Genomic DNA, 144,179 nt, shown 5'->3' with positions numbered 1-144,179 from the left:
TTTCAGAACCTGAAGAGGATGTGGACGAGCCACTTAAGAAGAAAGTAAAGAAGAAGGTTGCTCCCAAGCAAACCAAAAGTCAGAAAGCGGCAAGAATGGAAAGATTAGTGGAGCAGTTTAGAGCGGAAAGAGCTCTAAAGGGTGACTTTGAAGAAAAGTGGGTGCCAGACCCCACTAAAGTCGGAACTAGCTCGGCCAGGCCACATATTGATCAATACGATCAATATATTAAAGCTTATGAGGAGTCAGAGGCTATTTTGGAGCAGCAACCTGTCGAGCCATACACTGAAGAGGAGGTACAGCAATTAAAAGCTGAGCTGAAAAAAGACGACAAGGGGAAAAGGAAAGTAGATGGTCTACTAAGCCTCAAGAGAAAGATGGGCAAGCCGACAAAGGGAAAGCCAAGAAGCTGAGGACAAACATCCCTCTATGACTGATGTACCAAGCCCGAAGAAGACGGAAAAAATTGTGGAAGAGACCACAGTAGAGGTGGACACAGATGTTTTGGAAAAGCCAGAAGCCGAGACCAAAGAAAAGAAGATAGATCCAGTTCAGCAAAAGAGAAATGATTATGAGGATCTGGTAGAGATAGGATACACCGAAGAAGAGGCCCTTGAGGCAGTTTATGGGATCACCCTACAAAAACAAGATGAACGGAGAGGGACGGAGAAAAAGACAAAGAGTAAAAAAGAAAGTGAAGAGAAACTGGACGAACCGAAAATACTAGAAGAGCCAAAGCCAGTGGAGGTGGTGGCGGAAAGAGCTTTAGAGTTGACAGATGATGATGAAAAAGACATGCACATGGTGCATGAACTGCTCAGCAAGATAAAAGAAAGGTCCAAGGCAAAGGAAGTAGAGATTGAGACAGCCAAACAAAGGGAAGCGGAGTTGCAGAGAAATTTAGAGAATGCTATGACTGAATCTAAAGTCATAAAGCATCACTCTATGACGCGGAAAACGAGAGAGACGGCTTGATACTCCAACTAGCCGAGGCTTCAAGAGAAGTAACAAGTGCACAGGAAGCAAGGGAGCGGATAGAGGATGAGTTGGAGGCGGCTAAGGATGAGCTCATTGAGCTAAGGGAAAGAGTCGAGCTCCAAGAAAGAACAATCACTAGACTCAGTCTACCCCTAGAGCTAGCAGAGCAGGAACCGAACAAGAGGGAGCTATCGTACCAGTTTTGGAAGACCAGGTCCGAAGCTTACAAAGAGAGCTAAGATTAGAGCAAGTGCAAAGGTTGCACATTGCGGAGGGATCATTGGCCGCAGAGGAGAGGCTCACATTAGAAAATCAAACACTACGGACAGAGAATGAGGCCCTCCGCAAACAGCTCCAAGATCTACAAGAGCAACAAAGGAGAGAGACAGAGACACCACAAGAAGAATCAGGTGGAGCAGCCATAGAGCTACCAGAAACTGGAGAGGCAACCACAATTGAAGATCCAGCCCAGCTCAAGAGGTGGCCTCGACTTCAAGAATCTCTGAAGAAGAAGAACAAAGGCTCCATGACCAAATAGAAAAGTCAGCAGAGGAGAGTGCCAAGGCGGAAATGGAATGGGAGAGGAGACTCCTAATCTCCATTAGACTTCAGGGACTAGACACAAAAGTGCTCCATGAACAGTGGATGCAACCCAGCCTGCCTTTCCCTTTGATGAAATTTGAAGTGCTAAAGACGAAAAAGAGACTAGAAGGAGGAGCAGTATGTCGCTCTTTACGAAGGCGACATCACAAAGGAGGAACAATCAAAGAAGATAGTAGATTCACAACCTAGATGGAGGAAAGGTTGGCTGAACAAATACCCAGCCTACCTCATCTACTTGGTGGAGGCACCAAAGGAGATTCCGGAGGATGCAACCTTCTGCCCGGTGCCAAGAGTCAGAAACTGGAAAGAGCATGGCAGGATTGCAGAAAAGAAGCCAAATTGGCTTAATTATCCCAGGATGCCAGGACCAAAGGCAGGAGAGAGAATAGGTAAAGCCTACATGGTGAAAACCCTAACGGGCACCATCAAGCTCTTTACTGGCTCTCCTGACCTTTCATGTCAGATGCTCAAGAAAATCTGCAGGACTCTCTTAGCTTGCATTGAAGTGTTCGCGCCAGATAAAGCCACGACCTCGAGTCTACTATCGACGGCCGACACGGTGTCTGATATGATGTACGATCTTTCATTGCAGCCTTCTCCAAAAGTGTTACACCTCCTATACCAAAGGATTATGTTTTTGCCTAGCTTCCACATGCAAACATTCGAAGAAGCTTTCTACACCGGCTTTTTCACCACGAAAGCAAATATTCGGCCCAACCTTGACCATCGGCAACCTACGATACGAATCACATTTGCAGATGCTCAAGACGACAGGACTTTATTGACCAAGCATAAAAGTCATGTCAGGGACGACATGAACGCGGAGGGGGGGAGTGTTGAGCCAGCAGAGGATCACACCCACATTTTTGCTCACACTCATCATTTTGTAACCATTGATTGTAATAAATGTCTTTCCGACATTAATTTTGATTTGAGCCATTCATTAAGTAACGGGACTCAATTGAGTTTCCAGCTTGTAATCCCGAAGTAATTTCACTTGCTGATGTAATTAGTTAGAGATGTTCTCACCTCCAAGGCTGAGGTATATAAGCCAAAGTTTTTGTAACCTAAAGGGGAGATTATTAATCAAAGTGAGTTTTTGAGCGCCGTGACTGTGTCTGAGAGAGAGAGAGAGAGAGAGAGAGAGAGAGAGAGAGAGAGAGAGAGAGAGAGAGTCTTATCTACTTGCTACGTGAGCTACGGAGCCGCCATTTGAGAAGCGACACCGCCATTGTGTTAGCAACGGCGAGAGCTACGCACAGATACCAAGAGTGCGCGCTATCGGCTTCTATGTGTGGTAAGTTCCTACGAGCTTCGGTGTGAGTTTTCTTCCAACTCGTGTGTCGGAATTGAGCGTGCAGCATATCTATAGAACCACAACGAGTAGAGCTACACATTAGTACCATCGGGGTCAAGTTTCGGTCACCTGTATATTTTCGGCCTGTCTTCATACGCGTTTACCGCACGGAGTGGTTATAGGTTGATTTTGCAGTTCAAGTCTTTAGGGTGTTGTTCTTACCTAGTGTATAGACTTCCCCTTGAGTTTGAGATCGATTCAATGATTCTAGATCCTGTTTCGTATAGCATTCGTTCGTATACGGATTTCAGTCACTTGCGTATTTTAGAACTTAGATTTGATTTCCTTAGTAGTGATTGTCATTAGAAGGTCGAGTAGGTGATTTGACACCCACCTAGTTGTTTCCATGCGCCTGCGGGTCAAGCTCCGTCCTCGTCTGACAAATTCTGTTGTTGGTTGAGTTCTCGCTATTTAGCTTCCGCTAGCGGCGTAACCGCCTTAACAATTAGGTTAGATTATATTATAAAGTATTTAGGTTAAGGTAGGGATTAGTTTATAGGTTTATAAGTTCAAAAGCGCAATTGATACTTCAAAATGCACACATTTTTTTTTTGGTTTTCTTTTTTTCGGACTTCAAATCTACTAATATTTATGTCATTGACCCTGTTGTCCTAATCTCCATGCACCTCTAGATTGAGATGTGCAGGGATCGGGCATGGTTAGAGAATGTGAGGTTGTTAGAGCTAGCGGCAAATAGTTGAAACGCAAATGGGCTTTGGAAATGTCTTGTGTACTTCAAAACGCAAATGGAATTTGATAAACGAAGTAAAATAACACAATCGGACTTCAAAAACGTACACACACTTCAAAAACCTTAATATATAGTCATTAACCAATAAAGACGAGATATTATCCTGTGGTCTTAATCTCCGTGCACCTCTAGACCGCGGTGTGTGGGGATCGGGCCTGGCTAGAGAATGTGAGGTTGTCATGTATTGTCATGTAGTTAGTAGTGTGTAGTTATAACAACTAGAGTGTTTTAACTATTTGTTGCATCATTGGTAGATAAAGTATGGACGATAGGATGGCGTGTCCTTGTGCGCATTGTAAGCATCAGATCTTTCAAAAACAAAAAATCTGTGACCAGCATATACGCAATAACGGTCTCTTTCCGATAGAGCAACTACAAGACCTGCATTATTGATCTCATGGTCCATAGACAATAAATCAAACTCCGCAAGTAGATATTGCTCCAACTTCATCCCAGAGAAGACGATCTTCAAACGAACAACCATCGACTGAGTCCTCCCAACCAATACCTGATGTGGAATTTCAAGAAGCAGAGATGGAGTAGATGTTAGACGCGTTCTTTGACATGGATCCCATCATTGAAAACATAGAAGACGACATCATCCAAGGAAATACTACCAGCCAATCTCAGCCATCCCATCCATATTGATGGCATGATAGCAACGATAAAGAGGGTGAGATGATGCAAACTCTTGCACAATGGTGCAAAAATCTCAGTTCTCCATACCGCTTCGGCAATGCTTAATTTGCAGTCTACGAGTGGTCCGACACCTCCATCATAGAGCTTTTCAGGTAAATACATTGTATCCTAAGCATGATCAAGTGCAAGATACATTTCAATAATTTGATCAAGGGGCTGACGTGTTCATGTAACGACAGGTTTCTCAACGATCAAATCTTGCTAGAAGGGAATCATATGCCCCCTACCCGTCCAGCCATCAAAAAGCTTCTTACTAATTTGGGCTTGGATTATCACAAAATACATGCATGTCCTAATGATTGTATACTTTTTTGCAATGAGTTTGCAAATTTGGAACAGTGTCCCAATTGTGGATCAAACAGGTAGAGAGGATGATGAAATAAAGAGCTACATCATCAAGGCCATTCATAGAGGGTACGATCCAGTCTCGAATGGCTGGATTTTGGGAGTGGTGAAGGCCACAATGTCACACCGTCGATCAGGGACGAGAGACAAGTACAATTTCGACAGTCCAAATCCAGCATGGTTGGATGCAGAGGAGTGGGCGAGGATTGCACGAGAGACACAAGACAATCCAGACAGATTTCAGCAGCAGAGAGATACAGCCAGAGCACATTTGGAGTCTGCTGGAGCGTCACATCTTGGGAGTGGAGGCTACGACACACTTTGACATGAGTTTGTAAGTATTATACGTATGCTTTGCATTGTTGAAAATATATATGAAGTTTGAAGATTTATCTCATGATTAAACCATAATTTTGTAGGAAGTTGCCATGAAGCGCCTTCCGACACGTCGAGAGGAGAAGTATGAGTACAAGCATTGACTTGTGGCCCTTTTGACCCAGCTGCTACAGGACGAGGGAGGACGTTGACTGGGAGGCATTACCATGACGGTCTTCTTGATACAGTCTTACTCAGTCATCTTCATATAATCTTCTTTGTACAGTCTTTTTTGTAGCTATGGTCTTCTTGATACAGTCTTACTCAGTGATTGTTTGCATGTACGGTTTTGTAGTTCTTATGTTTATGGTTTTGCATTCCGTTTGTGACTATGATTTGTTTTGCAATTATGGTATGGCACAGAAGTTATGGTTTGGTATGTCACAGACGTTTTGGTCATGGTTTGGCAATCAAGTTATGGTTATGGTTTTTAGTGATGGTATGGCAATCATGTGATAATTATGGTTTGGCAATCAGATTATGGTTATGGTTATGGTTTTTCAATGATGGTATGGTTGTTATGATTATGGTATGACAAGCAAGTTATGGTAATGGTTATGGTATGACAAGCAAGTTATGGTAATGGTTATGGTATGGAAGTGGGCTATGTTTATGGTTTTGCAATTTTTGAATCATGTTTTAATTATGGCTATAAAATCTTTATGTCGTTGTGCCTATGGTTTTGGAGTCAACGTTATGGTTATGCTTTTGAAAACTTGTCATGATTAAGCTTTTGATTTTTTGGTTTTGTTCTTTTTACAGTTTTGCTAATCCGTATACACTCGCTCTTTAGCGTCAACTTGTAGGTGGAGTGCGATTGCTTGTGCACTCTTCCTTTGGGTAGAGAGGGCTATTTTCTGTTGCTACAGTACATGCAGCATCAATTCCCAACCCTCTCTACCCAAAAAAAAAAAAAGCAAGTTTGGTCTTCGAAAGAGAGTTCGGTATACGTGCCGGTATAGGCCTCGGAACAACCATCGGTATTAGATAAACTTTTCGGCACTAATAACTGCGTGTATACATGCGTAGATAGCTTTGTGTATTTCGATGGTAATAACTACGTGTATTCCGACGGTTGTTATCGGTACATATACCAACGCTACGATACCGGTGTTTATTACGATGCTTATTCCAAAAGAAATCTTGTTTGCGCCGATTTTGCATGACGTGTTATAGTGCAAGAGGTACTACATGGTAAGTGCTCATTGAAAACCACACAAGTGAACCTCGCGATCGAATGCCCTTAAGCAATTTGCTTAAGACCCGCCTCTTGCAGCATTAATTTTTTTCATGCATTGACTCAGTATGCATATGTAGTCCAGGAGTACTCTCGACTAGGAGGGGGGAGGCATTCTGAAGCATTCCGAATGCAAATTGTGAAATCAAAAGAAATAAGGATACTATTTTTTTTATTTTTGTATTATAAATCGCGTTGAATTTCTCGTTTTTGCCACAATTATTATTTTGTGCCCTAAAAGAGGAAGAGATTCAAGAGCAAGGGACAAGCTTTAAAAACGAGCCCTTAGATGTGTGTAAATACGTAGATAATAAGGTTTTTTGCTAAAAGTAATAATAAGAAGTGGAGCAATCCGTCAAAAATTTTCAAATAAGGACTTTTCTTTAAAAGTCAACTTCCTTTATTTATCTAGTTATTTTTTAGATTTTTAGATCAAATTTGCTATTTTTCTTTATTTTTTATTTTTTGACTGATTTTCTAAGCAATAAATAGCGAGAAAGGCAAAAAATTTACCAAAAAAACCAAATAAAGGTACATGGACTCCAAGAAGAGATAGGTCAATCGGGGGTAACGATGAAACAAAAATGGACTATGAACATTGAGAATAGCAGAATTAAGAAAAATGTAGCAAGCATTTTTATTAGAATACTTTGAGAAAATAGAGGGAGAACTTGATTAGAGGTAGCAACATAATCATTATACTTAATGAACTTGGCATCAACAATACTTTGCAAGAGAGAGAATTAGAGAACTTGACAACATTTGAGGACCAGATTTATGTGGATCCGGTCCCCCCTCCAAAAGGCTTTTGTATTATAGCTTCTCCTATAAAGAGAGACTTGGTACAATACAAGCTTTGTGTTCCTTGAGACCTTGATGGTGCAACGAAGATAGAGAGCTTCATGCACCACAATTATGCCCGTAACTTAGCTAAATGAAAGCATTAACTTGTCCATGGCCTCAGTCCCAAGACCTCAAACACCTTCGAAGGTGGAGAGAGCTAGCAGGGAATGAGGGTAGGGAAGAGGAACAAGAAGTATTTTTACGAGAAAGAAGTAGTGTCCCTCATACCATTACTCATAGAGCTTAGCATAGAATAGTAACGTACCAATGGAGATGAAGAAGATGGCTAGCATAGTATTGAAGCATGGCTGTTGGTTGGATTTGCATTCCATATCCAAGAGTTGTTGGTGTAGGCTCTCAACTTCTCAAGCTTGGAGAAGGAGATGGAGTTCTTGCACTTTCACAAAATGAGAATGAGAGCATGAGAGTGTGTGTGTGAGAGAGAGTATACCCCCAAGCACACCCCCCAGCTTGTTTTGGTTGACCCCTTCTTATAGCTCATCCTTGAACTTGATTGGACCCCTGCAAGCCTAGCCAATCACATGCTTAGTGCATATCAAGCAAAAGTGTCCTCCTTACCTCTTTGAGATAGAGGGCTTGATAATGCCTAGATAATTATTTAATTAAACTAGATGCTCATTGGACCTCTCTCAAAGTTAACATATAGGCTTTAGTCACACTATGGGGGCAACCTAGCTAGGACCTTGACATGTGTCACAGATGCCTCTTTGAGCAAGGGGTGTCCCTTGAGTGAGAGAAAGGTCATTCTCTCTAATCCCCTACTTGCATGGTCTGTCAATTGCACTAGATCCCTGACACTTAGGAGAACCTAGTAGGTACATCTGAAATCCGAAAAGTCGACCTGCATGTGATAGCTAGAATAAAGTCGTGTTTCCCCAGTGTCGTATTACACGTATGACAACTCAGTTTTGTTCTATATAGTCTCAATAGGTTGCTTATGAAGTTTGGAGTCAGTTGGAGTTGATTTGCTTGAGGATTTTCATGTGGTTAGGTGAGAGGATGGAAGGATAGAATCGATGATTCCAATAGATAGAATGCACATCAAGTGTAAAAAACGAGTGTGTTGTGTTCAGACAAGAGATTGACAACCTCTTAGCATGCCTCCACGTCCTAGTGGAGTCACTTGCTTCCCATGATTGACATTTTGTCTTGGATCCGTCTCTTTCAGAGATGTGATAGGTGTTGACCCTTGTGGGCCCTAAGACAATGACCAGCACTTGTGTCCTCTTGTTCTTCTTGGTCTTCTTCCTCTTCATAATCATTCTAGTTCTTTATATATTGAACCAAGGTCTGATTTACAAGTGTACCAGTGTATTGCTCTGACTTCTCTTCTAAGTCAGATTTCATCGATTCCAGATTTTGTCTCATAAAATATAATATCTAACTTTACTAAATGGTTTTCTCATATTAAATTGATCATTTAACATGGGAAGATAAAAGGGGAACAAGAGTTAGGATATAGATATGTGCTTCTAGACCTATCTTAACAGGGGACCAAAAGGAGAAATGGTTGCATCTCAATAGGGGTCCAAATAGAGACAGTCTACTAAAGAGCAATGTGGAATAAGTGCTTCTAGATTTACCTTAGCAAGGGACCAAGAGGAGAGATGGCTACATCTCAATAGGTGTCCAAAAGGAAGTAGTCTATCAAAGAGTAATGTGCATCTAATGGAACTTAAAAGACCTTAGGGTTAGCTTCATTAAGACCTCCAAAAGTTAGTGTTAAAAAGTTCTTTGACCTTAGGCAACTTAGGCAAGCTAGGGTTGACCTTGAGGTGGGAATCCTACCCAAGCATGAGGTGCTTGTCGGCTTGCTAACTAAAGTGCTTAAGAGTGTTTGTGGGAACCTTGCCCAAAGCTTGAGGTGATTTTTATGCTCAAAATGACTAAGATTCTTGAAGTGTTCAATTCAAAGAGAAACTCTCAAGAGGCAACAACGGTTTCCATGCTTGATTGACTAAGTGCTTGAAGTATTCAATTCAAACCAAATGACTTAAGAAGCATAAAAGACACATGTTCAAATGATCCTCCACATGTGACCCTCATGATGTGCTTAAATCCTATTGGATAGGTTTTAAAGGGGTCCAATGAGAACTTAGATGCATAAAAATAAATAATTAGGTTCTTTCTCTCAAAGAGGAAAAAGAGGACACATGTCCAAACGAAATAATTAAATAATACAAGAGAGAGAGAGAGAGAGAGGTGTGGACCAAGCATGAGAGGGTGGTTTATTCTCCCGCGCGCACACACACACACACACACACACACACACACACACACACACACACATTCTCTCATTGTGTGGAGTGCAAAGTGCAAGATCTCCATCTCCTTCTCCAAGCTTGTTGAGAAGTGGAGAGCCTACACCAACACTCTTGGCTATGGAATGTAAATCCAACCGAGAGCCATGCTCCAGTGCTTAAATTTTCCATCTTCTTGATCTTCATTACTATGCTATTATGCTATGCTAAAGCAAGAAGAGTGATGATAAGTGAGGAACTATTTCTATCTCCTATGGATGATTCTTCTTCCTCTTCCCTACCCTCATTCCCCGCTAGCTCTCTCCACCTTCGAAGGCGTTTGAGGCCTTGGGACTGAGGCTTGGGATAGTTAATGCTTTTTGCAAAGTTTATGTTATGCTTGTGATGCATGAATCTTTCCATCTTCATAGCATCCCCAAGGTCACAAGGAACACAAAGATTGTATTGTACCAAGTCTCTCTTGATGGGAGAATCTATAATACAAACGCCTTTTGGAGGGGGGACTGGATCCAAGTAAATCCGGTCCTCAACTATTGTCATGTTCTCTGATACTCTCTATCTTACAAAAGTATTGTTCATGCCAAGTTAATTAAGTACTATGTTCATGTTGCTACCATCAATTAAGCTCACCCTCAATGTTCATGTTGATACCATCAATTAAGTTCATCCTCTATGTTCATGTTGCTACCATCAATTAAGTTCACCATCTATATTCTCAAAGTAATTCACAAAAATGCTCACTCTAATTCTCTTAAACCTGCTATTCTCAAAGTTCATAGGCCATTTCCATTACATTGGTATCAGAGCATTTGGTTTCTCTTTTCTTGCTTAAGAAGAGAGGTCCTTAAGTAGCCTATTAATGGTTGATTTTGTTAATTATATTAGGGTAAGCGGAACTGGGATCTATTATCAAGTTTATTGAGCCCACTATGTGGGATATGGTGCACACCTCAGAAGCTTTGGTTTAATAATGGTTTCTTTTTAGACTTTCCTATAGCTTTACCATTATTGAGCTATAAGAAGTCCGAAAGGAGCTATCCTTCGGCAATTCTGCTATGTTAGACCCACCCCACTACTCTCGATAATTAACCCATTCGAACCATGGGTGTAGATACTTAAGTGCTTATTTTCAAAGGCCAAGAGGAGTAGCAACTAAGGTTTTGAATTGCCAAAGGATACACTAAGTAAACACATAAGTATAATTAGCATGGCTGACAATAACCAAGAGAGTAGAATGAACATTCACAACTTTGATTTTGCACATGAAGGTGCTAATGATGATGCCCTCATGTTTATCAATTGTCTTGTTTACTAGGTTGCATCAAGCTATGGGCAACCCTACTTTGCAAGCCAAAGTTACTCAACAACTTCGTGCTTATGGGATTTCCCTTCCTCTCCAAGAGGAGAGAGAGTTTAGGAGGCCTCTTGATGAGACTCCCAAAAGAAGAATCTCTCCCATAAGAGAGAAGGAATTCAAAGAACGAGAAAGAAGTGAATCCCTAAGTTCCTTCAAAGATGTGGCTGCATGAAGACGACAATCTAAACTATTGCCAACTCCTCCCAAGAGGAAACGGTCAACCCATAGTCCTCTCCTCGTCACTCCAAAAGGTAAGAAAAGAAACAAAGGAAGAAAAAGGCAAGAAAGAGGTCACCTTCTCCTCGTTCTTCACCTTCCTCCTCTTTCGATGAAAGCAATGACTATTCTCCTAGAGAATACAAGAGGGGAGGACATCGCAAATAATACCCTGAATGGCAAAGATCACAAAAGCCCAAGAAGTTCAAAGAGGGAGAAAAGAGTATCTCTTTTCTCACCTATGATGGCACCTTTGGTGCCACGGACAAAGTATCGGCCTTCATCCAACAATTTGATGCGGCCTTTGGAGATGAGGGATTCACGGAGTCCTCCAAGCTACACCATATAGCTATGCACTTCCATAAATCTACTCATCAATGGTGGGCTAGCCTTCGTGGCAATGGCGAGGCCCCAAAGACATGAAAAACTCTACGAGCTTCCATCATGAAGCAATTCCTTGCAAGCGATGCAAAGGACAAAGTGCTTACGGAATGGTGGAGCTTGAAGTTGCTCTTCAACAAGTCTATCCACAAATATGTAGAAAAGTTTTGGGATTTATATCTCAAAGCTACAGTCTTTCAAAGGATAGACTTCTCCAAACAAAAGCAACAATTTTTGTGCGGTATTACCTGAAGAAATGACCGAGTATGTCAACTCACAATAGCCTAGCACTATTACCGAAGCCATCCACCATACTATGGTTGCTCGAAGGATCAAATTCCAACAAGGGGTGAGAAGAAAGTTTAAGCCCATGGAAAACAAGGATCGAAATGAAGCTAAAGGAAAGAGCAATGCTCAAAACTCTTCCCAAGGCAACACCAACACCAACAACAACAAGGCCAAGAAGAAAGGAGCTTACAAAGGTAAAAATAAGCTCTCTCCCAAAGAATTAGAGGCCTTTCATAAAGATCATAAATGCTTTAAGTGTGGGGAGCAAGGACATGGTTATCATTCTTGCCCCAAAAGAAATGTACTCAATGACACTCCTAGAGCTTCCATGGTTGAAGCTCCAAAAGAGGATACTCATTGCAAAAGCTCATACCTCTCCTATGCTTGGGAAAAAGTAAAGGAGCATGATGCCCTTATTATCTTTGACCCTGGCTCTACTCACAACTTCATATCAATGGAGTTGGCCACTAAGTTGGGCATTCAAGCTTTCAAGATGGGAGATATTGTTACTGCCGATGGAGCTCTCAAGGGATAGCAAGCCTCCGTTACTCCCTTGATTGGGAAGTTGAGGCTCCATGTCCAAAGCTATGTCGACAAAGAAGACTTTTTTTTATCTCTCCTCTCCAACATGAGGATGTTATCCTAGGGGCACCATGGTTCAACCGCATGGCTGCCAACATGAAGTTCCCTGAAAGGAGAATCTATTTCACCTATAGGGAAAAGAGCATGTACATAGATGCTAATGATTCAAGGAACATCATATCCCTGGTAAATACGGTTGCTTTTGATAAATCAAAGAAAAGCTCTATTTTTGCGTATATGATTTTTGTTAGAGAATCTGTAAATGATTCTAATGTTTTCACAAGTAGCAATAAAGGGAATCAAGAGAAATTAGAGTTGTCTAATTTCCTAAATGTATTCCAAGATGTTTTCATTGATGACATCCCTAGTGAGATACCACTAAAACGAGGGGATGATGACCATGCAATCAAGCTTCTACTAGGAAGCTCACCGCCTAATAAACCTCCTTATTGAGTTTCGCAAGCTCAACAAGAGGAGATCATGAGGCAAGTGCATGAATTGGTGGAAAAAGGGATGGTGAGGCCTAGCTCCTCTCCATTTTGTTCATCAGTACTTTTAGTGCAAAAAAAGAAAGATGGCACATATCACATGTGTGTTGACTATAGAGCACTGAATAGGATCACTATAAAAAAAAAAGTTTTTTCGTGCCGCGGGTAGAAGATCTATTTGATAAGTTACAAGTTTTGGCTTGACAAATGCTGCAGCCGCATTCAAACTCACGATGGTTCAGGCCACTCAAATTCTCTTGAGGAGTACAATTGACACCTCCAAGTAATCTTTCAAGTTGTGAGAGAGAGTAAGCTTTTCATTAATCAAAAGAGAAGTGAATTTTTTCTACAAGAGATTCAATATTCATGTCACATTATCTCTCAAGATGGTATCCGTATGGATCCATCAAAGTTGGAGGTAATAAAAACATGGTCTAATCCAAGGAATCTACATGAGCGAAGAAGCTTTATTGGTATGTGTGCATACTATAGACGCTTCATAGCAAAATCCTCTCTAAGAGCAGGACCATTGTATGACTTAACAAAGAAGAACGTTAAGCACTCATGGACTACTAAAGGATAAAATGCTTTTGACAATCTCAAAGAGAAGCTTACCTCTCAACCAGTCCTCATGCTTCCGGATCTCTCAAAGTCATTTGAGGTCCAATGTGATGCTTGTGGTCATTGCCTTGGAGTAGTTTTGCTTCAAGAAGGGAATGCCATAGCATATGAGAGCCGAAGGCTCAATGCTAACGACTAGGCTTTATCTTCTCTACCTCATAATCGAGGACGATTATGATTTCAAGAGAGAGGTAATGTCATAAAATATAATATCTAACTTTACCAAATGGTTTTCTCATATTAAATTGATCATTTAACATGGGAAGATAAAAGGGGAACAAGAGTTAGGATATAGATATGTGCTTTTAGACCTATCTTAATAGGGGACCAAAAGGAGAAATTGTTGCATCTCAATAGAGGTCCAAAAAGAGACGGTCTACCAAAGAGCAATGTGGAATAAGTGCTTCTAGATTTACCTTAGCAAAGGACTAAGAGGAGAGATGGCTACATCTCAATAGGTGTCCAAAAGGAAGTAGTCTATCAAAGAGTAACGTGCATCTAATGGAGCTTAAAAGACATTAGGGTTAGCTTCATTAAGACCTCCAAAAGTTAGTGTTAAAAAGTCCTTTGACCTTAGGCAACTTAGGCAAGCTAGGGTTGACCTTGAGGTGGGAATCCTACCCAAGCATGAGGTGCTTGTCGGCTTGCTAACTAAAGTGCTTAAGAGTGTTTGTGGGAACCTTGCCCAAAGCTTGAGGTGATTTTTATGCTCAAAATGACTAAGATTCTTGAAGTGTTCAATTCAAAGAGAAACTCTCAAGAGGCAACAACGGTTTCCATGCTTGATTGACTAAGTGCTTGAAGTATTCAATTCAAACCAAATGACTTAAGAAGCATAAAAGACACATGTTCAAATGATCCTCCACATGTGGCCCTCATAATGTGCTTAAATCCTATTGGATAGGTTTTAAAGGGGTCCAATGAGAACTTAGATGCATAAAAATAAATAATTAGGTTCTTTCTCTCAAAGAAGAAAAAGAGGATACATGTCCAAACGAAGAGAGAGAGAGAGAGAGAGAGAGAGAGAGAGAGAGAGAGAGAGGTGGACCAAGCATGAGAGGGGGGTTTATTCTCCCCCGCACACACAAACACACTACTCATTGTGTGGAGTGCAAAGTGAAAGATCTCCATCTCCTTCTCCAAGCTTGTTGAGAAGTGGAGAGCCTACACCAACACTCTTGGCTATGGAATGCAAATCCAACCAAGAGCCATGCTCCAATGCTTAAATTTTCCATCTTCTTGATCTTCATTACTATGCTATTATGCTATGCTAAGCAAGAAGAGTGATGAAAAGTGAGGAACTATTTCTATCTCCTATGGATGATTCTTCTTCCTCTTCCCTACCCTCATTCCCCGCTAGCTCTCTCCACCTTCAAAGGTGTTTGAGGCCTTGGGACTGAGGCTTGGGATAGTTACTAATGCTTTTTGCAAAGTTTGTGTTATGCTTGTGATGCATGAAGCTTTCCATCTTCATAGCATCCCTAAGGTCACAAGGAACACAAAGATTGTATTGTACCAAGTCTCTCTTGATGGGAGAATCTATAATGCAAACGCCTTTTGGAGGGGGAACCGGATCCAAGTAAATCCGGTCCTCAACTATTGTCATCTTCTCTAATACTCTCTATCTTACAAAAGTATTGTTCATGCCAAGTTAACTAAGTACTATGTTCATGTTGCTACCATCAATTAAGTTCACCCTCTATGTTCTCAAAGTAATCTCACAAAAATGCTCATTCTAATTCTCTTAATTCCGCTATTCTCAAAGTTCATAGGCCATTTCCATTACATTTTGCAGGTCTTCCATGTTTAGTGTGAGATTTGCCTTTAGGATCAGCAATGTCAACTGAGGATTGGTATATGTATTTTTCAATCATCGCTTGGCCTTGAGGGATTTCAGAGCTGACCTTTTCTCCTCTAAGCTTCCCTACACCTTAGCTGTGGTTTCTTTAGCAAACCTCTTCTCCTCCATGAGTCTTTGGTTATCTTTTGATAGCTTAACAATATCATGTTGCTAAGGAGCTAGGATTCTGGAATCATTGTTTTATTTAATGGCCATCAGCAACGTTTTCTATCTGAGCTCCATTAACTTGTTCTTAGACTTTTCCAGCTCTATCTTTGTCTCTTGCAGCTTGGTGTGGAGGGCCATTATTATCGAGCTTAGAGTTTTCTATGGAGCTTCAACAAGCTGTCCCATGACATTAACCATTGTGTTCTAGCCAAACATCATGGTTGCCACACAGCCTTCTATTATGGCATCCAAGTCTATGTGTGAGTTTCATATGATATGAAAGGGGTGGGATAGGGCATGAGTGCCTTATCTCGTTGTTGCACCACCAACCTACTACGTAGAGGCTTTTGTTGATGTTGTTGTAGGTGATTTTTGGTTGTCTTAGCTGGACAGGAGGTGGTGGAAGTGCCAACTGAGTCTAAGGTGCATTTTGCCCTTGTGACTTCTCTAGTGGGGTCATTTGGGTATCAGCAGTTTGTTGTGTGTTTTCTGGAGAAGTATGGGCTAGAACAATCGGTTGATTTGCAAAATTCCCTTAGCCACTAGCATGTTCTATTGGCTTACTTGGTGTATTCTTTTTAAGTTGGAATTGATTTAGCAAGGCGTCTATCTTCTACTTCTTGTTGTCGCTTGTATTAGCATCTAATGTCCCTAAACTAGCCTATGCTAGTGTTCTCTTGCCCATGGTGAAGACTACTAGATCTGTTGTAGTATTTGTTACTTGTTGAGTCATGGCTCCTTTCTAGCGGTCTCACTAGTTCCTTCTACCTTGGTCTAGACTCTTTCATCATTGGGGATGGGTGGGATGCATACTGTTTAGTATAGAAACTACCAGGCATACCACCCCTTCAACATATTTTGGTTCTGAGTCTACCCTGAAGAAAGCTTGCCATATTGATTTTGGCTTTATGGTATTTCAATCTCTTCAAGAGCATTGCAAATAACTTTTCAGCTACAAATGTTGGGTTGTTTCTTAGGCTAATGGCTTCAACAACAAACTTGTACATTGGCCCGTGTTTCAGAGCTGTGAATGGGACTCCTTGAGCTCCCTTCTTTTGTTTCTTGAGAGCTTCAATATATTCATTCAAAAACTTGTTGACTTCATCCAAAGTACATGCCTTGGCCTTCTCATGGTATGGCATTCTGAGAATGTGTCCTAGAGCTATTGTTGTGACTTGGATCTCCCTACCATTGATTTCAGCAGAGCTCTATTTTGGGTCAAACATTTCAATGAATTGCTTGGCTAGACTAGCATCAAAATCTATTTTGGTGGCTTCTAGGACCACCTCTAAGTCCTAGCCCTTGAGGACTGCATGTTCGTTTTGATGGAAGACACACTGTTTGATTTTAGTGTGGGGTACAGAATCTATATACTTAGTAAAAATCGTGGCTTCATCCACATTCTTTGTCATCGGTTCTAACAAGTTTTGTGTTCTCCTCATGTCTTGGTCCTCAATGTTTACTTAAGATAAAGAAGCTATTGTAGTAGTCAACAGTGAAAAACCTGAAAGCTTTGGGGTGTCAGGTTTATGGTGGAAAGGCATGGTAGCATATGGGGAGGACTATGAAGGTGTGTAGCTTGATGTGTGTGTTGTAGACGATGAGGGTAAAGCATGTTTGGAGACGAAGCAAAGCACACAACAACTTGAGATAGGAGTGTGGTGTCACGTATCTTTTGCATGGTAATCTCTCTTGGTGTTAGCACCATTGTTGGCCACGTGTTAGTCATGCATTTCTCCAGTTGCCTACTTAGTACCTCGCAGATTATGTGCTTGATTAATGATTGCTTATAACCATTAAGGTTGTCAGACTTCATTGGCGTTGATTATTTTTTATTCAGAGTTATACTAAAATTGTTGTCAAGCTTGGTTAATATCTGGCACATCTCATGAACAGGTCTGATGTAGAATAGGTCCAGAGGTTCATCTTGTGAATCTAGTTGCGTGTTTGATATTGGTTCCTCTGGGATTCCATTTGATCATGGATAATATAATTCGATCTTGGCCCCATGGTAAACTCTTGGCAATAGTAGTCCCAACAAGCCCCTTAGTGTGAATGTGCAATTGGAGAATATGCAATCCACTTCATAGGGTCTAGACCCAACTAGATTTAGGTTCTTTGGTTTCTTTGGTCCATGTTTGAATGATATAGTAGTACCACGTCACCCTTCTTGAACTCCCTAACTTTGATCTTGTTGTCGTGCCATCATTACTTTCTCCTATGTTGGACAACTTTCTGTTCCAATATTGCCCTCTGTCTGATCTCATCCAAATTCAATAACTCATCTAACCTACTCTTCAAATTCTGGTTAAAGTCTGTTCCATGTCCCACTGCCAGTCTCATACTAGGTGCACCTAGGATAATATGGTGTAGACTTTTTGTGTTTAACTAAAAAGATCTGAGTCAATATCTGAATGGTTGCATCAATAAAATTTGCTCCCTAATCTAAGACAATTTCAATTAGACATTTATATCTGCATATGATGTTTTCATATGAGAATATTGTTGTTGATCACGCCCTATTATCTAGTAAGGCCTTGGCTTCATTCCACTTGTTGACATAACATGTGGCCATGGTGATATACTTAATCTTCCTTGGAGTAATCTTCTTAAATGGCCCAATAAAACCCAGAACCAATTTCATGAATATTCCCAGTGGATGTACTCGAGTCAGTGGGTTCATATCAGGAAGCTGTAGGCCTTCCCATTGTGTGGCAATTATCACATGTTTTACAGAAATCTCTGACATCAGCCATCATTGTTTGCCATCGAAGGCATGCTTAGAGGATCTTCTTATATGTATTATTAGTCAAGAAGGTCCCCCTACATCTCCAGTGTGAGCTTGAGTAATAACTTGCATTTGTCCTTTCATTGGCACACATCTGGGAAGTACACCATCAATGCCCAATTTGTAGAGTGCTCTAGCAATGATGGTAAACTTTAGACTTCTTATGATCATTGCCTTCTTCTTAATCTGGGACCAATTGTTTGGAAAACTTTCTGGTTGAAGGATATCATAAACATCCTACCACTCTGGGCCTGGCTCCTCCTCAGCTCTATTTCGAAATAGCTCAGCATCTACTGGCTCATCTCTCAACAATGTTTTTTAGCAACCCTTTGTTCTTCTAGAAAGGAAGTCAGCCCCATAGTGTGTTTTCCCTGGCTCGTGGAATATCTTAAATTCAAATTAAGGATTGGTATATGTATTTTTCAGTCACGGCCTGCCTCAAAGTGTGGTGGTTGCCCATGAGGGATTTTAGAGCTAACCTTTTCTCCTCTAACCTTCCCTGCACCTGAGCCATGGTTTCTTCAGCAAACCTCTTCTCCTCCATGAGTCTCTAGTTATCTATCTGGAGCTTAACAATATCATGTTGCTGAGCAGCCAGGATTCTAGGATCGTTACTGTGTTAAATGGCCATCTACAACATTTTCTATCCAAACTCTGTTAACTTGTTCTTAGCCTTTTCTAGCTCTATCTCTGTCTCTTGCAACTCCGTCTCGAGGGCCATAACTACCAAGCCTGGAGATTTGTATCGAGCTTCAACAATCTTTCCATGGCATTAACCATCATGTTCCAGCCAGACATCATGGTTGCCACACAGTCATCTGTTTATACATCTAGGTGTAAGTGTGATGTTTCAAATGCTATGAAAGGGGTGGGCACGAGTGCCTTATCCAATTGTTGCACCACCATCCAATCATGTAGAGGATTTTGTTGAAGTTACTCTAGGCAGTCTGATTGTTTAAACTAGACTGGAGGTAGTGGCAGTGCCAACTGAGTCTGAGGGTATCAGTAGTTTGTTGTGTCCTATCTCGAGAAGTATGGGCAAGATAGCCCTGCCACTAGTATGTTTGATTGGCTTACTTGGTGTATGCTTTTGAAGCTATGATTGCTTTAGCAGGGCATCTATCATCTATCTTCTACTCCGTGGTGTTTCTTGTGCTAGAATGTCCCTAAACCAACTTGTTCTAGTGTTCTCTTGCCCATGGTGATGACTACTAGATCTGTTGCAATATTGTTTTTTAGTGAGTCCCTTGCTCCTTTCTAGAAGTCTCACTGGTTCCGGTTATTGGTTCCGGTTATAGATCAGCTGTCTTACTCCAAACTCTTTTAGCATTAGAGTTGGGTGGGATGCAGGTTTCCCAGCATTGTAATTGCCATGCATACCACCCCTTGAGCATATTCTGGTTATGAGTCTTACCTTTGCTATTTGTTGAATCAAACTACCCTAAAGGAAGCTTGCTAGATTGATTTTTTCTTTATGGTCTTTCAACCTCTTCAACAACATTGCAAAGAGCTTATCAACCACAAAGGTTGGGTTGTTTTCCAGGCTAATGGCTTCAACAACAAACTTGTGCACTTGCTCATATTTCAGAGCTGTGACTGGGAGTCCTTGAGCTCCCTTCTTTTATTCTTGAAAGCGTCAACATCTTCATTCAAAAACATGCTGACTTCATCCAAAGTACATGCCTTGGCCTTGTCATGGTATGGCATTCTGAGAATGTGTCCGAGAGCCATTGTTGTGACTTGGATCTCTCGACCATTGATTTCAATAGAGCTCTGTTATGGGTCAAATGTGTCAATGACCTGCTTGGCTAGATTGGTGTCAAACTCTATTCTGGTGGCTTCTAGGACCACCCTTAAGTCCCAGAGCTTGAGGAGTGCACATTCGTTCTGATGGAAGACATACTTCCCGATTTTAGTGTGGGGTATAGAGTCTACCTTCTCAATAATAAATTGTGTGGCTTCATCCACACTATTTGTCATGGATTCTCACAGCTTCTGTGTTTTCCCATGGCTTCACCCTCTGTGTTTTGTGAAGATGAAGAAGCTAGTCTAGTAGTCGACAATGAGAAATTTGATAGCTTGGGGGTTAGTTTTATGGTTGAAAGGTTTGGTAGCAGATGATGAGGGCTCTGAAGGTATAGAGCTTGTTGTTTTTATACAAGAATATTGTTGTTGATCTAGCCGTATTGCCTTGTCTTCAACCCACTTGCTAACATAACATGTGGCCTTGATGATAACTTATTCTACCTTGGAGTAATATTCTTAAATGGCCCCATAAAATTGAGACCCCATTTTATGAATATTCCCAGTGGATGTATTGGAGTCATTGGTGTCATATTGGCAGTTGTTGGCCTTCCCATTCTATGGAAATTATCACAAGTTTTACAGAAAGCTCTGACATCAACCATCATTGTTTGCCACCAAAGGCCTACTTGGAGGATCTTCGTATATGTAATGTACGTGTCCCCCTGCATCTCCGTTGTGAGCTTCAGTAATAACTTGCATTTGTCCTTTCATTGGAACACATCTGCAAAGTACACCATCAATGCCCAATTTGTTCTTTAGCAAACCTCTTCTCCTCCATGAGTCTCTGGTTATCTTTCTAGAGCTCAACAATATCATGTTGCTAAGTGGCCAGTATTTTGGAATTGTTGTTGTGTTCAATGACTAGGATTCTAGAATCGTTGTTGTGTTCAATGGCCATCTGCAACATTTTCTATCTAAGCTTCATTAACTCGTTCTTAGTCTTTTCTAGCTCTATTTTTGTCTCTTGCAACTCTAGCTGGAGGGCCATAACTACCAATCTTGGAGCTTTGTATTGAGCTGCAACAAGTTGTCCCATGTCATTAACCATCATTGTTTCTTCACAGTCGTCTGCTATGGTATCCAGGTCTATGTGTGATGTTTCATATGCTATGAAAGGGGTGGGATATGGCATGAGTGCCTTATCTTGTTGATGCACACCAACCTACCATGTAGAGGCTTTTGTTGAAGTTGTTGTAGGTGGTCTGGTTGTCTTAGTTGGTGATGGTAGTGCCAACTGACTTTAATGTGCATTTTGCCATGGGACTTCCCTAGTGGGGTTGTGTGGGTATCAACAGTTTGTTGTGTCCTGTTTGAAGAAGTATGCGTCAAATCAATAGGTTTATTTGGAGAAGCCCCTTGGCCACTAGTCTATTCTACCAGCTTACTTGGTGTATTCTTTTTAAGATGGAATTGCTTTAGCATGGCGTTTGTCTTCTGCTTCATGGTGTCGCTTGTGCCAACATCTGATGTCCCTAAACCAGCCTATGCTTGTGTTCTCTTTCCTATGGCGACGACTACTAGATTTGTTACATTATTTATTTCCAGCTAAGTCCCTTGCTCCTTTACAAGAGTCTCATTGGTTCCTACTATAGGTTGCGTTGCCTTGGTCCAGACTCTTTCAGCATTGGGGTTGTGTGGGATGCAGGTTGCCCAATACAAAAATTGCCAGGCATACCACCCCTTGACCATATTCTAATTCTAAGTCGTTACCTTTGCACTTTGTTGAACCAAACTGCCCTGAAGGAAGCTTGCCAGATTGATTTTGACTTTATGGTCTTTTAGCCTATTCAACAACATTGCAAATATCTTATCATACAAAGGTTGGGTTGTTTTTTAGGTCAATGGCTTCAACAACAAACTTGTACACTTGCCCGTATTTCAGAGCTATGACTAGGACTTCTTGACTCCCTTCTTTCCTTTCTTGAAATCTTCAACATCTTGATTGAAAAACTTGTTGACTTCAGCCGAAGTACATGCCCTTGCCTTTTCATGTTATGGCATTATGAGAATGTGACTTGGATCTCCCTGCCATTGATTTGAGCAGAGCTCTCTTTTGGGTCAAATGTGTTAATGACCTGCTTGACCATATGGCACAACTCTATTCTCGTGGCTTCTAGGACCACCTCTAAGTCCAAGAGATTGAGGAGTGCACACTCATTTTGATGGAAGACATAATTCTCGATTTTAATGTGGGGCACAGAGTCTACCTGTTCAGTAATAACATATGTGGCTTCATCCACATTCTCCGTCATTGATTCTCATAGATTCTATGTTTTACCCATGGCTTTTTCCTCTGTGTTTTGTGTAGATGAAGAAGCTACTATAGTAGTAGACAATGAGAATCCTTATAGATTTGGCTTGTCACGTTTATGGTGGAAAGGTGTGGTAGCAGAGGGTGAGGAATGTGAAGATTTGGAGCTTGGTGTGTGTGTTTTGTAGACGATGAGGGTAAACGTTTGTTTGCAAGAGAAGCAAAGCATGCAACAACTTGAGATAGTAGTATAGTAGCAGTTGACAGTGAGAAACCTTACAGCTTTGGCTTGTCGCATTTATGGTGGAAAGGTGTGCTAGCAGAGGGTGAGGAATGTGAAGGTGTGGAGCTTGGTGTGTGTGTTGTAGACGATGAGGGTAAACGATTGTTTGCAAGAGAATCAAAGCATGCAACAACTTGAGATAGGAGTGTGGTGTTGCGTACCTTTTGCATGGTAATCTTTATGCACGCCACGAATGCTACACAATGTTGCTCTCTTGGTTTTAGCACCACCGCTGGCCACGTGTCACTCATACATTTGTCCAACCACCTACTTAGTACTTGGCAGATTCTATGCTTGATTAATGATTTCTTACAACCATTAATGTTGTCAGACTTTATTGGTGCTAATTGTGTTTGATTCAAAGTTATAGTGATATTTTTGTCAGGCTTGGTTAATGTCTGGCACATCTCGTGAACTAGTCTAATGTAGAATAGGTCCAGAGGTTCATCTTTTTAATCTGGTTGTGTGTCTGGTACTAGTCCCTTTGGGATTACATCTGATCTGGCATAATAAAATTTGACCTTGGCCCCATTGTAAACCCCTAGCAATAGTAGTCCTGACAAGTCCTTAGTCTGACTTTGCCATTGGAGAATACCCATGGCACTTTATAGGGTTTGGTGTCTTTGGTCTCAGTTTCAACTTATATAATAGTACTTGATCACCCTTCTTGAACTCCTTGACCTTGATTTTATTGACGTGCTAGTACTTTGTCCTCTACTGGGACAACTTCCTATTCCAGCATTGCCCTCTATCTTATCTCATCCACCACCAATAACTCATCTAACCTACTCGTTAGAGTTTTATTAAAGTCCATTTCATGTTCCATTGCCAATTTTAGACTAGGGATGGCAAACTCCATTGGAACTGTTGCCTCTATTCCATACACCATTCTAAAAGGTGTCTTGCGAGTAGTAACCATGTACGTAGTTTGATAAGCCCATAGCACAGTTTGAAGCTTGGTGTCCCACTAGTGTGGTTCCTTCTGAACTATCTTTGTGAGATTGGCCTTGATGGTTTTATTGCTGCTGTTTGCCTGACAATTACACCTACGATAATACGGTGTAGACTTTCTGTGTTTAACTGAAAAGATCTTGGTCAATTATGAATGGTTTCATCGATAAAATGTGTTCCCTGATCTAAGATAATTTTGATTGGACATCCATATTTGCATATGATGTTTTCATACAAGAATATTGATGTTGATCTTATTGTATTGTTTGGTAAGGCCTTGGCTTCAACCCACTTGCTGACATAACATGTGGCCATGATGATATATTTATTCTTCCTTGGAATAATCTTCTTAAATGGCCCCATACTATTGAGACTCCATTTCATGAATATTCCGAGTGGATATATTGGAGTCAATGGTGTCATAGCAGTAGTTGTTGGCCTTCCGATTGTCTAGCAAGTATCACAAGTTTTACAAAAATATTTGACATCAGTCATCATTGTTTGCCACCAAAGGCTTGCTCGGAGGATCTTCTTATATGTAATGTCAGTTGAGAAGTGTCCCCCTGCATCTCCATTGTGAGCTTCAGTAATAACTTGCATTCGTCCTTTCATTGGCACACATCCTCAAAGTACACCATTAATGCCCAATCTGTAGAGTGCTCCAACAATGATGGTAAACGTCAAACTTCTTATGATCAATGTCTTCTTCTTTTTCTGGGACCAATCCTCTAAAAGACTTTCCAGCTGAAGGAAATCATAAACATCCTGACACTCTGGATCTAGCTCCTCCTGAGTTGTATATAGAAATAACTCAGTAGCTACTAGCTCATCTCTTAACAATGTTTCTAAACAACTCTATGTGCTTCTGAAAAGGAAGTTTGTCCCGCAATGTACCCCTGGCTTGTGGAATATCTTAAAGTCAAACCAAGGATTGGTATATGTAATTTTCAGTCATCGACTGCCTTAGAGTGTGGTGGCCACCTACTTAGTACCTGGCAGACTCTGTGCTTGATTAATGATTGCTTATAACCGTTAGGACTATCAGACTTTGGTGGTGTTGATTGGTTTGATTCAAAGTTATACTGAAATTTTTGTCAGGCTTGATTAATGTTTGGCACATCTAGTTAACTAGTCTGATGTAGAATAGGTTCAGAAGTTCATCTTCTAAATCTGACTACGTCTTTGGTACTGGTTCCTCTGAGATTCCATCTAGTCTGGCATAAGATAATTTGATCTTGGCCCCATTGTAAATCCTTAGCAATAGTAGTGATGATAAGTCCCTTAGTGTGAATGTGCCATTGGAGAATACCCAATCCACTTCATAGGGTCTAGACCAAGCTAGCTTCAGGTTTGATTTCTTCGGTCCTAATTTTGAATGATATAGTAGTACTAGGTCACCCTTCTAGTTGAACTCCCTAACCGCGATCTTGTTGTCGTGCTAGTACTTTCTCCTTTGTTGGACAACTTCTTGTTCCAGTATTGTGCTCTATCTGATCTCATCAATCTTCAATAACTCATCTAACATGCTCTTCAAATTCTGGTTAAAATCCATTCCATGTTCCACTATCAGTCTCGTACTAGGGATGGAAAACTCTATTGGAACTACTACCTTTGTTCCATACATACACCATTCTGAAAGGTATCATGCCAGTACTAACCTTGTAGGTAGTTTGATAAGCCTACAACACCATCTTAAGCCTTGTGTCTCACTAGTGTGGTTCCTTCTGAACTATCTTTGTAAGAATGGTGGTCTTGATTGTTTTATTGCTGCTTTTTGCCAGACCATTACACCTAGGATAATACGGTGTAGACTTTTTGTGTTTAACTGGAAAGATCTCAGTCAGTATCTAAATAATTTCATTGAAAAAATTTGTTGCATGATCTGAGAAAATTTTGATTGGACATCCATATCTACATATGATGTTTTCATACAAGAACATTGTTGTTGATCTAGCCGTATTGTCTGGTAAGGCCTTGGCTTCAACCCACTTGTTGACATAACTTGTGGCCATGATGATGTACTTATTCTTCCTTGGAGTAATCTTCTTAAATGGCCCCATAAAATCCAAACCCCATTTCATGAATATTCTGACTGGATGTACTGGAGTCAGTGGTGTCATGGCAATAGCTGTTGGCCTTTCGATTGTTTGGCAAATATCACAAGTTTTACATAAATCTTTGACATCAGACACCATCATTGTTTGCCACCAAAGGCCTGTTTGGAGGATCTTCTTATATAAAATGTTAATCGAGAAGTGTCCCCCTGCATCTCCATTGTGAGATTCAATAATAACTTGTATTCATCCTTTCAGTGTGACACATTTGCAAAATACACCATCAGTGTCCAATCTGTAGAGTGCTCCAGCAATGACGGTAAACATCACACATCTTATGATCAGTGCCTTCGTCTTATTCTCGGACCAATCGTCTAGAAAATTTCCCAGTTGAAGAAAATCAGAAACATCCTGCCACTCTGGGGTTGGCTCCTCCTCAGCTATATTCTAATGTAGCTCATCATCTACTAGTTCAGCTCTTAACGATGTTTTTTAATAACCCTCTTTGCTCTTGAGATGGAAGTCTGCCCCACAGTGTGTTTTCCCTTGCTTGTGGAATATCTCAAATTCAAACTAAGTATTGGTATATGTAATTTTCAGTCATCTCCTGCCTCAGAGTGTGGTGGTTGGCCATGAGTTAAATACAACAACGATCCCTCATGGCCAACCACCACACTCGAAGGCACGTGGTGACTAAAAAATACATGTATCAATCCTTATTTTGAATTTACGATATTTTACAAGCTAGGGAAAACACACGATGGGGCAGACTTCCTTTCCAAAAGCACAGAGGGTTGTTCAGAAACATTGTTAAGAGATGAGCCAATAGATCCTGAGTTATTTCAAAATATAGTTGAGGAGGAGCCAGATCAGAGTGGCAGAATGTTTATGATTTCCTTCAACTCGGAAATTTTTCAAACGATTGGTCTCAAAATATGAAAAAAGCACTGATCATAAGAAGTCTAACATTTACCATCATTGTGAGAGCACTCTATAGATTAGCCATTGATGGTGCACTTTGCAGATGTGTGTCAATGAAAGGACGAACGCAAGTTATTATTGAAGATCACAATGGAGATGGAGGGGGACACTTCTCGTCTGACATTACATATAAGAAGATCCTCCAAGCAAGCTTTTGGTGGCAAACAATGATGAATGATATCAGAGCTTTCTGTAAAACTTGTGATAATTGCCAGACAATGAGATGGCCAACAAAAGCTGGTATGACACCACAGACTCGAGTACATCCATTGTGGGAATATTCATGAAATGGGGTATGGATTTTATGGTGCCATTTAAGAAGATTACTCCAAGGAAGAATAAGTATATCATCATGGCCACTTGTTATGTCAGCAAGTGGGTTGAATCCAAGGCCTTACCAGAAAACACGGCCAAATCAACAACAATATTCTAGTATGAAAACATCATATGCAGATATGGATCTCCAATCAAAATTGTCTTAGATTAGGGTATACATTTTATCAATGAAACTATTCAGATACCGACTGAGATCTTTCCAATTAAACTTTACCTTTGCTGTTTGTACCAGACTGCCCTGAAGAAAGCTTGCTAGATTGATTTTGGCTTTATGGTCTTTCAGTCTCTTCAGCAACATTGCAAATAGTTTTTCAGCTACAAAGGTTGCGTTGTTTTTTAGACTAATGGCTTTAGCAACAAACTTGTACATTGGCCCATATTTCGGAGTTGTGACTGAGACTCCTTGAGCTCCCTTATTTAGCTTATTGAGAGCTTCAACATCTTAATTCAAAAACTTGCTAACTTCATCCAAAGTACATGCCTTGGCCTTCTCATGCCATGGAATTTTGAGAATGTGTCCTAGAGCCGATGGTGTGACTTGGATCTCTAGACCATTGATTTCAGCAAAGCTCTGTTCTGGGTCAAATGTGTCAATGACCTACTTGGCTAGATTGGTGTCAAACTCTATTCTGGTGGCTTCTAGGACCACCTCTAAGTCCCAGATCTTGAGGACTGCTCATTTGTTCTGATGGAAGACATACTTCCCTATTTAAGTGTGGGGTATAGAGTCTACCAACTCAGTAATAAATTGTGTGGCTTCATCCACATTTTCCGTCATTGGTTCTGACACCTTCCGTGTTCTCCCCATGGCTTTGTTCTCTGTGTTTTGTGAAGATGAAGAAGCTACTATAGTAGTCGACAGTGAGAAACCTGACAGCTTTGGGGTGTCAGGTTTATGGTGGAAAGGTGTGGTAGCAGATGGTGGGGACTATGCAGGTGTGGAGCTTACTGTGTGTGTTGAAGATGATGAGGGTAAAGGATTGTTTGTAGGAGAAGCAAAACACACAATAGCTGAGATAGGAGTGTGGTGTCGTGTACCTTTTGCATGGTAATCTTTGTGCGTGCCATGAATGGTCCAAAATATTGCTCTCTTGGTTTTAGCACCACCTTTGGCCATGTGTCACTCATGCATTTCATGCATTTTTCCAGCCACCTACTTAGTACCTAGCAAACTCTGTGCTTGATTAACTATTGCTTAAATTGTTAGGGTTGTCAAACTTTAGTGGTGTTGATTGTGTTTGATTCAGAGTTATACTAAATTTTTTGTCAAGGCTTGGTTAATGTTTGGCACATCTAGTTAACTAGTCTGATGTAGAATAGGTCTAGACGTTTATCTTTTGAATTTGGCTAATGTGTATGGTACTGGTTCCTCCGAGATTCCATCTGATCTGGCATAAGATAATTTGATCTTGGCCCCATTGTAAATCCTTGGCAATAGTAGTCTCGACAAGTCCCTTAGTGTGAATGTGCCATTGGAGAATACCCAATCCACTTCATAGGGTCTATACCAAGCTAGCTTTACGTTTGGTTTTTTTTGTCCGAGTTTTGATTGATATAGTAGTACCAGGTCACCCTTCGTGAACTCCCTAACCACGATCGTGTTGTCGTGCCAGTACTTTCTCCTTTGTTGGACAACTTCATGCTCCAACATTGCCCTCTGTTTGGTCTCATCCATCTTCAATAACTCATCTAACTTGCTCTTCAGATTTATGTTAAAGTACGTTCCACCATGTTCCACAGCCAGTCTGAGATTAGGGATGAAAAAATCTATTGGAACTACTATCTCTGTTCCATACATACACCATTCTGAAAGGTGTCATTTCAGTAGTAACCTTGTAGGCAGTTCGATAAGCCCATAACGCCATCTTAAGCCTTGTGTCTCACTAGTGTGGTTCGTTCTAAACCATCTTTGTGAGAATGGTGGTCTTGATGGTTTTATTGCTGCTTTTTGCATGAACATTACACCTCGGATAATATGGTGTAGACTTTCTGTGTTTACCTAGAAAGGTGTCGGTTAGTATCTAAATAGTTTCATTGAAAAAATGTGTTCCCTGATCTGAGACAATTTTGATTGGACATCCATATCTACATATGATGTTTTCATACAATAATATTGTTCTTGATCTGGCCGTATTGTTTGGTAAGGCATTGGCTTTAACCCACTTGTAATGGAAATGGCCTATGAACTTTGAGAGTAACGGAAGTGAAGCACTTTTGAGAGATTACTTTGTGAGCATAGCGGGTGAACTTAATTGATGGTAGCAACATAAACATGGTACCTAGTTAACTTGGCATGAACAATACTTTTGCAAGAGAGAGAGTTTAGAGAACATGACAATAGTTGAGGACCGGATTCATATGGAGCCGGTCCCCCCTCCAATAGGCCTTTGTATTATAGTTTCTCCCATTAAGAGAGACTTGGTACAATACAATCTTTATGTTCCTTGTGACCTGCCTGATGCAATAAAGATGGAAAGCTTCATGCATCACAAACATAACATAAACTTGTAGAAAGCATTAACTATCCCAAGCCTCTGTCCGAAGGCCTCAAACACCTTCAAAGGTGGAGAGAGCTAGCGAGGAATGAGGGTAGGGAAGAGGAAGAAGAAACATTCCATAGGAGAAAGAAATAGTTCCTCACTTATCATGACTCTTCTTGCTAGCATACATAATAGCATAGTATTTGAGATGGAGAAGATGGCAAGCTTAAGCATTGAAGCATGGCTCTTGGTTGGATTTGCATTCCATAGCCAAGAGTGTTGATGTAGGCTCTCACTTCTCACAAGCTTGGAGAAGGAGGTGGTGTTCCTCAACTTTCACCAAGTGAGAATGCCCCTCCAAATGAGTGTGTGTGTGGAGTATATCCCCCTAGCACCCCCCATACATAGGAAGCTTCTCAAGCAACTTCATCATTAAGTGTGTAGGGTCTGTTTTTGACTCAAGCATCTTACCCCCCATGCATAGGAAGCTTCTCAAGAAACTTCCTCATTAAGTGTGTAGGGACTCTTTTTAACTCAAGCATCTTACCCCCCATGCATAGGAAGCTTCTCAAGCAACTTCCTCATTAAGTGTGTAGGGTCTCTTGTTTATTTAATCATCTTACCCCCCATGCATAGGAAGCTTCTCAAGCAACTTCCTCATCAAGTATGACAAGTACCTCACATACCTTAGTCATCAAGCATGACAAGCACCTTAGGTGGAGTTTCCACCTCAAGCTCAGCCCTAGCTTGCCTAAGGTCAAAGGCAAGTTTAGGTCGGGTTCCCACCTCAAGCACAACCCTAGCTTGCTTAATGTCAAAGACAAGTTTAGGTCGGGTTCCCACCTTAAGCTCAGCCCTAGCTTGCTTAATGTCAAAGGACTTTTAACACTAACCATTGGAGGTCTTTAATGAAGCTAACCCTAAGGTCTTTTAAGCTCCATTAGTTAACCTTGCTCTTTGACATACCATCTTTCATTTGGGCCCCTTTACCATTGACCCCGGGTTGAGATAGATCCGTAAGCACATGTCTATATTCTAACCCTTGTTCCCGTTGATTATCCCATTTAAATGATCAGTTTAATATGAGAAAATCATTTGGGTTGGTTAGATATTAGATATTTAATGACATTACCTCTCTCTTGATATCATAGTCGTCCTCAACTAGGAGGTAAAAGAGATAAAGTCATAGTCATTAGTCAATTTGTCTTAGCGGGTGGAGGATCCCTTTTTACCCTACGGCATCATTCCAAGATGGATGACTAATCCATTTGGTGCTTGGGAGACGTTGCTGCCGCAAGCATATCTGCTCTTTAGTCCATATCATACTTCCAAAGTAAGTAGAGTGACAAGTTCTACTTGGTTTTTAGGAGACGTCGTCACCACAAACATGATTCTAAGCATGCATACTATTTAAATTTGTGCACAATAAAAAGAGAACTAGTCTTATAAGAAAAACATGTTTCATGTAAAATGCATTTTCATATGCTTACTCTTGTGCATCATTGTAAGCATTGACAAGGTTCATATTATCCTTAAGCTAGGTTCCTTGCATCCATTTAGCATTTTTAAAAGGATAATTCTTTAACTTAATAAGATATCGCCATATAATCTTACCATTTCTTAATACCTTGTCTTCATGTCATAGGATGGACTTAGATTGAAGTACTTCTTCTTAATCTTCTATTTTTGGAGGGTCTGCAACTATTGCTTCTTTTGATGGTGCTCATTTGCAAGGCTTATGTAGGTTCTCATGGAAAACATTGTGCATGAGCCAATAGTTGGGCAACTTCAATTGATAAGCCATCTCATTGACTGGCTTAAGAATTTTAAGGACCATAGTATCTTTTTGCTAGTTTAGCATCATACTCTTGGTGGTCCGTAGGACTCTTGCCCGTAGTATGCCTCAGATGAGCCTTAAGAAACTTTAGCAAGACCCAATCATTTTACTTAAAGGCTAAGACTCTTCTGTGCTTATTAACAGCAACCCTTTTTGCCTTTGCTTTGAGATGGATGTAACCTCTTTAATCTTTGGATAAGATTCTTGTGGATCTTGGCTATATTTGTCAACAGTAAAGATCTTCCCATGTACTTTAAGTAGTAAGGGACTTTTGGATCTTCCCTTTTTAACCTTGAAAGTTGTTTTCCCCATAGAAGTATGTACAGTGTCATTGTACGCATACTCCATAAGAGGTAGGTACTTTTCGCATTGAGAATGTTGATCCACTTCCATGATATAGGCTTTTAGTAGATCAAGAATCTTTAGATTAGTTATTTCACTTTGGTCATCCGTTTGTGGATGATAGGCCAAAAGAGAGATTTAATCTATTTCCTAGGTTCTCAAAGAGACCCTTCCAAAAATTAATGGTCATTCTAGGATTTTTGTCCGACACTATGGATGTTGGTAAGCCATGATATTTGAAAATTTGAGATCTGAAGAGGGTTGCCATTTGATGTGCCTTAATAGTATTTTTGACCGGCATAGAGTGTGTTTTCTTGTTAAGCCTGTCGACTGAAACAATCCAAGTTGCTTCCCTCGATCAACTGCCAACTTTTGGTATACCACGCATTTTGAAGCATACTCTTATATGTTTACTTTTCATGGTACACCAACAAAAATACATTTCTAATCCTCTTGAAAAGTAGATTATGGATCCTCTTTTTGCCCAGCATAAGGAGAAGTATGGGATTCATACATGACTTTCTTATTGTATGGGTGAGTAACACATAGCCTATTGCCGTTTGGAAGATAACCATCCTTGAAGGTGAATGGTTGTCTTTTCTTCCCTAATGTAAATGTTGTTATTACATACGTAAAGTCGCGGTCAGTAGCATACTCATCTATCATAAAAGATAGATCATTGTGAGTTGCTATAGACACCACATTTACCCTTGGTCGTTGTGAAAGTGCATCGGCCACTTGATTGTGTTTGCCAACAATGTGAGCAATATGAAATTTAAATTGCAAAAGAAAATTTACCCACCTCATTTGTTTTTCGGAGAGCTTGGTTTGTGTCATGAAGTTCTTGAGGCTTTGTGATCCATTCATAGGATGAATGGAGTCCCCAAGAGATAGTGTTTCCACATGTTTAGGGCATATAGAATAGCTAGTAGCTCTTTTTCGTATTTGCCCAATAATCACTTATGGAAGTTGAGTCTTTGACTCTCATATGCTATGGCAAGCCCTTCTTGAAGCAAAATAGCTCCAAGGCAATCACCACAAACATCACATTGGATCTCAAATGGCTTTGAGAGATCTAGTAGTGTGAGCACACGTTGAGAGATAAGCTTCTTGCACTTTTGCAGTCCATGAATACTTGATGTTCTTTTTTTTTTTGTTAATTCATGTAATGGGCCTGCTATTAGTGAGAATTTTTTATATGAAGCATCTATAGTATGCACACATACCTATGAAGCTTCGTACCTCCTATAGATTCCTTGGATTATGCCATGCTTTATTATCTCTAACTTTGTTGGATCCATACGGGTGCCATCTTTAGAGATAATGTGACCTAAATATTGAATCTCTTGTAGGAAAAATTCAATTCTCTTTTTATTAATGAAAAGCTTATTCTCTCTCACAATTTGAAAGATTACCTGGAGGTGTCCCTTGTACTCCTCAAGAGAATTTGAATGGCCTGAAGATTTTTGTCCATCATGAGTTTGAATGCACCTGGAGAATTTGTCAGGCCAAAACTTGTAAATTATCAAATAGATCTTCTAGCCACGGCATGGGAAATCTATTTTTTATAGTGATTTTATGTAGTGCTCTATAGTCGACACACATGTGATATGTGTCATCTTTCTTTTGCACTTAAAGCAATGGTGAACAAGATGGAGAGGAGCTAGACCTCACCATCCCCTTTTCCACCAATTCATGCACTTGCCTCACGATCTCCTCTTGTTGAGCTTGTGAAACTCGATATGGAGGCTTGTTGGGCGGTGAGCTTCTTGGTAAGAGCTCAATTGCATGGTCATCATCCCTCATTTTTGAGGTAGTTCACTAGGGATGTCATCAATGAAAACATCTTGGAATTCATTTCGGAAATTAGACAACTCTAATTCCTCTTGATTCCCTTTATTGCAGGGATATGGTGTTCCCCAACTCATTAGCATCTATATACATGCTCTCTTCCCTGTAGGTGAAGTAGATTCTCCTTTTAGGGAGCTTCATGTGGGAAGCCATGGAGTTAAATCATGGTCCCCAACAATAACATTCTCATATTTGAGAGGGGAGATGAAGAAATCCTCTTTGTCCACATATCTTTGGACATGAAGCCTCAATTTTCCAATCAAAGGAGTAACTAAGATGTCTTGTCCCTTGATAGATTCATCAGCTTTTAATGTATCTCCCATCTCGTGGGCTTGTATGCCTAGCTTGGTGGTCAACTCCGTGGATATGAGGTTGTGAGTTGAACCACGGTCAAACAAAATAAAGGCATCATGCTCTTGCATCTTTCCCCAAGCATAGGAAAGGAAAAATCCTTGGCAATGAGCATCCTGTTTTGGAGCTTCAAACATAGAGGCTCTAGGACGATAACCATGGCTTTGCTTCCCACACTTAAAACGTTTGTGGTCCTTACAAAAACATTCTACCTCTTTAGGAGAGAGTTTATATTTACCTTTGTAAACCCCTTCTCCTTGGACTGGTTGTTGTTGTTGTTGGAATAGCCTTGGTAAGAATTTTGGGCATTGGTTTTCCCCTTGGCATCACTCTTGTCTTTATTTTCCATGGGCTTGACATTCCGTCTATCCCCTTGTTGGAAATTGATGCGCGAAGCAACCATGGTGTGGTGGATTACTTTGGTGATAGAACCAGGCCATTGAGAGTTTACATACTCGGCCATCTCTTTGGGTAATCCCACACAGAATTGTTGCTTTGCTCGGCAAAGTCTATCTTTTGAAAGATAGTAGCCTTGAGATGTAAATCCCAAAACTTGTCCACATATTTGTGGATAGACTCATGAGAGAGAAGCTTTAAAATCCACCATTTGGTAAGCACTTTGTCCTTTGCATCACTTGCAAGGAATTGCCTCATGATGGGAACTCGTAGAGTTTTCCATGTATTCGGGGCTTCGCCATTGCCACGAAGGCTAGCCCACCATTGACGAGCCAATTTTTGGAAGTGCATAGCTACATGGCGTAGTTTGGAGGACTCCGTGAAGCCCTCATCTCCAAAGACCGCATGAAATTGTTGGATGAAGGCCAATACTTTGTCAGTAGCACCAACGGTGCCATCATAGGTGAGAAAAGAGATACTCTTTTCTCCCTCTTTGAACTTCTTGAGCTTTTGTGACCTTCTCCATGCAGGATAAGATTTGGGATGTCCTCCCCTCTTGTATTCTCTAGGAGAATAACTATTGCTTTCGTCGGAAGAGGATGAAGGTGAAGAAGAAGGAGAAGAGGGTGATCTCTTTCTTGTCCTTTGTTTCCTCTCTTCCCTTTTTGAAGTGATGAGGAGAAGGACTATGGGTTAACCATTTCCTCTTGAGAGGAGTTGCCGATCGTTTAGTCCGTCGTCTTCGTGGAGCCACATCTTCTTAGGAACTTAAGGATTCATTACTTTCTTGTTCTTTGGATTCCTCCTCTTGTATGGGAGAGAGTCTTCTTTTGGGGGTCTCATCAAGAGGCCTCCTAAGCTCTCTCTTACTTGGAGAGGAAAGGAAATTCCATAAGCACGAAGTTGTTGAGTAACTTCGGCTTGCAAAGTGGGGTTGCCCATAGCTTGTTGCAACCTAGTGACAAGATAATTAACAAACATGGGGACATCATCATTGGAACCTTCATGTGCAAAATCAAAGTTATCAATGTTAATCTAATCTAATGTCAGCCATGTTAATTAAACTTATGTGTTTACTTAGTGTATGCTTTGGCATTTCAAAACCTTAGTTGCTACTCCTCTTAGCCTTTGAAAATAGGCACTTAAGTATCTACACCCATGGTTCGAATTGGTTAATTATAGAGAGTAGTGGAGTGAGTCATAGCGAAGTTGCTGAGGGATAGATCCTTTCGGACTTCTTATGGCTCAATAATGGTAAAGCCGTAGGCAAGTCTAAAAGACTTCATTATTAAGACCAAAGCTCCCGAGGTGTGCACCATTTCCCACATAGTGAGCTCAACAAAACCGATAATAGATCCCAATCCCACTTACCCTAATAGAATCAACAAAATCAACCATTAATAGGCTACTTAAGGACCTCTCCTCTTAAGCAATAAAAGAGAAACCTAATGCTCTGATACCAATGTAATGGAAATGGACTATGGACTTTGAGAGTAGCGGAATTAGGAAATTAGGTGAAGCACTTTTGAGAGATTACTTTGTGAGCATAGCGGGTGAACTTAATTGATGGTAGCAACATAAACATGGTACCTAGTTAACTTGGCATGAACAATACTTTTCCAAGAGAGAGAGTTTAGAGAACATGACAATAGTTGAGGACCGGATTCATATGGAGCTGGTCCCCCCTCCAATAGGCATTTGTATTATAGTTTCTCCCATTAAGAGAGACTTGGTACAATACAATCTTTGTGTTCCTTGTGACCTGCGTGATGCAATAAGATGGAAAGCTTCATGCATCACAAGCATAGCATAAACTTGTAGAAAGCATTAACTATCCCAAGCCTCAGTCCCAAGGCTTCAAACACCTTCAAAGGTAGAGAGAGCTAGCGAGGAATGAGGGTAGGGAAGAGGAAGAAGAAACATTCCATAGGAGAAAGAAATAGTTCCTCACTTATCAATACTCTTCTTGCTAGCATACATAATAGCATAGTATTGGATATGGAGAAGATGGCAAGATTAAGCATTGAAGCATGGCTCTTCGTTGGATTTGCATTCCATAGCCAAGAGTGTTGATGTAGGCTCTCACTTCTCACAAGCTTGGAGAAGGAGGTGGTGTTCCTCAACTTTCACCAAGTGAGAATGCCCCTCCAAATGAGTGTGTGTGTGGAGTATATCCCCCTAGCACCCCCCATGCATAGGAAGCTTCTCAAGCAACTTCCTCATTAAGTGTGTAGGGTCTCTTTTTGACTCAAGCATCTTACCCCCCATGCATAGGAAGCTTCTCAAGAAACTTCCTCATTAAGTGTGTAGGGAATCTTTTTGACTCAAGCATCTTACCCCCCATGCATAGGAAGCTTCTCAAGCAACTTCCTCATTAAGTGTGTAGGGTCTCTTTTTTATTCAAGCATCTTACCCCCCATGCATAGGAAGCTTCTCAAGCAACTTCCTCATTAAGTGTGTAGGGTCTCTTTTTTATTCAAGCATCTTACCCCCCATGCATAGGAAGCTTCTCAAGCAACTTCCTCATCAAGTATGACAAGTACCTCATGTACCTTAGTCATCAAGCATGACAAGCACCTTAGGTGGAGTTTCCACCTAAAGCTCAGTCCTAGCTTGCCTAATGTCAAAGGAAAGTTTAGGACGGGTTCCCACCTCAAGCACAACCCTAGCTTGCTTAAGGTCAAAGACAAGTCTAGGTCGGGTTCCCACCTCAAGCTCAGCCCTAGCTTGCTTAGGTCAAATGACTTTTAACATTAACCATTGGAGGTCTTTAATGAAGCTAACCCTAAGGTCTTTTAAGCTCCATTAGTTAACCTTGCTCTTTGACATACCATCTTTCATTTGGGCCCCTTTACCATTGTCCCCGTGTTGAGATAGATCCGTAAGCACATGTCTATATTCTAACCCTTGTTCTCGTTTATTATCCCATATTAAATGATCATTTTAATATGAGAAAATCATTTGGGTTGGTTAGATATAGATATTTAATGACACACTTGTTGACATAACTTGTGGCCATGATGATTTATTCTTCCTTGGAGTAATCTTCTTAAATGGCTCCATAAAATCCAAACCCCATTTCATGAATATTTTGAGTGGATGTACTGGAGTCAGTGGTGTCATAGAAATAGTTGTTGGCCTTTCAATTGTTTGGAAAATATCACAAGTTTTACAGAAATCTTTGACATCAGCCACCATCATTGTTTGCCACCAAAGGCCTGTTTGGAGGATCTTCTTGTATAAAATGTCAATCGAGAAGTGTCCCCCTGCATCACCATTGTGAGCTTCAATAATAACTTGCATTTTCTAGACCACCTTACACTTGACCCTTACAAAGATATCAATGACAAACTCGAGCACCTCTCTGATAAGTCCTTCGACTTCTCCCCAGTGTGACACATTTGCAAAATACACCATCAATGCCCAATTTGTAGAGTGCTCCAACAATGATGGTAAACATCGCACTTCTTATGATCAGTGCCTTTGTCTTATTCTAGGACCAATCGTCTAGAAAACTTCCAAGTTGAAGAAAATCATAAACATCCTACCACTCTGGGGTTGGCTCCTCCTCAACTATATTCTAATGTAGCTCATCATCTACTAGCTCAGCTCTTAACGATGTTTTTTAATAACCCTCTTTGCTCTTGAGATGGAAGTCTGCCCCACAGTGTGTTTTCCCTTGCTTGTGGAATATCTCAAATTCAAACTAAGTATTGGTATATGTAATTTTCAGTCATCTCCTGCCTCAGAGTGTGGTGGTTGGCCATGAGTTAAATACAACAACGATCCCTCGTGGCCAACCACCACACTCTGAGGCACGTGGTGACTAAAAAATTACATATATCAATCCTTAGTTTGAATTTACGATATTTTACAAGCTAGGGAAAACACACTGTGGGGCAGACTTCCTTTCCAAAAGCACAGAGGGTTGTTCAGAAACATCGTTAAGAGATGACCTAGTATATCCCGAGTTCTTTCAAAATATAGTTGAGGAGGAGCCAGATCAAGACTGGCACGATGTTTATGATTTCCTTCAACTGGGAAGTTTTACAAACGATTGGTCTCAAAATAAGAAGAAAGCACTGATCATAAGAAGTCTAACATTTACCATCATTGTGAGAGCACTCTATAGATTAGCCATTGATGGTGCACTTTGTAGATGTGTGTCAATGAAAGGACGAACCCAAGTATTATTGAAGCTCACAATGGAGATGCAGGGGGACACTTCTCGTCTGACATTACATATAAGAAGATCCTCCAAGCAAGCCTTTGGTGGCAAACAACGATGAATGATATCAGAGCTTTCTGTAAAACTTGTGATAATTGCCAGACAATGAGAAGGCCAACAAAAGCTGGTATGACACCACAGATTCCAGTACATCCATTGTGGGAATATTCATGAAATGCGGTATGGATTTTATGGTGCCATTTAAGAAGATTACTCCAAGGAAGAATAAGTATATCATCATGGCCACATGTTATGTCAACAAGTGGGTTGAATCCAAGGCCTTACCAGAAAACACGGCCAAATCAACAACAGTATTCTAGTATGAAAACATCATATGCAGATATGGATGTCCAATCAAAATTGTCTTAGATTAGGGAATACATTTTATCAATGAAACTATTTAGATACCGACTGAGATCTATTCAGATACTGACTGAGATCTTTCCAGTTAAACGTTACCTTTGTTGTTTGTACCAGACTGTCCTGAAGAGACCTTGCTAGATTGATTTTGGCTTTATGGTCTTTCAGTCTCTCCAGCAACATTGCAAATAGTTTTTCAGCTACAAAGGTTGTGTTGTTTTTTTAGACTAACGGCTTTAGCAACAAACTTGTACATTGGCCCATATTTCGTAGTTGTGACTGAGACTCCTTGAGCTCCCTTATTTAGCTTATTGAGAGCTTCAACATCTTAATTCAAAAACTTGCTAACTTCATCCAAAGTACATGCCTTGGCCTTCTCATGCCATGGAATTTTGAGAATGTGTCCTAGAGCCGATGGTGTGACTTGGATCTCTAGACCATTGATTTCAGCAAAGCTCTGTTCTGGGTCAAATGTGTCAATGACCTACTTGGCTAGATTGGTGTCAAACTCTATTCTGGTGGCTTCTAGGACCACCTCTAAGTCCCAGATCTTGAGGACTGCTCATTTGTTCTGATGGAAGACATACTTCCCTATTTAAGTGTGGGGTATAGAGTCTACCAACTCAGTAATAAATTGTGTGGCTTCATCCACATTTTCCGTCATTGGTTCTGACACCTTCCGTGTTCTCCCCATGGCTTTGTTCTCTGTGTTTTGTGAAGATGAAGAAGCTACTATAGTAGTCGACAGTGAGAAACCTGACAGCTTTGGGGTGTCAGGTTTATGGTGGAAAGGTGTGGTAGCAGATGGTGGGGACTATGCAGGTGTGGAGCTTACTGTGTGTGTTGAAGATGATGAGGGTAAAGGATTGTTTGTAGGAGAAGCAAAACACACAATAGCTGAGATAGGAGTGTGGTGTCGTGTACCTTTTGCATGGTAATCTTTGTGCGTGCCATGAATGGTCCAAAATATTGCTCTCTTGGTTTTAGCACCACCTTTGGCCATGTGTCACTCATGCATTTCATGCATTTTTCCAGCCACCTACTTAGTACCTAGCAAACTCTGTGCTTGATTAACTATTGCTTAAATTGTTAGGGTTGTCAAACTTTAGTGGTGTTGATTGTGTTTGATTCAGAGTTATACTAAATTTTTTGTCAAGGCTTGGTTAATGTTTGGCACATCTAGTTAACTAGTCTGATGTAGAATAGGTCTAGACGTTTATCTTTTGAATTTGGCTAATGTGTATGGTACTGGTTCCTCCGAGATTCCATCTGATCTGGCATAAGATAATTTGATCTTGGCCCCATTGTAAATCCTTGGCAATAGTAGTCTCGACAAGTCCCTTAGTGTGAATGTGCCATTGGAGAATACCCAATCCACTTCATAGGGTCTATACCAAGCTAGCTTTACGTTTGGTTTTTTTTGTCCGAGTTTTGATTGATATAGTAGTACCAGGTCACCCTTCGTGAACTCCCTAACCACGATCGTGTTGTCGTGCCAGTACTTTCTCCTTTGTTGGACAACTTCATGCTCCAACATTGCCCTCTGTTTGGTCTCATCCATCTTCAATAACTCATCTAACTTGCTCTTCAGATTTATGTTAAAGTACGTTCCACCATGTTCCACAGCCAGTCTGAGATTAGGGATGAAAAAATCTATTGGAACTACTATCTCTGTTCCATACATACACCATTCTGAAAGGTGTCATTTCAGTAGTAACCTTGTAGGCAGTTCGATAAGCCCATAACGCCATCTTAAGCCTTGTGTCTCACTAGTGTGGTTCCTTCTGAACCATCTTTGTGAGAATGGTGGTCTTGATGGTTTTATTGCTGCTTTTTGCATGACCATTACACCTCGGATAATATGGTGTAGACTTTCTGTGTTTAACTGGAAAGATGTCGGTTAGTATCTAAATAGTTTCATTGAAAAAATGTGTTTCATTGAAAAAATGTGTTCCATGATCTGAGACAATTTTGATTGGACATCCATATCTACATATGATGTTTTCATACAGTAATATTGTTGTTGATCTGACCATATTGTCTGGTAAGGCCTTGTCTTCAACCCACTTGTTGACATAACTCATGGCCATGATGATATACTTATTCTTCCTTGGAATAATCTTCTTAAATGGCCCCATAAAATCCAAACCTCATTTCATGAATATTCTGAGTGGATGTATTGGAGTCAGTGGTGTCATAACAGTAGTTGTTGGCCTTTCGATTGTTTTGCGATTATCACAAGTTTTACAAAAATCTTTGACATCAGCCAACATCATTGTTTGCCACCAAAGGCCTGCTTGGAGGATCTTCTTAGATAAAATGTCAATCGAGAAGTGTCCCCCTGCATCTCCATTGTGAGCTTCAATAATAACTTGCATTCATCCTTTCAGTGTGACACATTTGCAAATTACACCATCAATGCCCAATCTGTAGAGTGCTCCAGCAATGATGGCAAACATCGCACTTCTTATGATCAGTGCCTTCGTCTTATTCTGGGACCAATCGTCCAGAAAAATTCCCAGCTGAAGAAAATTATAAACATCCCATCACTCTGGGGTTGGCTCCTCCTCAGCTATATTCTAATATAGCTCATCATCTACTAGGTCAGCTCTTAACGATGTTTTTCAATAACCCTTTGTGCTTCTAGAAAGGAAGTTTGTCCCATAGTGTGTTTTTCCTAGCTTGTGGAATATCTTAAATTCAAACTCCATGAGAAACATCATTCACCTTATTAACCTTCCTTGTATGATCACTTTATTGGTGAGAAACAACGGAGCCGGATGATCCACATAAAAATGAAATAGTTTGCCCAGTAGAGAATGCATGAACTTGGTAGTACTACATATCATCCCCAATGCTTCTCTCTCAGTGGTAGAATATCCTTGTTCAGCTGTACTGTACCTACAACTGGCAAAGTAGACTGGGTAGTCTATTTTCCCATCAGGTTGGGTTGGTATAGCTCACACGCCTTGCCAAAAGCATCTACATGTACATGGAAAATCACATCCTAGTTTGGTTGACGATGGACTGGCTTCCTGATGATCACATCCTTTAAGCACTAGAAACTTTGCTCACATTCATCAATCCATATAAAGTTATTTCCTTTCTTGGTCAGTTCATATAGAGGTAATGCCTTGGCTACAACATGTGCACAAACCTCCCGTAAAAGTTGATATATCTGAGAAAGGAACGCATTTCTAACATTGTTGTGGGTGCTCTGGTGCTTGCTAAACATACCTGATTTTATCATTAGCCATCTCAATCCCATTTTTGGAAAACATGTCCCAAAAGTTGTCCCTTCCAACCCATAAACACTGACTTGAAGGGATTCAAATAGATTCTCTTTTCTATGCACCTCTCAAAGACCATTTCTAGAAATAATAAATGCATTTTTCCATAGGAGAATATGGTAAAGTCATCAACAAATATGGCCAAAAAATTATACAGAAACTCATTTAAAATTTCCACCATGCATTGTTGAAAGGTTGTTGGAGCATTGCACAATGCAAATGGCATTACCAAATACATACATAAAGGCTCCTCATTCAGTGATAAATGTAGTCTTGACTCTATCTTTAGGTGCAATTCTAAGTTGATTGTAGCCACTATATCCGTCCATGAAACTATACACGCTATTTTGGTGGCCATTTGTCTAGCTAAATTGTCCTCTCCCCTGAGTTCATATCAATAAACTGGTCTGGGTATTGTCTCTTTTGTCTCTCAACCTGATCTTTATCCATGAGCACAACACTAAGTTCTATCTCTGTGAGTGGAAAAATATTGATTGAGGCAAGCATCTTTTCTATTTTCTTTGTCCCATATTTCTTGCATAATTCTTCAGGCCTCAAAGCCTTCTTCCAACTTCTAGTGTTGTTAGTTTCTATATGAATCCTTCTGTTGGCCCCTTGGATGGTTAATGTCTAATCTACATAATCATGTATGGCACCAATAGTTATGAGCAAGACCTGCTACCTAAAAGCATGCCATGTGGTCCTTGCACATCCAATACTAAGAAGTTGGTCTTAAATTTCTCCTTGTCCACTCTAATTTGCATGGTTTCTACTAGTCCAATAGCTTGAACCACTCTGTGTGATAAGCCATCCTCACTCTGAATTGTGCTGGTTTGAAGTCCGTGATTCTAGACTTTTGCATGAGATGTTCCCCCAAGATATTCACACAAGTGCCACCATCCGTTATAACTCATGATGACGGTTCCCATTGCCATGTTCCCCCAAGATATTCACACCAGCGCCACCATCCAGTATAACTCATGACAATGGTTCCCATTGCTTTCTTAGCTTGTAGTCCACCTAGATAACTAGAGCCTCATCGTCTTGGATAACTGCCAGGTCCACTGCTCTGGCTTCATCCTCATCTTTTCTCTTCTGCCTAATGGATTTTGCAGTTGTTGGTAATGTCCACTTGATGTCATTCAATTCGACATTTAACTTATGTATCCTCTCACATACCTTAACATATATCTCATCCTATTCATTAGCAGAGCTATTGTCTAAACTGGAAGATTTTTCCTCCTGACTATCTTCATAGTTCCATTCCACTGGTTCCTCTTGTCTAGCTACTACTGGCTGGCTTTGAGATGGATTCTTTGATGGGTCCTTCATCAGACCAATGGCTCCAACTTTGGTGAAGTCTGATCTGACTTGATGTACCTTGTTTTCCAGACTCTACATCACAACAATTATGGACTCACTTGGTCTAGATGGTGCCTTCTCATTTTGTTTTTTATGTCCTTCTGAAGATTGGGGCAGTAGTTTCTGAATTGTGCAAGCCTCAGAACATTTTGGTTGTTCTGGCAACTTCTTGGCCAAATTCTGAGTAATTTTTTATGTTAGCTCACATTGTTCCTGCCATTGATCCACTACCTTTTCCTTTCCTTAGTCTTCCAAACTACCCTCTCCTGCTCCCACTTTTTGGTTTTCACAATATGCTTTCCCTCGTTCTCATATAAGATCTCCTCTATAACAACCCTCTTGCTTTCTAGGTACTACCCTGACTGACACTTGTTTTGGTGCCTTTTGGTCAGGAGTTTCTGGCTTCAAAGCTTCTGGGCACTCAGCTGCAAAATGTCCATGTTTTTTGCATGTATAGGAATTGAGGCTTCGCTTCTCAAAATTTCCTCTACCTTTGCCTCTGCCAGTGCCCCCTGGTACCTGCCCCTGCCAGTACTAGTACCTCTAGTACTTGTGCAGGCTTCATTTTCCTTGGACCCACTGGCCTCATATACCTTGATTGCTTGTGGATTTGTTAGCACTATCATTGATAGATCCTTTCCTTTCTTGAAATGATGGATTTTGATTCCACAACTATTCCACACATGACCATAGGCTTTACAGTAAGTACACTGTGAACACTCATCAAACCTATGATCTTTGGGTCTACACTTGGAGCACCAAAATTTTATTTTCTCAACTAAAGGTCTTGTTTTGGCAATCTCATCGATCTATTTTGGCAATATCCTCTAGTTTTCAGGTCCACAATCCTTTCCTCCCTTTGCCCTTGTCATTTGATTCACTTTTAGATGTATTGGAGGCTTGTTGCTCAAGTTTCAGTGCTCTCTACACGAGATCATTAAACTTTTTGGTTGGCACTGGCACCTCCTGTTCCGTGAGCTTTTTACTTCTAAATCCATTCAAAAACCAGGCTCTCATCCTCTTTTCAAATGGAGGTTCTTGTAATTTTTTGGTTAGTTCCTTGATTTTTTCAACATAACTTCTGACTGACAGTTTTCCTTGCTTGATCTTGTCAAGCTCACATAAAATGTCTTCATCCCCTTCGTTATCTGAATACTCCATTCTGAAAGCCTTGATGAGCTTATTCTATGATCTGAGCCGACAGGCTGGGTAATGGTTTTACCATTTCCTTGCTGCCTCCTTAAGTGTCTATACTCTCCCCATTCATCTTCGTCTCTTAAGCTTAGCATACTGCCGAATGCTTTGATATGAACATCATGATCATCCTTTTTGACCCCTTTGAATGGTGGAAATGATCTTTTCATATTAGAGGAATGCTCGTATGTGATGGCTCTGGTTCTAGAAACCGGTTTCTTGTCCTTAGATTTTTGCTTGTTGTAATGATCGGTATCAACTTCTCAGTCATTTTTTGTTTCTATTTCAATCAGTGTATCCTCAGCTTTCTTTGCTGACTTGTATCATGTTGATTGATGTCTTCTCTTGGTGCCCTCGCTTCCTTTAGCATGTCGCTGAATACGCTGGGATCCATGGGATCGGTTGCGTTGTTCTGCTCTCTCAATCTGTCTACGTCTGGAATGAGATGAATGTTGTATATCCCTCGACTCATCAGCTATTCCTTGTCTTGGAGGAACATCGATTTCATTCCAAGGTTCTCTCTCTCAGCATACTGCTTGAATGCTTGGATATGAACATCATGATCATCCTTTTTGCCCCCTTCGAATGCTCAAAATGATATTTTCAGATTAGAGGAAGGCTCATATATGATGGCTCTGGTAACTGGTTTTTGAATTAACATTGTAAGCAAATGAGTAGGAGCCCAAGGGTTTAATCTACTTGAAATACCATTATTAAAGTCAATGGAGATTAGGGAAATGTGAATGGGAGGTACAATCTAATCCTAGTTGCTCTCCATGCAAGCCTAACCTCCACTAATCACAAGTGTGCTAATCAAGAAGGATATTGGCTACCAAGGGCATGCCCAAGGCTTGTTTAGTGTACAAAGTCACTAGAGAATGCACGCTACTTTAAACATAAACTAGTAGACTTAAGGACATATGATGATTAGGAAATGCTAATCACCACATAGGCTCTGCTACCAAGTGATGGAGGTCTTGGAGGATAAATTAAAGTAGCATTCATGATTAGTAGAGTGCTCAATGGATGAAACAAAGTGAAAACTAGAGTTACATTATATGAACTAGTGGAGTGTGTACAAGGTACCTCCATATCATAGGAGTGATGGGAGTATCTAGGGCTGGTACAATGCCTTTAATACGCCTTCAAGGTACCTCCATATCATAGGAGTGGTGGGAGTATCTAGGGCTAGTACAATGCCTATAATACGCCTTCAAGGTACCTCCATATCATAGGAGTGATGGGAGTATCTAGGGCTAGTACAATACCTATAATACACCTTTACGCCTTCAAAATCATTATCTACAAAGGTGGATTGACCTCAATTGCATGTGGACTTATTTGGCATGATGTACTCCTCATCTCATCCCATATACACCTCATCAAGTGTATATGACTATCACATGGATATCACAAGTATTAGCTGCAAGCTAACTAATAGAGCTTAGTGGAATATCAAGAGGCATTTTTTGTAATATTATATATACGTTTCGCACTGATGGAAACAACTGGTGATTTGTCCATTCGACTTATGTATATTTCAAATGCATTTATGAGCCCTTCGTATTTAAGTCGGGGCTACAAGCTTCCAAGTTGTAAGTCCCATATCTGTTGTCAAATTTAGACCAAGTGTAGTCACTTATGGCCAAGGATCAAATTCTCAAACTTTGAACCAAGTATAAATGTCACTTTTGTAACCATTTTGGACAAGCATTTATTAATGAGAAAAACATGTTAGAGTGTAGGATGCAATGTATGTGCGTCTGTAAACCGTATCTACTCTTTACTTCCTTGTGTCTGATGTCGCATTTCAATTATGATTGTTGTTACGTTTTGTTAGTTGAAGGATCTTTGGTTAGCATAAGTATCTCACACTACTTCATTGTCACCGTATATCAGTACCACATATATGTGGTAGTGATGTGTGTTAAAACACTTAGTGCCACCAGGGCTTTTTTCCCCTCAGTAGAAGCCTTTTTTTCCCGTGCATTGTATATACGCGCTTTCTATTGTGCACTAAGAAATACACTCTTTGTTGTGTGCCTTGAGCTTCTTCATCTTTTCAAAGATGTGCATCCTTGCAACCTTAATTCCAACAATTGGTATCAGAGTGAGTTACGTCCTCCCAGGCATAGTCACCAGCATTGCTAGCACCCACTCGCTCACTTTCTCCAATTTGGGTGAGCTTTGGAGAGCATTAGCAGGTTGATTAATACTTTGGGGAAGGGGCGGGGGGGGGGGGGTAAAGCTTGGTGTGCTTTGAATTTTGATTCGGACTCATTTTGACCTCTTTTTCCACTATAAGCAATATTGCGCACATAATTTTGTCCTTTTGTGCAAAATTTTTGTCAGTGCTATTTTTTGCATAACAAGTCCCTTACAGTCCTCTTTGAGTTAACTAAATAGCACCTGTAGTCCTACTTTTTCCCCCTCTTTTCAGGCAGTTCTCACATTAGGGGTAGTCACTCGTCATGGCTGACAACAACACATATGTTTTCAAGATGTTTGCTATTGAGGATAAACTGGATGGGGATAACTACCCAATGTGGTCTTACATGATGACACATGTTCTTGTGTCAAGGGGCATTTGGAAGGTTGTGAAATGCATTGACGTGTGTCTGCCTTTTGTGGATACATGCTCTGTTGAGGATGTTGCAGGTTATGGCATATCTGTTTCTGCTAGAGTTGTTTTGCCTACAGATGAGGAATCTCGTTGGGATGTTAGAGATGCACAAGTTCATGCATTGATTGCATTACCTGTAAAGCGTACTATTCCTCCTCACATTTGCTCAACAAAATTAGCAAAATAGGCTTGGGATACTCTAACTTATCTTTATGCAAGTCGCACTGAGGCTAAGAATGCATTGTTGTGTAAAGAGTTGGAGTCAAAGATCATGTAAGAGGAGGTTGACATGGACACTTTCCTTGCTCGTATCAAGGATATTATTGAGCAGCTCGTCTTTGCAGGCAATCATTTTTGGTGGTTCACTTGTACAGACTGTTCTCGATGCATTGCCAGATTCTTAACAGACCTTTGCTAGTACTTGGAGACTTATGACCCAAGGAACCCCTCATGTGCCAAGTTTGATGCATTATGCACATTACTGTTGCAAGAGTCACTTTCTAAAAAGAATAGGGCTAAATAGCATGCAATTGAACAGGCTTTTTTGTTGCTCAAAGAAAAGGCAGTAATAGCAATGTAGCAACTTCTCATGGTTCTTCAGTGAGTAGCTAATCATTTATTTCTAATGCTTTTGTTGGCAGCACCTTGTGTGGGAATGCTGGTGAAAAAGGTAAAAAAGAAGATGCGTTGCCATTATTGCAAGGCTAATGATCACTTGATAAAGAAATGTCCTAAGTTGAAGGCAAAAGAGGCCAAGAAGAAAGAGATTGGATCCACTACAAGTGCATTTATTTTGGAAACTTTCGAGAATGGAGATTGTGTTGTTGATGTAGATGCAGAGTGGGAATTTAGTGTAGTGTGTACTTATGTTCCTTCTGTCCATGATGCATGTATGTCAGTTGCTACAGATTCACATGTGTGGTACTTTGATAGTGGTGCTACAAGGCACATTACTTCACATCATGACTTGTTTACCTCTCTCAAGTCTGTCCCTAATGGGAATACGGTCACTTGTGCCAACACTGCCTCTTATCCGATCAAGGGAGTTAGAAAGATTGTGCTAACTATTTCAAATGATAGTTCTGTCACACTTGTTGATCCACTTTATGTACCAAGGATAAAAAAGAACCTTCTGTCTGTATCTGCACTTTCAAGACTTGGTCTTGTCAAATTTGTGGATGACAAATGTATTGTTCATGATCTTAGTCTTGGTGATGAAATAGTTGCATCTGACATTTTGTGTTGTGGGCTATATAAGCCCGCATTATATGACAAGTGTGGGCGGTATTGTAAATGCAATTGTGGATTCAAAGGTTGTTTTAGATGCAAAACTTTGGCATGCACGTTTTGCACAACAGATTTTGGCGATTTGCTACGTTTGCAAAATTATTTCGGTATGCAAGACGAGGCCATATATTTAGTTTGCAGTCTCCTAGGTTAGCATATTTATGCATAGGCCAGTGTTGTCTAAGCATTGGTAGGTTGTTAAGAGGATCTTTTGCTACTTGAGTGGCACTTTACATCTTAGGTTGTTTTATCCCATGGGGGGATCATTGTCGGCAGATTTTCATGCTTTTTTAGAGTCATATTTGGTTGGTTGTTATGACAAGCGAGTGTCCACAAGTGGTTTTTGTTTCATGCTCAGCAATTCATGCATATCATGGTTGAGCAAGAAGAACCTACTATGGCCACTTTGAGTTGTGAAGTTGAGTACAAGGTAGTCTTCACAACTACGGTTGAGTGTGTGTGTGTGTCTCAAACGCCTAATGCTTAATTTGGGTGTTGAATTGAACATCGCTAAGATCATCTACACTGACAGTTCAAGTGCATTGGTAGTTGCAACAAACCCAATTTTTCATGCTTGCACAAAGCACATTGAGGGGCATTCTAACTATGTCAATTAGATTTACAATTCAATGGTTAATAGATTTATGAGCCTTAGATTAGGCCAGGTACTAGGACATCTAAGATAGGTTAGAGATTTTGAGAGTCGGTTCTCAAGTGAAGAGAGTGTAAACCAAGGGGATAAGTTGTCAAGAATCCTTGAGGGAAGCCTTGAGTAATACTCTGACACTAGTTTTGAAATGGACTCCCAATGAAACAACTCTGGAGTTGAGACTACAAATCTATATTTGAGTGTCCTTTAGTTTTATACGCAAAATAAACATGGGGTTCAAATTTATATAGGTTCTTTGGTGGATGAGTATGTGGTCAAAGTTGATGACCATGAAATCAAGTTTCAAAATCACTCGTTGATTAAAAAAGAGGGAGATTATTACATTTACCCCAAGGGTACCACATTTTTGAAAGTAAAAGACTATAAGAATGTCAATGGTTGGGGATAGTTGGTTGCTCCAAAAACCCTTGAGACTACTCTTACGATAGAAGTTAAAGAAGATCCTCTTTCCATTGATTTGAAAGGTTATGTGCTATCAAATTTAGGAACTCCCAAAAAGCAAAACACAAATGATGAGAACTTAATATATAAATGGGGATCCAAGAGGTCAATTGAATTTTTGATGGCTTGAAATGCTAAGCCAAAGACTCTCAAAGATAATAAAATCATATATAATTTCAAGTTGGATGTAGGGACATTACTCCTGAAATACTCATTCAGGGATAAATATAACAACATATTGAATTTGATGAGAGATCTTGAGGTTGAAGAAATGAAATACCAAGGTCTTCCTATTAGTTTAGGGATAAATATGACATCAGATTCAATGTGATGAGAGACCATGAGATTGAAGAAACAAAATACCACGGTCAATTAGACAATAAATGTTGAATAAAAAGACCGTAAATCCCTTCAATTCACATGTCTCCTTTGCAAGCACCTATGTAGAACAAAGATCCACCGAACACAACACCAAAGTGGGTGATGCTATGGATTTACTCTCGCAAGCTTAGATGGATGGGAGTGTATCCACCTGTAAACCAAACAAAAATTGTGGTAGTATGGCTAAAGAGCCAAAAGTACCACACCATATTGATGCTTTGTTCCATGATTTAGACCTAATAACATCTAAGACAGTCTCATAGTGAGGAGGAGCTCACTAGACAAAGGTTAGACATGCAGATTTCCAAAAAATGGATCAAGATATATAGTGGAAGTGGAGATCCGTGTGATCATCTAGCAAACTTTAAATAGAGAGTGCGAGCAAAAATGTGGGTGGTTCCCATACTCAATACAAAGGATTTGGAATGAACTTTGAATGAAAATCGCTAACATGGTTCCGAACTCTAGAAAATGGAAGCATAGATCTATCAAGACTTGGGAGAAGATTTGTAGCTGCCTTTTCCAAGACGAGAATAAAGTATGATACTATGGGACAAATCTACGATTTCAAGGTGAGACAATTAGAGACTATGGTAGCCACATGAGACAATATGTTGCTAGATATCATGAATAAGAAAAGCTTGTTGACGAAAGGACGGGTCCTTGTTCTTGGAAGGGTTAAACAAAACATTGCATGATACCTTGTATAGAATGGAACACACAATTTTAGAACATTTCATATTAGATGCAATTGATCTAGGGGATAACTGTAAAATCTATGGTGAAGAAGAGGATAAGAATGATGGCCAAAGTGATAGGATGATAGCTACTTTACCTACACAAGTAAGTCTGACAGTTACACCTCAATCTCCTGCACCCAGATATAAGAAATTGGTGAAGAAACTAAAACAAATGGTAATTGGATTACAAAGGCAATTACCATTCAAAGTAGTAGGAAAAGGTATATGAGATGGTTAGCTAATGGGCCAACCCAAGCAAATGGTAGCTGGATTACAAAGGCAATTACCATTGAAAGTAGTATGACAAGGTACAAAAGCTGGTTACCCAATGGGCCAACCCAAGCAAAAGCAGTGTGCCAATTAGAAAAATACAAATGAAACTGTAACTTGCAAACAAACACATGGAAAGACTTTTGGATTGCTAGAGGACATTATGGTCAATTCCCGTGGCATTGATTACCAAGACACCTTTGCAAATGTGGAATTTGGAAAAAAAATCAAACTATGATGTCATACTAAGAAGACCATTCATGAGGTAGTTTGCAAATGATCCAAAACTGGGGATGCAATTATCTATACCTCGAACAAGTGGGTGCATTCACACGGATTAACTTAAAGAATTACTCCTACCAAAACTCATATCCAGTAATTTGACTCTGCAACCACAACAAACATGAAACTACCTTCTTTGTTGAAGTTGACACCACAAATTTGGATGTGTGGAGCTTCAAACCATAGCACTTTAATGAGGCAGGAATGTATTTTGGAACTGGAAGTAGAAAACGAATAGTACATCCTAGAGCAATTTTGTGAACATCTATTCAAGCCATTTGAGAAAACTCAAAGTTTGGCAACCTTGGACACTTGTGCGAACGAAACTACTCCTACCAGATTTTGTGAGGAGGATGGTTATTGTACGATCCCAATTCAGATGGCATCCATAAAATTTGTAGACCAGGAAAACCTAAGAGAAGACTCCCAAACATACGAGAGCGAACTAAAAAAAGAGATACCTGTATATAAGATACAAAGAACAAATCTCCATCAATTACTTATCTAAGTAAGAATAGGAGGATGAAATTACCTTTTACGATGCTACATATGATTTAGAACAGGATTATGTTACTTCCAACGTGAAAGAGTACGAGCGGAAGTGCGACGCGAGAGAGAGTGCGAGAAGAAGAGCACGACGATATGGTGAACTCGCTCTACAGTAATGTGTAGAGCATAGTGAGTTCTTATTAGGTTTTAACAAAAGAATATGTGTACATATCTGGCGGCCCGCCCACTTACCTGGGCGACCACATTGGGCTTTATACCCCAACAACCTCCCACTTAAAGTCCAATGTGGTACTTTAAGTGTGAGAGAAGTTACTATACAAGCTAATATACAAGAGATGTAGAGAAGTGGTGTACTACCCTACACCTAACTGCTTGCGAAAATGCGCAAAGCTCTCTGAGGGAAGTCCTTTTGTAAGTAGATCGGCAGGATTTTCTGTGGTGTGAACTTTGACAAGCTGAAGTTGCTTATCCTCGAGCATTTCCCTGATGAAATGATACTTTACATCCACATGCTTTGTCTTTGAGTGATAAACTGGATTGCGAGCCAATTGTATAGCACTTTGACTATCACAATATAACACAGGCATCTCTTCTTTGATTCCCAAATCTGTTACTAGTCGATTAAGCCAAATTGATTCTTTGCATGCCTCTGATGCTGCAACATATTCAGCCTTTGTAGTAGACTGAGTAACACAATCTTGTAATCTAGAATGCCATGATACTGCTCCACCAGCCAATGTAAAGACATACCCTGACGTAGACCTTCGGTTGTCTAAGTCACCTGCATAATCTGAGTCTGTAAAACCCTTTACACTTAGCTCCTGACTCCCATAGCATATATGCATACTCTTTGTAGCTTTCAGGTATCTCAATATTCCTTTCACTGCCTCCCAATGTTTCTTGCCTGGGTTTGACATGTATCGACTTACTACTCCCACTGCAAATGCAATGTCTGGGCGAGTAGCAATCATTGCATACATCAAACTACCCACTGTAGACGCATATGGAATCTTATCCATTTCCGCCTGTTCTTCTTTAGACACAGGACAATCTTGTTTGCTAAGTTTCACATATGGTGGCAATGGAACACTCAGTGCCTTTCCCTTCTCCATATTGAAACGTTGCAAAACCTTGTCAATATACTCTGTTTGAGATAACCAAATCAACTTCTTTGATCTGTCTCTCTCAATGCGCATACCAAGTATATGACTTGCCTCACCCATGTCTTTCATGTCAAACGATTTTGCCATCTTTGACTTCAAAGCTGAAATTTCTTCCAAGTGCTTGCCAGCAATCAACATGTCATCCACATACAAAATAAGGATCAGCCAACTACCATCCTTAGCCTTCTTTGTATATAGACAGTGATCGAACTCACTACGTTTGTAGCCTTGAGAAAGCATATACTTGTGGAATTTATGGTACCATGCCCTCGGTGATTGTTTTAAGCCATAAAGACTCTTTAACAACTGGCATACCCAATCTTCCTTGCCTTTCTCAACAAACCCTTCTGGCTGCTGCATGTAAATTTCCACATCTAAATCACCATGCAAGAACGCTGTCTTGACATCCATTTGGTGCAACACCAAATCTAATATGGCAACCAATGCAAGAAAGCATCTCAATGTAGTCATCTTGACCACCAGAGAGAAGACTTCATCAAAGTCAATGCCTTGTTCTTGCTTAAAGCCTTTGGCAACAAGCCTTGCTTTGTACTTTGGCTGACTATCATGAGCGGTGATCTTATACCTGTAAACCAATTTACAAGGTAGAGCCTTTTTGCCCTGTGGTAATTTAACTAGCTTCCATGTCTTGTTTTTATGCAGAGCTGTCATCTCTGACTGCATGGACAATTGCCAATTCTCGGAGTCCTTCATTTGCACTGCTTCCTTGTAACATGAAGGCTCATTGCAATCAGTCAACATGACATAGTTCATAGATGGAACAAACCTATCAGGAGGTCGCGTGACACGTCCAGATCTACGCACAATAGGTGGCTCAGGCTCAGCCACAACCTGTGGTTCCACTCTATCCTGTCCTTGCTTCTCTTGAGCCCTGACATTTTGTCTTGCACGTGCAGGTCCATCTTCTTGGAAGACAACTCTTCTAATCTCCTCAACCCTCTCTGGTTTAGAATGATATTTGGATTCATTAAAGTGAACATCATTGCTGCGGACAACCTTTCTGGATTCGGGATCCCAAAGTTTGTACCCCATCTCACCAGAATTACCATAGCCTAGAAAGATGCACTTTCTACTCTTTGGCTCAAGTTTGTTCCTAAATTCCCTTGGAACGTGAGTATATGCCTCACAGCCAAAGACTCTGAGATGCTTGTATGAGGGCATTTTGCCTGACCATACCATCTCTGGCACTGAATCCTTCTGCAAAACCTTGCTAGGAGATCTATTTACAAGATGAACAGCTGTTGATACAACTTCAGCCCAAAACCCATTTGGCAGCTGTGCATTAGACAACATACTTCTGACCTTCTCTTGTATGGTCCTATTCATCCTCTCAGCAACACCATTTTGAGGAGGATTGTAAGGAGCAGTAAGTTCACGTTTTATACCTTTTGACTCACAAAAGTCCTGAAAGGCCTTTGAAACATACTCTCCACCATTGTCAGTGCGTAAGCATTTAAGCTTCTTGCCACTCTGATTCTCCACAAGTGTCACAAACGTTTTGAAAACACTAAACGCTTCATCCTTGTGCTTGAGAAAGTAAACCCATACTTTCCTCGAGTAATCATCTATAAATGTCATAAAGTAAGAAGCTCCCCCTAAAGATAGGTTAGGCATAGGTCCACACAAATCACTATGAACAAGTGCCAACTGTGTATCTCTTCTACTGCTTCTATGCTTATGTGGCTGCTGTGTTTTCTTACCATACAGACAATGTTCACAGAATTCAAAATCATTAAATGAAAAGCCAGGCAAATAACCAGAACGAGACAAGATTTCCATTCCCTTCTTGGACATATGTCCTAACCGGCTATGCCACAAAGAAATGTTCGGCTGCTCGGTTACATTGATTACATTTTTAGAAACATTTGATACATAAATCATGTAAAGTCCTCCAGACTTTACTCCATGTGCTACTGTCATAGAACCCTTGGATATCTGCCACATGTTCTGTCCAAAAGCGGTGACGTAGCCAGCATCATCAAGTAAACCTGTGCTGATCAAGCTCTTTGTAATTGCGAGCTCATGTCTCACATTCTTCAGCATGAAAGAAGAGCCATTCTGAAACTTCAATTGAACATCTCCAACACCTAAGATCTCACATGTCTGCCCATTGCCCTAGCCGAACATGATCTTTAGTGGTCACATAAGAGGTAAACCACTCCTTGTTTGGAGACACATGAAGTGATGCCCCTAAGTCTATAATCCAGTCACTCAGTGCATTTCCATCAGATGCTGTAAGAAGAGCTGAGTCCATTGTATTCTTCAAGAAGTAGATGTCTCCTGACACTAGACTGTCATCCTCTGCAACAGTGTTTGTCACGTTTATTTCTTGAATCTTCATTGAGGACTTGTTCTTCTCACCATGGTCTTCAGCTTTCTCTTTGCCTTTTTCCATTCTCTGCAGTCTCTTTTCATGTGACCCTTCTTGCCACAATGGTAGCATTCTATGTCACTCTTGCCTTTAGCACTGCGGGACTTGCTACGAGACTGATCCCTCTTTCCACCTTTGTACTTTTCTTTGGTCCTTCCTCTGACAACTAAGGCTGTTCCTTTGCCTTTGTCCATTGTCTTTCTGTTGGTTTCTTCAGTAAGCAGACTGCCTTCTACACCTGCTATGGTCAAACCATCTGGAGGTGCATAATTACTCAAAGCTGTGCGAAAAGTGTCCCAACTTTCCGGCAATGTGATCAACAGGAACATAGCTCTAACAGGTTCATCAAACTTGACACCTTGAGCTGACAACTGACTGTAGATGGTATTGAATTCATTTAGATGATTGGACATAGGTGTCCCTTCTTTCATCTTCAAGTCAACAAGCTTCTTAAGACAGTATACCTGTGAAGCTGCACTCTGCTTCTCATAAAGATCACTCAGCTTTAACCATGCTTGATAAGCCGACATCTCGTCTGCTACATTGAAGTAAACGCTTTCTGCCAAAGTCAGCATAATGGTAGAAAGTGCCAATTCATCCATTTCGCTCCATTCATCTTCGTCCATATCTTCTGGTTTTATCCCCTTGAGCTTTATAGGTTTTATCTGCTTCTTTTGTACCAACACGTGCCAAATATGCTTCTTCCACAACGGGAAATTGGTTCCATCCAGCTTCTTGATATTGTAAAGAGCAGTGTCCTGTGATCCAGCCATAGCTACGCTTCACAGTGGTTTACTTTCCTGGGAAAAATTCGGCAGAGTTTCCCCTGTAAATTGACCTCTGAACCAATATCAACCTGTCAAATGAACCAAGAAAGCTTCAGATTCTGCATAAATTTTGGCAGAGTCTCCTTTGTAAAATGGCTCTGGTGTACTCAAAAAACAGACCAAAAAACAGCTTAAAAAACACTGTCTCTCTAACACTGTAAGCTGCGGGTAAACCTGTCCTGCACCTGTACTGTCTCTCATTGTCCTGTCATTGTCCTGTAAGCATAGACTGTGACAATGCCTCAACGGCAGTAAAGCAAAGATGCAATCCCAACTGTCTAACTCACAGTCAATACATCCTAGCTGCCTATCTAAGGGTGCTCGAGGGATCGCTCCAAGACCTGTATCACCGAAAGGATCTCAACATTCGAGAATCCCCCAGCTCAATAAAACCTCACTCGACCCTCAATAAAGGCTGCAGTAAATCTGACAGTACATAGACTTCCCACAAAGTCATACATCCACAAATTCCCCACTATATGCTGTAACCGCTGCGGCGGTTGTTTGCTGCGTGACTCACAGCCAGCAAACCCTCAACAAACATACATCATCTCTGACAATACATCCCATGTGGAAGTACCTGCAATGTCAGGATGAAATCTGCAATATCAAGCAGCAAACACAAGCTACCTGATGAACTAGTGGATGTCGCCTACAGTCTGTGTGTAGATGCGCCCGTGTCGTATGTGACACGCCTCCAAGAACTGTGAGCTGTCCTTCGATGTGTAGACAGCCACAAATCAACACTGTGGGAGTGTCGATATCCTCAGCACCTGCATTCGTAGGCCGAAAACCCCAAATTTGCAGAGTCGGATCTGCACCCGCCGAGACCACGTAGTCGAAAATGGCCTGCGCAGACCTTTGTCGAAGCCGAACGGTGGCCGAGATGACCTCAGAATGAAATTTTGAGAACACCAAGCCCTTCGAGCGCTCCCACAGGATTTGGGGCCGTGTCTTTGCCTGTCGAATTTCACTCCAATCTGAGCTGGTGACTCTAGCCTCCTGCAGTTGCTGCCCCGAGCCTCGATCTGAGCTCTGATACCAGTTGAAGGAGTACGAGCGGAAGTACGACGCGAGAGAGAGTGCGAGAAGAAGAGCACGACGATATGGTGAACTCGCTCTACTGTAATGTGTAGAGCATAGTGAGTTCTTATTAGGTTTTAACAAAAGAATATGTGTACATACCTGGAGGCCCGCCCACTTACCTGGGCTACCACATTAGGCTTTATACCCCAACACAACAATTCCATTTTGAAAAGGAAAGAACGAGAGCATGCTTGTTTGGTAAGGAATAGGGAAGAAAAGTTTTTTGATTTTCCAAACCAACGATTCAATCGACAAAAATGCTACAAAAAGAAATGCGAGGATAAACAAATGTGTACACTCCATGCCTACAATGACAAGTGAAACCCACTATTTGAGGTCTGAAAAATTAGAAGATTGTGTCAAGGAAAAATTAATGGGGTGTTATTTGTCCACACAAGTAAAGAAACCTCCCGAGGAGTCAAAAAAGAGAACAAAGTTCGAAAAGAAACACAAAAGAACAACTAAAGCGAATCTAGATTCTCAATAACTAAACGAAGAGTCAAATATAAAGAATTGAAAAAGACTCTGAAAGAGGTATGGACAATTGAAATGGAATCATAAGGGGATACACCAAGTGATGGAATGAGTGTACCATCCCATTATATGAAGCACACGCTTCAAGATAGAAGGATTGTGATACAACAGTCCATAAGGGAGTTGAAGGAACCTCAAAAAACTTATGATGATCTAAAAGGTACTTAAACGATAGATTTTTCTCTTCTATTTGAAGATCCTAAACCAACATACATGGTTACAGACTTATCTCTTAAATAAGAGAAAATCCTCATCAAAATCCTAAAAGAATATAGAGATGTATTTGCTTGGTCGTATAAAGCACTTGAAAGGGGGGATCCGAAAATATGCCAAGACACAATTCCGTTGAGAGATGATGCCAAACCCTCAAGTCAAGCACAAGAAAAAAGGAAGACATACAACAATTGTCCATAGAGTAGGTCACAATTTTGGCGTACTCTTGCCCAAATATGGATGGGCTAGTAAGGTGTGCATGGGATGATTAACGAACTTTTTGTTAGACAAATTAATGGTAGCACAATTTTTAAGTTATAGTAGACCAAGGGTGGTACCCAAGCGACCGCGTTGCAATGGGGGTAACAAACACGAGGCATCAAAATTCCAAAAAATATGAAGAGAGTAGGGGGTACTATATTTTGGAAAATACCCTATTAACAAGAAGCTTCTGAAAATGTCCCTCGCTCAAATTCCAGGTCGGACTCAAAAGCAAAAAATTGAAGCTATCTCTCTCTCTCTCTCTCTCTCTCCCCCCCCCCCCCCCCCCCCCAACAAGTCATCAAAACTCTCTCTGCTCATAGCATGCACGGGAGTTGTTGTGCCTCTTCTTTTTGTGGATATGGCTTGTAAGGCAGTCCTTGAAATCCCTTCTCCTGCAATGCGTGATAAACATGTGCAATTTCAGGGCGCCAAGAGTAGAGAGGCTCTTATAGCCCTCGATGGACTCTCTCTCTCTCTCTCTCTCTCTCTCTCTCTCTCTCTCTCTCTCTCTCTCTCTCTCTCTCTCGGGTGGGAGAAGGGTTGCAAGGTAGGCGAGAGAAGGCGAGGGAGTTACATTCGACCAAGAAATGTAGGACCTAGGTGCCAATTTGGAAGAGTAGGCCAAAAACTCTCCTCCCCCTCTCGTGCGTGTGTTGAATGAGGCCCTTGTCACATTGAGACGGGCGTCCCTCGCTTTTGGAAGTGTGCCCGCCCTTGGCTGTTGTCACATTGGGCCTAGTACATAAAACTGTAGAGATTTTACAACCAATCTACCTTGGCCAAGTGGTTCGACGCTCGGGTTTCTCATTGCCAGTTAGCGTTCAATCCAATCCGACGTGCTCGCGCCATACCTTTTGGCAGATGGCCTCCCATTTTGAAAGTTGGCCGAGGTGGGAAGGCCGCCCCTCTGACAAACCCCACGGACCAACTTTCACTTTTCGGAGAGCCAATGAAAACATGCCATTTCAGCACGGCCATCCTCCAAAGGAAATGGAAGATTTTGGATCTCTTTCTCTCGCAGTGTTCCCACGACACACTAGCACGGCCTCTCCAACTGAAGAATATCCAATTGGAGCCGGATGCGGTAGGGTCATCGTAGTTCATCTTCTTCTCTCGCGACTTCACTGGCATGCTCGCAATCTGGATGATTTAGCGAGTCAAGTGCAAGCCGAGGGCTTCTTTGCGTAGCTACGGGGATGGCAGGGCAGGAGAGCGTTGCGGATATGGAGGCTTCTCTCTCCTCTTGCAAAGAGGGTCCTGTCCTCACCATGATCAACAAGCGCCTCCGTTCTCTTAGAAAGAAATACAACAAAATTCTGCAGATTGAGGACAGCAAAGCTCAGGGTAAGCAGATCAACAAAGAGCAGGAAGACGTCTTGAAGGGCAAGCCTGCTGTTGGTGTTTTGATTGAGGAGTATGAGAAGCTGCGGCCAGTTTTGAAAGAGGAGCTTGAGAAAGAAATAATGGAGATTAGGTTGAAGAATTCGGAGGAAAGTACAGGCGATGATTCTGAAGAGAGAGAGAACATTGATACCAGGGTGGAGGGAGTTGAAACAAAGGCTGAAGTAGACGAGGAGAATGCAGGCAGTGAGAGGGCATCAGAGGGTGATGCTGTGTGTGACGAGGGCTTGCCTGCGGAGAAGTCCAGCAATATATCAGAGGATGATGGTTCACAGAGGCGGGAACCTTTGGAATCTGGGATTGTCCCTTTTGAGCGTGAAATTAATGACCTGCTGCACCTCCTTTACTTTGCACAGCTGTTCGATGTACCTCTACCAGATGCTTCACCTTCCCTTGTCTGGACTAAAATCCATGAGCGAAGCTCCTGTGTCTCTTATGATTGTGTCACGGAGGAGGATGCCAGCAGTCCTCTGGAGGAAAGTGACTTGAATGACCTTTCTCTATTAGGCTCCCTTACCACGTCACGGCCTCCCAACGCGACTCTCTCACATCGAGATGCCCTTCAACAGTGCACGAGGCATGCTCTTCTTTGGCTTGGAAACTCTGATGCTCCCATCAAGGAGGGCCTTCGGGTAACGTGTATCCTTGATGGTTGTTTACTTGTATGTTTGTTGCATTAGCTGGCTACCATAGTTATAAGTATGCTGTAGGTTGTCAAAGGTACACTTTTCTTTTACAAAGGTGTCATCAGTACAACATTTTTGTTTTTGTATATTGTCTCACATAAAATAAGTAGGCACATTGCTTCAAGATGTTGTCGAGGAGATGCAATCGGCGCTTCTCAACGTTCTCAATGAGGATTTTATAGCAACAACCATTCTTGATTTATGGGATTTTGCAAGGGTGGCTGAGCTTTTTGTGGGTAATATGGGGTGGTTTGGTCAAATGATCATGAGTTTTAATCAATAGTCACTTCCCTTCCATTATTTTTGATGGACAAAGTACAAGTATTGTGAATCGTTTTCTGTATTTTTATAATGTTACATAATGATTTTTAAATTTGTTACCTAATGATCTCTAAATGACATAGCTTTACTTGTAAGAGCTGATTTCACGATTCTTGATACTGATTCTTTTCTCACTTTATCTCGTCCATGTGGAAATGGTTGTTTATTTTTATCTAACGGCCGAGTTGGACTGTGTGTTTTTGAGAATAAGCTAGTTTGTAGTTTGTTTGTGTATCAGTAAAAGGGACGAGATCCCTTCTAATGTTGATTTTGCGAATCAAAAGGTGATACATCATACTACTTCCTTTAGCGTGTTTGTGTATAGAACATGTATTAGTACCAGATCATGGCCATGCCACATGCAATGTGGAGATAATTACACATCAAGTCCTTTCTTAATCTATTCATCCAATCAAAGGACTCGAAGCAACGCAGCCACCCTGCAGGCCATACAGGCATTTGAGGTGGCAGGTACTTTAAGCGCTAGATTTTGAAAGCATTGACTTTTATGAGCTTGTGGAATAGCTATTAAAAGCCGAGGGATTTTTGACTTGTAAAAGCAAGAGACCACTTGCCTAAACCTTAATGGCATTGGGGGAGCTATTCTTAGGCTTGGCAGTCGCAAATTTTGGAGAGCTTGTTTTATGTCTAGACCCTTTTTTACCCGTTTATTTTTAGGATGCCCTATTTATTTTTATAGGGTTTGTTAGGTGATTTGGCCTATGACCCCACATGGAAAGGGGCATGTGGGAGGCTAGGAGGCTGGAGCATTGTGGTCGATGGTGGTTATGGGGACCTGATTGGCCCCCTTCACATCTTTGCCTTTTTTTGTTTCCCCTATTGCACTCTCTCTCTCTCTCTCCCTACGTTGCTGCACATACACAGTCACATGGTATCAGATCTTTAGGCTCTCCGATCTTGAACACATGCATCTTCTGTTACATGCTTTGACACTCCAAGTGAGAAATCAATAGCAACACAATCAGAAATTGCAAATAAAGAACTGAACTTAATATATATATAGAGAGAGAAGAAGAGTCGACACAGTGTGATGGAGTTCCGAGGCAAGATGCGCTGGCCCCAAAGATTGGCGCCCCTTTCGGTATTTCTTTATTATTGCTTCGCATAGGTACAACTCCTGAGGGTCCAAGTCTCTTTGAGACTTCGCGTCCATATGCTCTTTGGAAGAGTGGCCCCAAAGGTCCTTATAAATTACAGGGATGCCCAAAAGCATCACTTCTAAAAGCACAAGCTTCCAAAAGCATCTACTCCCTAGAAGCCGATGCCAAATTTGCTAAAAACAGCCAGCGCAAAACACAGAATTTCGTACAGCCTGCCACGTCATCAGCCAACGTGATTATGGAAACTCAGCCCATAGTTTAAGCTTTTGAATTTTAGGTTTTAGGCCCCTCGGCCGGTGCTCCATAAGTTCTTTCAAGTTGGTGGGTTACAACTTCTTCGGTTCTTTTGGTTTTAGTTTCTTCTTGTCCTCTCGACCAATTCTTCGAGTAGGGCACGCCACATCATAACTTTGTGACATCCCCCCCTTTTGAAAGAGTTATAATCGCCCTCGATTATACCTGCAAAACAATTGAAGGACAAAAACTTTTTTCAATAGACACTGACTCTATGTGCTTGGCACCAGACTGCACAATTCAAGCACTTTCACAAAGACATCAGTCATTGATCAATCACATTTTCTCTTGAGGGTCTCAAATACGAATCACTTATTTAGCAATCACATCTAGACCACGTTGATCTTTTCACGGATGTCTTGATATACTAAAACTTGTGACTTAGACTCATATCCTTTCTTTTCACATTTCAATCAAGCAAACCATGCCCATGACCATCCCTTTACATCTACATAGCATGCAATTCACAAAATTACATACTTAGTTCACATTGGACACCGTGTTTCAATCATTCAATCTAGCCATCTCATCCCGTCCACAACTCTTGATGCACTATGCAACCATCTCATCCTTTCGGAACTCTTGATGCACTCACAACAGTATCCAGTCATCTCATCTAGATAGAAATCTTGATTCACTAGAATCTCATTCACTTAGCCATCACACTAGATCTCACTGACGTCTAACAGATTTCTAGATACACTAAGTTCAAATCATTTATCAGACAAAATGCTACAGACATTTCATCTTTCTCTACATGTCTCATACATGAAAGAGCACATGAGTTCAATCAAGGAAATTTCCAATTCAATGCACATATGTTTATAATGTCACTCCGGAAAATACTGTCAGCCTATTAGTATCTCTAAAATCTGAAGGAGAAATTAGTGACTTTATTCAATCTAGGCAATGTGTGACAAAGGATTGGAATGGCTCCCCTCTTGTGCAATCTGCACCGCACAACTTTTGGCAGAGACACCACTAAGAATCCAAAAGCTCAAGGTACAACTCAAAATTGAAAGGAATTTGCGATGTTCTCCTCTTCCATGCACTTATTATCGAGGGCCAAAAAGTGCCCTTGACCAAATTATCCGGCGGACCTTTCTTTTCTTTTCTTGTGCCTTGGGACCTGTAGGTTGCCTTGCTCGCCTCTCCAATCCATTGCACCTCAATCTGAATTGTTGGAATTCTCTGATAAACCATTAGTAGATTCCCTTGCTTCTTTGAAACGTTGGATGCATTATCATTTGATTTCCCTACTTCTTCGGAATCCTCTTATGAACTTTCATACGGTTCCCTTGGTTCTTTCTTTTCCTTGGAAGACTCTTGCCCTGTTGAGGTGGACATTAGCTTGTGCGTAGGACAGGTCAATGAGCCGGCATGCATACAAAAACCTTGCTTGGCATGTCCCATAAGTCTCTGAATGGAGTCAGACTTCTGTTGCAAGGAATACGGTCGAATCTCTTTTGGCAATCCACAATAAAAGTGCTCAATTGGTCCTTCAAAGTGACACTCCGAAATGAGGACACTGGCAAATAGGCATCCCAAAACCTCTGGCAGTAGTTATCCAAAGTGTCTTTCTTAGTCATTCTCATATGATGCCAAGCTGTGATGACATCTTGTAATCACTTCCGACGAGTGACCGGAGGAAAACACAAAGATAACTGCGAACTTCACACTTTACAATACTTTAACACTTCAAGAGGGACGACACAACTTAGCGGAGTTTTGAGTCAAGGCATGTTGGCCCCAAAGACTGGCACCCCTTTTGGTATTTCTTTATGTCTAGTCTTTGCACATCTCTCATGAAGTAAAAGGAACTATTTCATTCAGTAAAAGGAACCTTGAGTACGCACTGATCACTCATCTCGAGCATACACCATCAATCACTTCCGCTACACATTACATTCGATAATGAAGCTACTCAAGGAGCGATGACAGACTAAGAATTGTCAGGTGCATCGGAAGAGACTAAAGATTTGCTCGGATCTAGTACTCTGCACACAAACACAAGGGGCACTTTACTTCACTTGAAAGAACTGAACTGAACTGGAAGACGGAGAGAAACGAGAGGGACGAGAGAGAAAAGAGACGACACAGGGATGTTGGGTCCCAACCCTTAAGGGCCCCCTTGCTTTGTTGCCAGAGCAAGTACTTTCTTTATTATTGCATAAATGCTACTACAATGATGCTGATGCTAATGGGTACTGATGCTGGCTAGGTCTAACTACTGTTGATTTGCAACCGCCACGCCGCTACGGGGCTGATCTGCAACCACAGACGCGGGCAAGGCTGGGAATACAAAAACGCTGGCTGTCTGAGGCTGTCAATGCAAAACGCTGGCTGTTTCTGGCTGAGAACTGAGTGCTGATGCAACTGCTGGAAACTGGGAACAAACAGCGAGGATCTGCAACCAAAGGGGTGCGGGATCGGCGAGGCTAAGGGCTGAAAAACCGAACGCTGGCAGATCTGGGCTGAAAACTGCAAACGCTATCTGCAACTGTGGAATGGGATCGTTGAAGCTAAAGGCTGAATCTACAAACTGTTGATGGCTGGAAACCAAAAACGCTGGCTGAATTTGGGGTCTTGATGGTTGATGATCAAAAACGCTAGGTGATGTTGCTGGTGCTGAGGGTACTGCTGAGAGAGAGGGACCACCTACCGGGTGCAACACTTGGTGCACCACCTTTTGCTGCCTCCTCTGCCTCTACTGAGTGCCCAATGGGTTTCTTTTATAGTTTCTTAGCAATTTGCCCTACCTACTTTTCCAACAAAAGTCACTTATTAACAAATAAGTGAAAAATGTGTACTTTGGAAAATAGGGTTCTATGCTCTGGAAAATGCTCATGATGGGATAACTGTTCTATGCAAGAGAGGGTATGCAACTATGACCGGCCTGGGCATGCATGTCCTGCTAGAGGCTCACAAAGTGCCAGGCTCAGTCCTAAGCTAGGCTATGACTGATGCTAGACCATGGCAGAAGCATGTCCACGTGGCGCAAGTGAAGTGCGCACGTGACAAGAATCATGAATCGAAGGAAAGAAATTATGAATAAAGATTGATGATGAATGGAGAAGTCTTTTGTACGAATTACGATTATAATTATGACTATGATCTTGGGTGTGTGCACGCACCACAAGTAGGATCCAATAACCTTTTATAGGCATTGGCTAAGATTTTGGGTGTGTGATCGAACATCCAAGCAAGATCCAACGACCTTTTATAGGTGTTGGCTAAGATACCGGTCTAAGACAGATTTTTAGCCGCACCCGAGGTGTCTGCAGCTAGCTTTTAATTGTGCACGGCCATTGTGACAGAATGCATGAGAGGACAATCGTGACTGAATGCATGGCTTAATGTGTAAGATTTTAAGTTGCAAGAAGTGTGAGCATTTTGTATTCTGCAATTGAGGACAATCGCTTTGACGGGTTTTAGCGTTAGGGTTTTTGCGTTGAGATCATAGACGCATCTGATCCATGTGTTTGTTTGGCTAGTCACAGATTCACTCTCCCTAGGAAGGTGGTCCACGCCAATCTCTTGGTCAAAGCCATAATCATGAACAATTCTCTCTATGTGGTATTTGCATCCGTGATCATTTGCGTGGCACTAGGACATCTAAGTGACCTTCGCGTCATGATGGCTTATGCCCCCCAAGATAGAGCTTCCGTGCTTGCTTGTGAGATGGTAGGAGATCAAGTATGGTATTATTGCCTTTGGAGCCACTTGGAGATTGGCTTTGTTGGTAGTGCAGTTAGTCCACGATCCGAAGTAGAAGAATCTTCGTGTCCCTGCCACGAACTTAATAGCCACTCCCACCCTTAGTCCACCACGCATTGGGCGCGCTCCCGTCTGCATTGTGTCACACTCCAATAGGTAAGCAGCACAAAAGTCACTCCAATCTGTGAATTGTGTGTGCATACGCTCTTGGCAAAGCCCAGAGTGGTGCCGAGGTTCCGAGGGGGGTAGATTTCTACGTGCAGAGCCATCGGAGGGCTGAAAACAAAGAAAATTCAGCAGCATAACACCTGCAAAGCGGTGCAAAGACATCAAATCTTGGTCGGTTGAGGCACCAAATGCCTAGCCACAGAGGGTATCGATCAAATCACGGGCATACAAAGATAGCACTACCCCCCCTTCTGCAAAACACAACCTCAGCCCCACAAAACGACAGATCTAGTAAAAAATGTAGAGAGAGAGGGGGTGTTTTTCCAGGGATGACAAGACCTCAAAAGGCCAGCCTATGCTCAAAACAATAGATCGTAGTGTTCTTTGCCAAAAACGCAAGAGGGAAATAGTTCCTTCTCGATGAAACTCGCCTACATGTAAGAGACAGGATAAGACCCGTTGTATGAAGATGCATCTATTCAGGATCAGAGAACCTAAAGCTTTGATACCATGTAAGCGTGCGCGAAAGTATGAGAGAGAGAGAGAGAGAGAGAGAGAGAGAGAGAGAGAGAGAGAGAGAGAGAGAGAGAGAGAGCCCAAAGATGTTTGTTTGTTTTTTTTTTTGGGGGGGGGGGAAGGGGGGATTAGCCCCCCATAACCACCATCAACCACATGTGATTGATACAAATGACAATGCTCCTAGCCTACCATGTGCCCCTCCTTATATAGGGCTCAGAGGTGTAGGTATGGCAAACCACCCAACCAACCCTACAAAAATAAATAGGGCACTAGAAGTCTACAATTTGGGAGAAGACCCGTCGCGTGAAGATGTCACAAAGTGATGATGTGGCGCGCCCAACTGGGAAAAGCTGGCTGAGAGGACAAGAAGAAACTAAAACCAGAAGCATTGAAGAAGTTGTTGCTGAGGGCCTAAAAAGGGGATTAGGATTTTAAAATCCCAACTTACCCAACTTGAAAGAACTTATGGAGCATCGGTCGAGGGGTCTAAGTCCTAAAATTCAAAAGCTTGAACTTTGGGCTGAATTTTCGTGAATCGTGTTGGCTGATGACGTGACATGCTGAATTGAATTCTGCGTTTTGTGTCGGCTGTATTTAGCAGATTTGGCGTGACCTTTTGGAGAGCATATGCTTTTGGGAGTCTGTCCTTTTAGAACTCATGCTTTTGGGCGTCGCTTTTGGGCATTCCTTGTAAGTTTATAAAGATCCTTGGGGCCACTCTTCCGGAAAGCATTTGGACAGAGAGTCTTGAAGAGTGTTGGGCCCTCAGGAGTTGTACCTTTGCGAAGCAATAATAAAGAAATACCAATATGGGCGTCTTGGCTCGGTACTAGGCCGGGCGGTGTCGACTCTCCTCTCTCTCTCTATTCAAGTTCAATTCAGTTATTTGCAATTTTTGTTCGTATGTTGCTATTGATTTCTCGCTTGGAGTGTCGAAGCCTGTAACAGTGGTATCAAAGGTGTCACGTGCACATGGCTTTCTGCGGGATATGCTTCATCAACTTCTTGAGCCAATTTTGCACCTATCACTAGATAGGATTGTCTAGAATCCTAGGAGGATTAGTACGGCAATTATGTGAGCCTGTTCGCAGGACTTGCATGTCCGGACAAGTCCATTAAATTAGGCTTTCCAGTTTTGGAACCCTCTTGTATAAATGGTCTGTACAAGCGTTTTGACATATGTTATTACACTACGATGGGCATCTGGCATGACGTGCATGTAGTAACTAGTTTTAAGTTAGAGGAATCCAATGAGCCATTCCCTGCGTCAATTGGATTCCTAGTTGGCAGATGTGCAACGGTTACACCCAGAAACTTTGCCTATGGACAACCCGCAAATTACGCTGACATGCTTACATGGCAGACTGTGCGGACTTTTCCACTGCCATGTGGCAGCTGTACGGATTTTCGCAAATCGCATTGGCTGTTTGGGGCAGATTTTAGCGCCAGGTTTGGATGCAAATGCTTTTGATTTCAAGTGCTTTTAGGACTACAGCTTTTGGGGCTATGCTTTTGGCATCCCTTGTACTCTTTAGAAATGACCAATGAGAGAGGAGAGAGTGATACCGTGAGTGAAGGTTGAGAGAGAGAGAGAGAGAGAGAGAGAGAGAGAGAGAGAGAGAGAGAGAAGACTAACACTAGATGGGGTCCCAAAGCCTCCTCCAAGGCCCCCCCTCTCTATCGGTAGAGAGGTATTTGCTTTAGATTGCACAAATGCTGATACAATGGTTCTAGATGCTGAGATGCTGATGGGATCTTGCGGTAGATGCTTGGATTTGCGAGGCTAAGGGCTGAAAATGCAAAACGCCAAGGATTGTGGTTGGGATTTGCAACTGCGACGAGGCTATGGGCTGATCTGCTATCGCCAATGTCGGCGACGGGCTGAAAACTGAAAATGCTGGCTGATTTGAGGGCTGAATCTGAAAACGCTGAATGATCTACTGTCTTGGCATGAAAACGGAAAATGCTGCTAATCTGATGCTTGGGCTGAAAATTGACGGCGATGCGATACTAATGGCTGAAAATGTCGGCTGATCTGGTGCGAAAACGCCAGAGGTGCTGAGGTACTGTGGGTACTGGTACTTGTATTGCGGGTACCGACTTATGGTTGAGAAGTGACCCCTAGGGTCACTTATAAATGGGATACAAGCTGGGTGGGCAATGCAACTTAAAAATCCCATGATAAATACCTAGGCTGGGTACTAATGCAAATGTATGGGAACACTCCCCAATGCCTACATGTAACAGACATTGACCCTCATGTGCAATCAGAGGGTATGCAACTAATCTAAAGTGCCTAGACATGCACGTCCTGCGTACGGGCTCACTTGGTGCCATAACACTTCCTAGGTTGTCCTAAACCCTAATAGTAGGAGTTAGCTTGTCCACATGCACATAGGGTTAGTTGTGCTCGTAACATCCCCCCCTTTTCAAGGATCGAGCTGCATGGCTTCCGTATAGTTTGCCAACAACTCAAGGTAATCTGTGAAGAAATCTTCGTTGGCCCACTATGTTGCGTCGGTGCCGTGATACTTGAACTTCAAAAAGGACTGCAATGCTTGCTTCTTTGGGCCGTGCCGGAAGTGATGCAGAATAATCTGCTGCGGCTCCATGTCCTCAACTTTGTTTAGGATTCGGGTTCATCCTCTTCGAGAACCTCCTTTGGGGGATCTCCCTGAAACAACTTCAACCAGAATTTCATACACACATCTTTTACTTTTCGGATGACTGGAAAAGGACTATGCTTCCTAAAAGAACGTGGATGGAATGCAGATGAAAAATGTGATGGAATCCCAAATCTTTCAACGAGTACATACCAAAAATGTGATTGAAACCTAACTTTTCTACCTAAAACTATCGACTTTGCTTGGTGGACAATCGTGCTAAGGCTTTTTGCATCGACTATGTCTTGCTAAGGAATGAGGATACAAAGTTTATTGACACGACATATAATGATGAAACATTGTGTATTCCTTGAATGCATACTTTCTATCTTTCCTAGAGGTTGATGCTTGTGTGCTCATCCGTGAGTGAATCATGTGCATGGTGCAATATGGATTTCCTACGAAAAGGTAACACACAAAGACGGTGAAGAAAATACAAGAGACCGCCACAAATGTGAGTTTCAAAAAATGCATACTGTCACGTGACACATCCAACCCTCTGTGTTCGTGGACAAGCTACAACATGACCAAGGTTCAGTTCAGTCAAGCCAGTCTAGAATAGGAAGTGATCTGAAACTTTTGTGAGTCTGTTCACAGACCGTGCATGTCCAAACACTTAGAATAGATACATATCCTCTGGTTGCACACAACATGATCATCGGATTACAATCATAACCCATCAAGAGCATTTTTACAGTGCATAGACCTATTTTCCCTATTTTTGACATTTTTCACTTTTTATTTTTAAGTGACTTTTGTTGGAAAGTAGGTAGGGCAATTTTGCTAAGTTTGTATATAAGCAAACCTAGCGCTAGCACTTTCTGGCAGAAGAGGCAGCAGGAGCACTCGCTCAACAGGCAACTTCTCAGCAGAACCCCAAGAACCCTAGCGTTTTTGCTCCCTGGCAGATAGGCTAGCGTTTTTGGACAAAACCTCAGATCAGCCAGCATTTTTGCTTTGACATCAGCCTGGCGACAACAAGAAGCAGCAGACTCCCCAACGTTAGCAGATTCTCCATAGCAAGACCATTTTCAGCCCTAGCGTTTTTGCATCTGCAAGGCCCTTTAGCGTTTTTGCAGATCTTCGCGACGGAATTTCCACAAGCATCAGCGTTTTCAGTTTTCAGCAGTTAGACTCCACAGTAGAACCCCCAAACCTCGTAGATCTCACCTTCCCGCAACAGTTCCTCGCCGCACGATCAGATCCCGCGAAGTTTGCAGTTTCAGCCCGGAAAACGCAGATTTCAGCATCTGTGTTTTCAGCGCGTTGTCGTTGCATCGTCGTCATCAACATCGTCACCGACATAGAGTCAGAATTCAGCAGATAAAAGATTTGCAGATTTCAGCCATTAGCATTTCCAGATTTTAGCCCTTCTCGTCGTCGTCCTCATCGTCGGCAAGTCCAAGCATTGTAGAGATTTGTTCAATCATAAGTAGACCGCTCTTGCCATAGAGAGTGGGGCCTTCGGAGGCGGGTTTAAACAACATTCTGGTGTCGTATTCTTCTCTCTCTCTCTCTCATTCTCAACACCTTCACGCATAGTGTCCATTCACCTTGTTTGTGTCCATTGCACTCTCTCATTAAGGAATGGAAGGCTCTTCCTTCCCTAAGTAAAAGGAACCTTGAGCAAAGTTCAACATTCATTCCGCTGCACCTTACATTGGTATCAGAGATTCAGAGCTCTGGCAGTGTTCTGTATCACACAAGGAAAGAACCATAAGAATTTTTTTTGATTGTTGTGGTCGCACGTAACCCAGACCTCTTGGGTGTGTCGATTCCTAATCGTGTTTTTGAAGAGTGACAGGAAACCCAAGAAAGAAGGGCTTGTCCAGCCTCCCCTTGTGCCTCTTTTCACTCATTGAGAGTGGACCGTGCACTTAGCGGCCGGCCAATTGACGTGAGGTGGGAAAAAGCAACCTTGGTGTGAGCGCAAGGCTGCCAAGGGGTGCGCCCGCGGGAAAGAGCAGAACTCGGGTGAAGAGAAGATCCTTCTTAAACACAGATTGTAAGCGAAAGAAGAACCTCAAGAACCTCAAGACCCTCAAGAGTCAAGACCCCCAAGAACCCAAGTTCCTCGTGAACTTAAGAACCCAAGACCCGCAAGAACCCAAGTTCCTCGTGAACTTAAGAACCTAAGACCCGCAAGAACCCAAGTTCCTCGTGAACTTAAGAACCTAAGACCCACAAGAACCCAAGTTCCTTGTGAACTTAAGAACCCAAGACCACAAGAACCCACAAGAACCAAAGACTTCAGTGGATTGTCATCACTCGAAGCGGAATGGATACTTCGCTTGGAGGTGATGAGCATGAGAGAGACGAAGAAGAATTTTCTCCACCAGGAGGTTTTTCCGACCCTCCCCCTTCCCCATTTACGCCAAGGATTGCACTAACTCCTATGGAGGGGAACAAATGTTTATGGACAGGAAGTTAGAACGCGAAGCACGAAAAGCAGAAAGAAAGGCCGACTTTGAGCGTGAGCGCGAGCAAGCACGCTTGGAGGCGGCAGAAAGAAAAGCAGAAATACAACGTGAACACGAAGAAAGAATGGCAGCCATAGAGCATGAGCACAACGAAAGAAAAGCCGCCTTGTTCTGATTCTTTTCTCAAGTCCAGGCACATATGAAAGCGATTCAAGAAAAGGAGACTCTCTCAGTCTCTACTTCTCCAAAGCATGATACACAAGATTTGTATGATGATAAGCATGATGAATTGAATGATAATGATGTAATTATTCACAAGCATGATGATTTGCATGATCATCAAGATGTGATTACTCACAAGCATGATGACTTGCATGAAGATGATGTGACTGTTCACATGGATGATGTGTTAGTTGATACTGTTTCTAGTGAAGCTAACCTCATTGCAGATTCGATCAATCACAGAGAATCGATCTTGGCTTTCGAGTCAAGGTCCACACACACCCCCCCCCCCCCCCCCCCCAAGGCAGATTCGATCAAACACGACGAACCGATCTTGGCTCTTGAGCCTAGGTCCAATGAACCCTCACAGGAAGTACTATGTGTTCGAATGATTAGTCAGCTCGCATTGTTTGAGTGTTTTAATCGTGATCGTTTCCTGTATTTTAGTCAGTGTCTCTATGTGATCCCTTTTCATAGGCATGCCATATTGTACGTTGAGCACGATTCACTCATGAATGAGCATGGATGTATGCGGATTTCTCATGAAAGTCTGAAAAGTATGCATTCAAGGAAGTCACATTCCATGTATCTTCCTTGGCACGACACAGTTGTAGAAAGAGCACAAGAAAGTATGAGCACCAAGCATGGGCATTTCCGTTGTGAATTGCCAAAGTTGACTCATTTAGATCAGAAAGACAAGATTCGATCTCATTGTTTGCGTGTGTGTGGTGAACGGTTTGGCACTCCGTCTCTATGTTCATCTACATTGCATGCACAGTTTGTTCGACATACGAGATTTTTTCCAGTCACTTTACATGGAATGGGTATGTTCATGTTTTTGTGTTGGAAGTGGTTTCAGGAATTTTCACCCTCGGAGATTCTTGAAGAAGGTAGATGCATGACTATAGACGAAGTGGAAGCATTGAAGATGACTTTGTGTTGCTTTCGGCACGGCCCAAAGAAGAAAGCGTTGCAGACCTTTATGAAGTTCAAGTACCGCACGACCCACACATCAGAGTGGGCCGGCGAAGAGTCCTTTCCAGGAATCCGGATGCTATTGGCGATCTCCCTCGACGCCATACAGTTCGGTACCAGTACCTCACTTTAAAAAGGAGGGGATGCCACGTGACACATCCAACCCTATGTGTCCGTGGAGAAGCTACAACATGACCAGGGTTCAGTTCAGTCAAGCTAGTCTAGAATAGGAAGTGATCTGGCACTTTTATGAGTCTGTTCGCAGACCGTGCATGTCCAGACACTTAGAATAGTTGCATATCCTCTGGTTGCACACAGCATGATCATTAGATTACAGTCAGAACCCATCAGGAGCGTTTATACAGTGCATACTGCATTGATCTATTTTCCCTATTTTTGACATTTTTCACTTATTATTTTTAAGTGACTTTTGTTGGAAAGTAGGTAGGGCAATTTTGCTAAGTTTGTATATAAGCAAACCTAGCGCTAGCACTTTCTGGCAGAAGAGGCAGCAGGAGCACTCGCTCAACAGGCAACTTCTCAATAGAACCCCAAGAACCCTAGCGTTTTTGCTCCCTAGCAGATGGGCTAGCGTTTTTGGACAAAACCTTAGATCAGCCAGCATTTTTGCTTTGACATCAGCCTGGCGACAACAAGAAGCAGCAGACTCCCCAACGTTAGCAGACTCTCCACAGCAAGACCATTTTCAGCCCTAGCGTTTTTGCATCTGCAAGGCCCTTCAGCGTTTTTGCAGATCTTCGCGACGGAATCTCCACAAGCATCAGTGTTTTCAGTTTTCAGCAGTCAAACTCCACAGTAGAACCCCCAAACCTCGCAGATCTCACCTTCCCGCAGCAGTTCCTCGCCGCACGGTCAGATCCCGCAAAGTTTGCAGTTTCAGCCAGGAAAACGCAGATTTCAGCATCTGCGTTTTCAGCGCGTCGTCGTTGCATCGTCGTCATCGACATAGAGTCAAAATTCAGCAGATAAAAGATTTGCAGATTTCAGCCATTAGCATTTCCAGATTTCAGCCCTTCTCGTCGTCGTCCTCATCGTCGGCAAGTCCAAGCATTGTAGAGATTTGTTCAATCATAAGTAGACCGCTCTCGCCATAGAGAGTAGGGCCTTCGGAGGCGGGTTTAGACAACATTCTGGTGTCGTATTCTTCTCTCTCTATCTCTCATTCTCAACACCTTCACGCACAGTGTCCATTCACCTTGTTTGTGTCCATTGCACTCTCTCATTAAGGAACGGAAGGCTCTCCCTTCCCTAAGTAAAAGGAACCTTGAGTACAGTTCGGAGCACTCATCTTGAGCAAAGTTCAACATTCATTCTGCTGCACCTTACACATACCGACTTTTCATGCGAACAAAAGATACTTCCTGAATGGGTACTGTGGACCTTGGCTCGAGAGCCAAAGTCTGTCGTGCATGACTGATCGTATGTGCAATTGGGTTAGCTTTGTTAGAGCTACACCACCGTTGCTTCGCCATTTTGTATGGCTAGTGATTGTCCTTGGTTGGCCACCCATCGCACATCATGTAGATTGCATGGGCGGACACTTTTAGCACGTGTCCGTCCGGTCATTTTCTGAGCGTGGCTGGGTGCACACATTTTTAGCTATTTTGGGCTTTTATGTTTTTTGCACTAGCTACACATTTTACCCTACCTCAACCTAAGATTATATAAATAGAATGCTTAGGGTCTTGTAGTCATTCAAATTGTGTATTGAGAGCATCATTTGCAGAGCAATTGTGTTCTCTCTCTCTCTCTCTCTCTCTCTCTCTCTCTCTCTCTCTCTCTCTCTCTCTCTCTCTCTCCAACGTTTTCGGCATGCGTGGCTCACACCTTTCCGCTGCTGACTCTCACATGGTATCAGTTGCCAAGACGCGGAGAATCTGCATCGACCTAGCGCTAGCACTTCTGCCGGTTTCCATCGCGGCGAAACTCAAAAACATTGACTTACTGATAAGTTTACAAGGGATGCTAAAAGCAGAGCCCCAAAAGCTGCCATATTTTAAAAGCCTTTTTATATAAAGCAAATAGCTCCAAAAAGCTTCAAAACTGCCAAAAATCAGCATTGCGTAGAATCTACCCAGCTTTTGCGTAGAGAAAAGCTGTCCGTATACCTGCCGCAATTTGCGCCGCAAAACGCGGAATCCCGTACAGTATGCCATGTCAGCACTCATCGTGAAATCCTGAAGTTTGCCACGTCACTGCCGCATTTTACAGGAGTGTGTGTGCCGGGGTCTGTCGCCACATGCCCAAGGCCATGCCACGTCACCTAGTTTGTTACATACCCCCCTCTTGAAAGCATTGTAATCGCCCTCGATTATGCCTGCAAAACAGACAGAGGCCTTAAACTGTCTTAGTAGTCACTGACTGTTAGTACCGACGCACTAGGATCAACACATCTAGCACATGTACCAATCGACAGTCACATCACAGGACATCACTTGACATCACATGACAAATCACATTCAAAATTCATTCGGATCTCAGACCATGATTAATAGGCAATGTATTTAGCAATCGCATCTAATCCACTCGGGACCTCATAGATACCCGATTAAGCCCTCGCCTTTATTCAACAATTCGACATAGCTTACTCTGGAGGGCACTCCAATGTCAAGAGGGAAACATCTTATTTGAAGGGAAACCACAAACATGGTGGTCCACCCTGTTGTTACGAAAGGAAACACCAACAAAATGGCTGCAGTTCAAGCGGCTTTTTACTTCTTCTTGACCGTCCTTGATCATATTGATGAAAGCAGTAAACTTTGCAGAGCAAGGGGCAAAGTGAGAGACGAAGAAGCCCTAATTTTCTTTGATGGTGGAGCCAAGGCCAACTGTATTTCACCCGAAAAGGCGGCTCGTCTTGGAATTATGCCGAAGGAAATGGGGCCACAAGCCGAGGCTTTCTAGCGGCACCTGGATGGGATGTTGCCCTTACATCTGCCCATTTGCAAACTTCGGTTGCATTGTCAAGGGTATTTAGGGCACGAGGACTTTTACATCATGCCTTTGGGAGGGTATGATATCCTCCTAGGAATCCCTTGGCTCCACAAGAATAGCTCCGTGGTCGATTATAGGGCAAGGAAGGCCATCTTGAAGAATGAGAAGGGCAGAGAGATTGTACTTGGATGTAAAATTGAAGGGTGAGTCTGTCCTACTTGTATCGGCTTTGGCCATTTATAAATTATGAAATCGAGTCTTTTTGTTTACTCGAATTTTTTTTTGAAAGAACTAAATGGTGATCAAAGGTCAAATATGCCAGACGTAGAAAAAGAACGACAAGATTTTTTGCAAGCTTAGGCTGATTGTTTCTCCGAGGGCTTACCAGGCGAGTTACCATCTTCACGTCCCGAAGATCACACGATTTACTTGATACCCGGTAGTACATCACCGAACTAGCCACCTTACCGAGTTAGCCGAGCTTAAAATGAAGAAGTAATGAACCAAGGAAAAGAACTTCTTGAGAAGGGTCTCATCCAACCTAGCACTTCACCTTTCTGTTCGCCTGTGTTGCTGGTATTAAAGAAAGATGGATCTTGGAGAATGTGCATTGATTACAGAGCTCTCAATAAAATCACCATCAAGAATAGATTCCCTATCCCAAGGATTGATGATATATTCGTAGACTTCAGGGGTCTACTTGCTTCAGTAGAATCAATCTGAAGAGTGGATATCATCATATCCGAATTGCTCTTGGAGACGTCTACAATACAGCTTTCAGAACGACTTTTAGTTTATACGAATATTTGGTGATGCACTTTGGCCTCACGAATGCTCCGGCTACATTCAACCGCATGAGAGTACAGATCATTTGCGGGCACTTTCTTTGACGAACTCATCATCTTCTCCAAGGGTGAGACAGAGCACCGACACCATTTGTTACAGGTTTTCTTGGCATTGCGACAACATAAGTTGGTTGTAAATGCAAAAAAGGGCGAGTTTTCTTGCCAGAAATACACTTTTTGGGACACATCGTCTCAGCGGAAGGTGTCAAGATGGATCCGGCTAAAGTTGAGACCATTCGTGATTGGCCCGATTTGAAGAATGTTCATGAAGTTCAAAGCTTTTTGGGTTTGTGTTCATACTATCGGCGGTTCATTCGAAAATTTGCAGAGATTGCTTCTCCTTTGCATGTGTTGACTCAGAAAGGGGTTCCTTTTCCTTGAGGACCATAATTGGGGACCGTCAGAGATTGCAGCCTTTCAAACTCTCAAGGAAAAGTTGACAAGAGGACCAATATTGGCTTTACCAAACTTGCAAAAGCTCTTTGAAGTTTACAGTGATGCATGTGGTTGTAGTTTGGGAGCAGTCTTGATGCAAGAAGGCCATGTCATAGCTTACGAGAGCAGGATGTTTCACGTCCTGAACGGGTTGCACATATTTACAAGAAAGAGCTTTTGACAGTTATCCATGCTCTTACACAGTGGCGACATTTTCTACTTGGAGCCGACTTTACTGTCTTCACAAACCATTAGAGTTAACGCTACTTCTTGTCTCAGAAGCAGATTTCGGAAAAGTAGATGAGGTGGGCTAACATTCTGTCACAGTTTCATTTCCAGATAGTGCGTGTTCAGGGACAAAAGAATTTAGTGGCATATGCGTTGTCTTGCAAGCCCTTGGTTTTGGCTGTTTCCGCGACTCATTATAGAAGCTTTGAGGATATGGTAGATGAGTATGCTAGTGATTCTGATTTCTTTCACCGGTTGCAAAGTGGGGAGACAATTGCAGGCTATTCCATACGGGGCGACTATTTGATGCGGAAAACGATGTTGTGTGTTACACAACCTTTGAGGGAAAAGGTTTTGACAGAGTGCCATTGTCACCTTTTTTGGGCCACCACGACATAGATACCACCTTGAAGGGTGTTGAGCGTTACTTCTACTGGCCGAGGCTCAAAAAGGATGTGGACGAGTTTGTTCGCAGTTGCTTAGTATGCCAAAAGGTCAAGTTTGACAGGCATAAGGCACCAGGACTCATACAACCTTTACCAATACCCTCCCATCCTTGGGAAATCGTTGCCATGGATTTTATTTTTGATCTTCCCAAAATTGAGAGTCGGCATGATGACATTTGGACACTCATCGACAGACTCAGCAAGCAGGCTCACTTCATTCCGGTAAAGAAGACAGTTAAGCCCGATCATTTGGCAAAATTATTTGTTTCACAGATTTTTCGATTACATGGCATGCCAGAGTCCGTAGTCTCGGATAGAGATCCCCGATTCAATAGTTTGTTTTGGAGGGCAATTTGGGAGAACATTGGCACGCGGTTGCAGTTCTTGTCCTTGTTGCACTCAGAGACCGACGAGCAATTTGAGATAGCCAATTTAGTGGTTTTGGATTTGTGTTAGTCTTATATTTTGAATCAGAAGACTCAACAGGAAAAGTATTTGCCCTTGGTGGAGTTTATCTACAACAACACAATTCATTCTTCGATGGGGAAGGCGCCATTTGAGGTCATCGAGGGTGCGAAGAAGGTACCACCATTTCTAAGCACCAAATGTAAGATTTTTGAAGCGGATTAGTACACATGAGATGTTGATACTGCTTTTGCCAAGGTTCGCGAGGCTCTTGAGAAGTCTCAAGCACGGCATAAGAAGGCAGCCGACAAGCATCGACGCGACTTGCAGCTGAAGGAGGATGATTGGGTGCTCTCACGATATGAGAAGGCAGGCCTAAGGAAACGAAAAGGAAAGGAGCAGCTTTTTCCAAAGCTAAGTATGCGGTATTATGGCCCTTTCCAAATTTAAGAGAAGATTAATGATGTATCTCTCGGACTGAAGTTGCCAGATACTTGGAAGATTCACAATGCTTTTCATGTGAGTCTATTGAAACCTTTCAAGAGTGAGGTGCCAGTCGACAGGGAGCCTGAGGAGCAACATGAAGTAGAAGAGAGCGAAAAGATTCTCGTTCCAGAATAGATAGTGCCTCGCAAGGAAAGGAAAGTGAAAGGTAAAGTGATACGGCGGTTCTTAGTTAAATTCAAGAACTATTCGACATTGGATGCGAAGTGGATGGAGGAGGAGTACCTGGTAGATACTCCTCGGATACTAGAACTTTACCTTGAGGCTTTTGATCTAGCTTTGACTACTCCGAGAGATCCCTGAGATCAACAGGGTTGAATCTGGTGGAGACGGGATTGCACAAGAGGGGAGTCACTCCGCTCCTTTGTTACAAGTTACCCAGATGGAAAGTCACTGATTTTCCTTTGGATTTCAGGGATACTGATGAGCTGATAGTCTTCTGTTGTATGACTTTATGCTCCGCATTGGGAATTCCCGAAATTAAACTGATATACTTGTGCTCTCTCATGTGAGTAGTGTTTCAGTGCATGCTTGAAGACAAATGACTGCAGCATGTCGGCTTGTGATTCCAAAGAGATGAGATGGACATGATAGCAGTAAGAATTAGTCAATCGAGACATCTGTGGAGATCAGGGAGAGTTCTAGATGTTATTGCTAAATGCGTTGCTGATTGATCATGATCCAATATCTCGATGGACGTAGTGATGTGAATGCGATTTGAATGTTCAGTGACTGTCATCTTGGTGCAAGTGTTGGATATGTGTTGTCTAGTGCATCAGTGCTTAGAGTCAGTGTTTACTGAACTAGTTTCTGGCTTATGTTTGATTTTGTAGGCGTAATTGAGGACGATTACAATTCTTTCAAGAGGGGGGTATGTCACAAAGTGATGACGTGCATGTCCACCTAGACGAACCCGAATGGAAACTGACCAATTTACTGTTCTAAGTTGTTCCAACTTATAGGGTCCCGTCCGCTGGGGCCCCGGGAACACAGACTTTGAAAAAAAGAATTTGCGTGGAGACTGCTGATGTGGCAGGCCGTACGGACGCCTGTGTATTGCGGTGCAATTTGCGTTGGTTGCGTTGAAGCTTTTGGAGGCCAGTGCTTTTGGACTTGAAGCTTTTCATGTAATGCTTTTAGGCCTGAGAGGCTATAAAAGAATCGCGAGGGCCTAGCTTGGGAGCACTCGTAGTGAGAGGACCCTCGGATATTGTATTTTGCTCAAGAATTAATATAAAATAAATACCGTAAGGGGTGCCAGACTTTGGGGCCAACACCTTTGGGCACGGAACTACGCCGGGCGGTGTCATCTCTCTTATTGTGATTAAATCTTTTAAGTGATTCTAAGTGTTCTCGTGTGTCGTGCCAGATTCTCGACTTGGGGTGTCCAAGTCTATTACAAAAATACACTAGGCATGGTGGGCTGGAGCCAATTGAGGGCTTGATGACCAATACAAACACTAAAATCTCTACCATATTCAAAATGCTTCTCATGCTTTAGAGAATGAATGACAAAGAGAGGTTCCTTTTTATGCAATGACTGATTCTTTTCTGAACTGTGTGACTGGTTACTGAGAGATACTATTGGACTGCGTGTTTTATCCCCTTTCAAAACATGAGAGTCAGAGATTAATGGCAAGGAAGGAATACTATGCTCACATTGAATAGGCATTGGAGAGGCACCTTAAATAAATAAAAATAAAAAATAAAAATAAATAAATAAATAAATAAATAAATAAATAAATAAATAAATAAATATATATATATAGAGAGAGAGAGAGAGAGAGAGAGAGAGAGAGAGAGAGAGAGTTTTCTGTACAATTAACTTGTGGATCAAACTCACGAAACCACTTCATGCCAAATATCACATCACATCTGGAAAGAGGAGAAACAACAAACTCAAGACAAAAACCTACGTTTTGAACTGAGACTGTTACTTTAGGACATTCATGCGTAAGTGAGGAATGTATGCAAGAAGCAATCCAGAGACCACAATGGGATCCATTGGAATAGCTTCTAAACGTGCGCTCTTCACAAAAGATCACTAATCACATTATGTATACTGCTTGGATCAAATAAGATCACAATGCATTGACCATTCACATGACCATAATACGTCATGAGAGACTCATCTAGATGATCATTAGAAACTTGGGGCACATTAGTTTGCTCGTTTATGACACTAACAGAAGATGTGGGTTCTTTGGGTGCTTTCTTAGGACAATCTCTTTTCATGTGACCTTTAGTGTGACATCGAAAACATCTTCCTTCTTTTCGATACTAAATTCGTTCTTCCAACCTCCTACTATTCCTTGATCAGATTTTTCATAAGGTGTCAACTTAGGGATTTCTTAAGTTTTAGCCTTTCCTTTATTATCATTGTTAGGTGGAGAGTTTTGTGCTCTAGGTGTAATGGAAGATTGAGAATATGAAGAATTGTTAGGTGGAGAATTCTGTGCTCTAGGTGTAGTGGAAGATTGACACTAACAGAAGATGTGGGTTCTGTGGGTTTTTTCGTGGGTTCTTTGGGTGCTTTCTTAGGACAATCTCTTTTCGTGTGACCTTTAGTGTGACACCGAAAACATCTTCCTTCTTTTCCATACTCGATTTGTTCTTCAAGACTTAACCAACCTCCTACTATTCCTTGATGAGATTTTTCATAAAGTGTCAACTTAGGGATTTCCTGAGTTTTAGCCTTTCCTTTATTATCACTATTAGGTGGAGAGTTGTGTGCTCTAGGTGTAGTGGAAGATTGAGAATACGAAGAATTGTTAGGTGGAGAATTCTGTGCTCTAGGTGTAGTGGAAGATTGAGAATCAAAGAATTACCGTTGTTCTTACCATTGTTCTTATCATTTTGTTGGTTCTGAGGGGTACTTGACTTGTTCTCCTTCGGGTTACCTTTGTTGTGCTTCATTTCTTGCTTGAGCGATTCTGACGGCGTCATTGTAGTCAGTGGGTTGTAAGACTTTCACGTCGTATTTGATGTACTTGTCCAAGCCAAAGAGGAAAGTCTCCTTGCGATCCTCATCCGACTTACACAATTGAACACCTATGTGAAAAATACGGTTAGAAGAAGACATAACGGGAGTTCCATTTTGCTAGGCCTCTCCAATCCTCTTTCAACCGATCAAGGTACTGCGGTGGCATAAAACGAGCCTTGAGCTTGTCTTGGAAGTTACCTAATTGAATATTTTTTTGGGGGAAATCTAGCGTGCGGATTTTGGCGGACAATTTTCCCGAGCCCCTTTTGTGTGGTCTAGGCTTTATTGAAGTGTGTGCCAAGGGGGCACGTGTTGGCGACGATGATGATGACCTCTTGCCACGTGATAGAGGTACATGTGAGACACCAAAGCAGACCACTTTGCCTAGTCGCATCTCTTTGCAGGCTTGGGTCAAAGAGCATCAGAGGGTGGCAGAGATGGAGATATGTCGTACTCTTATTGAGTGCAACATATCTTTCAATGTTTTGCGCACAGATCAGTGGAAAAGAATGGTAAAAGTGATTGCACAGGTCGGGCCTACTGAGACATGGACCGGTCTTGACTACACCAAGATGCGGACCACCATGTTAGACGAGCAAAAGACCTTAATTGAAAAGGCACTTACTCCTGTGAAAGCAGGATTGAAGGAGTTCGGATGCACCATTATCTCAGATGGGTGGGCTGACATTCGCAGACGGCACATAATTAATATTCTTGTGTCCTCTTGTTTGGGCACCTATTTCTTGTGTGCTATGGATTCAGGGAAAGCAAGGGAGAAGATCACAATTGAGTTTATATCTGGTCACATCAAAAAAGTGATGAGGAGGTTGGCAAGGAGTATGTGCAGGTGGTGACGGATAATGCAGCTAATTGCAAGGCAATGGGATTGATGGTGGAGGAAAAGTTTCCCGGCGTAGTGTGGACTCCATGTGCTGCACATTGTTTGGATTTGCTTATGGAGGATATCCAAGATCCGTCTTTCTTTAATACCAACAACACCGGAGAGCAGTAGTGTGAAGTACTCGGCTGGATAAGACCTTTTCAAGAAGGTCTTTCACTTGGTTCATGATCTCTTCATTCTGGGCTCGGCTAACACGATAAGGTGGCTGGATCGGTGGTGTGCTTCCAGGAATCAGATCAATAGTGTGATCCTCAGGACGAGATTGGGGCAACTCGCCTGGCAGGCCCTCAGAGAAACAATCAGCATGTGTGTGGAGAAAATCTTGGTGTTCTTTGTCAAGTTCAGACATGTTCGTTCTGTGTTCATCATTCAACTCTTTCAAATAGATCGAGTAAACAAAAAGACCGGACTTCATTAATTTGGAAATGGCCAAAGCCGATACAATAGGGATAGACTTGCCCTTCAGTTTTACATCAAGTACAATTTTTCGACCCTTTTCATTTGTCAAGGTTGCTTTCTTGGCCTGATAGTCGACCACAGGTTTGTTCTTATGGTACCAAGGGACTCCTAGGAGGACGTCACACCCTTCCAAAAGCATGATGTAAAAGTCCTCGTGCCCTAAATACCCCTGACAATGCAAACAAAGTTTGCCAATGACAGGCGTAATGGCTATATCCCGTCTGGCGCTAGAACTGTCTCTGTTGGTGGTCCCATCCTGTCGGGTGTAATCTCGAGCCGCGCGGCCAATTCAGGTGAAATGAAATTGGCATTGGCTCCTCTATCGAAGAAGATAAGGGCTTGTTGATCTTTTACTTTGTCTCAAGCTCGGAAAAGTTCTGTACTTTCATCTATCTGGCTTGGATCGGTACCCATGCAATTTGGTACTAGTCCTGGTTTCATCTTGTCTTTTTTGCCATGTTCCTCGGGTGCTCTAGAACTCTCTGGCCTGTCTTCAGTCTGTCCTTGCTGTGCCTTTTTGGGGCACTTTGCGGAGCTGTGCCCTTGTTCCCCGTAACCAAAACACTTCCCCTCTTTGAGATAGTTAGCCCTTTCTAGAAGAGTCAGTCGGGGTCGTGTATCCTTCTTTTCTTGGGAGCTCTTTTTCTTTCTACTTTCATTGTTGGAGGTCTGTCTAGTCCTTTGAGTCAAGATCTCATCAGTGGGGTAAGTCAAATTCCCCGAATATATCGAGAAACCCCGTTTCTCATGACCCATTAATTCTTGGATAGATTTGACTTTTGTTCAAGGCAGTAGTCTCGGATCTCTGTAGGGAGTCCGTAGCAAAACTGCTCAATCTGTTCCTTAAAGGCGACCTTCTTAAATGAAGAGGTTGGTAGAAAAGAGTCCCAAAATCTCTCGCAATAAGCGTCCAAAGAATCTCCTTTGGTCATCTGAAGATGGTTCCAAGCGGTCCGTATATCTCGTTCGTACTCTCGGGTCAGCCAAGAAGAAATAAAGAGCCTTTTGAATTTCAACCACTTGAGTGGAGCTTCTTTCCTTAGAAGAAGAGTGGACCACCATGTTCAAGAATTTCCTTGGAGAAAAGATGCAGCCCTTCTAATCTTGGAGTGCTCTAAGTAATGCCCTCCAGAGAAGGCTATGTCAAATTGTTGGATGAAGGCCAAAGCCCTCGGAGCATCTTGGAATCCAGAAAAGGATTCAAATTTTATCGACTGTCCACCTTCTTTAAATTCCTTCGTTTTCTTGCTCGTCTTCGAGGAAGTCATATTGGTTGGCTTTGTAGAAGTGCTTCTTCTTTGCATAAACCATGTGGTCATCGGAGTTTGAAGCGTCAAATCCTCCGTAGAGCTCTTTGAAACTGATTGGAATCTGAGTTTCTTTGCCTTTTTCTTGCTCTCCTCGCTCGAGTTGGAAGAGCTAGAAAAACTGTCAGAAGAAGAGGAAGAAGAAGAACTGGTAGTCCTTCAAAGCGTACACGCTTCTTCTGCTCTCTTGCAGATGCAAAAGAAGATTGACGACCCAAATAACCAGGGTAATTAGTCCCCTTGCGCTTTTTCAATTGCTTCGTCCAAAAGTTGAGTGATCTGGGTCTGAACCACCTCTTGAAGTTCTTGTTCTGTAAACATCCTCGTAGAAGGAGGTTTCTTGATTGCCGGTTTGATTGGTGGTTCGGTGGCCTTCTGCCCCACTGAGTGTGCACTTCAAGGATGGATTGCTGAGACAAAATTTTTGCAAACGAAGCATCTGCTTTGTGCACTCGTCAACCTGTTGTCGACGTTGCATCTCTTGAAGTTCATACTCTGTAGGCCGAGGTGGCCCGTACTCATCTTCTGTTAATGTTGTCTCCTCCCGCCTCAGCGGTTGCAGAAGAGGTCGAATGATTCTTGTCGGAATCCATAAGTGTCGCGAGAAAAGGGATCGGATTTCTCGGTAGAAGAGAAATCGGCCGTGCTTTGATACCTCTGTAACAATCTTGGACACCCCAAGTCGAGATTCTACCGTGACACAGCAGAGATTCACTTTAAAACGATTCAGAGATCAAAAGAGAGTCGACACGGCCCGGTGTAGTTCTGTGCCAAGAGATACTGGCCCCAAAAACTGGTGCCCCTTTTGGTATTGCTTTTATATTAATCTTTGAGGAAAGTACAATTGCACCGCGGATGCTCGCCTTAGACTCTGCGTCCAGATGCTCTGCAGAGTGAGCCCTTAGAGTCACTGATAAAGATTACAAGAGATGCTAAAAGCAGAGCCCCAAAAAGCTTTCAAAATCAAAAGCAAACTGTCCCAAAAGTTGCCATCGCTAACACAGCCAGTAAAAAGCAATAGCGCAGATTGCGAAATCCTTACAGTGCCATGTCAGTAGGTCCGTATGCTGCCACGTCAGTAGTCTGCGCGTATCGCGGGATTCCGTATAGCTGTTGCGTCAGCCTGTCTGTACAATCACTAGCCGGTGTGTGTGTCCGGGCACTGCCATGTCATCAATTTGTGGCATCGCCAACTACATGAACGGCATCGGCGCTTCTTTTACGAGGGAAGTTGTGAAGCCACAAAGTTTCCTTTGACATGGTGGCACTCTTATGTGAGAGTTGGTCTTCCTAACCTCTCACTCCTTGTTCTGCCTTAGTACTTCTCAATTGGAGAAGTTGGTGTATTGCAGAGCTAACATGAGGCTCGTGTGGAGTTACCAATCTTTGGGGCAACCCAAATAGGTAAATGATTTAGGCGTTGGTGACTTTGGACTCAACTTTCAAGCATATGCCATAAGTACATATATAACTTCTGTTCGCTGCCATTTATTTTACTCTTCAACAGGTGGATGTGACACAGTTCAAGATGGTAGATGATCCTAGACCAAAGGAGGTGGACCGACAAATTAGAGACGAGCAGGAGGCGATTCTCAGAGAGCTGCATAGAGCTTGAGAGTGTGGATCGTCGTGTGACCAGATCATGTGCACGAGCTCTCAACATTCCTCTACGCCCGACGCTTCCAGATCTAGACACTGTGAGTTGAGAGAGTGTTTGCAGTGGGAAGCTTCCTATTCGCTCCTTTCACATGCGAGCAAATGAAGCTGTCCAGCTCATCCACATCGAGATTGCTGATTTGACTAAGGAGGCTAGCGGTGCAGAGGTGCTTGTACCAGATGCTATTGTTGTTGCTGAACCAGAGTTTGATGAAGAGGGCAATATTGGTCCTTGATGATGGGGGCATGCTCTCTTCCGATGATTCAACTTCAGCATGTGACACAGACTTTGAGGCTAGCAGACTTTTATTGTGTTTCATTGTTTTGATTCAATTTGTATGGCATATATAGTGTTGACTTGTGGCTAATGCCATAGACATTATGCTTGTAGTTGAAGTTGGTTTTATGACTTATCATTGAGGCTAGAGTCATTTGAGTTTGATGCCCAATATGTTCATTTTTAGCATTGTAATGTTAGTTTGTTTATGAGTCTAAATTTTGCAAGGTCTTTGAACTTAATTTCAATATAATGTGGTTTTTTTACGAATGGTACATACCTATTATGTACTTGAAATGTGGTTCAATTTGGAAGTGCGTTTCGTACGTATTTGAACCACGTCGTACACTACGTACTTTTCCTCCTTGGAATGCTCGGGATGAGTGCTCGGTGCGTACTCAAGGTTCCTTTTATTGAATGAGAGTTCCTATTACTTCATGAGAGATGTGCAAAGACTAGAGAGAGAGAGGATACTTTGAGTGAAGGTTGAGAGAGAGAGAGAGAGAGAGAGAGAGAGAGAGAGAGAGAGAAGACTAACACGAGATGGGGTCCCAAACCCCCCTCCAAGGGCCCCCCTCTCTATCGCTAGAGAGGTATTTGCTTTAGATTGCACAAATGCTAATACAATGGTTCTAGATGCTGAGATGCTGATGGGATCTTGCGGTAGATGCTTGGATCTGCGAGGCTAAGGGCTGAAAATGCAAAACGCTAAGAATTGTGGCTGGGATCTGCAACTGCGACGAGGCTATGGGCTGATCTGCTATCGCCGTTGTCGATGGGCTGAAAACTGAAAACGCTGGCTGATTTAAGGGTTGCATATGAAGACGTTGGTTGATCTACTGTCTTGGCTTGAAAACCAAAAAGGTTGGCTGATCTGATGCTTGTGGTGACAACTGATGGCGATGCGATCTGCTACTAATGGCTGAAAATGCTGCCTGATCTGTTGCGAAAACGCCAGAGGTGCTGAGGTACTGTAGGTACCCGTACTTGTACTACGGGTATTGACTTATGGTTTAGAAGTGACCCCTAGATGGGATAAAAGTTGGGTCAGGCAAAAATCCCAAGATTTCTAAAATGATGCAAAAATGTCACTTATTAGTAAGTTGTTAAACTACTAATAATAGGTGATTCACATGCAGATAAATACCTAAGCTGGGTACTAATGCAAATGTATGGGAACTCTTCCAAATGCCTACATGTAGCAGACATTGGCTGTGCTCATGTGCAATCAGAGGGTATGCAACTAATCTAAGTGCCTGGACATGCATGTGTTGTGTACAGGCTCACAAGGGTGCTAGAACACTTTCTAGGTTGTCCTAATCCCTAGAAGTAGGAGTTAGCTTGTCCACATGCAGATAGGGTTAGATGTGCACGTGACATTGAAGTTCAATACCAACTCTTTGTTTTGTGCTTCAATTGGATGGTGACACAAAATGATGAGGTGGCAATATTGTTGGGACACATTGTACGGACAAGCTATTGACGTGATTGTATGGACTGTCCGCATACAACGTTGACAGCCTATTGACATGGCACCACGGACGTCCGCAAATTGCGCTGACAGGCTGATGACGTGGTAGCTCCGCAAAAAGCGCTGGCTGTTGTATTGAATTCCGCAAATTGCGGTGCTGGCTTTTTGGGGTAGCTTTTTGACCAATAGCTTTTGGGACTTCTTGCTTTTGAGTTTATTGCTTTTCGGGCTCTGCTTTTGGCATCCTTTGTAAGAATGAAAGGAGCCTTAGGGCCCTCACTCTCCAGGGCAGAGTCTAAGAGCATTCTGGAGTTATACTTTGCTCAAACATTAATATAATAAAGAAATACTGAAAGGGACGCCAGGTTTTTGGGCCAATACCTCTTGGCACGGAACTACGCCGGGCTGTGTCGACTCAAGTTTTAAAGTTGTGAAGTATTTTGAGTGATTTTCCCTTGTGTCGTGTCAGATTCTCTGCCTGGGGTGCCCAAGCTTGTGACAGTTGTATCAGAGCATCAAAGCGTGTACTTTTCTCAAAGCATGCCAGTCCTATCAAAGAGCAGACAGGGAAATTGGACACTTTGGAAATTATTATTGAAGAATCTTCGTGTCCCGACCTTGAACTTATTAGCCACTCCCACCCTTACTTCATCACGCATCGGGCGCGCTCCCATCTTCATCGCTCTGTCTTACAAGGCATAAGCCATAAAGAATCCCAGATTACACATGGGTTCTTGTGGAGAATCTGACAGAGATAACACCTCTCAGCGGAAAGGCAAAGAAAAGTTGAAATCCGCCGCGGGAGCCGAAGAAAAGAATGAAGATTTGGGCGAATTTTTGGCAGAGAAGTTTGCCAAAGCGAAGTAAGCGTCAACTGCAGGTTGACACATGTGTGAAAAGATTGACCAAGTATCCCAAAAACCCGAGATTTGCGAAACACCTGAAGAATTACCCGATTGATGAGATTCACTCGAGGTGGCGTGAGGCCATTGAGTCTCCTCTCAAGATGGGGTGGAAGCTGAAAGGACAGACGAGTGTAGAAAAGCGGAAGCTTTACTCGCAAGAAGAGCTGGAACAAAAGTGTTGACCAAAAGATGAACCAGATACTGGAAAGGACAGTGAAAGGGATATTGATGTACTGTACTGGAAAGGACAGTGAAAATATTGATGTACTTACAATCTGTTTTTTTGTGACAGATAACCGGAAATAGGAACGAGGAACTCGAACCTGTATGGATTGGGAAGCATGGAGCGGGACATCCACTCTTTGGAAGGGAGGTGAGCCATCTCCTTGCCTGTTTTGCAGATGAAATCGAGGATGATATCGTGAGATCGGGAGCAACGGAAGCTCAAGAATGGATCCGTTGATTCAAGATAAGAATGAATGAATGGATGATGACGCGTGTTGAATGATTCTAGTGCATCAAGATTCCCATATAAATGAGATGACTGGATACTGCGATGAGCGCATCAAGAGTACCTGCGGGATGAGGTGGCTACATAGGGATTTAGGTGCATAAAGACTTCTGGATGGATGATATGACTAGATGATTGAAACAGTGTGTTCAGTATGAACTAAGTGTGTGAATGAAGAACTTTGAAATAGGAATTTCCGAAGATGATTCTGATTTATGTAGAGACAAATGCTTATGGAAGAACTTGCTAGATTTGTGCAAATAACATGTGAAATCGATGATAATGGATGACGAATTTGGAGCAATGATAGCTCCAGAATGAACATGACAACGATAAGAATCATGAATTTTATGAATGAAATAGGACTTTTTGAAGATGATTTTGATTTAATATGAAACTAATGTTTTATGGAAGATCTTGTTATTTGTGAACACATAACAGGATCAAGAATGAGATGATGATGATTTTAGATCAATGACAACTCATGAATGAACCTGATATCGAATCATTAATTTTGAATCACGATTGATTCAATGAAACTGTCGTCAGCGCATCAAGAGTTCTTGCGGGATGAGATGGCCACAGAGCTAGAACTGAATGATTGGACGGCTCTGTGCAGTATGAACTTAGTGATGGATTGGGATCTCCGAAAATGATTACTCGCACTCGACAGTGCTAGAGTACATATGGAATGATTACTCGCACACGACAGTGCTGGAGTATAGAAGGAATGATCACTCGTACGGTAGGAACACCTATCAAGTAAAAAATCAATCCAATTGAAGGTCGCGACTTCTTATTTCCTATTTTTTTATGTGTGGAGGGTCTTTTGTTATTGGGGCTTTCTGGGCAGTCCCAAGCAATATGACCGTGAAGGTCACATTTGTAACACCTTCGTGCTGTTTGGTTGTGCTATCTCTTTAGGAGTTAGCCATCTAGTAGATGTGTCGGCCATTGTGCTAGTTCGTGGTTGTTGGGAATCTTGGACGGAGGATCGAGGATTTGGGTTTCTCTTGTGGGAAGGAGCAGTAATGCCAGTGAACATCAGTTCTTTCTTCATAATGTGATATCGTACACTTGCAATCTGTACACAAATAGCAAGAGCTTCTAAATTTATTAATTTTACAAAGGTTGAAATTTTCTGCAAAAACCCTAAATTTTTGTTGAAAATTCTAATCATTCAAGATTGTCAGAATCAACATCCTTTTGCGTCAATGCGTGGGCTTGTCAAGAGGATCAACTTTTGCTTACGTTGCATATCCAAATTCTCAACCATTGAAGAGATTATTAGAGGTCTCTACAACACAGAAAAGCGTCAAAAGCATGTTTTTTAGGGCAAAAACGAACTGCCTTTTCTCCTTTTCTTGGTTCTCTCCTCGTTTCTTCTTCATCCCACTCCATAATCCATCTGTAGGTTGATGTATGATCGGGTTTCTCCTGAAAAAGAGAAAAAAATAGATAAGTTTTGTAGAATCTCTCTGTTCTGTGTCCATGTCAATAGGATCATAGGTTCTTTATGGCTTATGCACCTTAAGACAGAGCGATGAGACGGGAGCTCGACTGATGCACGATGGATTAAGGGTGGGAGTTGCTATTAAGCCCGAGGTAAGGACACGAAGATTCTCTGATAAAAAAAAATCTGTAAATTTTGGAAGCTTCTTCTTGCTTCTCTCCTCTTTGGTAGGACCGGTATGCTTTCAAAAAAGCACACGCCTGGAGCTCTGATACCATTGTAATCATTTTTGACGAGGGATCGGACGGAAACACAAAGATAAGTGCAAACTTCACACTTAAGTACTACAAAACAACTTGAAAATAGAAGAGAGAGAAGATGACATGGCGTGGTAGAGTTTTGAGCCAAGACGCGTTGGCCCCAAAGATTGGCGCCCCTTTTGTTATTTCTTTATTATTGATTTGACAAGGTACAACTCTCGAAGGTCCGACTCTCTCCAAGACTCTGCGTCCAGATGAACTCAGAAGAGTAGCCTGTGGGCACTTATAAACTTACAAGGGTTTCCAAAAGTAGAGTCCCAAATGTATGAAGTCCAAAAGCACTTAAACTGAAAAGCATTTGCACTCAAAAGCCAGCGCTAAAACTTTTCCAAACCAGCAACGTAGATTGCGGAATTCCGTACAATAGTGCCACGTCATCAGCCAATGCAAATTGCGGGGGTCCGTATAGCTGCCACGTCATCAGTCCCTTACACAATCTTAGCGGGTGTCCGTACAATTACTGCCACGTCATCAACTTGTCACATCTACCCTCCCGATCGAGTGGATCTTTACCTTCAGAGTTGTTTACTCTCATGATAACCTCACAAAAGACTTGTCGCCCGACTTGGATAGAGTTTTTGTCCTTGCTCATGGAGATTGAGAGCCACACCGATAGGAGTCTGTCATCCTCCTCATCTTCTTCATCTCATTTTCATCATCCTCACGATATTTTTCATCCAGCTTTATATACGAAATCCACATATCAAATAAATTATGAAAGATTATATGTCACGTGACACATCCAACCCTATGTGTCCGTGGACAAGCTACAACATGATCAGGGTTCAGTCAGTCAAGTCAGTCCAGATTTAGAGGTGATATGGCACTTTTGTGAGTCTATTCGTAGACCGTGCATGCCCAGTCACTTAGTGTAGATGCATATCCTCTGGTTGCACACAGCATGATCATTAGTATTCCCATCAGAATCCATCAGATTATATCCGGGGAATTTTCCAGTGCATTTAGCCTATTTTACCTATTTTTGACATTTTTCACTTATTATTTTTAAGTGACTTTTGTTGGAAAGAAGGTAAGGCAAATTGAGTAAGTTTGTATATAAGAAAACTTAGAATAGCACTATTTGGCAGAAGAGGCAACAGGAGCTAAGCTCAGCAAGCAACTTCTCAAGCAAGAACTTGGTCTACTTGCCCTCCAAGCAAGATTCATCCCTCTAGCGTTTTCTTCATCAAGCACCTTCGCCATCCATTGCATCAGTCTGGCGTTTTTGCATCAGGACACCATCGCCACAGAATCCCCCCCTTCAGCTAGCGTTTTTTAATATCCCTACCACTAGCGTTTTTGCAGACCACAGCGTTTGCAGTTTTGTAGCGTTTTCAGCCACAGCAGTGCAGCGTTTTCAGCAATGAATAACGTGCAAATTCAGCCCTAAGAAAGTAGCATATTCAGCCCGGAAAGACCGTCAGTTTTCAGCCTTAAGAACCTCAGTTTTCAGCCCTAAGACTTGCAGATTTTCAGCGACAAAGATCATCAGAAAGCAGCCCCAAAATCAGCGTTTTGGACTTGCCGCAGATTCAGCTCATAGCGTTTTTGGACAGCAGATAAAAGATTGCAGATTTCAGCCCTTAGGTCGGTGTCGCCATCCCCGTCGTCATCGTCGACATAGCCTAGACTTGCATCAATCACATGCACTCAGTTTGTACCAGTTTGTGCAATCATAAGTAGACCACTGTCGCCGACGAGAGTGGGGCCTTTGGAGGAGGGTTTTACAATCTCTCTATCTCTCAGTCTCATACACTTGCATGCACAGTGTCCATTCACTTTGTTTGTGATCATAGCATTCTCTCATTAAGAACGGAAGGCTCTCCCTTCCATAAGAACAAAAGGAACCTTGAGCACAGTCCGGAGCACTCATCTTGAGCAAAGCGCAAACATTCATTCCGCTGCACCTAACATTGGTATTAGAGCTTTGACAGTGTTCTGTATCACTCAAGGAAAGAACCACAAGAATCACAAGAATTTTTTTTGCTTGTTGAGGTCGCACGAACCCAAGTTCGCTTGGGCGTCTTGATTCCTAATCGTGTTTTTGAAGAGTGACATGAATCCCAAGAAAGAAGGGCTTGTCCAGCCTCCCCTTGTGTCTCTTTTCACTCATTGAGAGCGGACCGTGCACATAGCGGCCGACCAATTGACGTGAGGTGGAACGTTGGTGTGAGCGCAAGGCCGCCAAGGGGTGTGCCCGGAGCAGAACTCGGGTGAAGAGAAGATCCTTCTGAAACACAGATTGCAAGCGAAAGAAAACCTCAAGAACCTCAAGACCCCCAAGAACCCAAGTTCCTTGTGAACTTAAGAACCCAAGACCACAAGAACCCACAAGAACCCAAGACTTCAATGGATGGTCATCACTCAAAGCGGAATGGATACTTCGCTTGGAGGTGATGAGCATGAGAGAGGCGAAGAAGAATTTTCCCCACTAGGGTTTTTCCGACCCTCCCCCCTCCCCAACAACGTCAAGGATTGCGCTAACTCCTATGGAGGATTTGGACCAGTTGTTTCTGGAAAGAAAGTTAGAACACGAAGAAAGAGAAGCGGAAAGAAAGGCCTACGAAGAAGAAATGGCAGCCATAGATCGTGACTACGAAGAAGAAGTGGCAGTCATAGAGCGTCAGTATGACTTGGAAGAAAAAGAAAGTCAAGCAAGATTTGATTGCGAGAACAAAGCAAGAATGCAAGAGATGTTGCGACTCTTTTCTCAAGTGTAGGCACATATGCAAGAGATTCGGGAAAAGGAGACTCTCTCAGTCTCTTCTTCTCCAAAGCAAGACACACAGGATTTTGCATGATTGTGAGAAGCATGATGAATTGAATGACAATGATAAGCATGATGATTTGGATGATAATGATAAGGAGGATGATTTGCATGATCAAGGTGTGATTCCTCACGAGCATGATGATTTGCATTATCAAGATGTGATTTCTCACAAGCATGATGAGTTGCATGAAGATGATGTGATTGTTCACAAGGATGATATGTTAGTGGATGCTTTTTCTAGCGTAGCTAACCTCATTGCAGATTCGATCAATCACGAAGGATCGATCTTGGCTCTCGAGTCAAGGTCCAAAGAACCCCCTCAGGAAGAGCCGATCTTGGCTCTCGAGGCTAGGTCCAAAGAACCCTTACAGGAAGTATTATGTGTTCGCATGATTGATACGCACGCATTGTTCGAGTGTTTCATTCGTGATCGTTTCCTATATTTTAGTCAGCGTCTTTATGTGATCCCTTTTATTAGGCATGCCATATTGTACGATGAGCACGTTTCACTGATTGATGAGCTCGAATGTATGCGGATTTTTCACGAAAAGCTGAAAAGTATGTATGTAAGGAAGTCACTTTCCATGTCTCTTCCTTGGCATGACACAATATCTGAAAGAGCACATGAAAGTATGAGCACCAAGCATGGGCATTTCGGTTGTGAATTGCCACAGTTGATTGCTCTAGATCCTAAGCGAAAGATTCGATCTCATTGTTCGCGTGTGTGTGGTGAACGGTTTGGCACTCCGTCTATTTGTTCATCTACATTGCATGCACCGTCTATTAGGACGACAAGATTTTTTCCACTCACTTTACATGGAATAGGTATGTTCATGGTTTTGTGTTGGAAATGGTTTCAGGAATTTTCAGCCATGGAGATTCTTGAAGAAGAAAGAAGCATGACTCTAGACGAAGAAGAAGCATTGAAGGAGCCACAAAAGACTTTGTGTCGCTTTCTGCGCGGCCCAAAGAAGCAAGCGTTGTAGACCTTTATGAAGTTCAAGTACCGCACGACCCACACATCAGAGTGGGCCGGCAAAGAGTCCCTTCCAAGATTCCGGATGCTATTGGCGATCTCCCTCGACGCCATACAGTTCGGTACCAGTACCTCACTTTGAAAAGGAGGGGATGTCACGTGACACATCCAATCCTATGTGCTCGTGGACAAGCTACAGCATGATTAGGGTTCAGTCAGTCTAGTCAGTCTAGATTTAGAAGTGATCTGGCACTTTTGTGAGTCTATTCGTAGACCGTGCATGCCCAGTCACTTAGTGTAGATGCATATCCTCTGGTTGCACACAGCATGATCATCAATATTCCCATCAGAATCCATCAGATTCCACCCGAGGAATTTTCCAGTGCATTTAGCCTATTTTACCTATTTTTGACATTTTTCACTTATTATTTTTAAGTGACTTTTGTTGAAAAGTAGGTAGGATAAATTGAGTAAGTTTGTATATAAGCAAACTTAGACTAGCACTATTTGGCAGAAGAGGCAACAAGAGCCAAGCTCAACATGCAACTTCTCAAGCAAGAACTTGGTGGACTTTCCCTCCAAGCAAGACTCATCCCTCTAGCGTTTTCTTCATCAAGCACCTTTGCCATCCACTGCATCAGTCTTGCGTTTTTGCATCAGGACACCATCGCCACAGAATCCCCCCATCAGCTAGCGTTTTTTAATATCCCTTCCACTAACGTTTTTGTAGACCACAGCGTTTGCAGTTTTGCAGCGTTTTCAGCCACAACAGTGCAGCGTTTTCAGCAATGTAATAACCTGCAAATTTAGCCCGGAAAGACCGTCAGTTTTCAGCCTTAAGAACCTCAGTTTTCAGCCCTAAGACTTGCAGATTTTCAGCGACAAAGATCATCAGAAAGCAGCCCCAAAATCAGCGTTTTGGACTTGCTGCAGATTTCAGCCCATAGCATTTTTGGACAGCAGATAAAAGATTGCAGATTTTAGCCCTTAGGTCGGTGTCGCCATCCCCGTCGTCATCGTCGACATAGCCTAGACTTGCATCAGTCACATGCACTCAGTTTGTACCGGTCTGTGCAATCATAAGTAGACCATTCTCGCCGACGAGAGTGGGGCCTTCGGAGGAGGGTTTTACAACGTCTCTGGTGTCGTATTCTCTTCTCTCTCTATCTCTCAGTCTCATGCACTTGCACGAACAGTGTCCATTCACTTTGTTTGTGATCATAGCATTCTCTCATTAATAACGGATGGCTCTCCCTTCCATAAGAACAAAAGGAACCTTGAGCACAGTCCGGAGCACTCATCTTGAGCAAAGCGCAAACATTCATTCCGCTGCACCTAACATTATATATGCTGTCTTTCCGATTGAAAGATTACATAATTGGACATTTGTTCTTGTGTCTACAGAACCGTGATTGATTAGACATACTTCTATCCCTAAGTGGAGAAGTATGCATGGCCGTTGACATGCTTGAAAAGCATGAAGGACAATATCCTCTTACCTTATCGGAAGAGAGATATAGATGGATACAAGTGTATGGAAAGGATGGAATCTACCTTAGATACACACAATAAGAAATGCATGATGGCTTGCATTGAGTGTTGTTTTGGAAATGCTTGAGCAGTAGGTCTTCATGTGTAAAAGTATCCAATGAATGCACGAATGTTGTCTGCTGATCAAGCGACTCATATTTTGGAGAAGGCTAAGTATTGGTTACATGTAAATGCTATTTTGAGCACTTTGCAGGATTTAATAGTGCAATTTATTTCTCACAAATCCATTTAGAATTTGTAGAAACGGACACTGGAATTGGAATCAGAACGATCGAAAACCCCTAGGGTCGAAAAAGAAAAAAGGAAAAATTACCAAAATATCCCTCAAATTTGTGGAAATTCACGAAATACCCCTGTAAAATTCTTGAGCAAGTTTGGACTAAAATTCCCAGTGTACCCTTGAAATTTTCCAGAATTCTCAATCTACCCCTTGCGATATTAAAAACATGGAAACATTAGTAATGTTTTACAAATTTTCTATACATAGCACTCTTGTTGGTATTATGAACTCCAGAGATAAAATAGCTCGATATTAACACACGCAAATGCTACTGTTTTTTGGTATGTGGATGATTATCTTTGGCTAACGACTTTGTAAATATGTGTTTATGAATTTGTATATTATCTTTGGAAAAATCGGAGGAATTACTTGTAAGAAATAGCACAATGGTATTTTGGGAATTTTGAAAATTATAAACAAGAAATATGGGGAAATATACAATGAGACCATGGGGAAAATACCCATACAACCATAGGATATCAAAAGATAAGATAGTAGATATTCAATCATGATGTGGTGAAGAAGCTCTGTCTGTCTATAGGAAGCCTACACAAATGTGTTAAATGCGGAACCATAAAGACCAGTGCTAGCTACCAAAATATAAAGTATCCGATGTAAGGTGCCTCCTGTAGCAGCTCATAGAAGCCAAGGCACTGGAAACCCCTGTGGTGTGCCTCCAAAATCATCGGCATCCATTCCATCATCTTTCGATGTGGTACTCCCAATTAGTGTGTGTGGTCTCTCCTCTCCATTGTCCACCTGCACTCTCCTTCACCAACGGCCTCTTATCGCCTAGTCTTTTTTCCCAAGCGTCTTTGCACTCCGTAGTTTTGGGACTTCCACGCAAAGGCAGATATACGCTATGCTGTGTCATTCTTGTGCGGCTTCCGCTGCCACTTTGAAGGCTGCGGGCTAGGCCTCTTAATATTTTGCTTATTAGCTTATAAAAAAAACTTAGGATATCCAATGTAATCACATTTGTTTTCAGGAATGCACTTCTGCCTACTGTTAAAGCATACCCTTTAGTGCATGTTGCTAGTTGTGTTTTTGTTGCTGTATCAACCATTTGTCTATTGATGTTTTGTAAGGGGCTTCTTAATTGATAGTTCAGACTCTCAGTTGAGGGAAAGGCTCAGCAGAATTTTGTCCTCAGAGTACTACACAATGATTCCAGAATTGCAAACAATTGGTCAGCAGACAGTGGCAGCTGGTGTCTCAGGGGCTGGACAATACCCTCCTCAGCTATTGATTCATGCCGCTTTGACTGGAGCTGGACCACCTTTATATTATGCCAGTCAGGTATTGTCAATTTGAATTATTATTCTCCAGCATGTCAAGCTTGGTGTGCATGCAAGTTTGGATTTATGAGGATTGCCTCAGTTTTCCAGCACCTACTGTTTCCACTTACACCTGCTGCCTGGAGGACTGAAAGTATGAGTGGAGATAAACCTTACACTCAAGGGTTCAATAGTATTGCAGAAGAAACTTGATAAAATATTTAGTCTCTTTGATATCACATTCAGGACTTGTGTTACTTGTAGCACCTTTTCTGGCTTCACAGCTGTTGAGTTGAAACAGGGATTTTGGTGCTCTGGATCAGCTTTTACAATTTGTTTTGGTGCATATGTATTTTATGTTATATGTTTGTGAGCTGCAAGAAATATTAAAACTTGTGAGGAACTTCTCAGACTGTTTTGGCGTTTTGCGGACCTCAGTGGTAGTGCTGTGAAGAGCTTCCGAAAGACCACTTTTGTGTGTTTAACCTTCTAGGGTGGCTTAGTTTTGGAAATTGTTTGGCCGCATCATTTTTGAAGGAGTTTCTCAATGCCTTTCAGTGCACGCTCCCTTTTCATGCGCTGCGTGCCGTGTATATGGTTGACTATGGGTCCAACATTGTTTCTGCAGAGTCCGAGATGTATGGAGGACATTGAGAGGCAGCATTTGATCTGAAAAGCATTTGTCAAGGACCAGGGCAGTGTGGAGAGTGGACTTACATTGATTGGGCCAGGTGGGATGATGGTCTGGCCTCATCTTTATGTGGATGGTTAGAGGCCTTATTGCTAGATGCATCGAAGGTACAACAAAAAAGGTGAATCGATGATGATCAAGTCAACTACTACTAGCAAACCTCCTCTTGAGACTGGGCAGCCGGTAGATCTCGGATCTACCATGACTGAACTCCTCCGCATAGTCCGCGACGTGTCAATCGCCCACTGTATGGGCCTCGGGTGCAACACCTGCAAGCAAACAGTGCAAAAGGGGGATGGGGCAGCAAGAGAGTGAAGCGCTAGTGAGAGAAAGGAAGATTGCAAGTAAAAACGCTAGAGAGGAGAGATTGCAGGCGACTAAAAACGCTAGTGAGAGGAGAGAGAAATCGCTAAAGAGAGTAGTAGACCCAAAACACTAGCTATATATGCAAATGACATGATGAATGAAGTACAAGGGGGTGGGGTCTCTATATAGGGACTCCTAGATTTGCCTTACTCTTAGCTGAAAAATTAAAGCACTGGGGTGCCCAATAATTATGGCGCCTCATCTCAATTGATAATAAATTGGCCCATGGGACCAAATCTGGTTTGGGCATAGAAGGGAAAAATGCAGATAATTAGAGACTCTGACCCCAAGAAACCCTAGGAACAAGGGTTTTGCATCATCCCAGCCTACTGGGTACTTAACCCATAAGTGGTATTGCTCAGAAGGTATGGCTATCTATTTTACAGCAGGGCACAGCCACAAAACAGCCCTCACTACCTAGATTGCTCCTTAGAGATACTGGAGCTACCACTCGACAAAAGATTTAACCCTTGACACCCCTTCTCGTCTCCTCCAATCCAAGGGACCTGGCATGAAGGGATAATGTTGCCTGTGGTAGAGGTTTGTTGAAGATATTAGCAGGGCTATTATCTGACGTAGGAGAGTACTCTAGTCAAATAGAGCCATCCATGGTTTTCTCACAAAGAAAATGGTGCTGTATCTCTATATGCTTGGTCCGAGCATGAAAAATCGGGTTTCTCGCAATGGCTATACAATTTTGGTTGTCAGAGTAGATCGTGGCCGTCTATTGCGGCAAGCCAAACTCCAAAAGTAGCTTCTTTAACCACATTGACTAGCGTGTAGCACTGCAAATAATCTTATACTTGGCCTCTGTGGATGATAAGGCAACTCTAGGCTTCTTTGTCTGAGCCAAATGAAAAGGTGTAACTTGTAGTCGACCGTTGTCCGTCTGGATCACCTTCTCAATCTAAATCACTCCATTCTCGAAGAAGATCTTGAAGTGTGTACGGCTAACTTCATACTATATGCCTAACGACTTGGACTGTGTCATATACCACAATATCTGAAGAGCGTGCTCCATATATGACTTGGTCGGTCTCTGCATAAATGAATTGAGAAGTCCCCCCGGGATAATGATGTTAAACCGGGTGTTCAACACCCAAAGAGAATTGACCTGCTTTTGATACTTTGTAGCATTTGCAACATCTGAGAGGGCATACATATGACAACTTCTGGTTGGGATCCACAGGAGAAGGGATAGGTTTGCACTCGGTCATACCAAATGCTTTGCCCCCCTCCGTCTGACATATTTCTAGTCCAAAAAGTAGTGAAGCAAGCCAATGTGTGTACGTATGTGTGTGTTTACACAGAGTCCAAGTGCTAAATGTATACACTTTCCTCTTCTGTCTGAGCCGCTGTTTTGGACAAGCGGCCGGTTCCCCACTTGTGTGTGTAGGTGCCTTGGCTGAAAATCGCAGCTTTTGGGGCTTCCATGCACTTGCCATGCTTGAATCGCCCTTCACTAGGGTCTCCTGCATCTTGCTATGCTTGAATTGGCCCTCACTAGGGTTGCCTGGTACTTGCTATCCTTGAATTGCAGCCTCACATGCATGCACTCCAGTTGCCTTGCATGTATTGCTACCTACCATGCATGGACTGCTACCTGCCATGCATGGACTCCAGTTGACTTGCATGGACTGTTACTTGCCATGCGTGGACTCCAATTAACTTGCATGGACTCCAGTTCATGGAAGGCTACCTGCCATGCGTTGCCATGCATAGACTCCTGTTAACTTGCATGAGCCATCCAAGTGTCCACCTGCCTTGCATGCCTTGCTCGGATGCTAGGTGCCAATAGCCTTCCTCCTTTCTATGCATCCTTTGCTAGGCTATGGATCGCGTGCATGCTCTGCCAGCTTCCCTTCTCCAGGGCCCCTTGCACAGGTCAAGCACCTCTAGCTTTACAAGCAGCAAAACCTCGTATAACTCTTTTGCAGCTTCTCTAGTGATTCTTGCAAAATCAACTAGCATATCAATGCATCCAACACTTGTAGATATTTAGAATTGTCCATGGCCATGGGCCAAATCGGTGATAGTTGTAGATCAGCCTTGCAATGACCAAAATTGGTGACATTCCCTCCCCTTAAAAAAAGACATTCCCTCCCCTTAGAATTGGACAATTACACCGAATTTTAGTAGTCAAGCATGTATATCAATCATCATGCCAATGCATTACTACACAGTATGGCCTACACACCATAATGAATTCATTAACACAGATGCTATCAACATAGATACTAGCTCAACATTTCATGTTCATGCTGGTCCAACATTTTACATTGGACTTTGCATCCTGATCCAACATTTCACATTGTATTTCACCCCCTTGTTCAACATTTCACACTAGACTAAAGAACCTTGAAGGACTGAATCAAAAAGTGTGGCTGAGGGGCCTAAAACCGGAAGGGGGTTAGAGTTTCAATAAACCTAAGCCTACTGACTTATGGAGCACCGACTGCGGGGCCTAAAACCTAAAATTACCAAAAGTTGAACTCTAGGGCTGATTTCCGTAAATTGCGTTGAGCTGCCACGTTGGGCTGCTGCATGGATTTTCACGATTTGCGCTAGCTGTTTTGGCAGGTTTTTGCACAAGCTTTTGGAAGTAGATGCTTTTGGTGCCAAGTGCTTTTATAGCAAGTGCTCTTGGGGCTATGCTTTTGGGCATCCCATGTTCGTTTATAAGTGCCTAGAGGGCCACTCTTAAGAGAGCATTGGACGCAGAGTCTCAGAAAGTGCTGGACCCTTGGGAGTTGCACCTTTGCGAAACAATAATAAAGAGGTATTGAAAGGGGAACCAGTCTGTGTGGCTAGTGCATCTTGATTCCTTGCTTGGAACTTTACCGTGCCGTATCAACTCTCTCTCTCTCTCTCTCTCTCTCTCTCTCTCTCTCTCTCTCTCTCTCTCTCTCTCTAGTCAAGTTTAGTTATTTGTAGACATTTTTCGTGTGTGGCTATTGATTTCTCGCTTGCAGTGTCCAAGCGTGTAACATTGGTATCAGAGCTCAGAACGATCCTTCTTCTACGGAGGATCCGATCCTCTCTACAACACACATGGGTTCTCGCAGAGAATTTGACAAAGATGACACCCCTCCGACCTTTGGTCTACGGGGAGATGAAGAAAAGCTGAGTCCCAACGTGGGAACAAAAGAAACCAACTGAGATTTTGGCAACTTGCCTGCAAAGAATCTCGACAACGTGCGCAAGTTGACATGTGTATGAAAAGATTAATTAAGTACTCCAAGACCCGAAGTATGTGAATCACGTGAAGGATTACCCGCTTGATGGGATTCACTCGAGATGGCGAGAGGCCGTCGATTCTCCTCTCAAGAGGGTAATGAAGCAAAAAGAAAAATCGAGTGCAGAAAAGCGGGAAGTGTACTTGCAGAAAGAGTTTGACAAAGCTCTTGAAAAGAAGACAAACCAATTGATAAAAAGCTTAAAGCATTCTCGGAAGAAGACGGAATCAACGGATTTCCCCAATTATTTGGGCCAGAAGTCGACTATCGAGGTGTTAAGAAGATCCAAGAATCGTGCTCGTTTCGAGGATGACCCAAATTTTTCTTCGTTATCAGAGAGTTCCGATAGTTCATCGCTCTCTACTTCGAGAGAGGATGAGAACAAGCGGAACAAGAGAACAAGCATTCTCGGAAGAAGACGGAATCAACGGATTTCCCCAATTATTTGGGCCAGAAGTCGACTATCGAGGTGTTAAGAAGATCCAAGAATCGTGCTCGTTTCGAGGATGACCCAAATTTTTCTTCGTTATCAGAGAGTTCCGATAGTTCATCGCTCTCTACTTCGAGAGAGGATGAGAACAAGCGGAAGAAAAGCAAGAAAAGTAGATTTTTGAAAGAGTCTAGAAGTCACAGGGAGCCATCTAGCAGTTCAGAGGAGGAGACGTCATCCTCTGTTGACATTTCAGACAGTGAGCCAAAGGAAAAGAAGACCAAGGAGTTCAAGGATGGGGGTCAAGCAGTCAAGTTTGATGCGTTTTCAGGCTACCAGGACACCCATTGAGCCCTTGAATTCATACAGCAGTTTGAAGTCGCCTTCTCGGGAGGTTTTTTCTCGGAATGCTGTAAGGTGCTAAATGCGGCATCTTACTTGAAAGAAACGCACAGACATGGTGGTCTACTCTGTTGTTGCGCATAGAAGCTCCTAAGAAGTGGATAAAGTTCAAGCAAGTTTTCACTTTTGCCTGGATAACGAAAAGAATATGAAGAAGATGTCATCACCGCTTGGCATCATATGAGAATGACCTAGAAAGACACTTTGGATGACTACTGCCAGAGGTTTTGGGATACCTATTTGCTCAACCTTGCTTGGCATGTCCCATAAGTTCTCGTGATTGTTTTACCAGATCTCAGGAAGTCATTTGTGGTCCATTGTGACGCGTGTGGCAATAGCATCGGAGCAGTGCTAATGCAAGATGGTTGGGTAGTAGTAGCTTATGAGAGCAGAATCTTGCAAGGGCCAGAAAAGACCATGCAAATCTATGAGAAAGAGTTATTGGCTGTGATTCGTGCGCTTTCTAGCTGGAAGCACTACCTGTTAGGTGCTGATTTTGTTATCCAGACAGATCATCAGACCTTGCGATACTTCTTGACACAGTCAAAGCTATCCGAAAAGCATATGCGATGGGCAAACATTTTTTCTATGTTCCACCTCCAGATTATGCATGTGGAAGGCAAGAAGAATGTTGTGGCTGACGTGTTATCAAAAAAGCCCTAAATTTCAGTTGTGTCAATTCTTATCATCATGAGCTTGATGACATGAAGGAACAATATGCTACCGATGAAGACTTTGCAAGGATTTTTGAACAGTTGCAAGAGGGGCAACATCATGAGCACTACCTCCTGAGAGATGATTTTATAATGATGCATGGCAGACTTTGTGTCACTAGGCCATTGCGACATAAGGTCATGGTAGAAAGTCATGTCCCACTGTATGTAGGGCATCGTGGTATTGATGCGACAATTAAAGTGGTAGAGTGCCGATTCCGGATAAGCCATGGGAAAGCATTGCTATGGATTTTATCTTTGATCTTCCAAGAACGCCGACAGGGAATGATGGTATATGGACCATTATCTGCAGGTTCAACAAGCAAGCCCATTTTATCCCTGTAAGGAAGAAGATAAAACCTGATCAGATGGCATGCTTGTTTATGTACAATGTGTTTAAGTACCATGGTATGCCACAATCGATTGTCAGTGATCGTGATTCTCGCATGACAAGTTTGTTTTGGAGAGGATTGTTTGAGAACATGGACACTACGCTCAAATTCTCTTCTTCGTTTCATCCACAAATTGATGGACAGTCAAAAGAGGCTAATTCTACTGTCTTAGATCTGCTCAAATGCTATGTGTCAGATAATAAGGGCAAGTGGGAACAATATTTGCCTATGCTTGAGTATTCGTACAACAATACGGTGCATTGGTCGACTGGCAAGGCACCTTTTGAGATTGTTGAAGGCGGCAAAAAAGTTCCTCTTATATTGCATACAAAGGGCAAGATCTTTGAGGCAGATCGATATGTTGAGAACATGGATGAAATGTACGAGAAAATTAAAGTTGCCTTGGAGAAGACTCGGGCAAAGCAGAAAAAGGTTGTTGATCGTCACCGTCGTGAATTGCTGTTGTCACCTGGTGATTGGGTTCTGTTAAGATTTGAGAAGGTAAAGTTAAAGAAGATGAAGGGCAAGGAATAGTTGTTTCCTAAGCTCAGTATGTGTTACTATGGGCCTTTTCAAGTGCTTGATAAGATCAACGATCTGGCTTACAGACTGAAATTGCCTGATGCGTGGAAGATTCATAATGCGTTTCACGTGAGTCTTCTAAGACCCTTCGTGGGTGATGTGCCAGAAGATATGCCAGATGAGGATCAGCCAGAAGTTGAGGAACTTGATGAGAGCCTAGTACCCGAGCAAGTTTTGGCACATAAGGACAAGAAAAGTTAAGGGACAGGTTGCAAGACGCTATTTGGTGAAGTTCAAGAACTATCCACCTATGGATGCAAAGTGGCTGGAGAGTATGAACTGTCAGAGTCACCATATGTATTGCAGCTTTACCTTGAAGCCTTTGGGTTACAACCTACTTATGCCCCAACCCAACGTGTGCAAAGGAGGGGTAATGATAGAGCTAGCATATCATATGTACATATGAATTCAGTATAATAGATGGAAATGACAAAAGTATGAAGGTCTCATTAAGTCATTTATATCTATGTGTTACGACCTTTCTTGCGGATACATGCGACGATAAAAGAGTGCTAACAACACAAGATTATCAGTGGCATGTATTTATGGTATGCAATCGAGGACATTGCCATTTCAAGAGGGAGGTATGTCACGAGGACGTGGCAACCGCTAACCTTGGTTGTTGGTTTCTTTCCAATGATTTTTGTTTAATGTTTGAGACCCTCTTTTCGAAGTTGCAAATGACCGGACATTGTATGGCCAATGTGAACGGTAGTTTCTCCCGCAGACGGGAAGTTAGTTGGCACTGGAAATTGTATAGTAAAAGGATGTCCAGGCTCAGTTCAAGATCATGTAGGTCCCTCCGTCGACTTAACAAGTTGGTGGATACTAGTTAGTGAACTCAATAAAGGCACAATGCCAAGGTGGGGTCACCAAAGGAAATTACGTGACAGCTGGGCTACATTGCATTTTTGGATGCGGTCCCAGTGGGGATAGATAGTCAGATGACGAGTGGGAGTCCAACGGAAGCATCCCCTAAAATTTAGGGAACTACTATTTTGGACCATAAAATCTGTTCGCGTCATTAGCTCCGGAATGACGAGGGGACCATTTTAGAACTCTATTGCAAAGTCAACTCGACATGTTGGGAGATTTTTAAGCGGGAAGCCCAAAGCAGGAAACTCTGTGTAAACGTGCCAAGTGGCACATTTTCATGAACTTTCCTCATGCAGAAGAGGGGGCGTTAGATTTCTAGCTAGGAGAGCTCATTTGCAAGTTTCTGTCACAGGTTAAGAGCTATTGACTGCAAGCTTTCCCTCTCATGTACGGTGTAGTGCAAGAAGTTTTGTGCTGCACACCTTACATTACTCTCTCTCTCCCCTGTGTGCAGTAATGTGATGCCCCTCAAGAGGGCTCTTCATTTGACTCATGTACAGCTGTGTGGTCATATGCGTTTTTGCTTAGGCAAGAGCCTCTCTGAGCAAGACCAGGAATAGCTAACTGCTGCTCCAAAAGCAGGCACCGGTGAGGGTGATAACCGGACCATACAGGTGCGTTTTCAGCGCTGGTTATGCACTGAATTTGGACTGTTTTTCAGCCATGCGGATGCCAGATCCATTGGGAACAGTGCCCCACTGGTAGAGGACAGTTCAGGGACTGTTTAGGGCTGAAAACATGGCAAAAACCAGTAAATACAGCGAGCTGTATTTACTGTTTTTGGGCAGAAAATAGAGGGTTTATGTCAGTGGAAGTGAGTTCTAGCAGGGGAATTGGTTTTGGGAAAGTTTTGGGGTTGTTATGTTGTCGAAATTTTGCTAGAGCAGGTGTTATCTAGCTGGATACAGGTAAAGATTCCTAGGGCTCACCTTGGACCAACAGGTTGTCGGCGTCTGCTCCGAGCATTTTAGCTTCCGAGCCGTGTGTGTGTTTAAGTGATAATTCTCGTTAGAGGTTCCTTCTGCAAAGGATTCTCTGTGTGTGAAAGTCTAAAGTAAAGTAAAGAATTCGGGTGAAAGCTATAGCCTATCGTCCTACGGGCCGGTTTCACTAGCCAGTCTCAGAGACGGATCACATACTTCTTTAGAGCATACACTGGACATGTGGAGGAGCTACTACCACAACAAAGCCCACATTCTCCTCGTATCACAGCGACCGAGCTAGGGAGATCCAGACGCCCACGACTGCGAAGGACTACACAACACCGACGGAGGCTGCATCAAATATTTAGAGGGGCTTTGGGTGGCAAAGCTGAGGTGGAAGGGGTATCCGCCGGTTCATCCTGCTATAGAGGGTCGAAAGGGTTCCCTGTGGGAATTGACTACTGTTTCCATTGTGTAGGCCGACCACTAGGGGCGCCAAATTGTTGTGGCAGTCCTTGGTGATGTCGACCACGAACTTGCTTCCGGCCCTTGCTGAGCGTGGCTAGCCGTAGTAGACTGGGTCTGTGTCGCGGGTCACGGCTTCCTCCGTGGGCTGGCCTTTGCAATATTGCCCATTTGTCTGCAAATGAAGCATTGATTCGGGAGCCCTGAATACTCCACGTTCTGACAGAGCCAACCACAACTCACCCGAGGTAGTAAAACAACCTTCGAGAGGGGGTGGGTGTCTCAAACCAGAACACGTACCGAAGGTATGCCTACTACAGTGGCAACAATGAAAGCTGCTGTGCGCAGTGACTCCACTACGGTCCCAATCTCGGAACTTATTCTGGAAAGTAGCAGGAGGTACGCTCTCCTCAGGCAAGGGAAACATATCGAAATGGGCAAGTCTGTCTCCTTGACAAGAGCATCGGTAGCCGGATCAAAGCCATGGTGCCACTGTCGAAAATGAGCTCTGGCTGCTCGGATGGTCAGGGGGCTCATTGCAATGACCTTGGACGCCATCTCGGTAGTCTCAAACACTATGTGATAGTAGCCGCGCCCGAGAAGCAGATGGGATGGAAGTCTCAAACTCTTATGTGATAGTACCTGCGCCCAAGAAGCTACACATCGATGATCTTTCCCACCTTAGCTAAAAGGCAGGCCTGGAGGAGGTCATGTACCTCTCCTCTGCTAGGTCGGGTGTCGATTATTTTGCAAATAACAGAGGCAACCTGAAGGCGGGCCACCTCTGTCTCTAAGATTGTTTTCTCTGTCGGCGAAAGAGCAAGTGGGATGGTTGGTTCTGCGGATTTGGGCGAGGGGGCTTCAGTTGAGTCCCTCTGTGGCGGAGCAAAATCCTCCATTCATGTCTGCTGTTGTGATGGTGAACGAGGACAGGGAGAAACCGAAGGATGTGGGTCGGAAGGTGGATGACGGCCCACTCACTCCGCCAAGAGAGACGGAGGGAGAGCAACACGGGGGGGGGGGGTATATAGAAGGCTGAGCGCTGGCGGGGTGGGAAGAGCGCGGGTGAGAGTAGGCAGCGGGCTGGGGGCGCAAGGGTAGCGCGCAGGGGGGCAATGCGCAAGGTGGGGGGAGGGAGCGACACGATGGCAGGGGGGGTTCAGCAATGGCGGGTGAGGTGCTAACAATAGCAGCGAGCGAAGTGGTGGTAATTTGAATTGATTCCCTTACTGAGTGAGCTGTGCTCAACAGGAAGAGATCATGACTCAAGTACAAGACCTTTTGGAAAAGGGCTTGATCCAACACAGTACCTCACCTTCTCATTCTGTGATATTGCTATTTCAGAAGAAAGAGGGATCTTGGAAGATGTGTATGGATTACAAGGCTCTCAATAAGATTACCATTAAGAACGGGTTTCCAATACCCAGGGTCGATGATATACTTTGTAGATTAAAAGTGGCTATCATAAATCAAGATCGCTCGTGAAGATGTATACAAGACCACGTTCAGGACATCCTTTGGACTGGATGAGTGTTTGGTGATGCCTTTGGAACTCATGAATGCTACTGCGATGCTCAAGAGGATGGACTGGATCTTTAGAGAGGATTGCTAGTTTTGGAAACATTCTTCGATGACACCATTGTTTTCTTTTATATCTTAGGCAAAACAATGAGAGCATTTGTTGACAGTAGTGTTCCAAGCATTAAAGGAACAAAGATCGGCTTTTAATGGGAAGAAAAATGAGTTTTTTCTTCCGGAGATGCACTTTTTGGGACACATTATCTCAACAGAGGGTGTTATCATGGATCAAGCGAAGGTGGCTGCAATTCGAGATTGGCCGCCTTTTAGAAATGCACATGATGTAAGGAACTTTTTGAGATTATGCCCTTACTATCGATGGTTCATTCAACATTTTGCGGAGATTGGTGCACTATTGCATACCCTGATTTAGAAAGGGGTACCATTCACTTGAGGACCTTCATAGATTACGGCTTTTGAGAGATTCAAACATAAGTTGACTATAGGGCAGTGTTGAAGTTTTTTTTTTTTTTTTCCGAGAAAAAGATCCTTCTATTAGTTAATGAAAGCTGCCCATAGGGCTACATCCACCTCTGCAAGAGAGGGCTACAACAAACATGATGGGGAGACTCTCCCAATGAAAAAACAGCATATATACAATGGGGCTAAATCAAGAGATGGGAGGAGGGAAAAGCCACACAGGTGGACAGTAGTGCCATCTGAGCACCCCCTGGACCATGGAGTAAAACGGCCCAGGGCGCCAGAGACGAAGGAAAGCCTCGCGGCGCTCCCGCATGCGGTCGGAGCTGCCCTGTAGTCCCTCAAGCTGTCCTCTGAGAGTATGGATCAGCTCTAGCCAAAAGTCACGAACAGTCTCTGCTGGTGGTACAAGGCGAGCCTCAAAGATGCGGAAACAACGGGCCCGCCAGATGAACCAGAGAGCTAGGCCGCTGATGAGCTCCCAACACTCCGCTCTCTCACTGCTCCACTCCTGTGGAGTAAGGTCTGTAGCAGGCTGGAGTGTAGGTCGACCCCCCTGTATCACTATCATCCTGCAGGTGGAAGATAGCTCAAACTGAAGTGCCGGGCCCGTGAGGGTGGACCAAGCCGCCGCCCCCCAAGTGTACTGTCGAGCCGTGGAGAGGGCAGGCATCAGCCGAAGAACTCGTAGCCACACCTGCTGGGCCGAGGGACAGTCCCAAAGACAGTGTCGCTGACTCTCCACCAACTGGTCACAGGCTGTACATGCGGCCGAGAGACCACAATGTACAAGCCAGCTCCCTACTGCTGTGGCTCTGTGTGCAACCAACCACTGGAACACGGTGACGCGCCTCGGCTGTCTGGAGTCCCACAGCCTCTGCCAAAAAGCTGCCAAGAACTCAACTGTGAGACCCTCCTCTTGCCAATGACGTGCTGCAGCGGGGCGGGCCTCTCTCTGTGCTGCAAGTATATGACGTCCAAGCCGAACAGTGTACTGAAAGAAAGGGACTCCTGGGCGGTCTGCAGAAGAGAATGGGTCTCTCCATAGCCACTCACCAGGATCCCACTGTACTCGTGCCAGTGGACAGCACTCCCAAGCCCATAGCCTCCAGTGTCCTGTCTCAAGAGCTGCTGGGTCAGGGTCTATGACGCAAGTCCTCCCACAGATGCCCACAACTCGGATCCTCTGGAAACAACACTCTGCTACCTGCGGGGCCTCTACTGCAACTCTCTGTAATCGTCCCCCACCCTGAAGCTCGAAGAACAGGGCTGGGACAGTCTCTGAGCAAGCCCTGACTGAAATGAGAACCTCCAGTCGTGTGAAGGCTCCCATCCACCGGGGTTCTACTGGCTCGAGAGGCGTGAGCCAATCAGCTGGAACTGACTCTGAGATGTCCTAACACATGCTCTGAACCCCTCTCATGCCCTGTAGCTGGACAACCTGCACCTCCTCTGACAAACCTGTGAACTCTAGCCAGTCACCTAGAGAGCGCGCTGGACCTGCTGCCATGGGACCCCAAGAAACATGAGGCCTACTCCCAACCAAGTGGCCTCTCTGAGTGCTAACCATGGGGTTCCAGACGAGGGGCTGCCGTAGGCGCTCCTCCGTGCACGTCGGCTGTCGCTGCTCTAGGCCACGCCGCAATAGCTCCCAAGACCGAAGCAAACTCACAGCGAATCGGTCCTCCAGTCTCCTGCTCAAACCAACTCGGCGCAACTCTGTAAAGATCCATCTGGTCGAAGGTTGCCAAGGGCCTCCTGCCGGAGGCACCCTGGCACGAAGCCTCTGCAACAAGAACTCCTTCCAGGGCTCCTCGCCTGGAAGAAGTCCTCTGACGACGAACTTCCCAAGAAGGGCTCTGCTCTGCTGTGCTGGATCAATGATCCCAAGCCCTCCCTGAGAACAAGGAAGTGTGATAACCGACCAAGCCACCTTGGCTCGGGCAATCTGAGTGTCGCGACCAGACCAAAGGAAGTTCCTGATCAGCCTCTCTACCTGGCTGATGCAAGAACTCGAGAATATCCAGCAAGAAGTGATGTACCACATAGTCGCCAACAACACCTGGTTGGCAACTACTACTCTACCAGCCAGCGAAAGTCGTGCTGAGCTCCAATGTAACAGCTTTCTCCTGATGGACAGGAGAAGAGGAGCAATCTGCTGCTCAGGGGACAAATCCAAACCAACCTGACAACCCAAGTACCGAACTGCAGTCCCTGGAGGAATCCACCTGAAACCCTCTCCTGGCATCCAATCTGGCACAGGAGCACTACCAACTGAGAAAGCCACTGTCTTTCTCCAGTTGATCAGTGCGCCCGATGCACAGCAGAAGGTCTCCAAAGCCTGCCCACATCTGTGTAAATTGGCCTCCTGGCCCTCTAAGTACAAGGCTGAGTCGTCGGCAAACTCAGCGTCCAGAAGCTCATCTCCCCGTATAGGGAGTGCTAAGCCCCTCAAACCAACCTGCTGTGACACCAAAAATCTGCTCATCGCCTCCGCATAGAACAGAAAGAGAAAGGGGGCAAGAGGACAACCCTGTCTGACCGATCGTGTGAGCATGAAGCGCTCACCTCTACCTCCTGCCATAAGCACCTGACTGTGGGCCTGTCTGTACAAAGCTGACACCCCTCTGATCCAAGCCTCTGAGAAGCCCATCCTGCGTAGCGTGCCCTCTAGAAAGTCCCAGTCAACTCTGTCGTATGCCTTCTCAAAATCGAGAAGAAGAATCACAAGGTCCTCCCCACGGAGCCGTGCAAGGGCAGAAGCCTCCCAAAAAGTGAAGATGTTGTCAAGGATACTGCGTTCCTTGACAAAACCTGTCTGAGTCCCATGTATAAGGCTCTCCAAAAGTGGCTGAATCCTCAAACTCAGAGCCTTGGCAAGAATTTTGTAGGCTGAGTTGAGAATGGTGATGGGACGCCACTGCCGAATCTCATCCAAGGAGCCACCCTCCTTTGGAATGAGGTAAATCAGGCCCTCACTCATGCTATCCGGCATCACTCCTGTGTGCAGAATGTACTGAAAGGCACTACAGAGATCTGGGCCAAGCAGGTCCCAGTACTCCAAGAAGAAGCTGAAAGTCAGCCCATCCTCACCTGGACAGCTACCACGAGGGAGGGCCCTAAGAGCCGTGTGCAGCTCCTCAAGCTGAAGAGGTAACTCAAGCCTCTGCCGCATCTCCTCAGTCACAAGACAAGGCATCTGTGCCCAAACCTGCTCCCTGCATGCATCCTGTCTCTCTGACTCGGGCTCAGCCGACAGTAGCTCACGGTAAAAGTCAGCAGCAACTGCACGCATATCCTCTGGCTCGCAAACAACTGACCCATCGGGTCTCCTCAACTGATTGACCTTGGCATGCGAGTGCCGAGGTCCCACTGTCTCAAAAAAAACACCTGTCACTCTGTCACCCACCTGAGTCCACTGAGATGCCTGTCGGTGGAAGGCAAACTCATGGCGCCTCTCCTCTGTGCAAGCAAGCTCCTGTCGAGCCTGCTGTAGCTGCTCCTCCAACCATGGACTGTCTGGATGCTGCTCCTGCATCCTCTGTAGTGAAGCAATGCCTCGTCTGAGACGTTGCTCCTCCTCTCTCGCTGCAGCCCGTCGAGCCAAAGACTCCTGGAGAAAGAAGTGGCTGAGCTGAGCTAGGCCTGAGGCCACTCTGTCTGCAGGTGGAGCCTGGCTGTCCATGCCCTCTGTCCATAGAGCCTCGACCCTCTCTCTGAGTGCTGAGTCCAACAAGACCCGCTCTGGGATGCGAAGCATCGTGCTCCCACTCCTCTGCCTGTCTGCCACTGTGAGGATCACTGGTGCATGGTCCGAGAAGGATGTCCCTGCTAGGATGCCCACTGATCCCCCCAAGTCACTGAAGTGGTCACTAGTGTAGAAGCGATCTATGCGCGATAGATTCACTCCTCCCACTCTGCGGTCCGATCTAGAGAAGGCAAGACTCTCTGGAGGCCTCACAAAGCCAGAATGCTGCCATGTATCCGAGACCCTCAACGTCATACAAAACCTCTCCCAAGCTGCTAACTTGACTCCATGCAAAGTAGCATGGCTGCCTCCGATTCTGTCAGAAGGGTCCTCCAACATGTTGAAGTCCCCTCCTACACACCACTGGTCAACCTGTGGCAAAGACTCAACAATCTGTGACCAAAACTCTGCACGAGCACTCGCCACATTGGGCGCATAGATGTTCAGGAAACCCACAAGGCTACCCTGAACCTGCATAGTAATCCACTGAGCCCTGCCTGGTACAATAATCCCTCTGCCCACAATGGCCTGTTGTAATGAATCCGCAATAGTCATACATACCCCACCCTGGATGCCTCCAGGTCCAAAAGCAGCTGACCAAAAGGTATCATAGCGTCCACGCAAAATCTGACCACATCGCCGAATGCGGCTCTCAGACAAATGGTGCTCCTGAAGCATAAGGAGATCAATCTGTCCTCCCACAAGGCATCGCTGAAGCTCCTGACGCAATCGGCCCCGCTGTCGCTGAAACTGGGGCCCACCGAGTCCCTGCACGTTCCACGAGACGATCCTCATGGGGAGCGAGAGAGAACAGATGCTGCCGCAGCAGCAAGACGAGCTATCTTCGAAGCAGGCTTGGATGGGGAGTAATCCGCATCCGAGCGTCCTCTAGATAGGCGAGACTGCAGTGAGTGCCTGGTCCAAGCCCAAGTAGAGCGAGCCGTGCGTAAAGCAACCTCCTCTGTCCAGGAGTCCTCATGAATGAATACATAGCAAGGCAAACACTGCGTATCAGCAAAAAAGTACACCACAATGTGTCTACATCCTGCCGAATCTGGGGGTGTCACCGCAAACTTGGCCAGTGGCCACAAAGTCTGCAGCAAATCTGTGACGCCAAGTTCTCCCATGTGGTGAGAGAACTCGAGAACCTGTGTATGCAACCATCCCACCACTGAGTCGAGGGACCACTCTGTCTCAGTCCTGCCACAGAGGGGGAAGGAGAAACCAACTGCTGAGTCCAAGGCCTCTGTCCCCCTAGCGGCGAGGAACAAAGCGTGGACTCTGAAGCAAGCTGCCTCGTGGTCTGCTGCGGAGTCGCCAAGAAAACGAGTAAACCCGTAATCGAAGAAATCCCAGCGGCGTCGGAGGTCAAAGCTCGTCAAACCACGAGGGATAGCTGCAAGAGGAGATGTCTGAATCTGCAGTGGGGGCCGCATGAAGGGCTGACCCTCTCTCGCTAGGCGACTCGTGGCGAAGGCGCTGCCAAGAGATCTCCTGGCCGCCGGCAAGGGTCCAGTCTCCTGAGCCGACTGTGGTATTGAAGCAGGAGGAGGGGGAGAAGGGGCTGGGGGGGGGGCGGGGGAGAGGAGAAGCGGGGTGGGGCGGCAGAGACATGGGGGGGGGCGAGGTGGGGAGTGAGCGGTAGCATAGGGCGGGGGAGGGCATGAGGAGGAGGAGGGGAGATCGGAAGGCGGAGCGGCTGGCGAGGGTGGAGCGGAGGTGGAGGCTGGCGTAGGGGGCTCCTCCTTCTCAAGAGGACCAAAGCGGTTCCCCGTGGGAACCCACTGCTGCTGAGTAGGAACCTGGGGGCCACTCTGAGTGCCAGGCTATCGCTGTGGCCCGTGGCGTCGACGGCCACGGGCCTGCTGCCACCCCTCCTCCGCTGGAGCCCCAGGCTCGGAGGGTGGCGCTGAATCTGTGCTCTGTGTCGCTGGCTGTGGCTGCGGCCCAGCCTTGGCAGGCTGGGGCTGAGGCTGGGGTGCGGGTCGTGGTCTCCTCCGTGGACAGGCCTTCGCTAGGTGGCCCATCTGTCTGCAAATGAAACACTGGTTCGGGAGACCCGAGTACTCCACACTCTGTCTAAACCAACCCCCACTCACCCGAGGCAGAAGGATGACCTTCGGAAACGTGTGGGTATCTCTGACCAAAACTCGAACTGAAGGGATGCCAGCCGCCTTGGGAGCTACTGATGCTGCCGTACGAGGTGTCTCCAGGACAGTTCCGATGGCGGAGCCAATCCTGGAGAGAAGTGGAAGGTACTCCCTCCGTAAACCCGGAAAGCAGACTGAGATGGGGATGTCCGCCTCCTCTACTAGCACATCCGAAGCCGGGTCAAAACCGTGTCGCCACTGTCGAAAGTGGGCGCGTGCTGCTCGGATGGCCAATGGACTCATAGCTATGACCTTGGAGGCCATCTCGGAAGTCTCGAACTCAATCTGGTAGTACCCTCGTCCGAGAATCTGGACATCCAAGATCTTGCCCACCTCTGCGAGGAGGCGGGCCTGGAGAAGGTCTCGCAGCTCTCCTCTGCTGGGACGAGTGCCGAGAACCTTGCAGATGACAGAAGTCGCCTGCAAGTGTCTACCTCTGTGGCAAGGCTCGCTTGCTCTGCCGGCGTAAGAGCAAGTCGAATGGTGGGCTCAGCGGGGTCGGGCGAGGGGGCTTCAGGCGAGTCCCTCTGAGGTGGAGCTGGAGCCTCCATCTGTGTCTACTGCTGAGTCGAAGAAGCGGGCGGTGAAGAAAATCTGCGAACGAGTACGCCAAGCACTTGTCCGAAGAGAAAGCGCTGCCGAGCCAGGTGCAGAAGACCTTCGGGAGCAAAGAGGACGGGGGGACGGCGAGGGCGAAGCGGGCAGCCGGGGATGTGCGGGTGCACAAGCGGCAGCGAGCGGGGGGATGGGGTGGGGATGGCAACGCGAGAGGAGGGCAGCGGGCAGCCTTTGGGGCAGCGCGAAAACAGGGGGGGGCAGCGGGCGGGCGGCAGCGCGCAGGGGCAGCGGGTGGGGGTGTTGGGGGGGGGGGGGGGGGGGGGGGGGGGAGAGGTTAGCGCGCAGGGGCAGCGAGTGGGGGGGGAGAGGGTAGCGATGGCGCAGCAAGGGGGGGGCGAGCAGCAGTAGCGAGCTACTTCCCTGTGGTCGACCTGCTTTAATTTCGGCAGTGTTGAAGTTACTAGATTTGCAGAAGTCTTTTGAGGTTTACAGTGATGCTTGTGGAAGCAATCTTGGAGCGGGCTTAATGCAAGATGGGACATGTTATAGCTTATGTACAAAAGCAAAATGTTTTCTAAGCCAGAGAGGGTTGCACAAATATATGAAAAGGAGCTCTTAGTAGTCATACATGCTTTGACTAAGTGGAGGCATGACTTGCTGGGTGCAGATTTTACAGTGTACACAGATCATTAGAGTTTGAGATACTTCTTGTCCCAGAACAAACTTTTAGAGAAGCATTTGTTGCAGTTCCATTTTTCGATAGTATATCTGAAAGAAGAATGTATTGGTGGACGTATTGTCTCACAGGCCACAGATTTCCACTGTCACTTCGGTAGATCATCGTGACTTTGATGAAATGGGGAAGTAGTATGTTATAGACCCTATGCCACTTGGATTTTGGTGAGATCTTCAGCAGGGTACAAATCGGGAGACAATTTTTGGGTATTCTCTCAAAGAAGGGTTTTTGTTGCAAAAGACTATGTTGTGTGTGACTTGTAGTCTGAGGCCAAAGGTGTTGAGGAAGTGTCACAATCCTCCTTTTGTTGGGCACAAAGGCATAGAGGTGCTCAAAGATACTTCTATTGGTCACAACTGAGGAAGGATGTGGGCAAGTTTGTGTGTACTTGTATGGTATGTCAGAAAGTTAAGTATGGCAGTCACAGAGTACTGGGACTCCTCAAGCCGCAGATGTCCACTGTCAATTCGGTAGATCATCGTGACTTTGATAAAATGGGGGAGTAGTATGCTATAGATCCTATGCTACAGACCTGGATTTCAGTGAGATCTTCCACAGGTACACAAATTGGGGAGACAATTTTTGGGTATTCTCTCAAAGAAGGGTTTTTGTTGCGAAGACTATGTTGTGTGTGACTTGTAATCTGAGGCAAAAGGTGCTGAGGAAGTGTCACAATCCTCCTTTTGTTGGGCACAGAGGCATAGAGGTGTTCAAAGATACCTCTATTGGCCACAACTGAGGAAGGATGTGGGCGGGTATGATAGGCAACCTCAAGAGGCACCATTGTATGGCGCAACAACCCCCCCCTCCCTCTTTCTCTTCAGCCCCCTTCCCCTTTTCCCCTCTCAGGTGTGCGTGTCCATGCTTGTGTGCTGGTGCCCATGTCTTCTTGTTTGCCTGTGCGTGCGCCGTCCATGCATGTTTGTTGTCTGCAAATGGTATGTGTAAACATATATGCGCGCGCGCACACAGGCGACGTGTGTGCGTGTGTGGGCAGAGTTCAACAGTCGGATCATTCAGTTCGCAAGTTAGGGAATAATAGCTGACCTCACTGAAGTTTTGGGACAGAATGATCTTAGTGTGGCTCTTAGTTCAGGCTGACAATGATGTGTTCATGGTGGGACTAAACACCATAAATTCACCTTTAGATAGGATTTTGCTAATTTTAGCTGAGAATTACCTTTGCTACTTCTAGCTGAGAGATATGTACAAGGCTCACTGCTTCATGGGGACCTATAACAGGATGCTGTGTTAGAATCTCTCTTGCAAGGTGGAGAACAGACTACAGCTACGTTACCTAGCAGCAATCTGGTTTCGGATTTGCCAGACTCTCAATTTGGTGTGAGTGCAGCCTCGGCGTATGTACCAGATTCAGATGTTCCTATCAAGGTGATTAGAAAAAAGAAAGAAAAGAAAGGTGCTTGTGACATAGTTTGAGTATTTTATGTTCGTCTTTGTTTAGCTCACCTAAGTGTACATGGTTCTCATCAGGGTGATGTTGAGGGAGCTACTGATTATGTAACCAATAACGAAGAGCAGGAGCAAGATTTGCAATCTGCATCCACTGAGCCTACACAAGGTGAAACGGGTCAGGAACGGCAAGATCAACAGCAAGAACTTGAGGCAACAAGCTTCAATGTGGATCTGAGGGGTTATCAGGGCCCAAATGGAAATGTTGTGACGGGCACTTCTCACGATAGAGCTAGGATTATTATAAATTCACGAGGATATGGGATGAGTCGTGGAAGTCAAGGCAATGGACGTGGAAGTCAGCACCTTGATCAGAGAGGGTATTATCCAAGAAACCAACATGCAAGAGGGAGTATACGTGGGATGAGGGCCAGTGGACGCTCAAATTTTACTGGTTATGCAAATGGACAAGCCAACAATAGAACAAGTGGTGCTCCACCAAAATGACTTCACAGTCAATAGACCTGTATAACTTTGAACCACATGATTGGTCTGTATTTTGATGGTGAGTGTCAGGGGGCAGTTCACAGTATCGTTAGTGCTTTTATGTAGTTGTGCCCCTTCAATGATCCTGCTCGGCTTATTATAGAGGCTTAGGGCGTGTTTTGCTAGTATTTATTCTTGCAGTTAGTATGAGCTTGATAAACCTCAATTTGCTGTTACAAATAGATTGTATCAACACTCCCTCTTCCTTCGATCATTGTCATGTAGTGCCCATAGCTTGTAGAGAATGGCTTTCGAGGTTTTTGGGGTCTTACATGTATTTTTATCAACAATGTATTGGGTATAAAAAAGCTTTGTGGTTGCAGAAAGCTATCAATGTGTCTTCCCATTACATACCCCACGTTGTATCTGCCAATCAGTTGTTTTTTCCCTGTTGAAAGGTGGTGAATCAAGTGATATGAGGAAACTATGCATTTACATTTTGTAAACCTGTCAAGCTTCTAAAATTGAGAATTACTCTGTTTTGTGAGGTATTGAAGATGTTGTGTCTATGGTCATTGCTTCTGCGTGGAACAATAACTATATGAAGATTGATATTGTCTTGGGGTTTTGTCTTAAAACAATGACATTGGCCCCCTTTGGGTTTTTTGTGTGAAAGGCATTATAATTTTGTAAGCTATCCTTGTATTTGTGGCTTCTTAGTGCATTAGTTTAGGTCAAGTATTTGATGTCCGTGAAAGTGGGCAAAGGTTCTGTAGTTTGTTATATAAGAAAAGTCAGAGTCCCATGGTGTGCATTTGATATTTGTGATCCAAAGAAGTGAGCAAAGATAGCGTAGTTTATATTTGAAGTACCACAGTAAATCAACGAGTTTCTACTTGCAAGCAATGTGGATCTAAAATGTGAGATGCTTACTCAAATTTAGGTTTGAGTGAAATGGGTACCTATAATGTATTGTTTTGGATTGTAAGTCCATATCTCGACAACTGTTGGTGTTACAAACTTACTTGTTACCGTAGGTTCACCTTCTCGACCTTTCTTAACTCTGCATCCATATAACACAAATATTCTCAAATCACTTTCACATCTCTTAAAGACACTTTTGGCTTTCCATTCAAGCTCATCGTCTGATAGTTTTTAATCTAGTATCTTAGGCCACTTCTTTAGCTCTTATGGTTATGCCTACTTAACAACTTTTTTGTGTAATTAGACTCTTTTTTGGTGTGCTAAGTGTGTCTTAATTCCATCTTGTTTGTGTGATTTTCTTTGCATCAATACAAGGATGTGTGCTTTATTGCCATTGTGATTGTGGGTTGTGCTAATTTTTTTCCAAGTTGATGGCTTAAGTATTGATTTATTTGAACTGAGTTGTGTGGGATTGTGCTCTCGTAGAGCCTTCCATCGAGCGTCTACTTGTTTCATTCGATCATCATTAGCCACTTTATATAAAACTTGTAAATTTGTAATTGTGTGCTCACACTTTGTATCTTGGTTAGATGACAACATAGCTACCTGAAACAACCTAATATTAGACTTATGTTGAGGTCATTTCAAAAGTCCAAAAGTTTGAAAAGTTACTTTTTCAAGAGGTTTAAGTTTCAAATGATTTTTGACCCATAACTTTTTTGGTAGAGTACTGGTTGATTGCGTCCCTTTTTTGGGAAGCTAATGGTTGCCTTTCTTTAAAATATTAGTCATGCAAGGTTTAAGGGCTTTGTTGGGGAGTTCTCCAAGAGATTGGAATCCCACGCCCATTGTATGGCATCATCCTGTGTACAAGGGATTGTCTGGGACTAATGAGGATATGATTGTGATTGAAAAATGGATTTTCCTTGTCCAGACAGACATTGGCATTTGCATAATTTGGACTAATCCAAGAAGATAGAAGCTACCTTGAGGTCTCGTAAGAGTTTATTTGGTCAAATGCTCTTACTACATCCTTCAAACAAAAACCCTTGTGGATTTCAAATCTCCTTATTGACGAGCCCATAAAACAAAAGGAGTTTTTATCTAAAGTACCATATAAGTCTTTGGAGGCTTTTGGGGAAGCTATCGTGGAATGACTCTCAAGGATGATTGGGAGTCCACTTTGAATGCATGCCATTTTACTGAAGGCTCAAGTATGTCTTGTTAGGTGTTGCAAAGCCCCCCCCCCCCCCCTCAACCCACCAACTCTCTCTCTCTCTCTCTCTCTCTCTCTCTCTCTCTCTCTCACGCATGCACACACACACACACACACACACACACACAATGTGCACTAAAAAAACTCTCACACACACAACTGACACTGTGTGCACCTATGTCTTCTAAATCTCCCAACATTAGCTTTGGGACAAACTTGGCATAAAATAGGGTAGGAATGAGCCCTTAGATTGAGCACCCAAATGGAACTTCATTACAAAGGTATATGGATTTTATCCTCTTCACACCACCACATGGCACAAATCATAATACATATTGCACTAACACACCACGTGCATCACTGCATACTAGTCATAAAGTCTCTTCCTAAATCAAGTGAGCAAGCCTAGGGTCCTTGAGGAGTTCTCCTTTATGAGGAATTTGAGAGAGCTAAGAGGCAAACTAGTCTTGCTTGGTGGGCCTTTGCCATACATAATCTGATAGATTTTGGAGGTTGGTTGTGATTGATGTTGCCTTGGGTTTTGTTGAGTAAAACCAATTGAGAGGCACCAATAATAGCTCAACTTGGGATTTGATGAGCATTGGGAAGAAGCAAGTTGTGTCCCATAGTTCTCCATATATGACAAAGGGCTACTAAAGAGGGTAATTGAATCGAGCAAAAGGGTTGGCACGTAACCTACTTTGGTAGTTGTTTGAAGATTGCACCATTCAACCTAGTAATATTGACCATTTAGTGTCTAAACTGTGGACCATCTTTGATACACCCATCTTATTCTCAATCAAGCGTAGTCAATTTTCCTTTATTCAATATATATGTTGAATTGCCAAACTGTGAGAAAAGAAATGCATGTCTATTTGATATATAGATACGATGATCGAAATTGAGCATGCACTAGTGAGAAAAACATATGGCTAAATTAAAGCTAAGGAAGCTATGACAAACTCAAAAATGCAAAAAACATACTGTAAAAATTGAACTACACTACTGACCTGATAATTATATGTGCAAGTCATCCAATTGTGCAAGCCAGAGGACAACGAGTCAAGCTACAAAAAAGCAATGTGAATAGTTAAACATATTGTCTTGCAATGAAACGTCACAGACTAAAACTGCAAAGTATACAATGCGCATCATGCAGAGGCGCCATACTGCATGATGCGCCATACAAAAGTATGGTGGAGAGCTGGCACTGTGGTCTCTCCAAAAATTATAAGAAACGGAAGCCGTGCCCTGTGCCGTAGCGTTTATGTGTTGTGCCAAGCAAACGCATAGTCTTGGGGTGCTGGATATAGATAACTAAGCTTGTAGTGTTGTCGAGCTGGAGTCGCACTTGTGCAGTTGAAACATCCAGTGTTATGAATATATGTCCTCCCTGCCAAACACAAAATACTCATTAAGACAAATACAAGAGACGTGGCATATTGATTAAGCTTAAAGAGAAGCAGATCTAATTTTATATTCTATGTTGAAGGTTCGCTACATAAAGAGTTATGGGTGCTTTTCGATAGATTTTCCCGTGGTAAAATTGCACTATCTCTCTTTGCTCGGCCGTCAACCTTTCTCCTGCCTTATGTTGTAGCTAGTTTTCTATTTGCAGTGCGCCCTCTCCTTGTAGACCAAGCAAGGCTTCTCCTCAATTATGCAACTCGTTGTTCATGTAATAGCATGCTATCATACGTAGGGTCTGTCCTCAAGAAGTCTAGGAGTCTTTCCAATTGCAGGGTTTTGTTCATGGGATCGATCGATGCTTGAATCTGACCTTGGAACGAGAACTCCATGTTGCGAACTTGCATTGGCCAAACAATATGTTCGTCTGCTGCTCTCCCTATGCAAGGTTGCATGATAACGGGCGTGTTGAGTTCGGCGTTTCCATAGAGGAAGACACCATATTTAGTCCACTCACCACTATTGCAAATGTGGATCTTGCAAAATTTGTACTTGTTTACTTTAGTGCTAGATGCTTGATGTCAATCTGCATATGTCATGTTATATTCTATAGCAACGCCCACCACGCAAGTCTAGTTAGCATAAAAGGATGTGTGTAAGAGCGGATGGCGAGTATGCAATGTGTGTGACAAGAGGATAGTTTGTGTGGAGGATTTATCCAATGCATTGAGGCTTAGAAATGAACGGACTCTAGGAGGCCGCCTCGTGGAGAACAGCTCTTAGAGTATTAGAATCTACGTCATGGACTGAATGCTCTCACGAGCTCCCTCATCTGCCCGAGCCTGGGAGGTCTGGCACCGGGCCAACGAGGCTCGTCAGCCAGCCTCTGTCAAGGTGTTGGCCAATCAACCATGAATAGCCGACACCAAACACACACACACACATACACACACACACATACATCCAGAAACTCCGAGAGGGCGAGGCACGCATGAGAGGCAAGGCAACAAACGAGGGCTCGCGATATGGTCTCCTTCCTACACGCAGAGTCACCATAGCTGGATTCTGAACTATATAACCATAGGCGAGTTAGCATGGCGATGACATTTTCTGAGCAGGCCTCGTGCCCTTTCATCACCTGCACCCCCGCTCTCTTCTGATTGACAAGAACGGTTTCCATCTCTCTCTCTCTCTCTCTCTCTCTCTCGCAAAGAATGGCCAAAGACTTACCTGACTGCTAGCTTTGCAAAGCTTCGTCTTCGAACTATTGTGCATATTCAAACCTACAAGCTATTGCCTTTGTGAAGCTCCGAACTAGCGCCTGTACAAACCTGCGACACTACTTTTGTTTGCTTGCCAACCAACGTTGCTTTTCAATTCCTTTTTTTAAAAATTTAATTTATATTTGAAGCTCTAAATCTCTTCCACGTGGTGGCTCTGCGATCACATAGAGGCAGAAGAGCCTTTGGCTCACCAAGTAAACAACTTCGTAACTTGCTCAGATCAAGAGCTTTAAAAGTGGCGTGATCTGATTTTTCTAATCTTTCCTTCTCCTTCACCAAAGCATTCTTGACTAAACTTGTAAACAAATTTTGGAATAAATTCCTTTTGATCTAGCTGCAGAAGTCTTTGTTCTACTCGTTTCTTTTCCAACTTGAGTGTAGATTCTATGGAGGGAGTTGCTCATGAACTTCTTAAAATCACTATATAATTTCCAATCTACTTCTTGCTTGTTCTCATGTGGCTCTGCTTTGACATTTTCTTCAGGGGGATTAATTTTTGGATGTTGGGTGTTGCTGTTTGTAGCATCAGGCTTATCCTGTGCACTCTCGCTTCCTACATAAGGCAGTTGAGGGATTGTGGCGCGCTGCTGTGATGACAGTGAAAAGTACCCATGCCGAAGGAAGAAGAAGAGAGTGGTTGCAATAGAGACGCCATAATAGATATCCGCCGGTGTCGTTTAGGTGTGGAGTCTGGAGAGAGAGGGGAGGCCTGCAGACAAAAGCTCCGAGCTGCTTCTGGGACTTGTGAACTGCATTGAATTGCTGTTGAGAGCAACGCAAAATGCTTTTTTTATTTTATTCTAGTAGTTGGTAGCTTTTAACGGCGTAGTTTTTTTAAGAGCTTTTCATCGCAGCGATGTTTTTTTTAATAATTTAAGTCTAGTGCCACGTGGTGGCTTCTGCGTGTTCAGAAACCGGAAAAAGAGCCTTGGGCTCACCAAGTTAAGATTTGTTTCAATTGCTTGTTAGGGAATGATGCTATAACAAGGACTATCCCAAGGGAAAGTTGGCATGGGCGGGAAAGGAAAAGGCAGTGCACATGGTGCACGTCCTTCCTCTTAAATCTTCCCCCAAATATGACAATTTAAAATTATCACAATTTGAGGGGATTCACAAATGTTGTCCAATTGCTTCTATGTGGCAGCTAACTTTTGAGTCTTACGAATTGGTGAGAATGCATCGTACTCTTGATGGAAACAAGGTGGGAATTTAGTAGATGATGGTGATTCTTAACACTTTTTAAAATACAAGTTAGCTAGAAAGCTACATCTTCCATAGTCTTTGTTACCATATACATGTGGTAGTGATGTATGTGAACACACTTAGGACTGTCGGGGCATTTTTTCCTTCACTAGGAGGGTTTCTTCCCACGTGCATTGTTTATACGCCCATCACTCTAGGGCTATCTTATCTTTCCATTGGACACTAAGTAGTACACTCTCTGTCGTGTGCCTCGAGCTTCCTTCGTCTTCTCCAAGCTGTATGTGTTTACCTGCAACCCTAATTCCAACAATTGGTATCAGAGCAGGTTGCATAGTAGCTCCAGCACATGCGTGCTCGCTTTCTTCAATTTCTATGAGCTTTGGCAAGCGTCAGCAGGTCGACAAACACTTTGGGTAAGCTTGTAGAGCTTGGTTTGCTCAGATTTCTGATTCGGGCTCATTTCGGCCTCTGTTTCCACTACAGGTAGTGCTGTGAAGGCAATTTCGTCATTTTGTGCAGAATTTTTGTCGATGCCATTTTTGCGTAACAGGTCCCTTACAGTCTTCAACGGTTTGTGCTATATAGCATGTCTTGTCCCTGTCGTTTTTCCTCTTTTCATGCAATTTTCACATCAGGTGCAAGCATTCGCCATTGCTGACAACAACACACATGTGTTCAAGATGTTTGCTGCTGAGGACAAATTGGATGGGAACAATTACCCTATGTGGGCTTACATGATGCATGTGTCAAAGGGCGTTTGGAATATTGTGCAAGGCATTGATGTACGTCTTGGTTTTGTGGATACAGAGGATGTTGAGGATGCTGCAGGTTTTGCTACTGCTAGAGCTATTTTGCCAACGGCTGAGCATGCTCATTGGGATGTAAGAGATGCGGAGGCTCATGCATTGATTGCGTTGTCTGTGAAGCGCACTATTACTCCTCACATTCATTCAGCAAAATCTGCAAAACAGGCTTGGAATATTCTGGTTGGTCTTTATGCAAGTCGCAATGAGGCCACAATAGCATTGTTGCGTAAAGAGCTGGAGTCGAAGATTATGCATGACGAAGATGAAATGGACACTTTCCTTGCTGGTGTCAAGGATATAAATGAGCAACTTATTTTTGCAGGTGAAGTCATTTATGACATCTCCCTTGTGTAGACTGTTCTTGATGCTTTGCCAGATTCTTACCAGACTTTTGCTAGTACTTGCAGACTTATGACCCAAGGAAATCCTGAAGTTGTCAAGTTTGATGCATTATGCACATTGTTGTTGCAAGAGTCACTTAAAAAAAAAAACAGGGCTAAAAAACGTGCAGTTGAACATGCCTTTATTGTTGCTGCTCAAAGAAAAGGTGGTAACAACAATGTAGCCACTTTTCATGTTTCTTCTACGAGTTATAAATCACACGTTTCTAATGCTTCTGTTGACAGAAATTCGTCTGGGAATTCTGGTGATAAGGGCAAAAAGCACTCAAACACGAAAACATATACAAATCTAAATTAAAAACCATCTACACGAGTGACCCATGCAAGACACATGCTCCCTAGCACCTCTCTATGGATCCTAGCTAAACTAAGATAAAAAGAATACTCTGGCAAACCAAAAGAACTCTCACCTCATAGGATTAATCAAAGGTCACCTGCTTAGGGTACTCGTTCCCGACAGCGGCGCCAGCTGTCGCAATGTTGGGACAATTGCACCAATGTTGGGATGCTAGCACAACGAGAACTAGACCAACATAATGTCAGCCAAGGATGGAGCAATGACCTGCAAGCGCATGGAAACAAGCAAGTGGTTGTCAATCACCTACTCGACCTTCTAAGACAATCACTACAAAGAAATCTATCCTAACCCACTATGTACATGACGGTTACCATATCTACGACACATCTTCCTCTCGAAACATATCCTAACAATGTCCAATCGTTACGAAACTTGAGGGCTAGTCTCTATACACCTAGAGGACACTACCCTAAAGTCTCTACCCTAATATACTATCTACACACACATGCAATCACAATCGCGTATGATGTATGGCAGTAAAATTCAGGTAATCGATTTTGAACGTGATTAGGCCTAAGGCATAGCTTGTCTCGTCGTGAACGTGTGGGTATATAACAACCATGAAACAGACACATGGATAGAGAGAAAACTCACCTTGAAGCTCAAGGAAGAGTTCTTTGCAAGGAATCCAAAATTGCACGTGCTTGGCGTCGATGCGTAGCTCTCGCTGCTAATGCGTTGGGAGTCGCCTCAGCAATGCTGCTCTTGTAGCATGCATAGAGAGAGAAGGAAGACCCACTCACATACGGAACATCGTACGTAACATAGTTGAGTCCAAGATTGATTTAAAGAAAAGTGTATCTCTAGGTTCCAAGGGTTCGCCTTATATACCTCAATCCTAAGTTGGGTATTTTAGCTAAGAGAGGTACTAATTACAAATATTGAGTGAATTTGACTCTCCATCCACTTTCATTGTTATAGAGTTTCTCAAGATTTACAATATTAAAAGGACTTCCCGTAATCAGTGAGCTACAATAGCCGGCTTTAGACAAAAATGATATAATTAATTAATGTGCCTCCGTTGAACGCTTGGTGTTGGTCAACCGCTTCAACAAACACCTAGTGCATAAAGAAAATGTTAAAGATTTTGTGGTTAAGAAAGCAACGAGTGATGTTGAAAGTCGTGATGGTCAAAATGCAAGGAAAGAAGTCGGTGTTGACTAGGTGGAAAAATTCAGTGTGGTAGCAATGGCTGTCGAAGCAGATGGCATGAAGTCTATTCAAGAGAATGTTGCTACAATGATTTCAATGTTAGGGGTAATATTGCCCATTGCCAACTGTGATTTTTGTTGAACCCAAGATTGATGCACCTTGTATGGGGTCAACATGCAGAGGAGTTGAGTCATCATGTGTAGGTTCAAACTGAAGAGGGGATAGGTTAGGATGCATATGTGCTAGGTCTGCAAGATGAGTGCCTGGGTCAACATGTAGAAGTGGGGAGTCACAATTGAGTCTCAATTCAGAGGACTTGGATTAGCATGAAGAGGTGGGAGGTAAAAATTTAGAGGGCCTGGGACAACATTGAGAGGTGGATGGACGACAAGATGAGGGCTTTGGCCAGCATGAAGAGTTGTTAATTAAGCATGCAAAGAATTTATGTCAGCATGCAGAGGGTGAGCATGTGAAGGTCTTGGAAAAGCATGCATACAATTTGGGTTAGCATGTAGAGGGTCTCACTGCTGCATCGTTGTTGGATAAGCATGCATGGGTTTTGAGTGAGCATGCCAGTGAAGACCTCCTGAAGGTTCAATGCAACATGAGGACAACTCCCTAGCACCAAGGACTATAGTAGCTATGCCTACTATATTGAAGACCTCATTTGTGGTGCTCAATGCCAATGGCTTGCTATTGACGTGGTATAGGCTCTTGAAGGGTGGGAGAGGATTAAGCACTTTGTACCAAAAGTAGGTCTTGAAGATAGGTACATTCTGGCCAAGTCCAAGGGGAAGAATTCTCACTCGTCCTTTCAATATGTAGTTAGGAAAGATGAACTATCATTTTTGGAATCCTATCTCAAACAATTCTATGTGGTCATTGGGAGAAGCAGGATGAACGATACATGTGAGTAGAAATGGAGACGTGTTTACCTGTAGTTGCCGTTCTCGAAACTATGAACTAGAAGCATTGCAAGAAGACATAGTTTACTTTAAGTGATCAACCTAGTGCATTGAGGGAGGACACAAAATTGTCCTTTTTTTAAAGTGTGTTGCTAAAATATGGTCCTCCTACCTCTTCTGAAATGCAGATAACATAGTGTTGGTTGATGATACTGTCTAAAAGACATGTAAGGGGGGTTTCACATAGCCATGAGGTGCAACAAGGCCTACACCACAACATGGTATCCACTCATTGCCATAGTGTCCACAACCCTTGTTGGCCACATCCTTTACACACACTCTCATGGCCATATTGTTTGCAACCCTACATCCTTTTCACTTACTCTTGTTCGCTGACAATGGCCACGACTTGTACAAGCAAACTATTATTGATGTGTTGACCATGCCACCTCCTTTGTTTGGAAACAATGGGCCGTGTCTATGCCATTTGTTTTCATTTTATGTCTACCTGTTAGGCTATTCCCATCGACCTACCCACACAAATGTTTTTGCTCATTTCTCACACCATTATCCCATAGTTTTAAATTTTGGGTATCAAAATTATTAGTAGTGGGAATCATTGCCCATGGGAGAATTTGACATGGTTTTGGTTCGTCAAGTCACATGGAACATTTTGCCTTCTCTTCTTCAAATTTTGCTTATAAGAAGACTTTGCTAGCTAGTCCAATGGTTTTACAGTTACCCTCTTATCCAATGGATTACTCCTTGCCTATTGATAGAAGATAGGGGCTCTAGTGACATTCTCTCTCAACAAAAAAAGGTGATTGACACATTGATACAACAAGCACAATATAAGTGATTGAGACCATTGTATTGATTTTTGGGAATGTTGGTAATATTAAGGACATCATCCTTCATGGGAGAGGCACCTTCATTTCCCTTCTCTCATCATAGAGGCCCACCCACCTCAGCCTTGGCTCTCCCCTCCAAGAGCTTGATACATTAAATTTTCTCATGCCATAGTATTGCAAATCCGATATAGTTGCATTCAAGGATAGATATTAGGTCCCTAGGTTTCCAATGAAGATTGTTTTTCCAAATTTTCCAAAACACTTTATACATCCATACATGCGCAGACATATGGGATCTACTTTTGGTAATTATTTTCTGTGTTAAGTGTGGCTATAGACTTCTACGCCATCAATAAATGTGGTTATCCATCTTTGCATTGTTTTTCCATGGTTTACTACTCACGAGTGGAAGGGTATGTTACACTCATAGAGGATTATAGTTATAGGTAAATAAGCCAAGGCCTTAAAATGTCAAAATATGGGTCACCCAGTGAAGGAATGTCCTAGGGGACAACCAGAAAGATAGTTTGGCTACCTACAAGAGAACATGATTCTACAATAGACCAAGTAGTTTTGTGCTCAATAAGAAGTCACTAGAGCTCATCATGATAGAGAGAAAAGGATTTAGAGTCATCCAAACTCTACTCAGAGTGATCAACAGAGGTAGAGACAAAAGGAGGCAAACTGATAGGGCCAAGGGAAATCGTGTTGGCGTAAAGGCATTACACCTTTGCCCACAGCTAGCGGCCGCTTACTTGCAGCCCCGGGCGGCTGGCCATCCACCACCGATCCATTCCCTTAGAAGAATAAGGAGCTCCTCCCACTTTTTGGAGGCCTATTTCACCCATACATCACTTCTTCTCTCCTCTTCCATCTCTTGCACTGCACCATGCATGCATTCCATGAACCGCACATACTTTAAACTGGTATCAAGCCATGGTTGGCGGTGATCGTGGTGGTGGTGAACCCCCCCCTTTCTCTGACGAGCTCTTGGTGGTAGCTATGGGAGCTTGAGAATTGAGCTTGTGACCCGGATTCGGCAAGGAGAAGTTGAATCGAACGAGATCGACAGAGCTCGAAGATTCGACATGTGCAGCTCCCCAAGAAATCAAGCAGCATATTTGGCTTCATTGGACAAAGAAAATTGGGGTGCTACAAAATTGAGCAATAGAGAATCTACTTTTGGAAAAGTTGTGTGGTTGAGTGCGCGCGTGCACTCTCTCTCTCTCTCTCTCTCTCTCTCTCTCTCTCTCTCTCTCTCTCTCTCTCTCTCTCTCTCTCTTTCTGGTTCTTTACTTAGATTTTTGAACCCACGGTTGGCACCTTTGTGGCAAATTAAACACATACCTAGTCAAAAAGATTTTTTATAAACTCTACAATAGTGTAGAGCCCCTATCACACACTCACACACTACTTTTTCTACTTAGTTTTTTTAATAAAAAAAGGGGGGGGGGGGGGGGGGGGGGGGGTTGGTTTCTGTTCTACCCACAGTTTGCATTTTTGGTTGGGGGGGCAATATGGACACCCACTGAAAGGTTTTGTTGTGCTTTCTTGGGATATCTCCCATCCCGTGTATGACACTACCCTTGAAGGGTTTTGCTTTGCCTCTGTGGTCAAGGAAATTTAACCCCTAACATAATTTGATAGCGTGGCTCTCTAACCCATGACATTATAGCACATAGTCGGGGGATTAACTCATCACGCTTATTTTTTTTCTCTCTGCATTGTGAGGATTGAGTTGGCTTCGTGCTGCTTATTCTCTACCATCACCCTCTCCTCTACATTGATTCCATTGCGGCCGCCACTCGCATCTGTGTGCCTTGGTGATAAGTGGATATGAACATGATTTGCCATGCTGGATCTACTCATTGCTTAAGAGGTTGACCTATCAATATATAACAAGGTGAGGGATGCTTCATACCCCTCACTTAGCCTTGATTGTGTGTGTGAGTTTATGTGAAAAGAGAGAATCTGAGGGCTTTTCTCTAGTCGATCTCTCACTGCATGACTATGGAGTTGGTGAACAGAAGGGAACTGCACATGTCCGTACTCTGCATAACCCGCCCTTTCCGTTCTATACACTCTGCACTAAAAATGGTTGTTTTGCAAAGGCATTTACTTGCCCATTGGGCACTGGTCATGATATGACTCTGGTCTTACCGCATAAAATTTAGATGTAACATGATGTAATGTTGATGATTTCTATGCAAGAAAAAATTGATGTATTCTGTTAGTGCTGCTTATTTGTTTTCCAAGCCAGTTGACCTTATGATACTCTGTTTTGATTTGAGTCCAACAAGTAAAAGGGTTGTGCATAATTTTATGATGATTCTAAGGCTCACATGCCCTGTGATAACACACTTTGGCCTTTTTTTGTTTTGATGGCCCTGCATAGCAAGTAAAAGGTGGCCCGCGTTTTGCACAAACTGTTCATTTGGTCTCGCATATGGTATACTGCACTAATAAATGGCTTGTGTTAACACCTATTGCTCGTGCTTCCCCTTGCAAAGTACTGGCTGCTTATGAATTTATATTAATAACCAAACATAGGGCTGGATTACTTTATGGCTTTGTTATCTTGGTATTGGTCTTGTCTAGAAATGATTTGGCTCATGTTTATAGGAGGATTACTCCATATATTGACAAGCAAAGAAAACTCTACACGGTGATTTCGCTAAGGTGCATTGTCGGGATGTTTTACCTCTCACTAAGTGTTGTTGTTTTTTTAAACAGGACATAAAAAGATGGGGCTTTGAGGCTCATGAGGTTTATTTTAAAAAAAAACATCTACTTGCTATTGAATGGTACGGAATGTGATGGATATTGTTTTTTTTTAATAAATAAAACTTATCGAAGAATGGAGGTTACAAAGGAATCACAATCACTTGGGCTATTTGTGTGAAGGATCTTGTAGTAGGAAAGGACTTAAATTTTTTGGGTCTGATCTTGGGATTAAAACACTTGGATTAGAAGGGGTAGTGGCCTTCCAATCAGAATGATATGTATTTTAATATGTTATATAAGGTTTTGATAAAATTGGGTATGTAAAGACCATATCTATTAAAACTACATTAGTTTGCTGTTATCCCAAAGGAGTGATGACCTTTGGATGACTTGCCATTAAATTAACATAAAAAGAAAAAAAACAAAAGTTTTTTAACAAAACTGATTACTTTGGATGATAGTCTAGGTTAAAAAGGTTCTAAGTTGGACATGGATAACAACTGATATAGTCCATTGACACCTGTAGTACGCATTGAATAACATAATTGTTGTTTTGTTTGAATGGATGCAGGTGAGGACTCTATCCTTTCTTGGAATCTCTTTGGATTTGTTGTCGTCCATCCTTCATATATCAAACTAATCCCACTTTTTGAAATAGAGAGTACAATTGTTCCTTTTTACTCTGTTACTGAGATGAGACCTCATTCTTATTGCAATGTGCAAAAATAATTCTAAGACTAAGTTGTTTTTGTGCTACCCCTAGTCACTTGTTTAACGCTAGCTGTCTTTTGAACTTTATGGTTCTTTGTGATTATGTATTTAAGTAACCTAGCTACACACACGTCCTACTCACAAGGCTTTCCCAAGTCTTTTTTGGGAAAGCCAGGATGCTAGCTTTAGAGACTAATTTGGATTATACAGCTAAGTTGGACCCAATGTAAATAAATCCTGTTTTTAGGTTGGCTGGTGCTAGGTGGTCCCTCTTAGACTATAATTTGGGATTCCAACTCACAACTATCATAGTTCCTAGACTCGGCTAGTTTAAAAGCCGCATGGATATCCAAAACTACTAACCTTGATGTATATACATTCTTTCAGGAACACTCACATTACAATTGACAGCTCATATGAGAGTTATCAAGGACCCGAAGAAGCATGGGAAAATTTTAGAGAAAATCAGACTATACTTAAAAGGACCACCCCTTAAAAAAAACACCTTGCCCATTTTTTATGGATATTTTTCTAGTCCTGGACTATGGAGCAAACCCAGACCAAGAAAAACCCAAGCATACGATAATGATACTCAAACTCTCAAACCCAAGCCCACCAACAAGGAACTATGGCTAGAAATTGCTGATAAATCTGCTGCCAAGGAATGTGCATGTAGCCGCAATATCAGATCTCATCAATGAATATCCACAAAACGATCACTTATTCATTCAACAAAAAGAGAGAGAGAGAGAGAGAGAGAGAGAGAGAGAGAGAGAAAGGAATATATGTCTTATTTCAAAAGAGAGAGAAAGGTGAGAAGCACGAGATATTTTTGTGAAATTATCGTGTAATATATTATATTGAAGTTCCTTTTATAACAATGTAACAAAACTTATCTTTATCTTCAAGAACACTTTGTATCTTCAGAGCTTCAAGAAATTTTTCAATGGCGTCGATAGCCCAAGCTTTTGGCTTACACCCTCTAGGGTAGCGCATCTACTTGGCTTGCACGCTATAGGGCAGCCCTATTTCTTTCTCTTTTCTCTCTTTCTGTCTCCCTATTTCTCACAATAGCACTATAGCAAAGACACACTCTCTCTCATTCTTGCAAATGGCAATATTTCTCATTATAATAAAGCCGGATCTCCACAGGCTCTCTCAACTCTCTCTCTCTCCTCGATAATGGGGTACTTTCTCTCTCTAAGACAATCCTTCTCTCCCTTTCTTATCGGGCTACTAACCAAGAGACTCCCTCAATCTCTCTCTTGCTTCTCTCCACACTTTGTGGGCTAAATCAAAACAAAGATTCTTTTTTAAAAAAATTCCTCTCCTTTTCTCTGTCAAACTGCAGCACGAGAAAACCATCTCCCCTCTCTCTCTCTCTTGACTGCCCCCTTCCTCTCTCTTTCTCGCTTCCTCTCATTGCTCATGGAAACCTCCACATGGCATGCAAGGGAATTCTCATCTCCCACTCCTAGTTCTATTCATCCTCCTTCATCCAGCATGGCCACAAACCTGCCTCAGTATCGACATCTTCTCCCCTTTCTGCCCGGCATGGCCACAAACCCCTTCATACTATCTTTGCCCACTCTTGGCGACTCCTCTATCATCTCCCTCTCAATTCTCCTCATACTGCCCCGTCCCGTAAGGTCAGCATCCCCTCAACATGACCACTCCTTGCTCGGTTCTGTAGAGACTCCATTTGTTCTCTGGTGGTTCCCTTTTTCTCTGGCTTCGTGAACTCGGTAGCACACCCTCTCTCCTGCTCTCTCGCTAAATCCTCTCCTTTTCCTCGCTCAGCATCCCTTCACTCAACCAAGGGTGACCCCCTCATCAACAACTCCTCTCACACTGTTTCAGAGCTTGCCACCTCCATAGCTCGTTAAAAAGGCATATATTAATACAATTTATTTTTCATTTAAGAAAGGCCTCTTCAAACTCCCATTCACACACGATATGGGCCTCGCAAAAGTTGGCTTCTCTCATCATCCTTCAGCATGGCAACCAAACGCCACACCCTCTTCAACTAACCAACACCCCTCAGCATCATCCCTCTTCCTCGCTAAAGGTTTGCGGCCCCTTGCAGTCAGAGTGCATGGTGTCCCATGGTAATGCATTATTTGAACATATAGTCATCTTTATAGCAACTCCAAACACTTCAAAACAATCAATCTCCAATTTTGATACTTCATTTTCCTTCGTGATCTTGAACTGCATCAAATTCATTGCCATCTTGGTCTCTAGCTATTGGTCCTCAATTTTTCCCTTTGTTTATGTGCAAAACACTTGTAGTGTGTTGGTCCGCATTGAGAATGCATCCCCCCTTCCTAGTTGAAGTCCTCATGGACGACGGTGTATCGCCCGAGGGTATGTGCTGTGCATAGGAATAAAAAATGTGCTATTGTTGGTCATGTAAATCGGCCCTATATGCATACTCATGCAATGCATGGAAGAATTACTGCTGAGCATGAGGAAGGTATAAGCACGATGCTTATTGGCATTTGATGTTGAAGTTTCCTGTGAAAGTATGACTTCGGTGAGAGCGGTGAAACAAAAAGCTCTCCAATTTTTTTTGCTCTGTCTTTGATAGCAGACATCTTAGGTGGTGAAATCATTTGGTTGTGAGTCACCTTTGTAGTTGTGGCTGTCCGTCGTTTAGGTATCTAAATCGGAGTTGGACAGCCATTCTTAAGAACCCAATTTTTTTGAACTTTGCATATGGTCGGACTGGGACATGCTTGTGGTTGTCTTTTCAAAGCGTGTACAATGGATTTTCTTGGTTTGTTGTTTTGGAATCCAAATTTGTGCAAGCTTACTTTGGGCTATAAGTAATTGCTTGGGTACCCATATTTCCTTAAGGAGAAACTTTGGTTTCAGCTTACAGGTTGTAGTGGAGTTCGGTGGAGAGATATCTTTGAATCGACTTTGTTGAAACCTTGCGACTTGATCCTTTCTTATACATATATGCTTGGTAGATTTGATAGGCAGAGCAGGTGGGGTTCATCGTGGTACGCTAGCGTAAATTCCCATTGAATGTTTCTCACCCGTTGAACTCTCCTCTTGGGAAAGAGTACTTGCTATAATGACTTTCTTTGCTTGCGTTGTTGGTCTCTTTGGAATCCATTGTTGGACAATGTTTGTTTGTAAGGATTTCTTACCTTTATCCGTCGAGTTCATTACTGATGGTTTCTCTGTAGTTACAATGTCAAAAGAAACTTGCTGTTTTCCTGAAGCAAATTGGATGTTGACTATATTGTAGCTCCAATCAAGTTGTACATTATACCTTCTCTGCCAAGGTTTCTTGAGTAATGAAGGATGTTGTGTGGGCTTATCTTCTACCACATAAAATTTATGCGGATAGATATATTGGTCAACCTATACCAAGAGCATTGTCCAACCCATTACCTTGATTGAATGCTCTGAATAACTCTGTAGATTTTATTCTGTTGGCTGTAATTGATTGTCAAGTTGGAGTTGCTTGTGAAGGCTGTCGGAGTCAAGTTAGCTTGAGCACCTGAATCAAGCGTTGCCGTCGCCTCCACTTGATTGCGTCCTAGTTTGACAACAATTGCAAGATCTTGAATGTTCTTGGTTTCATTACTTTAATGGCATTAATATTCAGGGGAGGCCCATGCTGTAGTCGTTGTCGAAGAAGCCTCCATTTTGCTATTCATTCCTTGGCCTCTGCTTGTGCTTCTACAACAATCTGCTGTTTTTCTTGGGTCCGTTTCTTTTCCTTGTGCATTTTTAGAAGCATACTCGGGGTTAGTGGCAGATGAATTTTTTAAAGCCGGCATCCACTAATCCAGTTGGTAATTTCTTCACCATCCAATGTAGCAAGCCTGATGGCCTTGCTTGGTGATAAATCTTTGATCACAAGGGTCCCATCACTCGCTTTTTAATTTTCTTAGCATGTTGTTTTAAAGTGTAAATCACGACATAATTGCCTGTTTTGAATTATTTTTATCATACATGCTTATCAAAAAACTCTTTTTGCCTTTGTTTTTGCGCATAGATGGAAGCTACTGCTTTAAGCGAAGCTCATCTAGCCTTTCAAGGTCATCGATTCGTGAAGACATTTTATGGCATGTCCACTCTAGTTGTTTGGCTACTCTTAGTGTTGGGATTAGGAATTCCATAGGCAAGATAGCGTTAAGACCAAACACCATGTTGTACGGTGTTGTTTCAATCGAGGTTTTATAAGAAATCCTATAAGCCCGTAGTGTCGAATGTAACTTCTGATCTCAATTCGTTCTTGATTCTGAGACTATTTTGGTTAAGACTGTGCATAGAGTCTTATTTGTAGCTTCTGCATGCCCATTAGCCCGTGGGTGGTACAGAGCATACTTTTTATGAACTCCCATGAACTCATCAAGAAAATTTTCAATTCCCTGCTGAGAAATGGCCTCCAATTATTCCTTCATGTGCTTGCTCAAGGATTGGAAGGTACATGCTTTCCGTTGCGCATACCCTAAGCTGGTTATCCTTTCCTCCATTTATAAAACTAATTTTCAATCAAAGTGAAGTCACGAACTTCTATTTCTATCGCCCTCTGCTGTGCTCTGGTGGTGTTTTCAGGCAATGTTTGCATTTCCAAGAAGTCAATAATGCATTGAATCCATTTTGGTGTGACTGTTATTTGAAACAATGTCACATGCTCTACGGGTGGATTTGATCTGCATTTGGTTCAACTAGTTATATAATCATGAACATTAACAACATAGTTGGCCAATGCACTCCCAATTGTCTCGAGCGTTGAAAAGTTTTTGTGGATGAGCAATGAAATGTTAAGTCTTGATTATGTGCTTCCAGCAAGTAGGCATCGTATTCCTTTGGATTTATGCACACTCGTAGGATACGTCAGAGCCAAGATGATATAAATGTCCACCAATCAACTGAAAGTTCTTAGCTTGCTGAACTGTTTGTAGAGTTTATGGTCTTGGTTAATCTTGTCGAATTCTCCGCCATGTGATAGTAGGCTTACTATCTCTTGGGACCACTTAGGTACCATTTCTACATTGAAGAGATATGCATCTGCAACATCATCATCCACTCCCTCTGGAGCTCCTCCATTTGGAAATTTAGAAAGGTGATCTACTCGAAGATGCCTCTTTCCCTTTTTAATCACTACAGTAAAGTCAAACTCAAGCAATATGATGAACCATCTTACGATTCGCATTTTATTGCATGGTTTGTTGACAAGGTTAAGAGGGCTTGATGGTCCATGAAAAACACAAACTTATTTGCGAGAGGATAATGCCAAAATTTTTTAACATCATAAATCATTCCAAGACCCTCTCTTTAGGTGGTGGTCTAGTTATTTTCAGCACTGCTGAGTTGTCGGCTGGCATAGTAGAGTGGGAAATCCATAGTTTCATCTCCTGGTTGAGCCAAAATACATCCTATAGCAAATGGCATGAATATGAACGTGAAAGATTTTTTTTTCAATCAGGTGCTTCTAACATTGGAGCAGAGACGAGAGCATTTTTTTTATTTCTTAAATGATTCCTCACACTCATCCATCCATTCAAAGATCACTCTAAGTCTTTACAAAGATTGGATAACGATTGCATACATGTGTATGAACCTCTTGTAATAACCACAATGTCCCATAAAACACTGTACTTGCTTTGCATTGATTGGTTTAGGCATTTCAATAATCACTTTTATCTTATCCAAATCCATTGATATGCCATTTTCTGAGACAATATGTCCTAAGAATCGTCCTTGTCTAGTAATAAAAACACACTTTTCTGGATTAAGATAGATTCTGCACATCCTACACTTCTCGAATACTTTCTTGAGGTGTTTTGTATGTTCCTCTCTCAGGAGAGTGTATACACATAGGTCATCCATATAGATTTCCAGAAAGATCCTCAAGTATTCCTTGAAAGCGTGTACCATCAGTATTTAGAATGTTGCAGGTGCATTTGTCAAACCAAAAGACATGAGTCGATATGAAAATATGTCCCATGATGTGAAAAATTCCGTTTTATAATGGCCCTCAAGTTGTAGCTAGAGATTCCATCAAAGAAGGAATATGAACGCTTGCCCGCCACTCGTTCCAAGGACATGATCCATGATCGGTAGGGGATAATTATTCCTTATCATTGCTACATTAACCTTTTTGAGATTGAAACATACTCGGAGTTTACCATTCTTTCTGGGTACCACAATGATTGAAGATACCCAGTCGGTGTGTTCTATCTCATAGATGAACTCTGCTTCTTTTAGCTTATCGATTTCTTCCTTGATACGCTTAGAAAAGATGTCATTGTATGTGTATGGCCTTTGTCTGCTAGGCTTTGCATCAAGTTTTAAGGGGATAGTATGCTGGCATATTGTAGGATCCACACCATTTAAGTCCTTATAAGACCATGCAAACACGCCCTTATATTCTCGAAGAAGGCTTACAAGCTCCTCTTCCTCTTCTTGACTCAGATTGGTTGCTATATAGACTGATTGCGGTTCCTCCCCATATCCTGCTAGGCCTATCTTCCTTGCATCCTCTGGTCCATCATATGACTCCTTCTCCCGTCGTTCTCGCCTGCGCTGTATCAGTACTATCTTACGGTCTTGAATAGTGAATTTTTTGTAGTGGGAGGGTACACTCATGGGTTAAATCATGTTAACGTGTTGCGCTTTTTGTACTAGTCAGCACTTTCAAGCTAGCACACCTTTAAAAAGTTGGGCATCCGGTAAACTTTTTACAAATAATATCAAATTTTATCGGAGGTTGTACATTTAGATTCTTTGTTTCAAGAGCTTTCTATGGATATATCATACGTTATAGATCTTGGAGATGTAGCTCATGTTATTGTACTAGTTAGCATATGTCAAAATTGTGCTAGTTAGCATTGTCCGGGACATGAAGAAGTGTGACACATTAACATGCTTTCACCCTCTTATGGTGGTCACTTTTGTCTTTTTAAGCTCCTCCGCTTTTCAATTCAGTTGTCCATACTTCCCTTAGAGTTTTCTTCAGCTCTTGGTACTTATTTTTGCGCTCAATTTTGGTCCATTTTGGTTCTCCTATTTTGTTCGGTCCTGTTTCCGTTTTTTTGGTTTAGTTTCCATTTTCAACTTTTGAGTTTGTTTTCTCACGTCTCTAGCTTTGTCTTGTGTGCTTGAGTCTCGATCTCGAGAGAATTGACCTGAAATTTTGTTTTTAATGCAGTCTTTGGCTTTGACCAGAGATAAAAATTCTGTTTGTTCCTCATTTTAGGCATTGGGTTATCTCTTGCTTTGCGTGCCACCTTCTTTTTCTTGCAGTGTGCTTGACATCTAGGTTTTTGATTTTGGAAAATCATAAAATCTTACGGCTGGTATCATTTCCTCTTGCTCATTGCGGTTGTCAGAGCATTCAATAATTGCATCATCGTCTCGTTTAAGATGCTCTGGAGAATCGTAGAATAACTCCCCATTTAATTTTTCTTTGTGTTTAATTTTTCTTTGTTGTCCTGAGATTCGTTCACCATCATCATTGTCTATTAAATCAACCATGTAGTATGGAACGACATCATAACCGTCCTTGTCACAAAACTTAGTCGTTGGTTCCTCCGTAATAGCACACATAGCTAATGTTACTAGAATATGGGTCAATTCTAAGGGTTCTAGGTCCTCCTCTAGGAAAGGTTCCGGAATGTATTCCTTATCCTCGATAAATCTTTCTAGAATACATTCTTTCCGCTTTAAGATTCCACAATTGGAATCCCCACACATCCATAACTCCTTTGGTTTACATAGCCAGGCTGGAAGTTCCTACTAATGTAGCATAATCAAATTCCTCTACGGAGGTTCGCTCCACATCTTTGTAACTATGGTCTTTAAGTTTTATTCTCGTGGTGGTTTCCATGTGTCTAAGATATATATGATTATAGCCCCAATCTTGGACCATGTTTAGTTGTCGCATGAATGGTCGTCCAAGTGTTAAGTCATAGTTATTCCTTGCCAAAATCCACTATTGCAAAGGTATGCTCGTACTCAATGCTGTAAGAGGTAACAACTACCTTTTCTAGGAGCCCTGTGGGTCTCTCCATATAACCATCTGCAAGTTTCAACTTCATTCTGCTGGTTCTCAAAGCTGATTTTCCCCATTTCTTCCATACATCCTTGGTTGCAATGGCTACACCAACTCCATTGTCAAGAATTGCCATGGTGGTGACACCTTCTAATTCAACTGGAAGCGTGGTATTGCCATCTTCTCCTTCACAATATTCTCCTACCTTGTTTAAGGGTACTGGTTGCATGTTTAGTTGAGGCTTCTCTAATTCTCTAATTCCTTCCTGCATTCGTGAAGTAGGATCCTTTTCCCCAAATTTTTTAAGGCATATGAGGTCTTATTCTGAGAAGCTTGACGAGAGTAATGGTACAAGCCACTGGACCTTCCTTGCAAAGAGTCGCTGTGATGCTACAGGTTTCACATCTGACTTTTCTTTATACTCTCCCATATAAGAGGGTAAAGTTCTCAGAGATAAAGGTTGACTATCCAAAGATCTCACAGATCCCTTGTCTCCCCAATACAAGTGCATCTCTAGGTCTGCTTGAGGTCCGCCTCAAATTTTTCAATAGGAGGAAGAAAGACATCTCTTCCCATATTGGCTTGGTTAACCCTGTTAGTGCCTGATTTATCAGCGCTTTCAGGGCAGTCAGGCTATTACTTTTTGAACTATAACTAAAGACCTTTAACTTTTGAACCTTAGGGATATGTGGACATTAGTACTTATAATTTTGGGTAGTTGTGAATGTGCCTTATGGTATCTGATGACGAGGGGCAGTTATGGGCATTCCTGTCGATGCAGTTCTCTCTCTCCTGATCTCGTACTACTGTTTACTCTCTGTAATTGGGTGATGATGATGAAGAGAATATGATGGCAGTCTCTTTTCCTCTTCATTATGGTGTTCATTACTTATTTACTTTGCAGTATTGTGTATGAATACTAAGTGTACTGTTCCTGTTTCCTGAATAACCGCATGTTACTTGCATTGAATACCTGTTAGGGCTGTGTGCCCCTAACATTTGGCGATCCTGCAATTGGTTCGAATTTCGCCTAAAACCATATGGGTGCTAAGGAATGAATCACAGCGGCGACCTGTTCCCTAATAGTGACCATTTGCGAGATTTTGCGAACTGGAAAACGCAGGGGGAAGAGTCTGAGGAGTATGCATCACAATTCTTGAAAGAATTTTACACACAAGTGCCCAGTGAAGTCAGAATTCTCATTCTTGAAAAGGTAGTTACAAAACTGTTACCCTTCGGAGCCTGTAATTTACCTTCAAACTACAATGTGCATAATCAAAGAATGCTAGTACAGTATTCTAGACAAGGGAGAAGAAGCAATGCATGAGTGAATCAGGGCAGGGGTCCAATGTACCACAACATTATGTAACAAGGCTTATATTAAGAAGGGAGTTCTCTACAAGAGGAAGACAAGGAGATGAGTTAGATGGTGATGATCAACAAGAACCAGTAGGAGAACTTTCTGCAGGGGCAGAAATTGTTGGAGAGGGGACTGAACTGCATGAACCTGAAAACAGGCTGCAGGAAACCCTAACTGCAAACCAAGAAGGCCAACAAACAACTTATCCCACATCAGACTCACTTTTGGGACCATTGGTCAATGTATTGTTAGCCCAAACAGTTTTGAAGTCTCTGTACAGTTTCTGTGCAAATTATGTGCAGTTTGTTGCAGAATGCAGTTTCAATTTTTCAGTTTACAGACTACAGTTTCAGGTATTTCAGTTTGCAATGCAGTTTAAGCAGTTTCAGGGTTTAAAGAGGTACAAATGCTCTCTATTCTTTTGATGGGTGATTAATGGCAAAGAAGAAGAAGAAAAAGTGTGCTATTTGTCAAAAAGATGGGCACTGTGCAAAGCAATGTCCTTATGTGTGAAAGCCATGTCAAAAGGAAGATGTATGTGTCAAATACTGTATGCATAAACTGTGCAAGAAGTTGTATCGAATTGTCAGATCTTTTCGAGATGCATCAGATCATGAGGAACTATGTGATGCACAAGAGGATTTGGATGATTTTTCTAATCTTCTTGACAAGGCAGAAGACTGGCATGAAGGTCGTGAAGGAAAAAGAAGAAAGTCGTGCTCTAGTATGTGTAGGATACAGGTGTTACAAGAAGCAATTGAAGGCTTGACAGAGAAGTATGAAGATCAGTTTCAGGAGGAAGACGAAAGTGATGATGACTGGGGAGTTACAACACCAATGTTTCCCTTGGTTGGGAACAATCAGGTACAATCATGTTTAACTTCTCCAAATGCACTTGTTGCAAGTCTCAAATCAATGAAAGAAGCTCAAGCACAAAGCCAACCTGAAGAAGTCAAGAAGGTGATGTTGGAAAGGGCAGAAGAAAAGGAGCATCCTGAGAGCCAAAGAAGCCAAAAGGAGCACTTAGTATCCCAAAACCACACTCCAGATAGACTCAAGGGTTTGCACAATGTTGATGTACCAACAGTTTTTCAGGCACCTGTTGTTTCAAAACCTGAAGTTTCAAAGCCTGAATTTGAATTTTCAGCACCTGAAGTTTTTCAACCTGATTTTGATGTTCTTGAATATGGGATCAAAGTTGTAGATACTCAGATTTCTGAAGAGAAGAAGTTGATTCAAGAAGGAGAGTTTGTTCAATGCAAGGGAGATATAGTCCAAAAGATGATGAAGGAAGAAGGAGGAAGCCAGGAGCAACTCATGAGCCAAAGGAGCCAAGAGGATTGCCAGCTATCCCCAAACCTCACATCGAAGAGACTCACCTCTTTGCAGGAAGAGAAGGACAGTTGCCCAAAAGAAGAATTATTGGTTGAGAAGAAGGGAATACAAGTGGGAGTGAGTGAGAGAAGCCACCAATATCCCATACAAACCCATATACCAACATCTGACATCAATCTTGAAGATGTTGAAATTTAGGGAGACATCAGATTTCAGTGTAATGCAGTGGAAGATCCGAAGATACATAAAGACATAATGTGTGCTACTGATGAGGATGATGTGATGAATCAGTTTTTGTTGAATCTTGATGAGGAGTATTCGACAGGCGACAATCTGGAAGGTGTTTGTGTTGATGGAGAAGAGTTTTTTGGAGTTTTGAAGAGTGAAAGCCAATTTCCGAGAGTGGATATGAATTATTCAGGTTGTGAAGACAAGGATCTTCAATTTCAAATCCCTGAATTACCAGTTTTGATACCAAAGGTTCTTGATTTGCAAAGTTTTAGAGTTCAGGTCCCTGATCCGCAGATTCTTGATTTGCAAAGAAGTTATGTACCTGAACTTGCTGAATTTCAAAGTCTTTTTCTTTCTCAAGCGAAGATGATCAATAATCTCTCATTAGAGCTAGATAATGAGAGGCATTCAAGTATGGTTGCGGCAAACGAAGTGCTTTTCAATATCAGTCAACTTCAAGAAGAGAAGACATCATTGATGGCGGAGATTTCTCAGGTTCAAACTGAAGCCCACTTGCATATTTCTTATTGTTGTGAAGCTCATGATGCTCTTCAGAAAGCTGTTTTGAACAAGGATAATCAAATTGAGGACTTGAAGCTTCAACTTACTCAAATCAAGAATGTGGAGTTTTCTTCAAATCTTGATGTTACAGAAGGTTTCTTGAATGATGATGTTGTTATCAATGATCTTTATTATGTTGGTGCTTTTACAAATTCAGTCATGGATATTGGAAGTCCGTCTTTTTCCAGTGAAGTTCAGTTTACTGATGATATTCTTGATGATTTATACCAAGTTTCTGATGTCAATGGTTTTGTTGATGCTGAGGAGATGGTTTTGACTGATGATTATGCAAGTATTTTGGAAGTTCTTGATGATGGTGAAGTGGATTTTCTTGGAGATTGTTCTACATTTCTATGTGATGTTGTTGATGAAGGAGATGATGTTGATATTCTTATATCTCATTGGTTTTATATCTTCATGCTTGATAAAATAAGGGAAGTTTTTCAAGGAGCAGAAGTCAAAAGTTTTCAGTTTCAGGGAGATATCACTGATTGGACAGTTTTGCAGCTACTACAAAGTGGATTTCTTTCTATTTTCAAGGAGAAATGTGAGGAAGCCATCTTGGTGGTGTTTTCTATGTGTAAAGGAGAGTTCAATCTGTTATTTTTAAGCCTTGAATCAAATCAGTTTGATGAAGAAGCAGATCAATTTTGGTTTTTCTTGAATCAAGATTTTCAAGGAAATCAATTGATTTGGCATGCGGAGTCTAAATCAAGTCTTCGAGTGTTGCATCTACATGCAGAGATATTGGATGTGTTCAAGAGACAATGTCTAATGGTTGCAAAGTTTGCATCCTACCTTGAATCTTTCTTCATTCTTCTTGAAGGGAAAACTGACCCTGAACCTGAACCTGACCCTGAACCTAAACCTAAACCTGCTACTGAATTTGGATATTCACTTGAATATGAAAAT

The 144,179-nt window shown here is 42.8% G+C and overlaps 1 protein-coding gene across 1 annotated transcript; it reads left to right on the top strand.

The window, feature by feature from the left end:
• The first annotated feature begins 59,256 nt into the window (after positions 1–59,256).
• LOC147448052 (uncharacterized) lies at positions 59,257–118,209 on the top strand. Its single transcript, XM_086523938.1, has 4 exons — positions 59,257–60,275; positions 97,492–97,679; positions 117,166–117,312; positions 117,415–118,209. Exons 1-4 carry the CDS (start codon positions 59,432–59,434, stop codon positions 117,838–117,840), a joined length of 1,605 nt encoding a protein of 534 aa, XP_086380064.1. The 5' UTR covers positions 59,257–59,431; the 3' UTR covers positions 117,841–118,209.
• Positions 118,210–144,179: the final 25,970 nt, after the last annotated feature.

This window comes from Adiantum capillus-veneris, chromosome 11, assembly GCF_014529385.1.
Source record: "Adiantum capillus-veneris isolate H3 chromosome 11, ASM1452938v2, whole genome shotgun sequence".
NCBI lineage: Eukaryota > Viridiplantae > Streptophyta > Polypodiopsida > Polypodiales > Pteridaceae > Adiantum > Adiantum capillus-veneris.
This window is presented reverse-complemented; position numbering and strand designations above follow the sequence as displayed.

Excerpts from the sequence above, each read along its gene's own strand:
- LOC147448052 (XM_086523938.1), top strand. The coding sequence starts at position 59,432 with ATGGCAGGGCAGGAGAGCGTTGCGGATATGGAGGCTTCTCTCTCCTCT. Across the intron at positions 60,276-97,491 it reads GGAGGGCCTTCGGGTAACGT|ACTCTCAGTTGAGGGAAAGG; the intron begins GTATCCTTGATG and ends TTGATAGTTCAG. Across the intron at positions 117,313-117,414 it reads ATTCAGATGTTCCTATCAAG|GGTGATGTTGAGGGAGCTAC; the intron begins GTGATTAGAAAA and ends GGTTCTCATCAG.